We start from the raw sequence: 144,179 nt of genomic DNA on the forward strand, positions 1-144,179 counted from the left end.
GTTTAACTTAAGAAAAAGAATAATATTAAACATATATAAAATATAATACTGCCTCTGAGCGTCAAACTTGCACGAGAAGAAGGAAATACGCTAAAGTTTTCTTTATGAAATTATCACATGTCAGTCCGACATTTCTAGAAACGAGGTTTTTGTACAGCGTTAGCAGAACATGCAGCCTAAGTAAAACACAAACATCGTTTCCGGTGTTTTCATCGGTGCTGGAAATCTCAGTCTTAAACTATGTTTATTTAGTAGAGTCATGCAGTAATTTTTATATATTTGTAGTAAAACTAGGTGAAAATCAAATGCGTTAATATACAAATGTTGTTCTTCTTTATTCCTTATAATATTTTTCTAGATTCAAAAAGCGTTATTTTAGGAAAACAACGCAATGTTTCATTGCAAATGATAAAATGAAACCGGATTCATTACGTTACTTTAGTCTTCTAACTTCATGACGTATTTCCTGTTTACGGGCGTAAGGACCTCACGCTTTAAAACTCATTCTTCTGTGAGAAAAAAGGTCCTACAAGAAAGTATTTTGTTTGATCTTATTTTATACCATTATTTATGGAATATGACAAGCAAGAAAAGATTTTTTTCACTGGTTGTAGGTGCAGATGGTAATATCCAACTCTCGAATAACTGTTTACGTGGTAACTCAGCAGAGCCTCGTTACTGCCTTAACAGTTTCCCTGGAGCCGGATATTCCCATCTGCATCTACAACCAGTGATAGAATCTAAGAGTAAAACCAATTTATACTGTATAGCATTCAGTGACACTGGAAGTGCTGCCGATGTAGGACATCGCCCAACATGCTGTCCGTCTTTGATCCGCTTTTATTTGATCTATTTGAGCCTGTGTGTATGGAGAACAGTCTTCGCAGCTATATCCTAGCTGTGTCCTTTATATTCCTGCGAAGGATACCTAGGGTTTGATTTGCCATTTTAGTTGACCTATTTGTGTGGGCGTCCAACGAGAGATCGCTTGAAATATCCATGCCAAGTTGTTTTTCTGAGGTGACAGGATCTATAAGTGTATTATGCACGCGTGCAATCTGAATATGTAAAATGTATACATCCACTTGAAAAATGTGAAAAATCCTACAATCAGTTTACATATTTCTAGAAAGTTTCTAAATTTGCAGGTATTTATGCATGAAATGCATTTTTTCTAAGTTTTATGTTTGAAACTGGTATGCAAAAAAATTTGTGTATTACAAATGTCGCGATTTTTTTTAATTTAGAAATTTAAGCCAGAAATCTGACCTAGAGTAGGTCCAAATAATTAGACATGAAAAAACGTTGTCATTTGAGGTTCAACATTCAATATTATGACATTTTACATTTTTACTATCAAAGCTTTTTCCACGTCTAAACGGATCAAAGAAGTGTAGCATATATTCGATTTATCAAACAATATAAAGTTGGTTAACTTTGTACCTAGATGAAATGAAATACATTAAAGATAAAATGATTTACAATCCATTTTTATCCAGAAAATCTTGAATTTACACAGTACAGTACACACAGTCTGAAAAGAGATATATATATATACTATCATGATTTGTGCAAAAAATCAATTGTAGGACTTGAAAACTAAACAGACTGGGCCTGAAATTAGCATATTTTAATTGATTTTGATGGAAAACAGGCAGATGGTCATATACTAGACTTGCACATTGGCTGCCTTTACCCGTAATTGGGTATAAAATAGAAAAAGTGGAAACTCCACAGGTCGCTCAACACAACACAAAAGAAAATGTTGCAGGCTCGATTTGATTGAGCCTGTTCATGGACGGTAGAGGATTTGCATGCTACCGTTCACGCCCTCTAGCCCCGGGTTGAGCAGAACTCAACATTTACACATGCTAAAAGTACAAAAAACAATTTAGAAACATCCGCGGCGGTGCACATTGAAACTTCAATGCTACACTAGTGTGTAATTCCATGAAAAGCGGCGTATGGTCCCCAGTTAAAATAATGGGTCTGCCCTAAACGAGAGAACAATGGACAGCACTGAACAAACTGGAATTTAGAAAGGGGATCTGAGGTTATGGAGCCTGCATATCACAGGAACTGCCGAAATACAAAATTAAAAAGCAGGCACCATATCCAAGGGGTGATTATACAATACTCAAAGCTATGAAAGCGGGAGTATTGGAACCACCCAGGCCGAAATGTTCATGCTGAGAAATTAAACAGTACCAATAACACGACATAAAAGTCGTGATGAACGATCTGAGAAGATTGAAATAACAGACCTGAAAAAAATAAATCATCATATCTGAGGTCCTGATTTGTATAATTACTTATTCTATTGGATTTTAGAGCGCTCGGACAATGAGAAGTTTGACGCATAGATGGGAGTTGACCGCCTTTGTATATACAATGTATAAGTCTACAACTTCTCAGATTTGACCGAAGACTATTGTTCGGTGTTATGAATGGGTAAATAATTGCTTTGTAGATGTTATCAATCAAAATTATGTACTTTTCCTGTGATATTGTAAAATTTGACAGAATTCGTAAAATTGCAACGGCAAGCGGAAAAAAAAGATAGAAAATAGAATTGTAGTAGAATAATATTATTTCAGCCAGTTTTACCATAATGACTACATTCTGAAGCATGTGTGGTAGTGGGATTACATTAATAATCAGTTACCATGAAATTTGACAGGATTCTGTTCATAATATTTGGTACAGTAAGCTGTATTCCCAGTGAAAATATTCAGTTCAGATTGTAGTAAATTTTACCTGACAACAGTACACATTTCTTAGATCTAGGAGACAGGAAGGCAAAGGAATATGAACAAACTGTTTGTGATTGATAGTTTTATTATTTAAACTGCATGTTATGGCACAGGTTATATAATTTATGTAAGACTTGGTTCTGGGGTTTTATATTACATTTTGACAATTTCCGTGTGGGGAAAGGAGATTGTGATATAAATGTTCGTAGAAAAATTGCTGTGATGTGCACTTTTTTACATATCACACTTCTGTTGGGTTCAGATTGTTTTGAGACATATTTTGCACATACATGCAATCATTTATACTGTCAAAATGTTTAATCTATGATATTATGACTAGATTTAATCATTTTTCTAATTTTGTTCGGCCGCATGTCTTTCAGTCTCACACAAGTTGCTGGTTCAGTCACTGGAATTCACACTAGTCACTGGAAAAATTAGGAGAACAAGTTGTAGTTTCTCGGGTTGATATTTTATAAAGGTATTTACAGAAATTTAGCCAGTTTGGAACATTCAGCAGACAGTGATGTACATTTAAATCATTTTTGCCAGTAAGCTCAGCTGTGATACACAATCTAAAATTTTGTACTGTGTAAATGATCATGGTGTGCAAGTTTTATGTACAGAGTGCACTGAATGTCTTTAAACTGTAAGATTTGAGTGAAATATCTATTCCAGAAAGACTCATAAGCTTTTTAGCTTTATAGTAAGCCCTCATATTGGACATTTCAGAGCTGTCCGGCTCAGTTTTACCTAGGGTAGCCATATATGAATGATCACTGAAAGTACACATTTATGTACAAAAGCTATTCATTATATTTGCCACATACTAGGCTGCTTAAAATGGTAAATTTGACAGCTACAGGATTTTTCTTAGCTCACATTTGAGTGAGTTTTTCGTATGAGCAGACGACGCGTTTCGATGTCCTTTTTGTCATATGAATAATTTTCATAAAATTTGAAGATTGATATTGTAATCAGATTTGAGGTAGCTTTTAGTTTGGATAGATATACATTAAAAATAAGCTGCTTTTTATTTCGGATAAAAATCTCAACAAACAAAAAAGTTATAGAATTTTGCGTGTTTACTTTTTTCATCTGGATATCTTTATTCGCTCAGATTTGACCGCTACCATGTGTAAGATTGAAAGCTATTAAATTTTTGTGCATAGTTCAACAAAGGTGAAACTTTCAGATTTAATTTGTTATACATTTTAAATTGTACTGGTAAAATATTGTTTAGTTTGAAGAGAAAAATAGGTCTAAATAGGCACAAGTTCACAGTTATGTGCCCTTGGAAGTGGTTACGCAGAAAATAGGTCCTCTGTTTGATTGTGAACATTGATGAAGTTTTGAGTGAAAGACCTGCAATAAATGGCATAATTAAATAGAGGAGATATAAAATAGTAGGTACCAGCACATTTGGCAGAATGAGAATGTCAGAATATGCATAACATGACTTTTTGATAGGGCCAGTTTTGCCTGATTGCGGACATTTAGAGAGTATTCTTCATTCGCATGTGATTTGGTTCATAATGGTGGAAAAAAGAGCTGGTCAACCCTGTTTATTGTGTCTTGATTTTTTTCTTTTGAATAGTTCTGTTAAGTGCAGGTATTTTAGGGGGTTTGGAATGCATGCAAAATTGCAATAGCGTCTAGTGTCTATATAGACAACTGTGGTCCTTGGCCATGTCTATGTCCGCCTCATGCACAGCGTGGTCATTGTCCACCTGTGTTAAACATTGTCTACATCCGTATTATATTATTATATACAGCTTATATTTTTGTGAAGTATGTAAATAAAATAACATCTGAAACTTTGATTTAAAGTTAACAATCCAGCAACGAGCGATTTCGGAATACTTTCTCGTTGCCATCAAATCATCATGATTCATGCAGAAGAATATAGGTACTTAGAAACGAACCAAAATGTATTCATTGCGGGCCTGTTACATGCACTAAAACAGGAAGAGCGTTAACAAGACTATAAAAGTGCAATATTGCATGGATTTCGTTTTTACTTTTACTAAATGTCTATCCACTCATAGATATGTAATATGACTATCACATCTAAAAAACAGCGTTATACTGTGCATCAGATTTTGAAAAGTCGAGAAGATAGGTTACTCTTTAACTTCAGATAAAAACAGGTCTGAGAAAGCTGTATATGTACAGATTATCTTCAAATTTACAGATCGAGCGTATGAAAACTGCTGAAATTATTCTTGGACTCAAAATCACCGGACACCATAAATCAAGTCATTGATAGGGTGCATAAATAAAGGTCAATCATGAATTTCAGGCTTTTCTGTTGATGTTAGTTTTTTTTTCTAAAAAAGCCAAAAAAGTACAGTAAAAAAAAATGGCTGAAACACACAAATGACCTTTATTTTGCTGTATATAAACCAATTGATATCCAGCTGTGATTTTGAAGAAAAAAAAATGAAATTTAGCAGTTTTCATACGCACAATTTGTAAATGCAAAGATAGACAAATCTGTACATTTATAGAGTATCTGCAAATCTATAGATAATCTGTTAATATACCGCATTGATAGACCTGATAAAAGTGATTAGCTTCGTCTTTACTCTATATGATAATGTTTATAAAAGAAATCAGTTGAACTTTGTTTGTCTTTTAACAGGTCCGAGTTATTCTTTAACAACACAGATATGTTATGTATGAGCCTTACTTCCCCGCCAGATGAATACGATTAATGAGGGTTTTGTCGCACCAAAGTGGTAGCAGTTTTATTGGCTATCAGGAAATATGCATGTTAATTGTCGAATCCTGTGTATGCTTGTTTTAACTTGGTTGAATGCTCTAAGATTAATAATTTTGTTTATTTCTAAATGAAGTCAGAAAAAGAATCTCATAACGAGACCGCTCAGCTGTCGAGACTACCTATTTAAAAGAACGAAAGGTGATCTCATTTGGTATCTACTGTACTAAAATGTCTCAACATAGACTTTCCTAGCTCTCAGAAAGTGAGTGAACAATCATGCATTATGTAGTACCATTAATTAAGAGATAAGAATACCCATTAAATGCTATACTGTTATGACAATGAAGCAGAGTAATCAACCGTTACACAGGTACCAACAGTGCTTACAATTGACCTTCAACGTCACCTTAGTGTCTCGAAAAGGAGATGGGGGCATATACAGTATTAAAGCTACATGTTGATTGTGAGTACTTTTAATACTATCTAATATACTTTAGGCAGCTGTAAGATATATTTACTACAAATGACTATTCAAATTTCTTTTTTGTTGTCCATTCTTTCAACAACCATTTTATAAAATACTATGCCCACTGACAGGACTTAAGAAACTTATTTATCTCTGTGTTGAAACTTAATGTTTAGAAATAGCTTCTGGCTTTGACCGGTCACAATTTTATACATGTACAATCAAGACATCTGCTTTGTAAAAACTAAATGTACATTGGAAGAACTTTTGGAAGCATAAAATGTAACCCTGCCAAATAATTGTATGGCACTGAAGTATTGTCAAGGAAAACTAAAATAACATCTGTAGCTAAATGCGGCTTAGGCTAGAACTAAAGATGCCAAACTCTAGATCAACATTGGACTTAAGTATATACAGGGTTATCATTCATTGAATTCATGTGTTAAATTCATAGCATTATAAATATTCTGTTACATGATTATACAACAAATATATGTATTGAAACAGTATATTGAGACAGGAATATTTTAATGTAAACAGTACTGACGAATGATAAGTACAATAACTTAGCCATATGACAACAGTCATCCGTTTCACCTTCCGCTTAACATTTAGTTATACATATTCTGACAAAACTTCTAGTGGAACCCACCGCATGAGGTCATAGTCTACTTCAGGGGCTGTAAAACGGCAGTATCGTAAGGAGCAGAAATATATTTTTACAATACTATGAAATAACAGATGATACAAGGAAAAGAAATCTGTTTCGTTACTATTCTACACTCGTTCCCCTTCCTTGAACTTTTTTGTTTGTTTTACAATTACTCATTCTTTGTTTAATATTTGGATGACATTTGTTGTATTTCATTTTATCAACCGCAATCACTATTTTGAGATTACACATCGAATACCTGTTTCACAAAGATACCACTGGATTATGGCGGCTGTAAGCAAATAGCCAGGTGACTCCAGAACCAAGTAAATGAGGACTTTGGAGACGACATAGACCTTATTAAGTATATTATATATCAACGTTTCATCTGGGTGCTGTCTCAAAAAGATAAACGACTTTTGTATACAAACAAAAAAAAAACAAAACGTTATGTTATTGTGCCAAGTGTAGGCTGCATTTCATATCGCTGACATTGATTTGATTATTTCTCAGAATTACTACACATATACATGTGGAAGTTGTCATTCGTGTGTATTAGTTCACTGTGAGAAGATTGATGTAAATAATTTTGTGAAATATTGTGAAATATTTGCATTTTGTTTCAATTTATCAATTTAATCGTGCCTTTTTCATAACAACGTTGATATTTTCAATTGATTTCTCTTTACACACAATGATTGATCAAGATTGATCAACTATCACTTGTAGCTTTTCGTGTCAAACACCAATACAATAGACGTGAACTACTTGATATTGGAAAGTATGCCTGGAGGAAATCTCGACCAGATGTTACTCTTCTAACAACAATGAAACAGTTAAGTATTTTAAACTACAGAGGTACAAGAGGAGGTAAACATAAAGTTAAGTAAATATGGGATGTCAATGTAGGGGTCCATTTGTATAATTTAAAAGTACTGCCTGAAGTAATCACAATTATAGTTCGACCACGAAATGAAATCTGTATAAACAGTTCAAATTGTTTGGATAGCCAAAATCTTGAAATTCAACAGCAAAATAACAAAAATGTTACCAAAATTAGATGTGAATTCATTACAACAGGGTGAAGTGAGAAGAAAATTCGTGTATGTAGTTTCAACCCAAGATCTGCCAAAAATAAGACAATTTCTCTGTGTGATTATATAGTTTCAAATGATTTTTATTTGGTAGTACTCACTAAGACATGGCTCGGAACTACCCTGGATAAAAGGTGTATTGGCGAACATGTACCGAATGGATATTCAATTGAAAATGTGCACGATGCAGCGGCAGCCATGGAGGGGATGTGGCTATCATACATAAATCTGCATTTACTTTTCGTGTTGTTGCATCTAGTCGTGACAAAGATTTTAAACAATTTGAATACATGGATTGTAATTTGAGCAGCAATGGATTTTCTGCATGAGTGGCAGTGATATATAGACCACCACCAACAAAACAAAACGGTTTAAAGACTAGTGTTTTTTTAGACGGAGAATGGCCTACTTTCCTGGGCAGGTATGATACAGTTGTAAAGACATCATCATTGTGGGAGACATGAATTTCCATCTCGATATTCCATCAGACCAAGATGCCGTCAGATTTAAAAGTGTACTTCAGTCATGTGGTATGCATCAACATGTGAACAGACCAAACCATGCCCGCGGTCATACATTAGATGTTATAATAACCAGGAACGACAGCAAAATAATATCATGTGTCGAGGTCATCGATCCTGGTCTTTGTGACAATACTGGTAATATGTCACAGGATAATTAGGCAATTCACTCCAACGCCTGTGCTACAAAACCACCTTCGATACGGAAGCCAGTTTCTTTTCGGAAATTACGCTCTATTGACGTAAGTTCTTTCAAACAAGATATCTCAGCGTCCCATGCACTAAATACGTTTCAAGAAGGCACAGACGTGGATGAGCTAGTAAATGCATATTCAAAAGGATTAGCCTTACTGATACATAAACATGCTCCCTTACGCACACAAACTATTATTCTTCGACCTAGCTGTCCGTGGTTTACAGACGAACTTCATGAGGCTTAACTTTAAAACGCAAGCTTGAGCGGAAATGGCGTAAATCTAAACAAACAATCGACCATCAACTTTATAGGAACCAATGTGCTGCCATGAATAAGCTAATTCAGGCCAGAACCGACTACTTCTCGGAGAAGGTGAAGTCGCGTGGCACTGACCACAAAAGTTTGGCCAAGATAACCAAAAATCTACTAGGAGACAGCCATGATGCATCCCGTCCCTCTAACTCACCGTCAAAGCAACTTGCGTAGAAGTTTAGTGACTTTTTCATCGAGAAAATTGAAAACATTAGGAATGACATTATTTCGCACAGCCAAACTGATTGTGACTTGCATTGTTCAGAACACCAGGAAGAACCAAACTGTCTTATTGATTTGGCTCTTACAACGATAGAAGAGGTAAAACAAATCATACAAAAATCTCCAAACAAATCCTGTGAACTTGACCCTTTACCAACATGGCTTTTGAAGAAATGTCTCGATGAGTTCTTGCCGTTGATAACAAACATCATAAATACATCAATGGAATTAGGACATGTACCAAAACAGTTTAAAAGTACTAGGATAAGACTCCTGATTAAGAAACCAGATCTTGAACCAAATATACTCAAAAACTACAGGCCTGTGTCTAACCTCCCGTTCAGTTCAAAAATCTTAGAAAAGGTAGTAGATGTGCGTCTTGAGCGGCACTTGAGTGACAATAAGCTACATGAGGGACTGCAGTCTGCTTACAGAAAGTTTCATTCAACTGAGTCGGCTTTGATAAAGGTACAAAATGACATCCTCACATTTCTCGTGATACTCGTTCTGTCTGCAAATTTCGACACGATTGACCACCAAACGACTCGAACATCATTTTGGAGTCACAGACAAAGCACCTGCATGGATGTCATCATATCTTAGTGACCGCTATCAAACTGTGCGTTGACGGTGAGTTGTCGACGCCTATGTTGATGAAATACAGTGTGCCCCAGGAATCAGTGCTTGGTCCAAAGAAATATATCATGTACATTAAACCCGTGGGTGTCATATGCAGACGTCACGGACTTCCTCATCATTTCTACGCCGATGACTCTCAATTATACCTATCCTTTAAGTCGATAAAGGCTGTAGCTAGAAGTGAGGCTTTGCGCCGCATTGAGAGCTGTCCGGCTGAAATTGTCTCGTAGATGCACTGCAACATGCGGAAGCTGATAAAACGGAGGTAATGCTATTCACATCAAAGCGTAACTCAAAGTACATTGATGATGTCTCTATGAAGGTCGGTGACTCTGTGATAAAATCCACAAGATATGTTAGGAATCTTGGTGCAGTACTTGACAACAATATGGATATGGAACAACAAGTCAACTCTATGTGCCGGGCTGGATATGCACAACTTCGCAGAATAGGTCACATCAGACGGGATCTTACCAGTGATGCCACAAAGACCCTTATCAACAGCCTGGTTACTTCACGGTTAGACTACTGTAATGCCTTGTCACGGTTAGACTACTGTAAAGCCTTGTTAAGTGGTATTCCAAACAGCACACTTAACAAATTGCAACATGTGCAAAACACGGCAGCTCATCACTAAGACGCCTCGTCGCAATCATAAAACACCGGTTCTGAAGGAGCTCCATTGGTTGCCAGTGAAATACAGGATGCAGGACAAGGTTCTTACCCACACCTTTAGGGCTTTACACAACAAGTCCCCTACCTATATTAGGATATGATAGAAGTGTATAAACCGGTCAGAAACCTAAGATCACAAGACACGTTGTCACTGGTTATGCCGAAAACTAAAACCATGATTTATGGCAATCGCAGCTTTTCGTGCACTGCTCCAAAGCTTTGGAAATCCCTTCCCGTCAAGATCCGGGAAGCTGACACGCTAGCTGCCTTCGAAAGCCTGCTAAAAACCCATTTCCTTGTACAATATTTTATTAACTGACCGATACATTGGTGCTTTTTTCTTCTTCATAAAACGGCGTAGAAAAGTATTTTATCCTATGGTCACTTAAAAACTTTTAAATATGTATGTATGTTTATCTTGTTTAATCTATATGTTTACATTTATGATTTTTGTTTATGTGGAATGCATTATTTTTGTATTCGTATTTGTTTGTATTTTTGCAATTTTTTGTGAAGCACTTTTGAACGTGTACATGTGCATGAAAAGAGTGCTATATAAATGTGGTATAATAATAATAATAATATAACTTATAGACGTAGAATTCATCAGTAATAAAGTCTGTGAAAAGATATTTTGGAAACATAATATGCAATAAAGTAACACAATAGCGGAAAAGATATAAATTATGCAATAATTGTTTATTTGCTACACATGTTTCGACGACATGGAATACTTAGGACAGGTATGAAAAAGATCAGATTCTTCTGTTAAAGAAGGAACAACTACAAAAGTCAAACTTTTGTAAGCCTATGCCAAATAAATGAAAATGTATTTTGAAGTCCAAAGCATGTACAGAAAACTTTGAAGAGCATGTAATAGGATTAAGTAGAATACACACTCTAATTTTACTTGATCTGGAGATGGTAAAACTGAAGAAAAGTTATATGACCAACACAATTTATAATTTTACGAAAATATATTTTCTCAGTAGGCACACAAGTTTAAAGGTCCATTACTAAAACCCGAACGGGTATTATATGAAAACCAGAGTTTGTAGCTGAGACTTCCTATTTACTGAAAATATGGCCAACTGCATCGGTTCTGACCAAATAGTCATGGATATGTTCAAGAATAACTAACAAATAAACAAAAAATGTTGCCTATGTCAAACCGAAAGTATGCTTTCCGACTGCTTACGAACCCGTCGAGCATCTTCGGACTTTTTCGGAAGAATCCTCCGAAACGAGGCTGTAATTTATAAATAGATGCAAAATATATCATATGCCCAAACGATAACGTGATTTTTACAAACTTAGCACATGGAATTCAATAATTTTGTAACTCACAAAAACTTCATGAAAATCATTCTTATAATACAGGTAATATACAGCTATACTACAAGTTTTCATAAGAACAATTCAGGCCCTTCCCGAATAAAAGTGTTTTTACAACTTCGTCTGTAAACTTTTTCAGTTAATCTCTTTTCAGTATAATTTTAAGAATATAAATGAGTAAATGTCTTACACTGCAGAAACAAAGTATGATTGAAATTTACCTAAATACACTTATTTATGTACACATGGCTACATTAATTTAATAAGATTTTAGACATTAAACACATTGTCTTGGCCTAATATATGTCACTGTCAATTTTAAATTTAAATTTTGTACATCTCATATTTTTCGTGCAAGTCGTGCATAATTACCATCATGGAAATACAGTTATTTTGTTGCGCGTCTTAAATGGATATTCGTTTGAAACAATTTTAAAATCACGTGATCCCGAAGAATTTCCGACCTATTACGGTCATAATGCAGTAATTCGGTCGAAAGAAGTCCCGATTAAATAGATCCTAATTTTTCCATTTTTCGCGCATTTGCGCGTAAATCGGGGGCCAAACGGGCATTATTTCACTCGTGGAATGAATTTCACATAAAATAGGACACTTTTCATGTTAATATTCGCATGTTTTCGAGTTGTTTACATGAAAACGAAAGTAGGGTGTTTATTCTGCGGACCGCTTTCTGAAATGCGGCAATATGAGGGTACCTGACTTCAGTTGACTTGCATTTCACTGCATACTATTCAACACCCCTTTTTCTTTTCGTTTTCTTGAAGCAAATGTATGGATATCTTGTGGAAAATAGGTCTACGACGCAGTGAAAATCTAGAAACTGTAACAAAATTGTTCTAAAGTAGCTGAATTTAATATGAAACAAAGAACAATTTCTTTTATTGGTATTTAGCCTATAAGAGATGAAATCAGACTTTTCTCGAAACACATCACAATTAGTCTTAATAGTCATAAATCAATTGTATATGTTATAAAATGATGTTTTCAGTGCAAATTAATCATTAAATTTGAAAAATTTTGAATTTTGACCATATTTTGAGTAGATGCGCCTATTTCTGCAGCAATTTCTGCAATAGAAAGGCCAATATCTTGTCTCCAGAATATGTGAAAATGCACAAAATGCGTCCATTTGAGTCATATTCATGACGGAATGAATGATATTTCAGAATCAAAATGAAAATTAATGCATACAGGTGAAACTTTTACCAAAATTTACAATGAAGCGACCATAGAGCCTAAATTTAGCCCAGAAAATGGGTAGGGGGTGACCTCACTTAAATGTCTATATTTCTCTAAATTCTCGAATTTTCACAATGAAACTTGTTAACATGTTCGGTATTACATCTTTCTTGAAAACAGGGATGAAAATGCTATGAAATTTGATAAAAGATATTTCTTATAAGTCATAATGCAGTAATTCGGTCAAAAATATGCTTCCGTGGTGTAGTCGAAAGAAGTCCCTAATAAATAGATCCTAATTTTTCATTTTTCGCGCATTTGCGCGTAAATCGGGGGCCAAACGGGCATTATTTCACTCGTGGAATGAATTTCACATAAAATAGGACACTTTTCATGCTAATATTCGCATGTTTTCGAGTTGTTTACATGAAAACGAAAGTTAGGTGTTTATTCTGCGGACCGCTTTCTGAAATGCGGCAATATGAGGGTACCTGACTTCAGTTGACTTGCATTTCACTGCATACTATTCAACACCCCTTTTTCTTTTCGTTTTCTTGAAGCAAATGTATGGATATCTTGTGGAAAATAGGTCTACGACGCAGTGAAAATCTAGAAACTGTAACAAAATTGTTCTAAAGTAGCTGAATTTAATATGAAACAAAGACCAATTTCTTTTATTGGTATTTAGCCTATAAGAGATGAAATCAGACTTTTCTCGAAACACATCACAATTAGTCTTAATAGTCATAAATCAATTGTATATGTTATAAAATGATGTTTTCAGTGCAAATTAATCATTAAATTTGAAAAATTTTGAATTTTGACCATATTTTGAGTAGATGCGTCTATTTCTGCAGCAATTTCTGCAATAGAAAGGCCAATATCTTGTCTCCAGAATATGTGAAAATGCACAAAATGCGTCCATTTGAGTCATATTCATGACGGAATGAATGATATTTCAGAATCAAAATGAAAAATAATGCATACAGGTGAAACTTTTACCAAAATTTACAATGAAGCGACCATAGAGCCTAAATTTAGCCCAGAAAATGGGTAGGGGGTGACCTCACTTAAATGTCTATATTTCTCTAAATTCTCGAATTTTCACAATGAAACTTGTTAACATGTTCGGTATTACATCTTTCTTGAAAATAGGGATGAAAATGCTATGAAATTTGATAAAAGATATTTCTTATAGGTCATAATGCAGTAATTCGGTCAAAAATATGCTTCCGTGGTGTAGTTGAAAGAAGTCCCTAATAAATAGATCCTAATTTTTCCATTTTTCGCGCATTTGCGCGTAAATCGGGGGCCAAACGGGCATTATTTCACTCGTGGAATGAATTTCACATAAAATAGGACACTTTTCATGCTAATATTCGCATGTTTTCGAGTTGTTTATATGAAAACGAAAGTAGGGTGTTTATTCTGCGGACCGCTTTCTGAAATGCGGCAATATGAGGGTACCTGACTTCAGTTGACTTGCATTTCACTGCATACTATTCAACACCCCTTTTTCTTTTCGTTTTCTTGAAGCAAATATATGGATATCTTGTGGAAAATAGGTCTACGACGCAGTGAAAATCTAGAAACTGTAACAAAATTGTTCTGAAGTAGCTGAATTTAATATGAAACAAAGAACAATTTCTTTTATTGGTATATAGCCTTACGGAAAAGCGATAAACACGAAAGTAGGACAAAATGACCCCCCATGTCAGTCTAAGAAAATACAGAAACAATCATTTGTTTCTCTCTACATGTGTTGATTTCAAGGGAATATTGCACGGCTATCGTAATGTTTAGTACTATATTTCAAAATGTGTAGTCTTTTTTTAAAATTTATGTCTATTCATTTGTCTTTATTTTGCACCTTTAAATCATTTTCTTACCATGCCTATTCTCTTTACGTACAATTGAATTACAAAGGAACTTACATGGCAGCTGGATTATTGATGGTTTGTGAGATATTGAAAAGTACTGAAGAAAAACAAACATTAGCAGTTCATTAAAGCTTACTATATATTAATTCAGTAGTCATGTTTTTTTTTTCATAAAGTTTATTGGTATTCAACAATAAGAATTTAATTAACATTGGACACAATATAAGGTAAATTATACAAGTCATATGAAATAGATTGAGCTTATATCAAACTCAACTGAGCCAATATCAGAAGATCAGGGACAGTACGAAAACACAGGGCCAATATGGGATTCAAGCATTTTGACAGGTTCTAGTGAACGGGCCAATACCGTTAGATTTTGAATGACGCCATTTTGTTTTACATAAGAATATACATATATAACAGTTTTCTTATTTCGTACAAAAATATCATCTATAATCTGATAAATGTAACGTTAATAACCGACTGTGACTGAGCTGTTGTAAATCTGTGTAGATGATAACGATACTGAGACTGCTTCGGTAACAAGCTCCTGTCTACATTTCTGACATTTTTGGAAGAAATAGATAATTCTGTGAAACTGGGATGAATTAAAAGGATGACAATAATTTTAAACATACATTTTGGTAATTTGGATTATTTTGCAATTACGACAACAATTTGCATAGTAGGAAAATGATAATACATGAACTAGAGAACACGGTGTCAGCTGTAAAAATTTCAAATAAGAATAAAACGAGTTATGGGGTGAATAATATTTGCTTGGTCGTTGGTATAACTTAATCAACACATGTGTACAAGTTTGTGTCTCGTTACCGGCAGCATGCAAGGAAATAACATGAAAAGAAGTTTCAGTCCCAGCTCAAAATTAAATGACTCGCAAAATCAATATAGAAAATAAATATCTGTAAAATTAATCACATTTATCACACTTATCTACACACAGACCTGTCTATTATACTAGATGAAATTAGGATGCCTTCAAAACTATAATGCCAAATTCAAAAGTTGAAAAATGATATCATCATTAATCAAGTGATTTCATATTTACCTAGTTATTTGTCCTCGGGCAATCGTATTGGCCTGCGGCCTTAGGTCTTGGGCCAATATGACAACCCTTATTTATAAATATCTTTAATTAAATCTATTTCAGTTTTTATATCGTTTCCAAATAGTATTACAAAATGTAAGATGGTGAAATAATTAGATGCAAAAAAGAAGCATGTTACACTTGTTGAAAGTTTCTGTCCGATATTAAGATTGAAAATTCATGAGGACATAAACATGTACACTTTGGAAATAGTAAAAATACCGTTCGTACAGTACAGAAATGTATTCTGGTTATTTACAAATTTTGAAAAAACGAAATATATCTAATTACATCATTGCAACAAATGAAAATGTTACAGACTCTGTTTGATTAAGCCTGTTCATAGACGGTAGTGGAAATGCAAGCTATGATCTACGCCGTTAAGCAGAACTCGACATTTACACATGTTACAAGTATACAGAGTGCAATTTCATGAAAAGCAGCATATGTTTAAAATAATGGGTTTGACAAAAACGAGAACACAATGGGTAGAACTAAACAGACTTTAATTAAGGGAGAGGATCTGATGTTATGGAGCCGGCATTTCATAGAAACTGCCAAAAGACAATATTGAAAAACAGTCACCATATCCAAGGGGTGATTAAACAATACCCTTAAGCTATTGTAATCACCTTGGAATACCTTAACCCTTACCCTGCTAAATTTTTATAATGAACTTGTTTCCATTACGTGTGTTAGAGATTCGCCTGGAGGGGATAACTTTTATTTACACTGTCCCGTGTCTTTGGAACATGGTAGGGGTAAGAGTGAGGTTGGGTGCCCACCATAAACCGGTTTAAGCTCCCCAGTGGTGTTTTTGCCACTGACGGTTCCAAGGCGGTGCCCCACTGTGTTCCTTTGTTTGTTCGTTTTGTCCTAATGTGTTGGCTGTGTGTGTGCGCGCGTGTATGTGTATGTGTGTGTTTGTGGTGTACGCGTCTGCGTGCTGTGGGTTTCGTTTTGGGGAGGCTGCGTTTTTGGTGCGTGGCATTCCCTGTTTGATATTTGTCTTTGTTTTTTTGTCCATCCTTGAATTTAGACAGCAACATTAACTGTTAAAAGGGTACTGACTGAATAGCGAATAGTGCAGATCTTCATCAGACTGCACGGATGTGCAGGCTGATAAAAATCTACACTGGTCGCAAAGGCAGAACCAATCGTGGCCATCATGTTTAGGGTTAAACAGTACACTAAAACAATATAAATGTCGTGCAATAGACATTCAGAACGATGATATTTGTCGCTGATTTTGTAAATAATATATATCGCTAACAGTATACAGTCTATATATACCACTCTAGGTATCTAGTGGTACTAGTAGAATATTTAACACTTTCGAAGGCGAAAAGCTGCATGGGGTTTACAACGCTGTCACGTTGTTGCAGTCGCTTCTGCATTTCCTCTTTTTGATATTGACATATCATTTTATTCGTCTACAATTTTTGGCTTTGTCTGTATACTTATAATACTGATTTCAAATGACATGTTTTACTAGATTATGTAACAGTCAAACCTGTCTGAAAAGACAACCTTTGAGAAATGAAACGCGGTGTCTGTTGTCACGTGATCTCTCAACACAGCTAAATTTAAACTGTTTATAGACAATCTTGAAGAGAACATAGTAGCTTTTTATGGAGGTTGTATTGTTCTGGCTTTAATTCAGAGCTGATCTGTGGTAGAGGTTTTACTGTATAAGGAAATGAAAAACCATGTGATTTTTGTAAATCAATGTATCAAATAGCCATCACAGATATTTTTACAACGGCTTTAAATTAATCGTGTGCCCTGACAAAGGAAGAGGCTTTGACCCATTTAACCAGACAAAAATGTCATAAAACGGATATAAATATTTTGAATATATATGGCGCGGCTCCCTTAAGGCTTAAGCAGAAGGCAGGGAATAAAATGTTCTTAACCTTTTGGGTATGAGGGGTATCTACTTTTAAAATAAAAAACTAGATCTATAATGGAGTTTTATTTGCGATAGTTAAGCTACGGAAGACTTTTACTATTGTAATTCTGATTTAGTTTTAAAATTCAATAGTAATTTTAAGACACTTCCGCGAGAAGGTATTTTTAACCCCGTTTTTTTTATGGGGATGTGGTTTACAAACTTCGTAAGATTTTGGGTCATGTTAATTTTCCAACTGTATTTGGTAAAATTATAAAAAGCGTTTACGACCCAACTGTTTTTGAGACAAACCGCATGTTTAGTGTTCAATCCGTTTAAGTTGGCCTCATCATGTGGAATATTCGTATATAGAGAGGTTACATCCAAAGTCAACAAATAACTGGTGGATGATAAACTGCAGTTCTTCAGTTTTGTAAGGAAGTCCGTAGTATCTTTGACATACGAAGGTAATGATTGCATATGTGGTTGCAATACATAGTCTAGATATTTAGATATGTTATCAGTGTGTGTGTGTGTTTTGTATTACAATATCTCTGTCATTAGTTAAAGAATGTAACTAGAAAGTTTTTCTTTTGTGATATTTGAATATCTCGACTGTTTTGATGACTGGAGTATTTCCTGGTGTTATAGGACATAGAAATTAGAAACTGGGACAAAGAATATTAATTTACCATTGTATCAATGTAATTTACATGCAAGAATAAGTCATTTACATGAATGGATTTTTTACGAAATGCCCTTACATAGTTTGTCACGTATATAGTTAGAATAAATGTGTTTTCGGTCGTAAGAAGCATCAGTTATACTCGAATTATTCGGAGTCTCTCGCAAGAATCGCAATTCTTGTACTTATAAGAAACTACTCGTATGATTCAAAAGCAAAGTTGTTACGCCTTCACATGATTCAGATTTAGTTGGGTAATATTATGTTGATACAGACAGTTTCAGAGAAAATAAACGATTTGAAATTCTAACTGTAAAACGTATAAGGGGAGTGGTGGTTTAGTGGTTAAGGTGTCGGGCGCTCAACTCGGGGGCCTTAGGGTTCGAACCCCGTTAGGGTCACGACCTTGATTTCTCATATGACAACAGTACTGGTTTTTCAATGTAGCGGACTCGAGAGTGGTTCAAATAAGTTTTAAGATTTTATCACAATCGAGCTAAAATAAATTAGTATAAACTAAAAACTAAAACGTTTATGTTGAAAGAAAACATACTTATAATTTTTAAGCTTTTGATAGGACAGTTTAAGGTGAAATGTAAGTACAATGAAACAGTGATTCAATGACATTTTATTATTCAATTAGATATCCACACCTTCTTTATCCTCATCGTTATTGCAGATGCTTTTTATGCTTATCATCCCATTTGTAACTGTTCTTTTCATGTACTTCTCCGAATCTGATGTCATTTATCACAGGTGTTTGGTTCCTCAAAACGAAAGGGGTTGTGATTTCTTCCTTTCTTTATATTTTACCATTGTTTCTGTAACATTTGTGTGTCTTCAAGGCATCTCCATAAATTGAAAGATTTGTTTTTAAAGTTAAATACATGTGTTGTGCATGTAAATATATTATATTTTATTAAAAATGCTAATAAGATACGTTGCTGTACTACAGATAAATATCTTATCAGAAATCATTCCTACATGTAAAGAGTTGCTGTATGACACATAACTAACCCATACTCTTCTGAAATTTTAAAATGGACTGGTCCATCATCTAATTTTGGGCATTCCACTTATTATTCAAAGGAATGTTCACTGAAAACTTACTGACTGAATAGCGAACAGTGCAGACTATGATCTTAGTCTGCACTAATCAACTGACGCCAGCAGACTAAAGGTTAAAATATTGAATTAACTACTACACAGTTACGTACAATTTACAGTGAGAACAATTTTTCAACAGTACTGCTTTACAACGGTAATATTCTTGAGTTTTGGGTGGTCTGATATACAGAGAGAGGGTGGAGAGCTAGCAGTTAGAGCTGACGTTGAGTCGGTGGCATATTGCTTATGTTAAGGAACCTGGCCCATAAACAAGTAACAATGTTAAACAACTGTTAGACATTTATCTGTTAATCATATTCGAGTGACTACGTCAAAACGTATTAATAATTGAATAAAATATAGCAAAATGAAAAATAACTAAAATACTATTACGTGGTATTCATTTGATAAGCTTTTATCCATCAATATTCTGTTAAGATAGCAAAATACGTAAAGCGCTATTGCTGTCGTCAGACTTAACTCCCTTACTAAAAAAGATAAAAAAAAAATAATGTAATATTGGGAGGCGATGTAAATACAACCTTAGATCCAGAATTAGAGAAAAGGATCGGGAAATCATATACTCATAAAATTGAAGGAAATTATTAAAAGCAATAATGGAAAAACAATTATATTTGTGACATATGGAGAATAAAGAATCCCAATAAATCACAATTTACTTTGCGCTCTAGCGATAAACCGCCTATTTTCAGTAGACTAGACTATAATAGATGTAGGATATAAGTCAGATCATTCAAGAATAAGTTAAGCCCTCTATATATACAAAATCGACCAAAAAGAAAAGAATATTTTTAACTGAATAACAGGCTTTTATTAAAAGATAACTTTCAAAAAGAAATAAACGAAATAATATAGGAAACAGATTAAACGAACATGCAAATCCAATTACTCTGTGGGAAGTTATAAAGTGCATATAGAGTATGTCACAAAAGTAAAAAAAGGAAGAAGAAAAAAAATCACATGAAAAGCGCAAAAACAACAACGTAAAACTAACTACTATTCAGTTTTTGTGTATTTTGGTAACACACCCATATGGAAAGATAACTCTTTTGCAATGTTATTCCGACCCGTCTAGAGGAGTCGGTATAATGTTGGGATATTTCTTTAAAAACAACAAAAAGACCGAAAACTTCGATTCTCATGAATGCTTTCTTACTTTGCTTTCTGTGCGCGCAATAACAAATGCATTGTCAAAGCTGAGAATGAGACTCTGTCTAAATGTAAGTTGTATCCTTTATGCGTAACTGGTCGATGGTATACTGGTAATTATACTTAAGAATTTTTTCAGTCTCAGTTATGTTGAACATTAGCATATTAAGCAGGTTGCTAACCAGCTTTTACAAATAACTAACCTTGTAATGACTATCGTCAAGCTAAAGCAGGACCAAGGGCATTCATTTGGCATTTTCAAACAAGAGACAAAGCCTAACCGTATCGTTCACCGCTAAATCCATCACATATATTTGTGAGATGTGTTATATAATTTAAAGAAGATTTGACGAAATTAAACAAATTTATAACTAGATCAAATAAAAATATATTTGTTGTATCTTTGGTGACCAAAACATAAAAGTAATTTGTCTACAACAACGCTTTTATCAATCCTCTTTTAACACTATGATATCTGCTGCTGCTTGTGCGATGACCTCCGTCATAAACTTGTACCCTCTTTTTTCCATGTAGGCCTTTAATGCATACTTCCCACCAGGCCACTTATCATATTCAATAGACATCATTCTTATATCAACTTTGTTCCAAGGTATGCTGTCAAGCACGCCTTCCTCGGCTCCTTCAACGTCCAAACTAAAGTAATCAATATTGGTTTGATTTAACGCCATAAGAATAGAGTACAGTGGGAAACACTGGACTTCCACATAACGGCCTGTGCCACTCTGTCCTTTATTCGACATCGATTGATTTCCATCTAGAATATATCCCCACCAAGAATCCTCTAAAAAGGTCATCTACATAAAAGAACAGATTTATTTTGATCATGTAACAATTTGACATATGCTAGTAGTTTTGGCAAATCGAAAATCCTACTTAGAGATTCTTGATTCTTGAACGTTCTCTTTAATGATCACCTTTAATCAATTCCGTGGATGTTTATGACATTGTTATATTATATCATATAATACTTCTTCAAAACCGATGTTTTCTTTTATTGTTTTATTCACCTATCTGTTAGCAATTTTAATTTAGCACAGCGGAGCAAAAGTTGTCCTATCTTACATAAAGACGGTTTAAGACAAATTATTACCACAGAAGGATACGGCTTCCCGTTAAGACATGCGTTCAGGGTAAAAGCTTTTCTGTTTTTCTTCTTTAGTTCTTTGTAGACTGTTGGGTTTGCTTCAATTAGTATACCATTCCAGTTACGATACCTTTCTAGAAACAAGGAATTTGAAAATACCTCCCCAGCGTGGGCGCCACAATCAACATAAAACCCGCCTTCCTGTAAAACGGACATACTTCTATATACGTATGTTGCATTAGATACAATATAATTACATTCATTTAGAGTTTTTCGATGTCAGAAGTGGTTTTTGTGGTTGGTTCTCTAAACGTAACCAATGGTCGTTATACTTTAATGATTTTTATTACCGAAAAAATAAACAAGGACAAATATCAAACCCGTGAAATGTTTTTTTTTTCATAGTTATGTTTTAAAATATTTGTTTAATTGATTTCACCTTAAGCTAAAGAAGGTGTAATGAGCGAGAATTTCAAAAACAACTTGCATCCTTGACAACAAAATATTACCTTATGGTTCATAAAGCCATCAACAAAAGCTGTCTGTCCACAGGATGGGTCTCTTTTATCTGGATGTTCTAAGTTGTATGGCAGCTGAGATGGTTTTTCAATGTAATATTCTTTAATAAGTTCAATCAGAGCCGGGTCGTCGGCATTTACTTTTTCTGCATTTAATCTTTGCATCTGAAACTATGATAAATTAAAGGAACATACAGAGTGGCAATATTTAGTATTCTAATAAATTTACAGTTTGCCTTGAAATGTTTTAGTAACTATAAACAGAAAGAGTAAACCTGGTATGATGACTGTGTAACGTTGATTTATTTATTATATACTCTATGAGCATTTTGATACGGTATTCTTCTAAAATGGAAAAAAAATGATTATTTGTATATTACATAGCTCGTTGGAGAAATCAGGATTTTGCATGCATGTATTGTTCTTTAATAACGGTAAATGGCACTTTAAAAGTATTTTCTGTACTTATAATATATTTGCATATCATTTTGCAATAATGCTTGAGACTAATACCTTGTATGTCTTGAACGTCTCAATATGCGCGATTTTCTCGGCGCTATTATGTCATAGGAAACCTTTAAAAAGGTTATTCCATTATTGTGTGTTTGATTTAAAAGAGATAACATATTAAATTTGCAAGTAAAATCCATTTTCACAAATATGCAGCATTTATCTTCCCGATCAGTTTTATTCACAGTATCCCGGTGTTAGGTCTTCTGCTTGTCGTATTCACGATTTCCCATCTAATTTTCACAAAGGCCCAGTCATAGATCTTCAACCTGTCTTGTCAACAATGGCTCAGTATTAGATCTTCGATCTGTCGTACTAACAATGGCTTAGTATTAGATCTTCGATCTGTCGTACTCAAATGGCTCAGTATTAGATCTTTAAGCTGTCGTACTCATAACGGCCCAGTATTATATCTTCGACCTGTCGTACAGTACTCACAATGGCTCAGTATTAGATCTTCGATCTGTCGTACTCACAACGGCCCAGTATTAGATCTTCGATCTGTCGTACTCACAACGTCTCTGTATTAGATCTTCGATCTGCCGTATTTTGAACATTTAATCATGTATCAATTATAACATGTCACTAATACAGGATTTCTCATGGAACGGCCCATAGCTATTTATTTATCTTTATGAACAGTCGTTGATGAAGTATAAAAGATAATCACGGCTGTTACGGTTTCAAAACCTTACAAGTCAGCTTGCTTACCTAATTAAACTGAAACTGTTATCAGTTGTTAATGCACAGATCAATAATATAAATAATATTCATCCACAGCCGTTGTTTCAAAATGACAAAATGCATAAAGATTGATTTTTGATAGAGTATTGAATGTTTCAGACGGATAAATATAGATCATCTTTTCAATTTAACATAGGAACATGGATCTTCGAGGATTATTATTTATTTGGATGTTTCTAAACAAATATGCGATCACTATTCTATTGTATTTTTCGAAATTTAAGTTGGTGGGAGGGTCTTTAAATTATGTTTTTATTGCAACTATTTTTTTTCCTTCTTCAGCTAGGAAATCCTGGTGTACAACAAATTTCCAACACAAAATATGTATTATATCAGCTGCACACTTTAAATCTATGGCATGCGTAAATTTCATTTCATTCGGAGAAACTGTTGTTACTCAGTAACTATGTTTTAACACGAACAAAATATGCTCTTGTGTATAAAAGGTACTGTGTGTTAAATTAAAAAGTACACAATTACAGTTATCCAATTATTATCTTATCTTTAGCAATTTACTTCAAATGTATAAAATCCTTATTAAATTTATATAACAGTGCTAAATATGTTAATTAAGTTTGAATACAGAACTACATGTCATTCAGTAAAAGTACACTGTTAAAAAAAACAGCCCTATATTTTTGTGGCAGTACACATTTATATTGTGTCTATCTAATGTTATTAAACATAAGCTATAGCTAGTAATTGTTCATGTTTTTAAAGATGAAATTTGGATCTAATTTTAAGATTTTCCTTTGATCTGGCCTAGTGACCTAGTTTTTGACCCCACATGACCAAGATTCAAACTTGACCTAGAAATGATTAAGACAAACATTCTGACCCATTTTTATAAAGACTGAGTCACAAATGTGGCCTCTAAAGTGTTCACAAGCTTTTCCTTTGATTTGACCAGGTGGCCTAGTTTTTGACTCCACATAACCCAGATTCAAACTTGACCTAGAAATCATCAAGTCAAACATTCTGAATAAGTTTCATGAATATTGGGTAACAACTGTGGCCTCTAGAGTGTTCACAAGCTATTGCTTTGATCTGATTTACTGACCTATTTTTTGACCCCACATGATCCAGTTTCGAGGTTGACCTAGAGATCATCAAGAGAAAGGTTCTGACCAAGTTTCATAAAGATTAGATCATAAATGTGGTCTGTAGAGTGTTCAAAAGCTTTTCCTTTGATCGGACCTACTGACCTAGTGTTTGACCCTACATGACCCAGTTTCGAATTCAACCTAGGGATCATTAAGACTACATTCTGACCACGTTTCATAAAGATTGGGTCAGAAATGTGGTCTCTATAGTGTTCATAAGCTTTTCCTTCGATCTGACCTACTGACCTATTTTTTAACCCGCATGACGCAGTTTCAAACTTGACCTAGAGATCATCAAGACTAACATTCTGACCAAGTTTCATAAAGATTGAGTCACAAATGTGGCCTCTAGAGTGTTCACAAGGCAAATGTTGACGGACGACGCACGACGGACGTCGCACGACGGACGCCGACGGACGCCGGACAATGACCGGCCACAATAGCTCACCTTGAGCACTTTGTTCTCTGGTGAGCTAAAAATTGTTACACAGTTTTGAAAGATTTTTAAAAAAAAAATGTTACACAGGTTTGTAAGATTTTTAAAAAAAATGTTACACAGTTTAGATAAATATTTTGATATATGTTCTGATTGCTCTCTTGGTTTTATGCATTGACATCTCACTTTGGAAGGTCCTGTCATGACTGTCTGTCAAACCTGCTTTCAGTCTAGTCCGTTTGATTTTCTTAGAACCTTACCAGAGACATAAACAACGATTTTGGTGTTGAGGTCAATGCGACCTCTAAAGCCTTAGTCTGCTTTTACTGATGATCAGATTCCATACGTACAGACATTGGTTCGCTATCAGATCTAGAGTCAAGTCAAAGATTATGATTTGAGTATCCTTTACCGACTTTGGTCTGGATGTTTTTGGTTCAATGAGTACAAAAAACTAATAGCATTTAGTGAAATATTGCAAAATGATGGAACCGTTTCTTGCCAGGCTTCTCTATTCAAATGCATAGTGGTTTAGCTACGCTTCCCTACAGTCCTCTCAGGGCTTTGATTAGGTAATAGTGTTATAATGCTTTGTTTCTGTAACTCCGTTAAATCACCATCCTCAAAAAAAATAATTAGTAGAGTTCATGCAGTACGTTATATCATTCCTAAATAGTTTATAGAATTCTGTGGTTAGGTCATCTGATCCTGGATTTTTCATATTTTCCATATCTTTTAAAGCGATCGTGCACTCATGTTCATTAATTAGACCTTCACAAGATTGTTTCCGTTCAAAATCAAATTTGACATTGTTCGCTTGGAAAAAAATATTATTTCTTAGTATTGATTGTCTTCCGCATATAAAGTTTCATAGAATTTCTTTATGTATTCTATTATTTCAGTTTTCTTTGTAATTTCATTTCCATTGTCTTCTAGTGTATTTATTATCTTTGTTTCGGAGAGTTTTTTCTCTAGCTTTGCAAAATATTTAGTTTTTTTTCTGATCCTTCTATCCATTCAACCTTTGCTCTAATTAAAATTCCTTTCAACTTTCATCTAATAGTTCGTTCAAAATGTTTTTATTTAGTTCAACTGACAGTCTGTCATCTAAGAGATTAAGGTTAATTTCATATTCAAGTTTTTAAACTGTATTTTCTAATCATTTTTGTTCTTCATTTTTTTCTCTTGTTGTTTTTAATAGAATATTTGATTGAAACATCTCGAATCTTTCCTTTAATAAGTTCCCATAGAGTGTTTGGATTTGCTTCTGCATCAAAGTTGGCTATTTCAGTTATTGCGTTTCTAATTTCTTGTTGGTACTCAGGGTGTAAAATGATGCTATTGTGTAGTTTAAAATAACCTTGACCTTTTCCTTGTTTATTCTACATTGATTTAAAATGCACAATAGAGTTGTCTGATTGGTAGCTGGTTTGAAACTAAATTTAACATATTTTCTGAGACGAGAAAATAGTCCAATCTGCAGTATATAGGTGGTTTGTGATTTGAGTGCCATGTACAATTACACAGTTAATGCCTTGCATTGTATACGTATACATATCAAATCACTTGCCCCTCATCGATGTGGATTCGAGCCTCACTCGAGGCGTTGAATTCTTCATGTGAGGAAGCCATCCAGCGGGCTCGTGATTATTAATGCACGTAGGGGCACCTGGATTCTTCCTCCACCATAAAAGCTGGAAAGTCGCCATATAACCTATAATTGTGCCGGTGCGACGTTAAACCCAACAAAATAAATAAATAAATCTATAATACTTTGTATATTTTTGTATAATTATTTAGTTCGTGTCTGCTACATTTTGAAACTTTTGTTCGATTTATATTGAATAGACGCATATGTTACGAACTAAAAATAACACAACCTAATTTTCTTGTCTTGTCTAAAATTCGAAAAGAAAGACAATACTATTTTATGCGACATAAACAATATTTTCTATTTACGAACAATAGAAGTAACTTTTTGCTGTTTCAATTTGCCTTGTCCGAAAACGAAACACAAGGCTAATACGACTATTTTGTTAACAGAACTACCTGTACAAGAAAAAAAAGTATTTTAAAAGTATCTGTTAATTCTAAATTATTCAGGTCGGTCTACGTTTTACCAATGAATGGATGACTTCTATTTAATAAATATGGTAATGAAGAAAAACAGTTGTGCTTATATATTTTCTAACTCGAACACACAAAAATAGTAATTTACTATAAGTTACGTCAATAACAAATATGCATGTACTTTTATCAACGGCTTGTTCTAATCAATTATGCTCAACAAAAAAAAAAAACTATTCTAGCACAAGCATAAAAATGATCATTTACTAATATTTACGTCAGAACGCATATATGATTGTACTTTTATCAACAGTTAGCCTAATCGAAGCTGTTAAACTGAATACTGAGTTTTACCAAGCATAACACTTAAACCCATCTGTTAAACTCGTGTTGACATCTCTACCGTTTACTATTACTAGCAAAAAAACCCCAAACATAAATAAATAAAAAATCAGGTACCAGCTGTTCGGTTCCCGTTAGTATGGATCTGCAAAGTAAGGTCGGCTTTGTCATTAATCTAGCGTTTCATATTCAGTCTAGTATTTCTGCCGCCAAATTGTAAATACATATACGTTCATGTATAGTAAGAGAATTTCATGCAATAGCATGTATACAACCCTGTGAAAAAAAGACATTTTAATTATACATTATTTTAAAATAGAAAAAGTGGAAACTCCACAGGTCGCTCAACACGACAAAAACGAAAATGTTGCAGGCTCGGTTTGATTGAGCCTCTTCATGGACAGAACTCAACATTTACACATGCTGAAAGTACAAAAAACAATTTAGAGACATCTGCAGATGTGTTCATACGGCGGTGCACATGGAACCTTCAACGATACACTAGCGTGTAATTCCATGAAAAGCTGCGAATGGTCCCTAGATAAAATAATGGGTTTGGTCTTAATGAGAAAACAATGGGCAGAACTAAACAAACTGGAAAACATCTTGATCTTTTTTAAATTAATAGTCTATTTAGAGTGCGACCAAAATTCACGTTAAACATATCTTTTAAGCACTTCGCATGAAATATAAAGTTTCGATATTTTAAATCTTTCTTACAGGTATATATGCTGTGATAACATTTGTCGGTACACTGGTCACATTTCTGTACTGCGTATAGTTAATACCGTGACTGTTTTATAACAAAGTATTACTTGTCCTCTACAGTATTGATAACTTATTTTTCCTAAGTTTTCAATGTCGTTGTTTGTCTATACTTATTGTTCACTGTTCATACCTTTTTTTCGTTATCTGTTGTTTTTGGCGGTCATTCCATTTCAATTCAGTGCTGGTAGTCAGAGAACCTAACTTCCATAACTTTCCCCATTTTGGATTTACTTCATCCGGTGATTTTTGACGCACACATTCTAGTACGTGATAATTTAAACGTGTCAGATCTTTACTCAAGAATATGCAGGTAACCTTGAGTCTTTTCTTGTGTTTGCATAATTTGTCCCGGACTAGTCTTGACTGGAATCTAACTTTAATCTGTCGCTTCCCTTTCGTTTTCCTTCCAATTTGTGGGCGATGTCTACATCATTTTCATTTAAATTTAGTTTTAAATCTTAAAAGTTTTCGTTAAGTTTCTTGCACAAGAGTTTTCTTGTTTGTTCTGGCGTTTATTTGTCATTGTCCTGTTTTAGTACGTTTATTCTTAAATTGTTGCGCCTACTGTATTGTTCGCTCTCATTTACCGACTTGTCAAATTTGTTATTTACATTTTGGATTTCTCCACGAAGCTGTTCATTTTCATCTTCTTTATTTACAAGCTCTTCCTCTAGTTTGCTTATTTTGCATGTTAATTTATCATTTTCTGTTTCTTTGTCGAACAATCTTGCCTCCAGAACTTCTATCTTTTTTGAAACAGACTTCAGCAGATCTTCCTTCATTTCACAGAATACTTCTTTTATGATATCTCTTAAGGATCCATCGTCTTTTTTCATCACATTTGATAGTTTTGTGTTCATTTCTGTGAGTTGTTTCTTAATTTCGGCCATTTCTTGTTTCTCTTTATGTTCATGATGTTCGGTTTTGTCTTTCTTTTTATTTCCCTGTTTGGTTTGTTCATTTATATTCTCTAGCTTTTTAGCTTTTTTTTTGTGTGTATTTGATGAATTTTTTTCAGTTGTATTTTGGCTTGTGTCTAAATCACTTACGCTTGATCCATCATTTCTCTTCCGTTTTTCTCTAGTGTGCATTACTTGCTCTTCTTCGCCTGTACTACATGTATTCGTCACTGTTTTTTCAGCATTTGTTACAGTTTGCTCCATCCTTTTTGTGAGAAGTATACTTCTCAAAATTTTGACTTTAAAAGTATTATAGAACGACGTTCTCAGTTACATAATAGAGTACAGTTGCTATTGTGCTATGAAGAGTCAGTAACTGTGTCAATCAATACCATATGGCGACATTCGGAAGATAAAATTGATGTACCTTCCTATATGTGTATTCAAAAAGCCAATCCGTCACTATATGACTTTAGTTGTAATATCCATATCCATAGCACTTTCGATTAAATTTTGTTATGTTATCAAAGTTAGTTCGTTTAAATTGTCAACTGATTTCATAAATCCATTTTATCAGAGCGTTTTGAAATACGTGACACTCCCAAGGGACGTAACCACCACAAGGGAATAGAATCATAACTTTGGATAAACTTCAACAGCATATTATGGAAATTACAGCACATACAGTCTTGTTTGATCCGGCTAAGCGTAGGGCAGTCAATGGGGCTAAATGATGTATGTCTGGAGTCAGAGAAAAGGAATGGATTTTATTCAGTTTTGAGTTTTAAATGTTGATGCTGCGCAAAACAGCTTGTGGTTGAAAATAGTGAGAAACTTGGTGAAACATTTATGCAAGAAATAAATATTCGATGTGTTTGGGGAAGCATGGTTACTGGAGGTGGATGTTCATCATTAAATAAGACAATGGGTACAACTGGAATACCAGGAATTCAAGAAAAATGTTATTCACAATTAGAAAATGAATAAAAGTTTTGAAGAATGTGTTGGAGGTTTAAACGCAAAAAGATGCTGAAAAAGAGCATGAATTGGCAATTGAAAATGATGAATTGGTTCAAGGTGTACCAGCAATATATGTAGTTTGTGATGGGGGCTGGTCTAGAAGAAGTCACAAACATACATATAATGCAATGGCGGGGGGGGGGGGGGGGGGTAGTTTGCGGATACACATTAAATAAAAATAAAAAATAAACTATGCTACATTTGCATTAGAGCTCAAACGCAGAACATAGATCCAGTTAGCCATGAGTGTTTTAAAAACTGGCAACATTCTTCTCAGTCTATGGAAAGTGACATAATTTTGGAAGGATTTCAGATATGTGAAAAGAAATGTGGGCTAAGATATATGCAAATGTTAGCAGATGGGGACAGCTCAGTTTTGTAAAATATGTACCTGTTTGGGGGCCTCATATCCAAGGAATTGAATGTGCTAATCATGCAACAAAGTGCTTAGATTTAGAAAAACTTATATCAGAAAAGCCTCAGTACAAAGGCAAAGGGGAAATGTCAAAGAACAATATAAGAAGAATAACAGCTGGTGTCCGCTGTGCCATCATGATGAGAAGTAAAGAAGAAAATAAAACTGAGGCAATAAAGAAACTGAAAATGGACATCAGAAATGCAGGTAGACATGTATTGGGACACCATGATTTGTGTTCCACAAATTTTTGCAAACATAAATCTGCTGATTTGCCATAGAAAGAAGTGAATGATGATGTAGAAAATATAGATGAAGTCATGATAATGTTATTATTTCTCAGAGTGACTATTGGTAAGACAGCATGCAGGATTTGTCCAAAGAAGAAACAGAAACATTAAGAAAAGGAGGTTTTTAACAATGTGCACTTGATAATGTTGCAAAAGATATGTTAAAATATGTTAATTTCTTTCTAAATCGTACGACAGAAAATAAGTACAGACTAATTGGGAATTTTACAAGTAATCTTGCAGAAGCTTGGATGAATGTGAGGTGTAAATTTGATTTGGGGGAAAGTTGTACAACAAATGTTTTAAAGGCTCGTTCTACGCAAGATGCTATGGCGGTGCATTAACAACAATTCTAGGCCCAGCATGGTCACCACAAATATATCAGCAAATTTCCGGAAAAAGACCAGATATGATATTTTTAAATACATATAAGGAAAGACTTCGCAAATCTTTAAATACACAAAGATCTTCAAAAAATAAAAATATTCAAAAAAAATAAAAAGGAGAAAGCAAAATTCAACAATTCAGATAAAGAAAGGAAGACTTTACTATGGTGAACATGTTCATGTGGACAGAAGATATAAGTCAGAAAGACTTAAAGAAGGAGTGTGATTCATATTTAAGGAAGGAGATTCTGAATGCTAAGAAGGATAAACTAGGGGACAATCTGCTAATGATCTTTAGCATGAAGAAAGAAGAAAAAAGATTAACAAGTTCTGTATTCGGGGAAGTAATGTCTAGGTCAACAAACAATAATAGTCCAAATCTGGTAAAAAGATTATTATATTCAAAATTCACAATAACACAATAACTATTCACACAATTAGAGGTCAGAATGAGGAAGAAAATGCCAGAATTTAATACGTCAACCTCAAAAATAAAGACAATAAAATCACAAGTCCCAGGCTTAGTAATAGATGAGAAAATGCCCTACTTAGCTACTTCAAGGGATGGTATAGTAATTCAGAGACTGGACCACTCGGGATAATTGAAATTAAGACAGTCCTTAATAACAACAAAATGCTTATACATGAAGCTTCAACAACTTACAAAAGTTTTTCTTGAAGAAAGAAGACGGAAAAATATGTTTAAAAATTTTATTACCAAATTCAGAGACAGCTCAGTATACTCGGTTATGAATGTTGTGACTTGGTGGTCAGAGGAATTAATCCTCATGATATTTTCATACAGAGAATACACAAAGATGAACATTTCTGGAAAAACAGAATGGCTCCCAAATTAAAGGATTTTTTTTCCACACATGCTGCCAGAATTAGCAGTTCTCAGACATAAAACTGTGTCTGGAATTCGGAAACCTTATTTACCATGGGTAAATTAACAAATGAAAAGAAAATAAAATCTAAAAAAGTATACAACGATAACCTCAGTAAGCATGCTTTTTACTTTCTTCAAGTTACTGTAATAACGAGTATGTTAATGTTTTTATTAAGTGCGCCTCAGAATGAAAAACTCATTAGTACAAACAGCAACTGAAAAATATCCTTGTACGATATTTTCTGCTTATTTTCCTAACTTTCTGAATAAAAAACAGGCATTGATGCATAAAGAGAACTATTTGTGCAGAGTTGTCATTTATATACAGAGTAGAATTCATTACAATTTATTCAGTCTCCCACCACGATGTATGTTTGTCTGTCTGCGTTTCTGTCTGTCTGTCTGTCTGTCTCCTCTAACACTGGCAAACACATTAATACCAAACTCTACCTAACTGATCACTGACAAGCCTATTTATGCATATCATCGGTACTTTCCGGTTCAATGATTTTTAGCAGAGTTATGGCCCTTGATTTGTTGAAATATACCTTGTCCGGACAACTCTTCTGACACCATTTGGCAGATTTATGTATCCCCAAACATAAGTATTCAATTGTGATTTTATCACAACATTCCAGCATGTGGAGACAGTTCCAAAGAGAAGAAACGGTGCAAGTACAGTAATAGATGTGGCTACAACTTCTGGCACGGATACAAGTGCAATTCCAGGCCCATCCTCTATGCATAGTAAAATGTATAATAAATTTTGCATATAACATTCATTTGTAGTTGGTTCACTTACGTATTAGGAAGATATTGACACTGGAAGCATGTTTCTTTGTAGTGTAGTCTGCTTGAAGCAACATCTGTATTCAGTCATTGGTTTTGTGACCACCACTTGTTCATGTATTTTTAATACATAAACTACCCACATAGATAAGGAGACCTCTTCTGTTTATTGTCCAATTTCACTTGACCCTTAAAGACCCACCACGACCTAGTGACCTACTTTTTTCACCCACAAAAACTTCATGAAAATCATTCTTATAATACAGGTAATATACAGCTAAACTTCAAGTTTTCAGGTGGACAAATTAGGCGCTTCCTGAATAAATGTGTTTCCACAACTTCATCTGCAAACTTATTCAGTCAATATTTTTTCAGCATAGTTTCAAACATATAGATGCATAAATATCTTACTCTGTAGAAACAAACTGTGTGTCAGAATAATTTGTATATTTGATATATTACAAATGTAACAAATTAGCAAAGATAGTGCTTGACTCATTTTTCATTGTATCATTGCTATAATTATAGTTGAATTGCTGTAAATAATAGGATTTGGGTCATTTATAGACAATTTGGGTTAATTACAGTGTCAGCTGGATTCCAGCATCACACATTAGATCTATATACAAAGTTAAGGGGAACCAACTATTTGTTAAAGCTAGAACACGTTGTAAAATACTATGTGCCAATTTGGACCAATCAGAAACAAGTTCTATAAATAGCACAAATCAAAGTTCACTTCTGATAAGGTAGATAGATGACAGAGAATTCGAAGTCATTCTGTATCCAGCGATTGAAGAAGACACATAGAGGATTCAACTAATAGTTTATCCCAGTACCTTGATAAGGAAGTTATTGCAACTACACTGTCAGGGCAGATAAATAATTAAATTAAAAAGAAAACGATTGAAGTTCATAGACTAAAAAATAGTTGCAGAATTTCATCAAGGTTTCGAGCTATAGATCCAGCGCATAGGAGTTTACCTTAAGGTTAGTTGAATGCTATAGACGATATCAAATATAGGCTGAGCATCGGAAAGCTGAGGCATAGGTTTTTGTGATCTACTAAGACAGTAGGAGAGTTCCAGCTTATAGCTGAAGTTCAGCGTTATTGGCGAAGTACAGCCATGGCATCGGGGTTATACCTATATGGTAGTTGAATGCTCTATGTGATAGCATATAGGCGCTAAGCATCCATGGGTCAGGGCAATCTTAGTGAGTTACAGCTTCAATTAAAAGGACATAGGCTGAGCAACTATGCGACAGGACTCGTATGACATTGTCTGGCGGGAACTTCAACAAAAAGATCAGTAAAGTATAGTATCTGCAGCCTATAGGAGTTTGAGCTGATTATCGTTAATTGAAGATTGCTAGCTTGAAACATTTAGTAATTTGCCTGCAATTATTTAGCTCCTAATAGAAATCATTTACGAATCATTGGTACACGAATCATTTAGGCAAAGTAGTCAGAGGAAAATTTTATATATGAGATATATGGCCTCACCAGCTATACGTTTTAACAAAGGACATTCTACATCGTTTGTCAGCTAGTCTAAGACATTGTCACCTTAGCGATTGGACTTATTTTATTGTTCAAGATACTAAAGAAGTAGGCACTTCCCTAGGTCATATAACTCGCATCGTGACACTGTGATTGAAATTTAACTAACTACACTGACTTCTGTACATATTGCTACAGTAATTCAATAAAATGTTAAGACATTAAACACATTGTCTTGGCCTAATATATGTCACTGAATACTTGTATGTCTCATTTTTTTTCATGAAAATCATGGAAATACAAAAGAATACAGTTATTTTGTGGTGCCTCTTTAACTGTTATGTTAATTGTTGACATTCATTTGGCCCTTGAGTGCTTCTTTATGTCTAATACTTTTTAGTAAGTTACTCTGTTCTGAAACATACAAACAGAGGCCATTATGTTTTTGTTACCATATAAATATTTTATTGAAAAGGTGCAGTGGCGTAAACTAATTTAATGCAATATTTGCAGCTACAAATTGAACATTATTCACAGATGTTACATATTTTGCTATATATGTAACACACTGTGGAATGTATTGTAAAATTGATGTATTTTCAAGGTAATTGAGAACAAACTTCTCATGTTCATTTACAAAAATGGACTAACATATGCATTTTTCCTCCGGTTACATTTGGTACAATAACAACAAGAACATTACTTTTATTTTACCTCAGCATATATTATAGATAAACAGGAGGATTAGAAAACTGTATATTAATACTTAGGTACAAATGTACTTCTGTACTCAAAATACATTATATATTGAAGTTGTATTATTGCAGCAAATACATAGCAGAATAAAGTTAAGCCTTCGAAGAAAACACTGCACTCATCTGTTCATGTATTGTACATGCAAAATACATGCCGAATGTAAACATGTAAATCAATTTTACATATAATCATTGCATTGATATAATAACATTAACACAGTAAAAGTTTTCAAACTGAATTATAAACGCACTGTCATTTGTATATAAAATTTCGTTGCCCGAACAGAACTTCAAGTTGTCTAAATGAAAGATTGGTTGTCCCAGACAAGATTTCAACCTCTAATTTCACAGACTGTTTACGGAAGTAGTAGTTTTATAATTTTCCATAATTATTCATTTTCCTGTGCATTGATATAAGCCATAATTTAAGTATATTATCTTCTTTCCTAAAAGGGAAAGAAAATTAAAATTGGTTGGAAGAAGAATAAATCACCTGTGGAAATTGGATGATAGTACATTGAAATGGTAAATGGGCACAGTCTTTTCCACAATAAAGGGCAAAGATGTCATCCACATACAGTGTACCGAGAGTTATATGATGGTGAAGACGAGGCATATGATGTTGAGGACCTTCAAAATGATTATCTTGGCGGTTCTTTGAAATTTAGTGATTTATAAGGTATAAGGTGCTTTGCAATTTTTAACAGAAAAGCTGTACTTTTCCTTCCTAAATGATAGGGATTTATGCTGCAATGTCTTTACTATTCAGTTGTACATGAAAGAAAACGTTACAGTAAACACAGTTCTTTGCAAAGGTAGAAGCAGTCAAAGATATTTCCGAATCGTTGCAAAAGTTAACCAAGTATATTTGTGAAGGCATGTGCATATTATATATGTCTCGCCTACAGACGGATCCATTTAAGGATCATGTAAACACTTATGCAGTGACAAGAGGGGATGCCTTGTTTTCAGATGTTTTTTTTCCTTTCAAAGAGACTGGATGCAAAATTCATGTGATGTAAACATGTCCTTTACACGATTACTCAAGTATCATCTTTCCATTGCATTTTGTTATCCATTGAAGCTTTATATGTTAGCAGGAAGGTGCTTTTGATCTCATCTGTATCATCATATCAGGTGAGATAAGCTGGCAAAGCAAATCTAGTAGAGGGCATGCATTGTTGCATTTTTCAGTGCTGCCCATGAACAGTGTCAATAAGTCAAGTCTGCAATTTTAGCTATGTGTTTATGTTTTAATTTTTTCACAATATTCCATTCATTGATTACTTGTGCACAAGGCCAAGACTGAGATTTAAACTAAAGTTTATAAATAAACCTTTTAGCAAAAAACCAATCATTATCTACTTGGTCACTGTCTACTGATTTGGCTATGTTGTACACCATACAAAGATTACTATTCTCCACATGGCTGGGACTACTTTTATTTACACACAAGATGGATGTCTGCATTAATCTATCACATGACAGTGTAGTGATTTTGAGATTTCATTTTCAATTTGTTTGTGTTTCTTACAGAAAAATATTGCTCAGCTGCACTAGTGCAGACTATATCCTGACTTTCCCATTAATGACGTTTGTTTAAATGGTGAACAAGAAATTTATCTCGTCTTCAAAAATTTGCTACATAATATGCAATTGTTTTGTTGTTGTTTTTGTATAATTCTCACTTTTTACTGTATTATTGCTTTTTGCATAGCTAGTAAGGTGGCTTTTCAAATGGTATATCATTTTATACTCTCTGTACCAAGTTTAGAAATAGCTGGTCTCTTTTCTTTTCACATCCACATTCTGCAGAACTGTCATGGCCGCCAACTTGAAGACGGAATATCCTTAAATAATATTATGGTAACGAAATACAAATTATTATTTATTTTTCATTATGGGCATAGTTACTTTGTCATTATTCATTGCATCTTACATATTCTGCGTGCAGTACGCGTAATCTTACCTTAAAGTTTAGTCCTTTATCAACCAAATTAGTGTGTGTTTTATCGGGTTCCGACTCCAAATTGCTGCTCATTGTTGTCATTATTTTTCTGTCATTAGTTAATCTAATTTTTATAAGACCAATTATAGCCGTTATTGCCAAACACAGGTAAAAACGGCAGTATCCTCTGTAAAATAACATTTCTGACTCCAAACATTTCACTTAAGTATGAAGTACGTTCTTATATAGCGAGTTAACTAGATATTGACTTTGCTATATTTATAAATTTATGATATTCAAGATGTAATTCATCCTTTTCTTACTCTACTGATTTAATGGTAAACTGCAAACCTGTTGTACAATAGTAGTCTCATTTTCTAAATGGATGTGTAATCCAGTGGAAATAACACACATTGTATTTCCGTTTGCATACGACTCAATCCTATATTCCTTTTTCCATGAATGCCTTATTCTTTGTACAAAGCTATTTTGATGAGTTGCAATTTAATTAATAACAGACAGTGATGCAAGATTTTTTGCTTATCCATTAAAGGAGAGACAACACTGTAACATCGGAATACAAAGCTTGATGGATTTGTTCATCTTTCCGTGCACTACCATTTGTGTTAATGAGAAGTGTTAGCGTCTAATTAGCCTTTTGTCCGTCTGTCTGTACACGTGTTTGTATATGTAAGTATTAAATAACCAGATGTATAGCTGTTATTTCGACTGATATTTGTATACTTGGCGTACTTGTGTTTTCTGATGGATATTTGTTCCTTTTTTGCTGATGTGTATTTATTAATTTAATCTTATGCATTTCTCTCTATATATAACATTGTCTGCCTGTCTGTCTGTCTGTCTGAGTGTCTGTATAGATCTATATCTATAAGTGTGTTATGTCTCGACCTGCATGGTCTTCGAAGATGATTTTTCGTAATGATTGAATTAATTATTTGTAAATCGCCTTTTCCTCATTTATAATTATTTCATAGTTTAAACATTTTCATTCGTAAAGTTTTTCTACTAAGATATAGAAAAGTTCTTTTACTAAGATATAGAATGTAAAAAAATAAATGTCTTTACTTAATTAGCTACCAACTCATTTAAAATTGTGCTTTAGAAATACTATCGATGTGCGACTTTGCTTCTAAGACTTGTATTAATTGTTTTCAGTGAACAAACATTAGCACTTAATTTTAAATATATATCGATTCCAGTATTTAAATACAATCAAAATCTACTGTGTCTACTAAAATATTCAACCTATTGTACAAGGGAATTTTAGCAAGTATGTACTGTTGCTTCCCTACGCCTTTACTGTAGCTAAGTTGTCCAGTTTTCCATTTCTCTTATTCTTTTGAAATGTGTTCACTGGTCGGCCTGTGTGCTAATATTAGACATCACCTACCCCAATGGATGATGACATAGTTTCATTTTTTTTTCATATAAGAAAGCAGCGACTATACTTGAAATATAAATTTCAGTCATGTTTTATACAACTAGTATTATACGGGATTTGTAAAGTTGCTCGCTTAATCACCCATTTTTATCACTCGTTTATAAATGCAGTCTGTCTTAGTACAGTGAACTACTACTTTTCCTTTTGCACCGTTTTATCAGTGTTTAGCAGCGTGCGCTTGGATAAAGTTGATGCATTCGTCGTATATTGGCATTTTTATTAGCGTATTTTCTTTTAATTCCCAGGTTATTACTTATGCTGTCAGGAGGAAAATCCTAGACCGGACATTACCGAGCAATGCTTGTCAATATTTCATCAGAAACATAAGAAAATAAAGAAATAAATTTGATCATATTAAGGATAATGTTCTTGATTACGATACACACTGTTTTACAGAAACAAAATTATTATAAGAATCTTTTCCCCGGGGTTGCGGAAAAAAGTTTGGGAAATATTCGGCCCCGGGGTAACTGTTTAGGCAAAACGAGGCACCTGCAAATTTTACCGCCAAAACATTTTTCCCGAGTCCGGATATTCCATTTTACCCGCTGCCGGTGATTAAATTTTTTTTTTCCTTGCATCCCTTTAAATTCTTAAATTTTTTAGAAATAAAAAGAAATATAAAAAAAAACGAAAATTTTTTATGTACCGAAAAAATTTAACGCATTAAATTCAAAAATTTATAGCCGGATTTTTTTCTAAAAACCGGGAAAAGCACAGGAAAATCCGTCCAGCATAAAGAAAAGATTCAATTAAAGATAATCCCTGCGTTTTAAACGGTTTTTGAAAAAATGCAAAAAAACAAACGAAAATTTCCTGGGGGGTTTTAATTTTCGTAAAAGGATTCACTCAAAAATATTATTTTATCTGAAGAATTTTTTTTTAAAACCCGGAAAAATTTTGGGTTTTAAAAATAAAAAAACGAAAAAAAGACTTTTTTAATATGTAATTTTAAAAAAAAACCGACCCCACTTTCCACTTTTTAAAATTTTGGGGGATCCACCCAGTTCTGTTTTGATGGGACGGTAGAGATATTTTATAATAAAATCGGGAAAGGAACCCAATAACAAAGCCAGTTGAAAAAACAACCCCAAACTTAAAGAATTTTATTGTTAAATAATTTAAGAAAATTTAAAAAAAGGGGAATTTTAACAAGAAAAAAGTCCCCATTCACGAACATTACAACCCCATGGGTTTTTTCCCGTCTTCTTTAAAAAGGTTTTACATTCAGGTATATATAATCGGATAAAAACAAAAAGAAATCTTTTTGGGAAACATTTTTTTTTAAATTTTTAAATTTTAGTTTATTGGGACAACCCCCTTTCCTTTAAAACGCCCCCCTTTTGGCATTAAAAAAAAAGAAAATTTTTTAATTATTGTATGCCCAAAATTATAGAACTAAACTGGTTTTTTTTTAGAATCACAAATTTTAAATTTATAAAACTACAAATTCCCCGCATACCTTTTTACATTTGGCAAAATCAAAAAAAACCCCCCCACTATCCAAAAAATTCGACCGCGATATGGGCCTTTTGGAAAATTCAGAAATAAAGAAAGTTTCAAAAAAGCGGGGATAGACAAAAACGGAAAGCTACAATCATGGGAAAAATTTAAAATGACTGGAACGGAATAAAACCCCTCAAAACCCAAGGTTAATAAAAATTTTAAAACACCCAAAAAAAGTATTTTTAATAATTTTAAAACAAATTTACTTTTGAACTTTTCAAAACCCCCGCGAAAATACGGGAAAATTTGGGTTTAACTTATTTTTAAAAAAAATTTTTAAAATTTAAAAATCCCTTACTTTTTTTTAAACGAAAACAGAACGTTTCCTCTTGCATTAATAAGGAAAAAGCTGACCTTAAATTTTTGTTTTTTTTTTGTATTTATTTCTACTTTTGACACTAAAAGCTACTTTCCCAACCATTGCAAAAAAAACAAAAAAAATACTAAATGATATAAAATTTACTGAACAAGATTTTATTGATTTTCCTCCCCAAATTTTAAATTTTTAACAAAAAAAAGGGGTTGGCCCTGATGAAATAAGTCTTTCGTTTTTTAAAAGGGAAAACCGCTTTAACTATTTAAAATCTTTCACATTTTAAAATTAACGGACCCTTTAAAAAAAAAATATTTCCTAAAATTTTAAAAAACCTGAAAATGTTTTTCCAAAAAAATTTAAAAAAGGGGGAGAAAAAGCTACTAGTTCTATTTACAGCCCTGTTCACTCATTGCTGTCTTCCCAATAATGGAACGCTTAATGTTCAAATTGTAACAAATTTTCATGAAAAAAAATATTTAAAAAAAAATCAGTCGGGATTTATCCCGGCATTCACATTTTTATAAAGCAAATTTTGAAAATTTTTGTTTTTCAAATTTGAAAAAGCTTTATAAACAAAAAACCCCCAAAGTGATTGTTTTTTTGCGAAAATAATAAAGCTTTGATCTTTTTTGGGCATAAAGGGCCCTTTTATTTACAAAACAAAAAAATAGGGTTTGAGCCCAAATATCAAAAATTTTGGATTTATAGTTACCCGAAAAATAAGGGGCAAAATTTTTCGTGGGAAATCAAAAATTTTCGATAAAAGGGGTTAAAAGCCACTTTCCCCGGGGTTTCAAGTTGGGGCCTCGCTTTTCTTAAAAATAAATTAATAAATTCCCTGTTTCCCCTTTCATATAAAACCGTTTTGTTTGCCGACGATAGCTCTTTCGAAATTACCCCAAGGACATTAAATAAAAATCGATTTAAAACGAAAATAAAATTTGAATACAAATTTTAAAGTTTGGCAAAACAATGGCTTTAAAATTTTTTTAAAAATTAATCCGAAAAAACGAAGATATTCCCTTTCATTTCCAAACAAAATCACATTTTAAACCCGACACATTATTTTTAAAAGACCCCTTTTTTCCCTTTTTGTTGAACCCAAAAAAAATTTTTAAGGGGTTTCTTTTAGCAATGGGCCATGGAAATGACCCTTTTCCCAAATATAACTCCCTCGGCCCCAAAAGTTCTAGGAAAGGGAAGGGGCTAAAATTTCAAAAAAAAAGCGAAAAACCAAAAATTTAATTAAATAAATTTTTTTAATTTTAAAAACTAAGACCAAATTATTGAATTTTGCCTTCAAAAACCCCAAGCCCGGGGACATTTGTACAATTTACAAAAAAGGGTTTTATTAATAAAAGTTAAACCCCACGGCAGCCAATTAAAAAACATCTAATTTGATCCAATCATAAAGATTACTTCATAAAAAAGGGCGGTTTCATTATAAATAAAAGGGACACAGGGCAAAAATTATTTTTGGTAAAATAAAATAGCCGGGAGATTTAAACCAAATTATTTGATAGAACTTTTTCCAAAATTTTCTGAATTTGAAACTAACACTTACTAAATTAAAAAAAATGCAAATTAGCTACGGGTGTCCGTGGGCAACACCATTTTTTAAAATTTAAATTTTATACCTTCATCGTAAAAATTTTGGAATAACCTTTTTTGGGCGGAACGAAACCCCGATTTTTTAAAACATTTTCAAGTACAATTTTAAAAAAAAAAATTCCCAAACCCCATTTATCCCTTTCCCTTTTTCTTTTTCTGGTGAAGATTCCCACAAAATTCCCTCACCACAAAATAAAAAAAAAATTAACAAGCTTAATGCAAAACTTTTTCCAAAAACCAAATTTTACGAAAATAACCCCTTGTGTGAAGGGGAAAATTAGGGAAGAGGGAAAGAAAAAATTTTTTCCTTTAAATTTCCAAATTTTGGCGTTTCATCCGTCGAAAATTTGTAACCCGCGGCGGGAAACAACCCCCCCAAATTAAAAAAAAAAAAAAATTTTTTTTTGGCTTGGTTTTTTAAACCGGGGATAAAAGCCCAAAGGGGCTAAGTTTTCGCCCAATAAAAAAATTAAAAATAAAACAAACCAAAAAAATTTTTAGAAATTTGACAAAATTTAAGCCCAAAGAAAACCGTCGTTTACAATTTTTTTAAAGGGGGAAACAAACAAATATATTTATATTACATACAAATTTTGCATCAAGGGCGTGTCGAGCAAACAAAACAAAAATTTTCCTTTTTTTTAAAAATTTAAAATTTGATATTTCTTTTCATAGCTTTTTTTGGGTTGTTTTTTTTCTTTGTTTTTTTTTTTTCCAAAAAGGGTAAATAAAAAAATTTTGCATATAAAACATTTCTTATTTTTTTTATCTTAAAACGCAAGTCTGATCTTTTTGTTACTTTCCTTTTTTCCCAATGTTGGAAAAATTTGTGGTCTAACCCATTTGCTTTTTATTTAAATCGGGTTTCAGAGATGTTTGTTTTTTTTAAATGTTTTTAAAAGGGTACAATGAAATTGATCCCTTTTAGTTTTTATTAGAAATAAATAGGATTAAATAAAATATAATTTTTAAAAAACAAACACCGGGTTTGGGATTATTAAAATTTAAATTCGTTAAATACATCTGTCCCCAACTAAAAGCTTTTGGCATTTTGGGAATTCTGTTTTTTTGATGTAGAATACACAAAAAATAAATAATAAAAAAAATAAAATAATAATAAAAAAACAGTTATTAAAATCATTAAAAAATATTTTGTCTTTTTTTTAAGGACCTCGCTAAAATTTTCGTTTTTTTTTTTCTCAATAACAGATTTGGGATGAAATGCTTTGTTTAAAAGATCATGTTTTTAAAAAATTTTAAAAAAAATAAATAAAAAAAAGGTCCCCAGGTTTGTTTAAATTTTAAATTTCCCCCTAAATTGGGGGCTGTTTTTAACATTTTTTTAAAAATTTTCTAAAAATCCAAAAATAAATTTCAGTAAATTTAAAAAAAATAACATTTTTTTGGGGATATCTTACATTTTTAAAACCCGGAAAAAAAATTTAATCTATTTGAAAAAAAGCTGAGAGAAACAAAAAAAAAAATTTTTTTTGTAAAGAAAAATACTTTTTCACAGCCCCAAGGGCTATTTTTGCAAAATTTTTTTTTAATTTTTAATTTTTTTTTGGAAAAAACCTTCTGCAAATTTTATCGATTTTCACAAAAAAAAATTTTATAAAAACTCGCACATACCTCGGTATTTTCTCCCAAAATCTAAAAAAAAAAAATAAAATTTTCACCGTATCAGTTTTTGTTTTAAACCCAAATTACAACGGGGGGGGGGTTTGTGGGGGGCCCTTTATCAACCGGGTTTTTTTTAGAAATACTTTTTCAGTTTTTTGAGAAAAAGACTTTAAAATATACCCAAATTATAAAAGGGCAAAATTTCTTAAAAACCGGTTTTAAAGTGTTTCTGAAGCTTTTGGGATGTCATAAAACGATAAATTTCCGCCTTTCTCCGAAAAAAACTTTTTTAGTTACAAATACGGATGTACGGTAGGGTTGGTTAAGGGATTAAAAAACAGCTGGACCCCAATCAAAATTTTGGAGCCCCGGGTATAAATTACAGACTCCATTATATTGGGTTTTAAGAAATTTTGAACTAAAAGTACTTTAAATTAAAATTTTTTGGGTTTACCATGGTGATATTTTACCCTTTTAACCCCCCCTCATTAAAAATCATATTTACATTAAATGCATGCGAAAAATACAAAAATTTTACAAATTTTTGCCTACCCCAAACTTTAAATTTAATCACTTCCGGGCTTGCCGAAACCACCCAACTCGGGCAATGAGCTCCCCACGAGGTTAAAAATCAGAAATTTCGGCCCAAAAATTTGGCTTCCGTGGTGTACCACAAAAGCCCCAAAAAATAAAATCCAAATTTTTTTCCAAATTTTTCGCCGGCATTTGCGCTTAAATGGGGGCCCAAAATGGGCATTATTTTACTCGTGAAAATTTTTACAAAAAAAAGGACACTTTTCATGCTAATATTCGCATGTTTTCGATGTTTCCCCTTGAAAACGAAAGAAAAGGTTTTTTATTCGGGCGGACCGCTTTCTAAAAATGGCCAATATAAGGGAAAACCCCAAAAAAAAAAACTTCCATTTTCTTGCATTTAAACTGCATACTTTCAACGCCCTTTTTCTTTTTTTTGTTTTCTTAAAAGAAAAGGGTTTTGTAAAATTTTTGGTGGAAAATAGGTCTACGACGAGTGAAAACCCTAGAAACGTAAAAAAATTTTGTTCTGAAGTAGCTGAATTTTATATGAAAAAAAGAACAATTTTTTTTAAGGGGTTATATAGCCTTTTAATTTGGCAAATCGGGTTTTTTTTTTCTAAAATGCCATAGCCCAGAGCGGATTTTCATAATTCTTTTTTCTAAAAATTTTAAACGACTTTTGGGGCCCACAAAACAGAAAATTTTTTTTTGGGGGAATTTTTTCTTTTTTTAAACCACTTTTTCCGCACATGGGGTAAAAATTCGCAAAATCGGTGCAGATCAAATCCTGTTTTTTTTAAATGTTTTAAGACATGAAATCACAAAGGGTTTTTGTTAAACCCTTTGGGCCCTTTTTAATAAAATAGGGGCTGGGTTTTCCCCTTTCTCTGCAAAAAACTTTTTGCGGAACAATGTTAAAAACCCCAGAAAAATACAAAAACCTTTACATGGGGTGACTTTTTTGACCAAAATCGACATGGGGGGGCCCTTTAGAAAAACCGAATTTTTTTTCCCGGATTTTAACTTTTTGTTTTTGAAAAGTTAACTGCGCGGGTTGTCTTTATAAAGGTTCTCTGAGAAAAAAAATTAAAAACTTTTGCTGAAAAAAAAAAAACAATCCCCTTATAAGTGGCAAATCGGGGTTTTTTCTAAAAACCATTAAAAACAAAAGCGGATTTTTCAAAACCCCCTTTTTTTTCAAATCACTTTTAACGACTTTTGGGGGGCACAAAACAGACACTTTTTTTTGGGAAATTTTTTTTGGGGTTTTTTAAAACCACTTTTTTCCGCACAGGGGGTGAAAAATTCCCGCAAAACCCGGGTTTGCAGATCAAATCCTGTATTTGATGATTTAGACATGAAATACGATTTTTTTTTGTTAAATCCTTGGCTTTTTAATAAAAAAATAGTCTCGTTTTACCTTCTCTCCCTTTCAAAAACCCCAAAATTTGCTGAACAAAGGTAGACCCCCAAAAAAGCGAAAACTGGGCACATGAGGTAAACTTTTTTGGGCCCAAAAAACCCGGGACATGGGGGGGCCTTAAAAAAATGCGAATTCTCGTTTTTAAAATTTTATGACTTGTAAGTTGAAATGCGCGGGCCCCCTTCTTTGATAAGGTTCTCAAAATTTAAAGGCAAATTTTTGCAAAAATTAAAAAAAACAGACCCCTTGGGTTTTATAATGCATAATTGGGAAAAAAAATTGTTCCCGGGGGGAGTCGAAAAAAGGGCCCTAAAAAATAATCCAAAATTTTTCCATTTTTCGCGCATTTGCGCGAAAATCGGGACCAAATGGGCATTATTTCCTCGGGGAGTGCAATAAAAGACATTAATGACCCCCTAGCCCTGCGGAAAAAAAACATACGTAAAAATAACTCTGCATCTCCTTCTTCTGTCCCTTAAAGAAAACCAGGTTGGTGAAATAGGTTTTTTTTTTGGGAGTATTTGATTATTTGTTTTTAAATAATTCTAATGGGAAAAATTCGACCTTATCTTTAAAAAATTTTTTTATTTTTTCCCAAGCTTTTATGCATCAAAACACCCCTTCTCTCGACTAAAAAATTTAGGTTTTATTTTTTTTTCGATGGTTTCACATATTAAATCCCCCATAGGTTAAAAAAATAAAAACAAAAAATTTTTGCGATTTTTTGAGGGATAGGGTTATAATTTTAAATCAAACTTTTTAAATTTCTTAATAGAAAAATTGCTGCAAAAGAAATGCTGCCCAAAAAATAAGAATTTTTTGGAAACTTCATTTCGTTTTAAATTTTAATTTGTAAAATTTTTTTAAAAATTTTTCCCTTTGTAAACATAATAAATTACATCTTTTTTTTTTAAAAAAATTTTCTTCTTTTTGAAAAAAAAACAACTTTAAAATTTCTTTGAATATAGAAAATATTACAATTGCAATTCTTTTTGTTTTTGTTTTTTTAATAAGGAAAAAATGGCACTTTAAAAAATTTTTTCTGTACTTATTATATTTTTTTGAAATTTCTTTTTCCCAATTATGCCCAACAAAAACCCTTTGATGTCTTGTCCGTCTTAATAAACGTGATTTCTCGGTGGCTATTATTAAAAGGGGAAACCCTTTTAAAAACGTTTTCCCCATTACTGGGGTGTTTGATTTAAAGAGATCAACATTTAAATTTGCCATTTTTGCATTTTCAAAAAGATTCAAAATTTTTTTCATTTTCCCCCCCTTGGCAGTCTTTTCACATTATCCCGTCTTAGATCTTAGACTTTCGATTCACATTTTTTTTGGGTTTTAGATTTTCCAAACAAATTTTTTTCACAAGGGCCCATCCTAAATTTTTAAACTTTTCTTACTAAAACCCGGCCTCGATTAGATCTTCAATATGTCGTACCACAATGGGCCAGTATTTATTATGTCCCTTTCCCTTGTCGTATTGGTTTAAATTTTGTTAAACCCCCTATACATGTGTAAATTTCCCCTATAAAGTATTTCCCAAAGGGGAATCTATCATTTATAAAATTTTTTAAAAATTTACATAAATAAAAGGTTTTTAAACAATGGTTTAAAAACTTTCCTTTTACAAAAGTATGATTTTCTGCAATTTTTAAAACCCGGGATATAGTTACTTTCAAAAAATTTTTTTTGAAAAAAATCTCTTTAAGCTAAAATACCCCTTTTAGCCTAAAGGCAGGGGGGCCCTTTGAGTGCGGGAGGGCATGGGTTTGATTTCTGGGCCCCATCATACGAAAAACTGGTTTAAAAATTAAAAAGCATTTTTCTTACTTGGGAAAAAACCAATAAAAGAGAAACTGGCTGCCCCTTTTTTTCACGGGCCCCATGGCGATAGATTCCATAAGTAATGAGGTTTTTGAAGAGATTAATAAGTAATGAACTTTCCTAATATTGACCTAAACTAAATTGGGGTATAAAGCAAACTACTTAAAAAACCCAAAAAAATAGGAAAAGAAAACAAGAATTTTCATAAAAAGGGCTTTATCACTAAACTGGGGCGTTTTTTAAAATTTTCCTCCCTTTTCTAAAAATAAGGGTAATTGTCCAAAGGGAAAAAAAAACCCCCAATTACAAACGCACCCGTCCATACATCACTTCCTTTGGAAATAAGAATATGTTAAATTGATACTGTTTTGAGTGGCAAACACATGGGACTTTTTTACAAAACTTAGACAATAGTAAAAACAAACAATTTACAAAAATGCACTAACATAACATTTAGGAACACAACAGGGGCCGCCTTGAAACGGGCCAAATTGCAAAAAAACCACGGGGGAATTTTTAAAATAGTTTTTTCACCAAATCCAACCATTTTTCAACTACATGACAGTTAAATTTTTAGGTAGTCCCTTTTTTAAAATGTAAAAACAACCACAGGAAAACCCTTGTAACATACAAAATTGCGCATTTAAAGAAAAAGTTGAATCAAAACCCATGAACTATTAAAAACCCCGACAACGAAAAAACCAAAGGGGAAAACATTAAAGGGTAGCGGGCAAGCAAGAGAGTCCAAAAAAATAAACCATTTTAACAAAAATCTAGCAGCCCCAGAACAAAATTCCCCGCCTAAATCAAGACTCTCTAATCAAAAAAAAATCTTTAACTTTCTTTCTATTCCTCAATTGGGGAGGTTTTATCAAAACCTCTCCCCTAGTGGGGTTGGGTTTCAACTGTAGGATTTAGACAATCCACTAATTTTTCGGCTTAATTTCACTCTTTTGCGCAAATTTTCGGCGAGCCATTTCCCAAAAAGGCCAAATGCCTTTTGCACAAGGAAGTTTTTTAAACCTCTAAAAACGAAAAAATTGGGTTTTGTTTAAAATAAAGAAAAACATTTTTAAAAAAAGGCAAATTTTTAAATAATGTTGGAAACGGTTCCCTTATTTAAAAGCAAAATATATAGATATAAATTACCCATTCTTTTCCATTTTTCAAATATAAATTTTTCATTGAAACAATTTTAAATGGCGGGTTTGTTTGCCCTTTTCGTTTGGGCCCCCGGGGAATCTGCCGGAATAAGAAGACTCTTGAGATTTCATTGGGGCTCTTCGTTTTTAGAAGATCTTCTGTGTATGCCAAACCCAAAGTCGGAAAAGGTAGCAGAGATTTTAATCCCGTGATCAAAACCCCGGGAGCAAATTCGACAAAAAAAACTGAAATAATAAATAGAACAAATAAAATTTTTTTTTCTTTTTTTAAAAACACCTTAACAATAAAAAAAAAAAAATGATATATTAGTTTTTTTTCTTCCGGCAGACCCGCTCGATTTGGGATTTTCTTCCAAGCTTTTCTTTAAATTTTCTTGGAACTATCTCTTTGGGGGCCCAAAAAAGAACGGGGATTACAAACAACTTGCGGGGAGTTCCGCAAAAAAGGTAAGATCCAATTTGGGGCCCCTTTACATAAGGCCAATTTTGGGCCCTTTGGGGCTAAAGACTTCATGTACAATTTTTTGCGTGGAACTTTTTAAAAAATTTTAAATAATTCCGTTTAACTAGGAAAAGGGTTGGGTATTTTTGGGTGTCCTCCCGGGTTGGCGGGGGTTTATCATAACCCGAAAATAACTTATTGATTTTTTAGGTCATAGGTCGCCGTTTTCAGTGACCTTGCCCCTGAAAACCCGTTTCTAGACAAAAGCCCCCAAAAAGCTTGGCCTAGGAAACTCTAAAAATTATACAAAAGGGGGCTATCAAACCCAAAAAAAAGATGACCCTTAAAAGGGCAAAAAGATCGGGAACAGGGGAAAATGTTTTTTTGTATAGGCAAAACCTGTCATAAAACCAAAAGGGATAGATACAATTGTATCAAATTTTCCCTTAAAAAAAATTTAAAAGTTCAACCTTTACCTGTCCTAAAGGGTTTTTTTTTTAAAAACGCTACTTTTTTTCATCATTTTTGTTTTGCAGAATAAATCACTTTTGTGACAAAAAAGGGGGTTTAATTAACCTTTCTGGGGCCCAAAAAAATAATATTTTCCAGACGGTTTTGTAAAAGCTACAAAAATTATCGTACCATTTTAAGGGAAAAAACCCAAATAATCATTTAAAGGGAAAGGAAAAAAACCAGTTATTGGGATTTCGCAGGGGTTTTAAATCCTTTTAAGATAAGGAGGGTTTAAATTTTTTTAATCATTCCTGTTCTTTATAACCGGGAATATTTTTCCCTTTCTTTTTAAAAAGATGAGTAAACTGCTATGACTTTTATATGGGGTTCTATTATGAAAAAACAATCAAAATTAAATGAAAAAAATTTCTGAAGAACATTCTTTAAAAAAAATTAATCTTTTAAAATTTAAATCAACGATGGGTTTGGAGACGTGACGTTTGAACTTTTGGAAGCATATGGCTTTGTTGTTCAATGGCGTGTATTTTTATGTTTATTTTTTTGCGACAAATTATTTGTTTTCACCAACTTTAAAAACCAAAACATATGAAAAATTTAAAACAGAATAAAACTATTTTGATTTATTTTTTTGTACGTTTTAATGTTTTAGACGGATAAATATATTTTTTTATGCTTTTTAGTTAAATAGGAATTTTCATGGAAAAAAAATTAAAAATTTTTAAACTTTCTTGCAAACAGTTACTGTAAATATCAATTTTTTTAAAAATCCAATTTATTTTTTCCCCTTTTCGGACCTACTCTTGGAAAGCGAATAAATTTTTAATTAAAAACAACGTAAAATTCCCTTGCAAAATATACTTCAAAAAGTAAAAGATGTCTAAAAATCTTACGAATCATAAAATTTTTACGGGTTTCCCTCAAAAATTTCCTCTGAAAAAAATCTGTAAAATCATAGAACTATTTGAAAAGTTTTTTTAGATAGATAACAAAATTTCGCATTAAAAAAAAAAATGTCATGACGCCGCCCCGGGAAAAAAGGGTAAATTTGTTCAAATCCACTGAAAATACAGAAAATTTAAGAAAAAAATTTTTGTTTCAATGTAAGATCCCAATAATTTTCCCCGTTAAAAACCATAATTTAAATTTTTACTCGTGGGTTCACATCAACCTTTTTAAATGTATTGTTTACATAACTAAGTAAGCAATTTTTTCCTGTTTAAAATATGAAAATTGATTTTAACATACCTTTTTCATATTATTTATATAAGAAAATAAAAAAACAAACAAAAAACAAAAAAAACGGAAAAAAAATGTTTTTATTTTTGGTTTTTTGGGGGAGTAACAACCCAAACACACAATTAAATTTTCCCCGGTTTTGTTGTGGGGGGAAAAGGCCCCCAGGGGGGCCCCCCCAAAACTTTTTTGGGGGGCCCGACTTATCTAGTCGAGACCTAACCCAGTTTGGGTGGCTTCCTTACGTGAAAATTTTTTCAAAACCCCAATCGTTTTTGATCCCCCCACGTGGATTCCCAAAAAACAAGTCCGGGGACCACGGCCCTCCCAATTTTTTTTTTTGCAAGTATAAAACATAAATATTTAATTAAATTGTGCATAAACTAAACCCAAGACATTTACCACGTCCAAAAAAACAAATGAAATTGCCGAAAACAACCCTAAATTTTAAAAAATTTCAAAATTTTAAAAAACACCAATGTGGGGCCCAAAACACAAATTTCGTTTCTTTTAAAATATTTGGAAAACGTCATTTTTGAAATGTAAAAAAAGGGAAAAAAAGTAACCGGTTTTCCAAAGTTCGTTGGGTTTGGGTCGATTTTAAATTTTTCAATGTTCCCGATACGGAAAAATAGGAATGTATAAAAACACCGTTTCATCTTACAGGGCTTTCAAAACTAGTAAGCGGTTTTTTTTTTATTGTATTTATTTCTAGTAACTTTTGGCACTGATTTTGGGGACAGGCCGGGTTTTTTACAAGTTTCTTTTCTGTTGTTGGGGTGGAAAAAAAATAGGCCAAAAATTTTAAAATAAAAACTATTTCAAAATTTTTTTTGTTATTTCGGGGCATACCAAATTTTGGGTTTTTTTAAAGGTTTGAATAAACAAACAATTACAGGGAAAAAAAACCTTCCTTCCGTCGTGTGTTAGAGAATTTTACCTGGAGGGGGTTACTTTTAAATTTCACTTTTCCCCCTATCTTTTTGGAACATGGGGGGGAAAAAGTGAGGTTTTGGGGGCCACCAAAACCGGTTTTAAAACTCCCAGGGGTTTTTTTTCACTGACCGTTCCAAGGCTGCCCCCCTGGGGGTTTCCCTTTTTTGTTTTGTTTTTTCCCTTTGGGACCTTTTTTTTTTGTGTGAGTGTTCCTTTGTTTTTTCGTTTTGTCCTCGTGTGGGTTCTTTTTTGTGGGTGCACCCTGTATGTTTTTTTTGTTTTTTGGTGTGCACGTCCCGCGTGCTGAGGGTTTTATTTTGGGGGGCTTTCCCAAAATTTTTTCTTTGGGGATTCCCTGTTTATATTTTTCCCTTTTTTTTATGGACCAAAAAACTTTCCCCGGAAAAAATTTTTTTTGCATTTTTTTTCTAGTGCAACTGTTTTGGGGCTTTTTTTTTTGATGTCATTGATAATTTATTATTTTATTCGGGGAAAATAATTTTATTATTAATTATTTTTTTTTTTGACCCCGGCATTTCTCGCGTTTTTACGACAATTTTATTTTTACATTAAAATTTTTTTTGTCAAAAAAAGCATAGGACTTAAAAGAAAGAATGTTTTACTACCCAAAACCCTTTCTGACTTTTTTCAAAGGTTGTTCTACCTGACATTTAATTGTTTATACCCAAACCCTTTATTTGAAATTAGTTTTTACATTTTTGCAAAAGCAAAAATTTGAAAACACTACTGATTATTTTTTAATCAAAGTTTTAAAAACTAAAAGCAAAAAAAAATTTTTTACAAATTACATTATTTAAATAATAAATTAAAAGAAATACAATAGAGGAAAAAAAAATAAACTATTTATTTTTTATTCTAACTAATTTATTTTTTTTTATTCACTACATCTTACATTTTCTGCGTGCAGTACGCTAACTTACCCTTTAAAATTTAGTCCTTTATCAAACCCAAATTTTGTGTGTTTTATCGGTTTTCCAAATCCCCAAAAATTTTGCTCCTTTTGTTTTTACTTTTTAAATTTTATTTTCCCCGTCAATGGTTTTATCCAAAGTATAAAAAAGCCCCAAATTTTAAACCGCTAATTCCACACTAGGTAAAAAAAAATGCAAAAACTTCTGTCAAAAAACTTTTTTAACTCTTTTGAAATTCACTAAAGTAAGAACACGTGGGGGAATAAAATAATCAAAATAAACTTTTTAAAAAAAAGTTAAAAATTTTGAAGAACATATAAAATTTCCTACCAGGGTAATTATAAAATTTTTAAAAATAGGGCCCAACATATGGGCTTATTTAAAATTTTTTTAAATTAATTTAAGGGAAGGGTTTACAAAATGATAATATCCTGGGTTTTTTACAAAAACTAAGGAAAAAAAAGAAGTCTTTGTTTCTTAAAGTGTTCAGATAATCAAAAGTGATTTTAATTGGGAAACCCACGTAGTTTTAAAGGGTCATCATTTTTGCCATATGAAAAGGCTATAATTTTTTGTTTCAGCAAAGTTTTTCTTCAATTCTATCCCATATAATTCATAAATTTATTTTGGTTTTAAAAAAATCTTGACATTGGGAATTTTCCCCCACGGATGAAGTTAATTTTTTAAATTTTATACCCTTTAAAACCAAAAACCCCGGTTGGGGTTTTTACAACCCCGAAAACAGTTTTTATACAAACTTTCACCAAGGGTTAAAGCTAAATTTTGGGGATTCCGAAATTTTTGTTCCCTTCTATTTCTGATGTCAAAATTCAAAGAAAAAAAAATTTAAAGCAAAGTTTAGCATAGCAATAACAACATTTAAAAAAGGTTTGTCATTTTGGGTTTACCCAGTTTTTTTTCCCAATTTTTCTATAATCCCAGGCTTTCATAAAAACGTAACAAAATTTTATAGCTTATAACAATTTAAAAAGACGTCTTTTTAAAAAAAATTTTAGGAAATAATATAACTGCTACAAAATTTTGAAAAACTGAAAACGTTACCAAAGCATTTTGGGCTAAGCTTTGGGCATTATTATGCCCCCGAGTTTGGGGGGGGGGAATTCCCGTCGCTACCTTTTCCCCTTTCCCTCGTCCGAGCAAAACATTGCATACTTTCCCATGGGAAAAAATATTTTAAAGTACTTTTTTTTTATATCCCTTCATTCCGTAAACTTTTAAATTTTTTAAATTTTTTTTTTACGCGGGCAAATTAACAAATTTGAGAGCAAAAGAAAGCCAGATAATTTACCCTTTGTGGGGAAATCCCTTTTCTATCCCCTCAAAAACTTCTTGTTCGAGGATGCTCCAAAAAATATTGAAGATACCAAGATACAGTCTTTGAGGGAAAAGGCAGTTACAAGGAACCTAATTCTATATTTTTAATTGTCTTCCCCCTTTTTTGAAAATCTTTTTCCGTGGCATAAAATTTAAAATTATGTAAGATATTAAATTGATTTCTTTATACTCATAAAGGTCAATTTAGGGAGTGGGAGTGGGGCAAAAAAACTGTATTTTATTTTGCACCATTATTTTAAAAATCAGCCTTTTTTAAAAACTTTCCCCTTTTTTTAGAATAACTCAAAAAGCATTGAAGAACCCAAATTTTTAAAATAAATACAATGATATACCCCCCATTTAAAGAATTTAACAGTAACGGGAACCAAATTCCCGTGGTCCCCTTTTTTTAAACAAATCCATTTTTTTGAAAATCTTTTTTTCCCAAAATTTCTTTAAAATTAGTAAGATAAGCTTTATGTTTAAAATGTCATAAGGGCTGAGGAAAGGGGGTAAAAATTGGGAACCATAACTCTATGTGGGCCCCTTTTAATTTCCTCATTTGGGTTCCCTGAAAAACCCGTCCGGGACAAAATCGAATACTAATGAAGCAATACATATTCATAGAGTCCGTGAAGCGTTTTTGGGGAATCTATCGGTGTTTCTAAGCTCCGTTTTTTAATAAAGTCCTTTCTTCAAAACAAACCACATATCGTCAACTTCAATTTTTTAATTTTTTCGTTTTTTTTTTATTTCTTAAACATACTGAAAAAACCCCTGGGGAAATTTTGGATCAGGGGCCCCACCGCATACGTTTTAAAAAAAGAACCTTCAAAATCGTTTGTCAGCTAGTAAAACATTTTTCACCTTACGTTGGGGGGGGCCCTTTTTTTTCAAAATACTAAGAAGTACACTTCCCAAATTTATAAAACTCGCATCTGACACTGTTTTATTGAAATTTAACTCACTACACTGACTTTTTGTACAAATTTTCTACATAAATTTTATAAAAAGTTAAGACAATTTAAAAACCCTGTCTTTGGCCCAAATAAGTCCTGAAAACTTGTATGTCCTTTTTTTTTTTTAAAATCATGGGAAATTTCAAAAGAACCCGTTATTTTTTGGTGCCTCTTTTAAAATGTTTTTTAATTTTGGAAAATTCATTTGGGCCCCTTAATGCTTCCTTTATGCTAATACTTTTAGTAAGTTACCTGTTCGAGACATACAAACCAAGGGGCCCTTATGTTTTTTGATACCAAATAAATATTTATTGAAAAGGTGCATCGTAAAAATGAATTTTAAACAATATTTGCATTTTCAAAATTGGGAAAATTTTCACAAAATTTTTTCATATTTTGCCCCATATATGAACACCTGTGGAAGTTTTAAAAAATTTAAAATTTTTTTTTCAAGGTAAAATTTAGAACAAACTTTTTCCCGTTCATTTACAAAAAGGGGCTAACAATATGCTTTTTTTTTTTCCCCGGGTTTCATTTGGTCCAAAAAAACAAAACTTTTCTTTTTTTTTTAAACCCCAGGGGGATTTTTAAAGTAAAAACAGGGAAAAAAAAACGTATATTAAATTTGGTACAAATGTTTCTTTGTACTCAAAAAACAAATTTTAATTTTTAAATTTAATTAAATTTCAGCAAATCCCAAGCAGAAAAAGGGTTTAAACCCTTTTTAAGGGGAAAAACTGGGACTCATTTTCAAAAATATTCAGACTGTTTATGTATTTTACATACAAAATCATGCCGAATGAAAACCCTGAAAAATTTTTAAAAAATAATATTGCATTTAATAAAAACATTTAAAACGTAAAAAAATTTTTAAACTGAATTAAAAAACGCACCCGTCATTTTTATTTAAAATTTCGTTTTTCCCCAAAAGAAAATTCAAGTTGGGCTAATTAAAGATTTTTTTGTCCCCCAAAAAGATTTCAACCTCTAATTCAAAAGACTGATTACGGGAAATAGTATTTTTTTTAAAAATTTTCCCAAAATTTTTCTTTTCCTTGCATTTAAATAACCAAAAATTTTAAAATTTTAACTTCCCCTTTCCCAAAAGGAAAGAAAAATTTAAAAATTTGGGTTTTTTAAGAAAATAAAAACCCTTGAAAATTGATAAAAGTACATTGAAATTTTAAAGGCCAGTCCCTTCCCCAATAAGGGGCCCAAAAAGGGCATCCACATACAGTTACCGAAAGTTATATGTGGTGAAGACCCAGGCATTTGATTTTTTAGGGCCCCCCAAATTTTTATCCTTCCGGGTTTCTTGAAATTTAGTGATTTATAAGGTATAAGGTGCTTTGCAATTTTTAACAGAAAAGCTGTACTTTTCCTTCCTAAATGATAGGGATTTATGCTGCAATGTCTTTACTATTCAGCTGTACATGAAAGAAAACGTTACAGTAAACACAGTTCTTTGCAAAGGTAGAAGCAGTCAAAGATAATTCCGAATTGTTGCAAAAGTTAACCAAGTATATTTGTGAAGACATGTGCATATTATATATGTCTCGCCTACAGACGGATCCATTTAAGGATCATGTGAACACTTGTGCAGTGACAGGAGGGGATGCCTTGTTTTCAGATGTTTTTTTCCTTTCAAAGAGACTGAATGCAAAATGCATGTGATGTAAACATGTCCTTTACACGTTTACTCAAGTATCATCTTTCCTTTGCATTTTGTTATCCATTGAAGCTTCATATGTTAGCAGGAAGGTGCTTTTGATCTCATCTGTATCATCATATCAGGTGAGGTAAGGTGGTAAAGCAAGTCTAGTAGAGGGCATGCGTTGTTGCATTTTTCAGTGCTGCCCATGAACAGTGTCAATAAGTCAAGCCTGCAATTTTAACTATGTGTTTTTGTTTTAACTTTTTCACAAGATTCCCTTCGCTGATTATTTGTGCACAAGGCCAAGACTGAGATTTAAACTAAAGTTTATAGATAAATCTTTTAGCAAAAAAGCAATCATTATCTATTTGGTCACTGTCTACTGATTTGGCTATGTTGTACACCATACAAAGATTACTATTCTCCACATGGCTGGGACTACTTTTATTTACACACAAGATGGATGTCTGCATTTATCTATCACATGACAGTGTAGTGTTTTTGAGATTTTATTTTCAATTTGTTTGTGTTTCTTACAGAAAAATATTGCTCAGCTTGGCTAGTGCAGACTATATCCTGACTTTCCCATGAATGACGTTTGTTTAAATGGTGAACAAGAAATTTATCTCGTCTTCAAAAGTTTGCTACATTATAGGCAATTGTTTTTAGGCCATTATTTTTATAATTCTCACTTTTTACTGTATTATTGCTTCTTGCAATGCTAGTAAGGTGGCTTTTCAATGGTATATCATTTTATACTCTCTGTACCAAGTTTAGAAATAGTTGGTCTCTTTTCTTTTCACATCCACATTCTGCAGAACTGTCATGGTCGCCAACTTGAAGACGGAATATCCTTAAATAATATTATGGTAACGAAATACAAATTATCATTTATTTTTCATTATGGGCATAGTTACTTTGTCATTATTCATTTCATCTTACATATTCTGCGTGCAGTACGCGTAATCTTACCTTAAAGTTTAGTCCTTTATCAACCAAACTAGTGTGTGTTTTATCGGGTTCCGACTCCAAATTGCTGCTAATCGTTGTCATTATTTTTCTGTCATTGGTTAATCTAATGTTTATAAGACCAATTATAGCCGTTATTGCCAAACACAGGTAAAAACGGCAGTATCCTCTGTAAAATAACATTTCTAACTCCAAACATTTCACTTAAGTATGAAGTACGTTCTAATATAGCGAGTTAACTAGATATTGACATTGCTATATTTATAGATTTATGATATTCAAGATATAATCCATCCTTTTCTTACTCTACTGATTTAATGGTAAATTGCATACCTGTGTACAAAAGTAATCTCATTTTCTAAACGAATTTATAATCCAGTGGAAATAACACACATTTCATTTCCGTTTGCATACGACTCAGTCCTATATTCCTTTTTCCATGAATGCCTTATTTTTTTGTACAAAGTTATTTTGATGAGTTGCAATTTAATTAATAACAGACAGTGATGCAAGAACGAAACACTTACATTTCTTGCTTACCCATTAAAGGAGAGACAACACTGTAACATCGAAATACAAAGCTTGATGGATTTATTCATCTTTCCGTGTACTGCTATCTGTGTTAATGAGAAGTGATAGTGTCTGATTAGCCTTTTGTCCGTCTGTCTGTACACGTGTTTGTATATATGTAAGTATTAAATAACCAGATGTATAGCTGTTATTTCGACTGATATTTGTATACTTGTTGTACTTGTGTATTTGTTGCTTTTTTGCTGATGTGTATTTATTTATTTATTCATACGCATTTCTCTCTATATATAACATTGTCTGCCTGTCTGTCTGTCTGTCTGTCTGATTGTCTGTATAGATCTATATCTATGAGTGTGTGATGTCTCGACCTGCATGATCTTCGAAGATGGTTTTTCGTAATGATTGAATTAATTATTTGTAAATCGCCTTTTCCTCATTTATAATTATTTCATAGTTTAAACATTTTCATTCGTGAAGTTTTTGTACTAAGATATAGAAAAGTTATTTTAATAAGATATAGAATGTAATAAAATAAATGTCTTTAATTGATTAGCTACCAACTCATTTAAAATTGTGCTTTAAAAATACTATCGATGTGCGACTTTGCTTCTAAGACTTGTATTAATTGTTTTCAGTGAACAAACATTAGCGCTTAATTTTAAATATATATCGATTCCAGTATTTGAATAAAATCAAAATCTACTGTGTCTACTAAAATATTCAACCTATTGTACAAGGGAATTTTAGCAATTATGTACTTTTCGCTTCCCCCACGCCTTTACTGTAGCTCACTTGTTCACTTTTCCATTTCTCTTATTCTTTTGATATGTGTTCACTGGTCGGTCTGTGTGCTAATATCAGACATTACCTACCCCAATGGATGATGACATAGTTTCATACAGAGCGGCCATTTGATTTTTTCATATAAGAAATCAGCGACTATACATGAAATATAAATTTCAGTCATGTTTTATACAACTAGTATTTGACGGGATTTGTAAAGTTGCTCGCTTAATCACTTAAATTAATCAAGGATAATGTTCTTGATTACGATATACTCTGTTTTACAAAGTAAATTATTATAAGAATTTTTCACTGGTTGCGGATAAAGAACCTGCCAAGTTACCGCCTAAACAGTTACCCGAGTGCCGGATATTCCCATCTTTACCCGTTGCCAGTGATTGATTCTTTTCATGCATGCCTTATTCTTCAATTTGTACAAGATATAAAGAAAAACGAAGGTTTTACTCTGAGGCGCTATTTTGTTATAGTAGTGTATAAATTTACGCATTCATTCATAAATTATAGCATGTGAGTTTTTCTAGCACCGGAAAAGCACGGGAAAATCCTGTCCAGCATGCAAGAAATACTGATATTCAAGATAAGTCCCTGCGTATTGACGGTTTTAACAAAATGTATAGGAAAGACAATACCGCAAATTCTGGTGGTCTGATGATTTATGTTTCGTCAAGGATTCACTCAGAAAGGTTATATGATCTAGAGAATCTTTTACCGGAATCAATTTGGCTTAAAATAAAAGACGAAACAAAGACTTATTTAATATGTAATCTTTACCGACCTCCACATTCAACTGTTGAAATTTGGGATCGCATCAGTATCTGTTTTGATAGGACGGTAGAGATATGTAATAATATAATCTTGGTAGGAGACATTAACAAAGACCAGTTGAATCCAAACAACCACAAACTTAAAGATATTTTGTTGTTAAATAATATAAGAAAAGTAATAAGTGAAGCTACAAGAATAAGTCCCCGTTCACGAACGTAACATCGGAATTTCGTCTTCCTTACTTACAGTGTTTACATTCAGGTATATATAATGCTGATAAGACAATAAGTAATCATTTTGGAACATTTGTATATATTAAATTTAGTTATTAGACTAACTCTACCTTCAAACGACGTATATGGAATTATAAAAAAAAAGCAAATTTTGAATTATTGTATGACAAAATTAATAAAACTGACTGGTCTTTTTTGGACTGGTCAACTACGAAATTCACGCATACTTTTTTACATTTGGCAAAATCATGTATACCAACCACTATCGCAACAATTCGACCGCGAGATAGGCCTTGGTACAATTCAGAAATAAAGAAAGTTTCAAAAAAGCGCGACAGACAAAAACGGAAAGCTACCATCATAGGAATACTTAATGACTGGAACGGATATAAAACTCTCAGAAACAAGGTTAATAACATGATTAAACATGCAAAGAAGTATTCTTTAATAATCTTAAACAAAGTGACGTGAACTCTTCGAATCCGCGAGAATACTGGAAATTGGTTAAATTATTAGTAAAAGAAAATTCTTCAAATTGCAAATGCCTATATAGTAAACAGAACGATTCTCTTGCATTAGATAAGGATAAAGCTGACACATTAAATGTTTTTTTTTGTTGTTTTTTTTGTATTTATTTCTACTTTTGACGACTCAAAGCTACATTACCACCATTGACAAGTAAAACAAATAAAATACTAAATGATATAAAAGTTACTGAACAAGATGTAGTTGATATTCTCTCCAATATTATTGTTAACAAAGCAAGTGGGCCTGATGAAATAAGTCATCGTATGTTAAAGGAAACGCGTTTAACTATTTGCAAACCGTTCACAGTTTTAATTAACGGATCCTTAGAGTTAAATATGTATCCTGAAAGTTGGAAAACTGCAAATGTTATTCCATTATTTAAAAAGGGAGATAAAGCTACTAGTTCTACTTACAGACCTGTGTCACTCATTAGCTGTCTTGGCAAGGTAATGGAACGCATTATGTTCAAATACTTATGTAACTATTGTCATGAAAATAAATATATATTAAAAATCAGTCAGGATTTATCCCGGGTCATTCTACAGTTTATCAGCTAATTGATATTTATTATCAAATTTGTAAAGCTTTTGATGACAGAAAAGCCACGTGTATTGTTTTTTTGCGATATAAGAAAAGCTTTTGATCGTGTTTGGCATAAGGGCATTATTTACAAACTGAAACAATATGGAGTGACTGGCAATATCATAAATTGGATTTATAGTTATCTAGACAGTAGGAAGCAAAATATTTTCGTGGGATCAGAATTTCCTGATGAAAGAGTTATTAATGCCAGCATGCCCCAGGGCTCAGTGTTCGGGCCTCTGCTTTTCTTAATATACATTAATGATATTGCTGATTCTCTTTCTAGTATAACACGATTGTTTGCCGACGATAGCTCTTTAGCAGTTACCTCCAATGACATTAAATACATCGAGTTAACGATAAATACAGATTTGAATACTATATTACGTTGGGCAAAACAATGGCTAATTTTAAAAGTTTAATCCAGCAAAAACTGAAGATATGTACCTTTCACTAGCCAAACAAAATCACAGTTTACCGACACATTATTTTCAAGACACACTTTTATCCTTTGTTGATAGCCATAAAAATTTAGGGGTTTCTTTTAGCAATGATGGGTCATGGCATGATCATATTTCCAATATAACTGCATCGGCAGCCAAAGTTCTAGGAACAATGAGAATGCTGAAATTCAAACTTAAGCGAAAAACATGGAATCAAATATATATTTCTTACTTAAGACCTACTATTGAATATGCATCGATAGTCTGGGACAGTTGTACAATTTACGAAAAAGGTTTATTAGATAAAGTTCAACACGACGCAGCTCGAATTGAAACAGGTCTAACTTGATCCGTATCTATAGAAAGATTACTTCATGAAAAAGGCTGGGTTTCATTATCAGATAGAAGACACATGCATAAATTATATTGGTATATAAATATAGCCGTGGAGAGTTACCAAATTATTTGATAGAACAATTTCCAGATACTGTATTTGAAACTAACACTTACTCATTAAGAAACAATGCAGATTACGCTACTGTGTCACGTCGGCTACACATTTTTTCAAATTATGTTATACCTTCATCTGTCAATCTTTGGAATAACCTTGATTGGCAGATACGCAACTCCGATTCTTTATCAGTCTTCAAGTACAAGTTAAAAGAAAAATTCAAACCACATTTAGTACCTTCTTTTTCATTTCTGGTGAGAGATTCCCACAGATTCATCACGCACGAATCACAGGCAATCGGCGTGTGACTTTGACTCCTTATGAATGATGGACCCCCACCCTGTTCTCTACAACCCAGATCCCCAACATAATAACAGAAAAACACATTTACAAAAAAAAAAAAAAAAAAAAAATGCTATATATAAAAAAATAAAGGTATGGTACTTTACGGCCAAACATTAAGGAAAAAATGGAATGGCCTCAGTAACGATCTCACTGCGTACACAATTTTCGGTCGATTTTTGAAAATCTGGTCTTAATCAACGCATAAAGCATAAATCTTAACGGTAAACATGCACTTTGGTTTCAAGGCTGCATCATTTTGATGCAGCGAGACGCTATTCTTTGACAAAATCATCTCGTACACGATGTGACCTAACCCGTATATTTCTCGGGCCAATAGACAAGTCAATGGCAGCCACCTATTCCCTTCGTTATTTCCAAGCACAATCGTGGCCAGCCTTTAGAAACATAAATAATTAGCCGCTTACCTATAATTGCTTCGTCCAGTTTCCGTCAGTAACGATGCATCCAGTCAATTTCCCAACGCTGTATTTCTCACAAAACATCAGCTGCCATGTTTATACCAGCTCACGTGGAGAACACACCTGCAGAATCGACCAATCACAAAAAAGCTCCGTAGTAAAAACCAGTTCCGGGTCGCCGTATAAACATGGCAGCTGATGTTTTGAGAGAAATTTCCCAACGCTGGATGCATCGTTATTGACGGAAACTGGACGAAGCAATTATAGGTAAGCGATTAATTATTTATGTTTCTAAAGGCTGGCCACGATTGTGCTTGGAAATAACGAAGGGAATAGGTGGCTGCCATTGACTTGTCTATTGGCCCGAGAAATATACGGGTTAGGTCACATCGTGTCCGAGATGATTTTGTCAAAGAATAGCGTCTCGCTGCATCAAAATGATGCAGCCTTGAGACCAAAGTGCATGTTTACCGTAAGATTTATGCTTTATGCGTTGATGAAGACCAGATTTTCAAAAATCGACCGAAAATTGTGTACGCAGTGAGATCGTTACTGAGGCCATTCCATTTCTTCCTTAATGTTTGACCGTAAAGTACCATACCTTTAATTTTTTTTATATATAGCATTTTTTTTTCTTTGGAAATGTGTTTTTCTGTTATTATGTTGGGGATCTGGGTTGTAGAGAACAGGGTGGGGTCCATCATTCATAAGGAGTCAAAGTCACACGCCGATTGCCTGTGGCACGAATAAGAAATAAATGCAGCAATCTTAATGCAGACGTATTCACAAACCATTTACGAGATAACTCAGTCTGTGAATGCGGATATATTACGGAAGATGCAGAACATTATTTCTTTAAATGTCCAAATTTTGCGTTTCAACGTCGACAATTGTAACACGCGGCAGTATCACCCCCTAAGTTCCAAAAAAAAAACTTTTTGGCTGGGATTATTTAACAGATGAAGTCAACGCTATAAGTTTTCGTCAAGTACATAATTATATAAAGCAAACGAAACAATTTAGCAATGACTAATATTTTAAGTCGTTTACAAGTGTTAAGGGGATAACAAACAAATATATTTATATTACATATCAACAGTATTGCATCGGGGGCGTGTAGAGCGAACAAAACATAAATTTCCTTCTTTTTTAAATTAAATTTGATATTTCATTTCATAGCTTATCTTTGTTGTTTTTTTCTTCTTGTTTCTTTTTCCAAAAGTAAATATAAAATATTGCATATAAAACATTTACTTATGTATTTATCTTGAACGCAAGTCTGATCATTTTGTTACATTACTTATTTCAATGTTGGAAAAACTTGTGGTCTAACCCATTTGCTTTTTATTTAAATCAGTTTCAGCAGATGTGTGTTTATTTTAATGTGTTATATGTACAATGTATTGCATGCTCTAGATTTATATTAGCAATAAAATATGATTAAATCAAATATAATATTTAAAACAAACACCTGGTTGGATTATTATCAATTTAATTCGTTCAATACATCTGTCACCAATCTGAAAGCTTTTTCAGGCATGTTGGAATTCTATTTCTGATGTAGAATACACAAAGAAATAAATAATAATATAAAATAATAATAAATAACAGTTATTACAATCATTCAAAATAGTTTGTCTTTTTGTTAAGGACGTTCGCTACAGTTTCGTAATTTTTTTCTCAATAATAGATTTTGATGAAATGTTTTGTATTAAAAGATCATGTTATGATGTATTGAAAAATGAAATAAAAATACTAGGTCACCAGCTTTGTTTCAATTTAATTTGCCCCTAAATATGGTGCTGTTTTTAACATTTTTCAAAATTTCTATAATCCTAAAATATATTTCAGTAAAGTACAAAAATCAGCATAAATTTGATATCTTAGCATTTTTATAACGGAAAACAATATATCTATTTGAAACATGCTGAGCGAAATCAAAACAAAATTATTTTGTAAAGAAAAATACCTGTTCAGTAGACCCAAGGGCTATTTTTGCATATTTCTGTCAATTTTAAGTTGGTACTTCTGCTATTTTATCGAGTTTCACATAATAGAATTTAATCAAACTCTGCACATACCTTTGGGTATGTCTACCTAATCTAAAACAGAAAGAAAAAATTGATAGATCACCATATTAGATTTCGCTTAAATCAAATTACAACGAGGTGGGGTGTGGCGGGCATTTATACAACGCAGGTTGGTACGAAATACACTTTCAGTGTTTGAGCAAATGACTTAGAGATATAACAAGTTATCAAACGGCAGATTTCTTAATAAGCGGATTTTAAGGTGTTTCTGAAGCATTTTGATGTCATAGAACGATGAAAGTTTCCGCCTTTCTCCGAAGTTCCGAACAAAACCTATAGTTTACGAATACGGATGTACGGTATGGGTACGGTATGGGTACAGTACGGAATTAGAAACAGCTGTGAGTCAGTGCAGAATTGGAGCGCCGGTATAAATTACAGACTCCAGTATATGTCGGATTGAAGCAATTTGAAGTAAAAGTACTTTAAATGTATATATTTTGTAACCATGGTGTTACTTACCCTAACCTTTAGTCAGTATATTATACATATTATACATTAAATGCATGCGAACATACAATAATTTGAGAATTTTTGCAGTACGCGACATTAGATAATCACTTCCGGGCATGCGCAGAAGACCGCTCCAACTCTGCAATGAGATACATCGATTAGAAATACAACCAAATTGGCACGGCGTTGGGGTATATATCGACCCGTCCAGAAAAACTGTAGCGAGCGCCTTTAACATTTGTTTTTGGTGATTTTTCTTCTATTTACTATATATACGAGGGTCGTTCATAAAATACGTAGATTGGTGTCATGACTTATAACTTGTCAACAAAGACGTCTTTAAATGAGCCGCACCATGAGAAAACCAACATATTGCATTTGCAACCAGCATGGATCCAGACCAGCCTGCGCATCCGCGCAGTCTGGTCAGGATCCATGCTGTTCGCTTTCAAAGCCTATTTTTGCAATTAGAGAAACCGTTATCGAACAGCATGGATCCTGACCAGACTGCGCGCGGATCAAATTATGTTATAAACAATATATCTGCTACAAATGTAGAAAATTTGAAAGTGTTACAATGCATTATGTCTATGCTGTGGTCATTTTTATGTTCCCCGAAGTGTTTGTGTGGGGGGAGCATATAGTCGCCACCTTGTCCGTACGTCCGTCTGTCCGAGCTTACATTTGAATATGTAGGTTGCTATAGGAACAAAAGGTAACTGTATTTTTTCCTTGCTATCATTCATTCCGTAAGCTTTTATGTGGCTACTTTTCTTTTACGTGGCTAAAAGAACAATAGAGAGAAAAAGAGTAGCAAGATAAATACCCATATGTGGGAACGTCCGTCTATCTGTCCGTCACACTTCTTGTCCCGTAGATGACTCAAAAAGTATTGAAGATAACAAACTTTATACAGTGATAAAGCTAAATGGGAGAAAGAAAAAGCAAACTTAAGCTGCCAAACATGCACTTAACTTTTATGCTATGCCTGTGTGCAATTCCATGACTGAATAAGGTTTGTAAACTAACTAAAGTTACTACAGGATCTATAATCATATGGCAGAGAATTCCACAACACAGGAGCAGCATATCTGTAGGAGCGCTTACCATAAGTTGTAGTGTTAACTCTAGGTACCTGTAAAATGTTTGAATATCTAAAGTTTATTGAAAAATTCCTTTTTACAACTAAATCAGAGAGAACCACTGGGGCAAGACATACAGAATTTTGAACGTTTCAATAGCCATTATACGCATTCTTCTTATATGTAAGGAAAGCAAATAAATCAGAATAGGAAGACAAATAGTCATCGTTACTGTGGTCTAGTGGATAAGGTGTCGGCCGCTCAATCCACTGGGGTCACGACCATGACTTCTCATCTGACACCAGTACTGTTTTTTTTTTCAGGAAGCAGACTCCAGAGTGGTTCCAATAAGCTTGAAGCTTTCATCACAATCGAGCTAAAACAAATTAGTATAAACTAAACTAAACAAATCTCAGTGCCCTTTCTTGCAGTTTTTCCACTTGTAGTACTATTTTCAGAGCAAAAATGCCAAGACATTGGACAAAAATTAAAATTTGAGAAAATAAAAGTGTGGAAAATGATCTATTTTGGCTTATTTACATTTTTACCTATTCTTTTAGGGACGTTTAATTGTTTACCGGCTTTCTTGCAAATGTAACCAAGGTTCCTCTCAAAATTTAGTGCATAGTCAATATCTATAGCTTACCTTTATCATCACAGGTTATGCTGCTATTGTCAATTTGGAAAACAGGGTTTTTAGGAAGGATTTCTTGCCAACTGCTATAGCTTGGAATTTGTCTGGATTAGCTTGCATTTTGTTCACTCTAAACCTGTCAATAAGAATATGACTTTCATATTGAAGGACCTGAATAACTTCACTAAAATTTGGAGAATGGAATGACAAAGTATTGTTATCGGCATAATTATATAGAGTGCTGTTATGTTTAAGATAAAAAATATCATTTATAAAAACATTAAATAGAAGGGGACCATGGATGGAGCCTTGTGGTACCCATTTGCTTATACTTGCCCAAGAACTAACAATATTTCCAACTTTAATTTGCTATTTACGATCTGAAAGGTAAGCCTGAAGAAGATTTAAGGCGGACTCTGATAATCCATATTCAGCTAATTTTTATAATAAACTTTCGTGAGGCAAACAGTCAAAAGCTTTTGAAATATCCATTACGATTGCTGCAATATATTCATTATTATCTAGAGCCTGCCTCCAATCCTCCAGTAGTCTTAGAAATGTTGTTTGGCGTCCATAACATTTTCTGAAAGCACAGAGGAAATTATCAAAAATGTGTCCAAAATAAACAGTGAGCTGTTCAAATATTTTTTTTTTCAAAAATCTTTGATGGGATAGGTAATATACTTACTGGTCCATAGATAGTTTTGAGTAGAGCATTATTGTTCTTGAATAAAGGAGTGACCTGTGCCTGTTTTAATTTGTCTGGGAAAGAGCTAGTGGAAATAGAAAAAAATACCAAGTTTGTGATAGGTTCAACAAGAGCTTGTTTGCCAAATTTTAACAATTTTACAGAAATGTTGTCAGCTCCAGTAGCTTTTTTATCGTTAAATTTGTCTATAATTTTGGCAACTATGGTTTGACTGGTATGCTCAAAATTAAAGCTATCTGGTTTAAATTTTCTTTCTTTGATTTTGTTTAGACTTGGATGTTTTTTCAGGTCAAATACATAATCCTTACCAATATCTTCATCCACATTTGTTAAAACAATCATTAAAAATTTCTGAAACTTCCAAATTATCTGAAACATTTTTTTTTTTCATTTTCTTCAATATTATTTTAGGCTTTTCAGACAAGCATTTTTTCGACATGGTTTAACTGTGCTCCAAAAATCAGCATATTAGATACCACCTATACATCTCTCTCGAAAATATGTATTAACAGATTTTTTAAAGTTTATTGACAAAGTTCCTACATTTCCTATACCTTTTCCAGTTTCTGGAAGTTCTACATTTTAAATACTTCCTATAATACATTTTTATCTTACATAGCTTTTCTAAGTTCTCTATTCATATATAGTAACTGATTTGATTTACGGTACATCTGTTTGGCGGGGCCATGCTTATCAATAACTTCAGTAACTCTAGATTCAAAATCATTATTTATATAGTATTTATGTTATCTTTAGATTCCAGTATACATGATGGTTCCGGTACAATAATAGTTGAAAAGTCATTGTTGAAAGATTCAATATCAAAATTTCTAAAGCTTCTGTACTGAATTTTCTGTTTCTCGTTTTTGCAGTAGAATTATTAATGACTTCACAAACACTATTGTTGCAATCATTAATGCTAGTTACAAAATGTATGGTATTCATACAAAGGTTTTTGTTGTTAGTGATAATAACATATAGTAAAGATGGAGAACAGTTTTTCATAAAACATGAAGCAGAAGTAATCACGTTGCTAAAATCAAAATGTTCAATAAAATCTACTAAAGGTTTTGCTCTTACACTATGTAAAAGCTTAAATCTACAATCAAAAGAAAATTATCAAATTTAGATAATAAAATATTGTCTACTTTAGACACTAGGATGCCAAAGAACATGTTATCTTTAAAGTTTATCATCTATTTTGTTTTATTCAAAATTACCTCGTAGCAAAAGATTTTTTCTTCGGCGGGCTGGAATCTCAGACTTGATGAAAGCAGCTATTCCCCCACCATGCGTGTTACGATCTTGACGCTGTAATTTATAACCATCAATGTGAAATCAGGTATCGAGAAAAGTACAGTCTAAATTTGTTTCAGGGATGCAAAATAAATCAACCAGTTTGTCAGATAGCAGTTCATGAATGTCACAAAATTTATTTCTTAAACTGTTTATATTAGAATGTGCTGTTATAAATTTATTTGGATGTTTGTTTCTCACTGAATAGATTTCTTCAAATTGGGAAAAGGAAGTATTCTGAGACAACTGTTCATCAATGACTGTGTTGTCACTAGATACATCAAAAAAAAAAGAAAAAAAGAATTTGTAAATTGGAAAGGTGAGCAAGATTGACATATCCATGGTTCGTCGCTTTTTTTCAAGTTGGATATAATCAGCAGGAGTGATGTTGCCACCATAAATTGCATACTTCACACAGTACAGCTTGATGGTTCTTAGCCACTGGTTTACGACATTTACAACACGGGAATTTCGTGGGCCCAGGGTTTAACGCCACATCTCCACAAAGAACATTCGATATTATTCTGAACGTTTTACTAATACTAAGCGATTGGTACATTAACCGTCTTGTATATTTGACACGCTAGTAGCTTATAGCCATGGAATTACATGGGATTTCATTAACGCATAAAAAAAGAAAGAATCACCAGGTAAAATTTTCTCTGTTTGCTGTATCTGCTGAGAGTTCTTTAGCTGTATTAAATTGTCAGTTTTATTATTCAAAGAAGAGTAAAATAGCGAAAAGTGGAAACTTCACAGGTCGCTCAACACGACAAAAACGAAAATGTTGCATGCTCGGTTTGATTGAGCCTGTTCATGAAAGGTAGTGGAAATGCATGCTACCGTCCACGCCTCTAGCCCCGGGTTGAGCAGAACTCAACATTTACACATGCTAAAAGTACAAAAAGCAATTTAGAGACATCCGCAGATGTATTCAAACGGCGGTGAACATGGAACATTCAATGATACACATGTTGAGGCAAAGAGCGGCGTTTGGTCCCCAGATAAAGTAAAGGGTTTGCCCTAAACGATAAAACAATGGGCAGAACTTAACAAACTGGAATTTAGGAAGGGGTTCTGAGGTTATGGAGTTGAGTTAAGTCAATTCTATTGGTTGCTGATATTCGCTGTAGTATGGTGGCATATTTCTGCCAACCACATATCCACTTATTTATTTCGAAATTGTTCGTAAAAATGTCACTTATTCGGTTATTATCTGGCAAGTGACGAAACTGCGTGTTATCCACATAAGTATCTTAACTGGACAAAACTGCCTGTTGGTGCCCATTACTGCCATCCACATATTCACTTACGTTAACTAGGTATCTTGATTTTTGTAACTTAGTCAGTTATGACTGGCAATATCCCGTAATCGTTCCCTATCATTACGGAATGAATGAAAATACATAAAGGGGCATACTAAATATGCAAATTAATCATTCTTTCTGAATGTTATCAATCATATCTAAGTTACGCAAACCATTTTGGGGTGGTGGTCGGGTACGAGGCGGATATACACTTATTCATTCCGTATAGGAGACGAAAATGTCTAACCGTTAATCGCCAATCTGGGTACGAATATTAACTGGCTGTCAAGAAAACTTTCACAATAAGCACTTATTTATGTTAATGTGTGGAGAGGCAGTTTTGTCCTGTTAACATAATTATCTGGATTGTACCCAATTTTGCCACTTGCCAGGGGCCTCCGTGGCCGAGTGGTTAAAGTCGCTGACTTCAAATCACTTGCCCCTCATCGATGTGGGTTCGAGCCTCACTCGGGGCGTTGAATTCTTCATGTAAGGAAGCCATTTAGTTGGCTCGTTATGAAATAATGCACGGAGGGGAACCTGGGGTCTTCCTGCACCATTAAAGCTGGAAAGTCGCCATATGACCTATCATGTGTTGGTGCGACGTTAAATCCAAAAGATAATAGGTAAGGGTAGATTTAAAAAACAATAGGTAAGGGTGGATAAAAAAACAAAAACAAAAAAGAAAGATAATAACTGGATATGTAACATTTTTAGAGAAAACTATCTACATGAATAATGGGATATGTGGTAAGCAGAAATAAGATTACACACAGTTTTATAAAAATAGTTGGACTTATTGATTACATCGACACCTTTTTTAGAAGAAGAATGGCGAAATGACAAAATATTCCCAAGCGCCTGACTACACAGGCTGTAGTAAAAATGTCAATCTTGATAATAATAGCGTATTTTTCTGCATACTTTGATTGATAAGATTTAATGACGTTTCAAAAAGTCATTTATCGAAGATTTTTTTTCAATAGGTTTTCATTTATGATATTGGAGTATACGTGGATGTTTCGTGTTTTGTCCTACGGACAGAAACAGAAAAAAACCTAAGGCGGAACTCTGCACGGTCAGTAGTCATGATTAGACGTGCGTAATTATATGAATTCGAGAATCGGCCTAATGTCAAATCAACTGGACAAACCATCACTAAAGCAGAGTTAAATGCGTCCGGCAAGATTATTCTTTGAGTACTCAACATAGGTATATTAAACTTATGTAAAGCATCAACTCTAAGAATTCTCGCAACTAGAGGTCGACAGGTAAATGTTAGAAAACGTGTATTGAAACTGGCAATCTTTCGTATGAATTGATAAAAACAAAACCAATTTGTTTCATTTTCTGTTTAAGAAAGCAGATAGAATTGATCCTGAATTGTGAAATATAGTGTCTACAAATAGTAAGTGTTGCACAATATGCCTGATTGTAATCCGAGCTTCGTATTACCAAACCATCGTAAGAAGCTAGTACTCGGCTGATTTTGTTCACAATGATGAAAAAGATTGTGTACACTGATGTGGTTGTTTTTGGTCAGTCTTTTGCAACAAGATTTCTGTACATATATTGTGGATAGCGGTAGGTATGAAGTACAGATTCATTTGGGTGTGGTTAAAAAGTACAGATGCATTTCAATACATGAATTAGTGTTGCTTGTGCCGTAAAATGTCTCCCTGTACATTCAGTCGGGGCTGTTCTATTTCGATCTTTTCAGATCGTTCAACATGACTGTCTTTTCAGATCATTCAACACGACTGTTATGTCGTGTTATTGCTACTCTATAACATTTCGGCCTGGGTGGTTCCAATCCTCCCGCTTTCGTGGCTTTAGGTATTGTATAATCTCCGTTTGGATAGGGTGCCTGCTTTTTAATTTTGTCAGTTGGCAGTCTCTGTGACATTCAGGCTCCATAACCTCCCATTTCTAAATTTCAGTTTCTTTAGTTCTCCCCATTGTTTTCTCGTTTAGGGCAAACCCATTATTTTAATTTGGGACCATACGCCGCTTTTCATGGAATTATACACAATTGTATCTTTGAAGGGTCCATGTGCACCACTATGTACACTGCGGATGTCTTAAAATTGTTTTTGTACTTGTAGCATGTGTTCTGCTCAACCCGGGACTAGAGGGCGTGGAAGGTAGCATGCATTTCCACTACCGTCCATGAACAGGCTCAGTCAAACCGAGCCTGCAACATTTTCATTTTTTCATGTTGAGTGACCTGTGGAGTTTCCATTTTTTCTATTTTAGCAACTGGCCTTGGCAACTGAAAGCTTAAAGCACTGACTGGATTTTACGCTTTTACTGGTTGTGATCTCCTTCTTAGGAAATACTAAAAAGACCGCTCATAATGTCTGCACCCCTTTTAAAACAGTATTGAAGCGTTTCATTGAATGACATCTACAATTCTCAAGGATGATGTCATGTGACAAGTCAATCATTAGTGAGAGATTTGCCGCCAATGCAACCAGAATGTAGCTGTTTGCACAGAAGAATGACAGATCATATCCGTTCTACATCGGATCAAATCAAAGTGATCAATACTTAGGCAGGTTATGTATGGGCCAATCACTGACAGCTGAACAAGTTACACCCTCAGCTTGAGAATGGCGATAAACACAGGAATATTGACTATAAATTGGATCCGAAAGCTTCAAAATCTTGCAATAAGTTGATCCGCGGAGTGGTTGTTCCGGCCGCTGTAGTAAGTGTCCGAAGGCGACCTTATGTACTGCGCTGTATCAATGTAGTTGTGAATGTGGACAATTTGTCTGAAATGCCATGAAAGACAATCTTTCTGTTTGTTAGAAAAATGATTTTGAACGAATAAAATCGTCCGAAAAAACGATGTTGTTTTTTCGTTGTGTATTAGCATAGATGTTGTACATTAATGTTAATCTATGTAAATCATTAGATGGTTGGCACCAAGTCCTATGATCTCATATATTTGGCATATTCTAGACATATGATATAGGCTATTTTTCCCTTTTCATGAATATCAGAGAGAGAGAGAGAGAGAGAGAGAGAGAGAGAGAGAGAGAGAGTTGTGTCACTTTCTTTCACCAAATTGTCAGTAAAAAGGTTAAAAGACAAAGCAATTATTTTTGTATCCGTTTTCTTTCCCGTTTAAAGAGAATTCCTATAGTTTTTTTCCTTTCATAGAAATTTTTTAAATTCACATATATGATAGGAAAATTTGTGCTGGAAACGATGAACAAATAAAAACAATAGGTCACCAGGCTTGTTTTTGTGAAAAATTATTTTCAACACACCCACTGTTGCTGAAACTGCTTGCGATTTTTCAACATTTTCATAATTTTCTGCTTTTTTGTAAATACCAACCAAAATATACATCAAGACAGCACAATAAGTTTTTTTCTTTTTACAGATTTTATTATATACTTATTTGATATCATAGTCATATTTGTAATACTCTATCCTTACAATAATGGGTACAAATGAAAAAAAAATATTGTTTCATATTTACTTTTGTGAACTTTTTAACTTTTTTCAGTGAAAAATGCCCATAGTGAAGAATATTTTTTTTTAATTTTGAAAAAACTCTTTCATAGAATTTTTTTCCTGTTTTTCTTATGTATAGATAATTGTATTGTGAGCATAAAAATGGCTAAAAATGTATGGGTCACCAGGCTAATTTTTATGTTAAGACCGCTAGAATACAATACCTGTTCGGACGGAAAATGGCGCTAAACTGGCCAAACTGATTACATGTATGTCTGCTAGAAGTTAAAAAAAGTTTTGAAAATTCTTAATTCTTTTTATAATTTAATACTAAATAATCTGAAAGGTGATAATGTCTTATCAGTGCTAAGTCAATTATCTTACATTATATGAACAACATTGTCTTTGTACTAAAATGCGATGTGAAAACACAACCAAAAAAATAGCAAGATACCTGTCAGGCATGATACTTGTCAATACAACATAAACCAGTATCAACATTTGATTACTGATAAAACTTATCAAAAATGTTATTTCATTCAAGATTCCTCATATTTAAGACTGTCTGTAACATGTTTCAACAAATTTTGACTTCAGTTCGGTTTTCCATAGAAAGTGTCGGCTGCGCAGAAAGATGCGCATAAAAAACTATCGGAATTCCCTTTAATTAGAAGTGATATAGTACAAGAATGATTTAATTAGAGAGGAAGTGAATTTCTTCACACACTTCACCAAGTTGTCAATTTTTGTTCTAAGAAATAAGAAAAAGAAGAAAATGCATTATATGAAATAAACCCTTAGGCCTCTCCCTAACCAAAGACTGAACGTTATGATAATAATAAATGTATCTTTATTTTAAGAAGGTAACACATTTAGAAATATACAAACAATTATATACATCTATTTCAAATGTGACTTTCGGAAATTACAAAATAAAATCAACAAAATACAATACATGTACCATAAAAAAAATGAAAATGAAATATCTATGTTCACTGAAACAGATAACCCAAATTAAATATACCATCACAATTTACACACGATATAATAAGATGATGACTCATATATACATTTTACGAATGAGATTCGTATCACAAACAGAAAAAGGAAACGTATTGTGCAACAAATTCATTAACTTTAATAAAAAAAAGGAACAATCATTAATTCTGTAAATTACTATAAATATATGTCTTGTTCATTTCTTTAAAACATTTTAGACTATCGACGTTGCAAGTAGTTATATGCATGTTTTTCCGAACGTTTGTAAACAATTAAGCAACGTATTATTATAATAGTTTGTGTTAGGTCTTGTACATAATGCAATGTCGTTAGGTGAACTTGATCTCAAATTGTACATTTCATTGTTTGAAACAGTCGTCAGATTTTAGTAGAATATTCCCGCATTGATTATAACGATAGTCCTGCGAAAGCATTAGATAGTTCATTTGAATGCATTGCTACCATTTTAATCTAAATGGTGAAAGTTTTCAACGCTCAAGTAAATCTGTTTATTTCATCAATCTTAAATATGGAGATACATTTTTCCAGAGCGATGTAGAAGCGTCCGAAGAAGTGCAATTTTTTAAAAAAGTATTGCATTGAAATAAAAAGAGTAGCGCAATAAAAAAAGAGGTGTGTAATAAAAAAAGAATAGTGTAATAAAAAGGGTAGTCCTGCTAGCTATGTCGAGGGAATGACTTACTTACTCGTGGGAACGACTTGCTATCTCGTTCCCACGACATAGTAAGTCGTTACCACGACATAGCTATCTCGTTCCCACGAGTTAGTCAACCAATCAAATTTTGCGTAACATGCATTTATATTTTTTGCTATAACTGATAATTAACTTCCCTTTGTAACAAAGTCGCCATGATGGAAGACGACTTGGAAGATTTCATGCTGAGAAGTGATTCGAAGGATGATCACAGGTATAAAAATATAACAAACAATTTGATTGACTGGCTAACTCGTGGGAACGAGATAGCTATGTCGTGTTAACGAGTTAGCTATATCTTGGGAACGACTAACTACGTCGTGGGAACGAGATCGCAATACATTTTTTTTTAAATTGCACTCCCCATTTTATATATCGTTCCCTTGGCTTAGTATCTGGTTACCACGACATAGCTATCTCATTCCCTCAAGTTAGTATCTCGTGGGAACGAAAATAAAAAGAGAAGTGCAATTTAAAAAAACGAGTCGTGCATGTCACCGTAGTATATAGACTAAAGAAATCTTATTAGCTGACTGAGGAAACATTTATATTTTTATTTATTATAGGATTTCGCCAGATTTTTACTGACTTCAAAGTCTTTTTTTTTCCTTCAGAAATTGCATATACATTCTCGCAATATCTTTTCACATGGGGTTCAATAGCCGTCAGACATTTTCTTCAATGACCGTTAGACATTTTGAAATTGCATATACATTATCGCAATATCTTTTCACATGGAGTTCAATAACCGTTAGACATTTTGTAATTAAATGAATTAGTAGTGGTATAAGATGTTAAATTAGCAATGGAACAAGCTTACTGTAATTTTTATGCCATTTAGGAATTAAATACATATCGGAAAATCAAATCTTGCTAAACATTAATTAAGAGCAAACTTTAGTGAGGTAATTAGTGACAAAATCCTGTTTAGTGGAAGAATGTAGTGCTATAATGTTCCTTACAGAAAACATAAATATAGTGTAGGTGTTAATCAATGATGACAATAATGACCACCTAGTCTGCTGGTACAAAACATACGTAGAAAATAACTCTTGCAGCTCCTTCTTCAGGTGTCTTAAAGCAAACTCAGGTTTGGGGAGAAGTATGTATTCTTTGGATTATTTGATTTTGATAGATTTTAATAGAAGTTTCGACATTATCTTAACATAGTTTACGTTTCCAAACTGTTTATGCATCAGAAACAGCATTCTCTCGACTACAATATTTAGGTGCTGATTTTTGTTCGATGGGTTTCGAATATTTACGTACAGTGTCGCCATCGGTATATAAATATACATAAATGTGATATTTGACGACAGGAGTGCTAAATATAAACATATAGAGCCTGCTGCACCATGAAATAAGAATTTGTTGACTTCATTTCCTTATTTATTAATTTTGTGACAATTATTGAAAAATTTTCCTTGTAATCATAATCAGTTTTATCTTTTTTTAAAAAAGTGCTTTCATCTTTTAGAAAAAAACAACAACATTAATTAAATTCACTGAATATAGCAATATTACAATTGTTACATCGTTTTGGAAGGCGTTGTCACTAATTATATGGTAATTATTCAGTAGTCATGTATTTTCTACCTTTCTTATTTTCTCTTAAGTCGCCATAATTATGACGTCATAACTTTTTCCAGTCGCATTCCTGGAAAGAGATACATGTAGAATTTCAATAACTCACTTCAATCTACAATATGGCATAGGTCTCTATATATCTCAATACCTTCTCCTCCACATATCGCAACACACTAAATTGGCAATATTTAGTAATCTAATAAACTTACAGTTTGCCTTGAATTGTTTTAGTTACTAAAAACAGAAAGAGTAAACCTGGTATGATGACTGTGTAACGTTGATTTATTCATTATGTACTATATGAGCATTTTTACCGATATAGGGATTCTTCTAAAATGAAAAAAACAAAGATTATTTGTATATTGCGTAGCTCGTTGGAGAAATAGGAATTTCGTATGCATGTATTGTTCAATTGTGCACTTTAATTAAGAGTATTTTCTGTACTTACTATATATTTGTATTTTATTTTGCAATTATGCCTGAGACTAATACCTTATATGTCTTGTACGTCTTAATATGCGTGATTTTCTCGGTGCTATTATGTCATAGGAAACCTTTTAAAACGTTATTCCATTACTGTGTGTTTGATTTAAAAGAGTTCTTGTAATAAATTTGCCATTAAATTGCGTTTTCATAAAGATTCAGCATTCATTTTATCTTTTCTATCATTCTAATTCACAATATCCCGGTCTTAGATCTTCGACTTGTCGTATTCACGATGGTCAGTTTTAGATCTTCTAGCTAATTTTCACAATGGCCCAGTCATAAATGTTCAACCTGTCTTATCTACAACGGTTCAGTATTAGATCTTCTGTCGTACTCACAATGGCCCAGTATTTATTATGTCTTCCATTGTCGTTATATGTCGGATATCTTATTCAAGTGTTTATTACTTTCAGCAATATTGTTAATTAAACTTATATTTGAAAACATCTCTTTAAGCTAAACTACTTGTAGCCTAATGGCAGAACGTCCGCTTTGAGTACGGGAGGTCATGGGTTTTATTTCCGGCCACATTATACGAAACATGCAGTAAATGGTACCATCAGTTCTCTTTACTTGGCACACAACACACTAAAAGAGAAACTGGCTGGGGTACCCAACTGGCTGCCCTTCTTTCATGCCCTCATGGCGATGGATTCCATAAGTAATGAGTTGTTAAGAGAGATTAATATAAGTAATAGGACTTGCTTAAATATCGACCTAACTATAGGAGTATAAAGCAAACTACTTATAAACTTAATAAAATTATGAACGGAAACAAGAAATTGCATAAAATGTCTTGTACCACTACGCTGTCGTTTTACTGTTTTCCTCCGTTTACTAAAAGATAGGATAATTGTTTAACAGGGAAAAAAACACATTAATATAATGCACCCGCCCATACATCACTTCACTTGGAAATAAGAGTATGTGTAATTGTATACATGTTTAGAGTGGCTGAGCACATGCACATTTTTACACAAACTTAGACAATAGTAATAACATACAAGTAGCAAAAATGCACTAACATAACGATGTAGGAACACAGCAGGGTGCCGCCTTGAAACGGTCAGTTGCAAAAACACCACTGGAGAATTTAAACTAGTTTACTGGCACCAACTCCAACCATTTTTCTAACTACATGACAGTGTATTGTTAGGTATATCTTTTTTACATGTAACAACAACCACAGGAACACATTGTAAAATACAAAATATGCGCATGTAAAGATAAAGTGTGAATCAAAACCCATTGAACTGTAAACATATTAAGTTCTCGATAACTGCAGAAACCAAAGAAACACATTCAGAGTGCGACGAAGCAAGACAGTCGACAAATAGCAAACCAATCCATCCGAAACTGGGGCTTTAAAAGCTAGAAGCCACAGAGTTCCCCGCCTGGAGTCAAGACTCTTCTAATCAAAACACATCTTCAACATACTTTACTATATTCCTCATTTCATTAAAGATGTATATATCGTGAGATCAGATCGTGTAAGAATTTTTTTTTCTGTAAAATCATTGTTGTTTTTCAGAAGTAAATCACTTCTTGTGACATAGTGTTTTTAATTAAAACTTACTAATGGTCAATAACTGACATTTTCGAGGCGGGCCGTATAAGCTACAGAGTTGTCGTAGCCAGTTAAGATGCACCTACAATAATACATTAAAGGAATGAAATAAGCCAGTGGTATGGCATTTCGCATATGTTTTAATCCTTTAAGATAAGGAGGTTAAATTGTGTTAATCATTCCTGTTCTTTATAACGGAATATTTCCTTTCTTTAATTGAGTGAGTAAGCTGCTATGAGCTTCTATATGGGGCGTTCTATTAGTGACAAAATAAAATCAAAATTAAGATGATAAAATATTCATGAAGAACATTCTTTAAAGAAATTATCTTTAACATTTAAGTCAACGATGGCATTTGGAGACGTGACGTTATGAACGTCATGGAAGCAGTATGGCGTCGTTGTTCATGGCGTGTACTTTTTTATGTCACCTATGCGACAAATTATATGTACCGGTATCACTAACTTAACATCATACATATAAAAATTTAGAACCAGATTAAAATAATTTATTTTTGAATTAGTGAAAAATAACTAAACTTGTATTGTTTTTTTTTTTTTTTTTTTTTTTTTGGTTTTTTTTTTTTTTTTTTTTTTTTTGGTTTTATCATTTGATTTATACAACTCGGTTGTCATGGCAAGATAAAAAATATTATTTATTTGTAAAATATTGGTAAATTTGATTTGCCTAAGATATAAAAGATAATCAAAGCCGATACGGTTACAAACCTTACAAGACAGTTTGCTTACTTAAACTGAAACTGTAATCAATTGTAAAAGAACAGTTCAATAATATAAATAATGTACATCCACAGCCGTTGTTTCAAAATGGCAAAATGCATAACTATTGATTGTTTAGGAAGGTTATTGAATATTTCAGACGGATAAATATATTCATTTTATGCTTTTCAGTGAAATACTGAAATTTATCGGTGAAACAAAATTGATATTTTTACTGAATATATCAATTTTATTTTTCACTAGTACAGAACTACACTTGAATGCGAATAAATATGAATTATATATAATCGTAAATTCCTTGCAAAATATGTATATAAATACTTACAGAATCATTAATTTATACGTTCCATCGTAATAAAATCTTAAAGAAATCTGTAAACATCACAGAACTATTTGACAGTTTTTCTACATAGATATCATTACGTCATGAAATTATGTTGTCATGATGCGATGCACGTGACGCTGCGCCGGTAAATGGGTATAATTTGTTTAAAACCATTGAAAATACATAAAATAAAAAGGAAAATTTATTTGTTTGGCTGCGCCACTCGTGAAAATATTAAATTATAGTGTCTACTCGATGAAATATATTTCGATCTTACATTGAAACAAACAAAAATCCTCTATATTATTTTTTTTCAATCTAAAATAGGAACATGGATCTTCGAGGATTATTTCTATTTCTTTCGGATGTTTCTAAACACATATGCAAACACTAGTTTATTGCATTTTTCAAACCTAAGTTGGGGTGCGGTTCTTTAAATTGTTTGTTTGTTTGTTTGTTTTGGGTTTAACGCCGTTTTTCAACAGTATTTCAGTCATGTAACGGCGGGCAGTTAACCTAACCAGTGTTCCTGGATTCTGTACCAGTACAAACCTGTTCTCCGCAAGTAACTGCCAACTTCCCCACATGAATCAGAGGTGGAGGACTAATGATTTCAGACACAATGTCGTTTATCAAATAGTCACGGAGAACATACGCCCCGCCCGAGGATCGAACTCACGATCCCGCGATCCGTAGACCAACGCTCTTACCTACTGAGCTAAGCGGGCGGTCTTTAAAATTTGCTTTTATTGCAACTGAATGTAGGGATTATACACGTTTTTTTTGTGTATTAACGTCTGCAGAAGCCCGCGGGATTGTTTGTGACCGAGACCGCTATTCTTGCATAAGAATATATTTTCACGACGATTTATCTATTGTTTTCATATGTGATGAGTTGACGATTCCGGTACAGTTTTTATTTACCATTCCAGTTGTTCTTGGAAACGGTAAACATGTTTTAAATATCCGTATCCAGGGCCCGGAAATAAACAACACTATCAAAAGCACATCCTGAAGGTTTTTAAGCGATTTTTATCTCATTATTACAAACATAAAATTACCAATAATTGTTTATATCATTTCACAATTTGGTGGACTCGATCACAATTTCGAGAATAATAAATTTACATTCGAGTTACATTGAGTACGGACACGCAGTTGGAGTACAGATGAGTGCGAACGTAGTGTCAAGTTTCCAAGCTGTTTATATAAATTCTTCGAGAAATTAGATAAAAACATACTGACTGATACTTACCAAAATCATACATATGATAACTAAAAACAAAGAATCGCACAGGTAAACACGCGATTCTTTAACATTCACGGTTGTCTACAAAATCTGAATTGACGCAGAGTTCTAAAAGGGAAGTAAACAAGGGAAGAAACGAGTAGGAACAATGTTGGGGGCAGCGCATTTGGCGTTAGTTACTGATACAGTAAAACATTCTATGGTTTAGATTGCATCTTTAATGCTTCAAGAAGAGGCTTTTATGAAAGACAAAAGACGCAGACACCAGATGTCAATCTGCGCAGAATTACATATACGTCCCTGGGAAAGCATTTCAAAAATAAAAATCGGGTATTAACAGCACGTGAATTGCCTTGTTTGCACACGATTTTTCTCCCGTTAATACATGGGCGGATCCAGTGAAAAAAAGTAGTTTTTATGTAAGAATAACTGTTTCTTCTTCAGCCAGGGGTAGTACACATTTATATTGTGTTTATCTATACTTGTAAACAGTGTATACTATTTTAAAACGAATGCATAGTACAGTACTGTTTATACACATCAACTTGTTAATATTATGTTTACATAAGCTGTAGTTAGTAATTGTTCATGTTTTTATATATGAAATTTGGATCTAATATACCTTTAATAGAAAGAATGTTTACTACCACTAAAACTTGCTGTACTTTAAGGAGATGTCACGGCTGAGATAGTTTAGCATTATTACAATACACAGTCGGTATTGAAATTGTGTTTCCAATACATGTGCTCATTAGATAAATCCTCAATATCTATGTGAAAATAAGGGACGTGTTTTGTATGATTGCAACACTGTGAGTTGCTCTAATTACTGACAAATGACTGAAACAATAGGAATTCGTACGAGAGATGGATAGACAAAACGACAGTGAGGTAACAATATATTCTTTTATTGTTTTAATGTACGAGTTGCAAGCTACAATAAAGAATACCCATTTTATGAAAATCAAACTGGAAGTTAGAAATAACAGAAAAAATTAATTAGGTCATGAGTCATCATATACCTGTCAAAATTTGTCATTAGTTTTCACGAGCTGTCAAAATTACTTTAATCTATCTATTCTGCAAATGCACTGTTTTTGAAAGTATCTTGGACGGATATTGTAGTGTGTAACTTACTTTACATTCCACATTAATATTTGTGCTTGAAATTGCTTTGTTGAGCTCACCGACGTCACATATGAATGTCTATTGTTTTAGTTTACTGTCTATTATAAAGGTATCAAATCTCAATATTAAGATATAAGAATTGTTCCTTTCTGGTAGACAATGGAAACTATTTGGTTGAATCATAATATAACAGTTTTTGGAAAGAACTGAATATTCTTTGGTTTTTTGTTATTCACCGGAAATTCAAAAAGTGACATGACATTTTATTGTGTATACAACTCTTCATTTGAAATTAGTTTATACATTTAGCCAAAGCAATTATATTGAAGAAGACTATTCTTTAATCAAAAGCAAAATATTTTGGTGACAAATTAGCATAGTATATCTTTAAATAATAATATGGTAACAAAATACAATAGAAGGAAAGATCATTAAACTATTCATTTTTAAATCTAGGCATATTTACTTTGTCATTATTCACTGCATCTTACATAATTTCTACGTCCTGTACATGTAATCTTACCTTAAAGTTTATTCCTTTATCAACCAAATTAGTGTGTGCTTTATCGAGTTCCGACTCCAGATTGCTGCTTATTTTTGTCTTACTTGTAGAGGTTATTTCTCTGTCTGGTTTTATTTCCGTATAGTCGTTGGTTGATCTAATGTATATAAAGCTAATTATAGCCGCTATTGCCAAACATAGGTAAAACATACAAAATCTTCTGTCAAATAACATTTCCAACTCTAAGAATTTCACTTAAGTATGACGTAAGTTTCTATTTGATACTTAAAACAAACACATGGTTGGATTATTATCAATTGAATCAGTTTCATACATCTGTCACCAAGTTGAAAGCTGTTTCAGGCATGCCCGATTTCTGTTTTCTCTTTCTATTTCTGATGTAGTATATTCAAAGAAATAAATAACGTAAAGTTGAGCACAGTAATTACAATCATTCAAAATAGTTTGTCTCTTTGTCGACATCTGTTGTTGTTGTTTTTTTCTTCTACATGTATTTACTATATATACCAGGGTCGTTCATAAAATACGTAGACTAATGTCATAACTTCATAACAAGTCAACAAAGACGTCTTTAATTTAAATTATGTTAGGAAATAATATATCTGCTACAAATGTAGAAAATCTGAAAGTGTTACAATACATTATGTCTATGCTGTGGTCATTATTATGCTCCCCGAAGTGGGGGAGAGGTGGGGGGGGGGGGCATTTAGTCGCTACCTTGTCCGTCCGTCCGTCGGTCCGAGCATACATTTGCATACTTAGGTGGCTATAGGAACAATAGTTAACTGTACTTTTTCTTTGATATCATTCATTCCGTAAGCTTTTATGTGGGTATTTTTCTTTTAAGCGTGGCTAAACGAACAAAAGAGAGAACAAAAGAGTAGCCAGATAAATAAACCCATTTGTGGGAACGTCCATCTGTCTATCCGTCACACTTCTTATCCCGAGGATGACTCAAAAAGTATTGTAGATACCAGAATGTATCTTTATACAGTGATAGAGGAAGTGCAGTGACAAGGAACCATAATTCTATATTTGAGTTATCTCCCTTTTTCGAAAACCTTGTTCATGGCATAACTTGAATATTATGTAAGTTATTGACTTGATACTTTATACTCATAGAGGTCAATGAGAGGGAGTGCAGTGACAAGAAACTGTATCTCTAGTTTGCTCCATTATTTTAAATATCAGCCTTTTTGACACTTCTTATTTGGAGAATAACTCAAAAAGCATTGAAGATACCAAGTTGTAACTAAATACAATGATATACCTCAGTGAGAGGGAGTGCAGTGACGAGGAATCATAACTCTAGGCGGTTCAATATTTTAATCATCTCCTTTTTGAAAACCTTGTCCGAGGCATAACTTGAACACTTTGTAAGATATTGACTTAATACTTTACATGTCGATAGAGGTCAGTGATGGGGAGTGCAGTTGCAACGAACCATAACTCTATTTGGTCCCAGTTTTGAATTACCTCATTTGTTTTTGAAACCGGGGCATAAATTGAATACTATGTAAGCTATACATATTCATAGAGATCAGTGAGAGTGTTTCGGGGAGCATCTATCGGTGTTTCCAATTGCCATGTTTCGGTAAGGCTCATTTCTTCAGCATCCACATATCGTCACCTTTTATTGATTAATTTAATCATTTCTTAAACATACAGAACAACTTCTTAGATTGAAGATCAGTGTATCATTTGCAACAATTCAACAATATATCAATCTCGGGAAAAGTAAAATACGTTTAACTGAATCATGTAGATGGTAGATTTTTCGTTATTTATCTCTCTGAAAATCATAGAACAATTTATTCATAGTTGTTTTATATTTAATCAAGTTATTAGAATTATTTTAGATGCATGCTTGAGCTACCTGCCAAAGTCAACTAAAACGCTTGTTTTCTGTAATAACTCAGAAGTTTCTGTTGGTTTTTTCACGGGTTCTTGCATTACTAAATGGTTTGCTCAGATTTCTAGATGTTTGCGAAACAAGATTTTGTCAGGCCATGTATTATGCCTTCCTTAGACAAAACGTTATTTACCGAAGACTTAAAAGACCGACTGACATTAGATTTTAAGTAGACATCGTTTCAACGTTACAAGATATATTCACAGAGTTAAGGTGATTTTTTTCTATTGTTAAACTATACGTAATTATGTTATTACTGATGGTTTTACATTCAAGATGCAGAAACGTTGATTGAAACGCTAGCGCGTTACTATGGTAATTAAAAGGTCTCTGTTTTTATACTTTGTTAAGTCATTCTATTTCATTATCTACAGTTGCTAGCCGATATGATAACGTTATACTAAATTGCAATTACAGGAATAAAGTTGTAGTGCCGTATAACCCTGTGTCGTCGCGCTAAAATCTTCGTTAGCGTATATTTCTATTAATTTCTTCTTATTCAGGCGCTTTGCATGGAACTTCCTTATCTCTGATCCAACATGAACATGAATGGTCACGTTGAGGATTTTACTGTACCGACTCTACACTACCATAGATATAGTGACCTAGCGCTTCAACCTTCTGCATACTTCAACCCTTTTCGGAGATGATGTGACGTGTGATATGTAGTTAACTGTCTCTATACTGATTGACAAAAGCGGACAGGTATATACAAAAGCTACCTGCACTAAGACCATTGAGTTTTGGTTTGTCACGATTCAAATTAAAAAATATCTGTCTTAACCGACTGACCACAGAAAAAAAAACAAGTTGAATTTAAATACATTTGTAGTTGCAGACAGAACACGCAATCCACTTCTCCAAGTTCAGCACAATTTTACAAGCGTACATGAAGTATTGGAAATTTCGTGTCTTGTCCTATGGACATCTGCATGGTCAGTAGTCATTATTAGACGTGGATCCATTGAACTTGGAAATGTTGATATGTTGATAAGAGTCTAAGTTTGTTTCATTATAAAGGATCGAAATAAGATTAATATTCCCCCCACCCCACACCAAAAACAAACAACCGCCAAAATCGTCAAATACATATCTCGATAGTTTTTTATGTTCACTGCTCGTAATTGTAATGTATTATATAAATTTTATTGCGGATATAATAATGTAAAATTATTCAGCCAGTTGTTTACATCAAAAGTGACCTTTCCCACAATGGTCATATACCTGTGAGTAAGAAGCTGAGGGATACATGATGTTTCTTTATGTGTACTAATATATAACCGGTAATCACGTAATCACGTAATCACGTAATCACATGCGATCTACCTTTTGTTCAATATAATCGATGTCAAATAAATATGTGTACAACCTTTGCAAAAACAAAAAGTGAAAACTTTGTTGTTTCTGTAATATATTATTGGAATACTGAAAGGTAACTTAAATGTTAATACCTCGTGATCGACAATGTGTTTTGTTGTTATTGTTGTTGTTGTTGTTTCATTTTTCTAAATTGACTTCTGCATTTAATAAAACAAGTACTGGGGTTCTAAAAACTACCTTTACACGCGGTAATAGGGACTTTAACCTTTCAATGATAATTGACAGCTTATAATACCGACTGGCTTTTTCTTTTATTCACAAGTAGCTGAACTACGTGCACAAATCACGTGTAACTTACGAGGATGTGTACAAAGCTCTGGAAGCGGTACCGTGTCGTGCATTCACCATCTGTTCCTATGATATGGATGGCATTGACAATGTAGAACTGTTGCCTATCTGCCAAGTCGAGGTTAAAGCTGCAGCGATGATACAGCACTAACTGCAGTCCATATTAGAGAAAATTAAAAAAGGAAAAGGTAGAAACTCCTAAGGTCGCCCAACATGACAAAAAATGAAAATGTTGTAGGCTCGCTTGGATCGAGCCAGTAGAAATGGATGCTACCTCTAGCCAATGACTGAGCAGAACTCAACATCTACACATGCTACAAGTACAAAAAAAAACAATTTAAGAGAAATGCTCAGATCAGACTTTCGTAACAACTTCTTTATGTTTTATGCATTACATTTGGCCACATCAAAGACAACTGGTGACGACCTTGGCTGAATGTTGCTCTCCACGTTCAGTAACTTGCAATCAGGAAGCAAATCTATTATCAGCAACGCGAGAATCGGCCTAAAGCCAGATCAACTGTAGAACCCATCTTTGAAACAGTGTTGTTAGAATGTTGAAACTGCGTCCAGCAAAAACATTCTTGAAGTACTCAACATAGGTTCATTAAACTTGTAAAGAATCAACTCTGAAAACTAGAGGACGTGTATTTCAAACTGGCAAATATTTCGTATGAATTAATAAAATCTAAACCGATCTGTTACATTTTCTGTCCGAGAAAGCAGATGGAATAAATCCTGAATTGGGAAACGTTGTGTCTACAAATAGTTATCAAGTTATCAAGCTGAAATTTGGCTGTTTTACACGCGCATGAATTTGCCGCCAGTGCAGCCAAAATGTAGCTGTTTGCATAGAAAGGTCGACAAATCATATCCGCTCTACATCAGAGCAGTTTAAAGTGACCAAGACTTATGCAGGTTATATATGCCACTCACTGACAGCTGAAGAAGAAATAACCTCAACTTGCGACCGGGGTTGGACACGGGAATATTAATCATAAATTGGAGCCGTTGTGGCCAAAAAATCCGACAGCTTGCAAATCTTGAAATGAGGTGATCCAATACACTTCAAGGCATAGTGGATGTTTTGGCCGCAGCAGAAATTGTTGGTTAGCGAACTGATAATGTACTGCGCTGTATCAATGTAGTTGTGACTGTGAACAATTAGTCTGAAATGCCATGAAATACAGGCTTTCTGTCTGTAAGGAAAATGATTTTTAAAGAGTGAAAGCGTCCGATAAAACAATGTTGTTTTTTCGTTGTGTATTAACATTAGATGCTGTGAATCAATAAATGTTAATTTAAATAAACCATTATATATTTGGCATATTCTAAACATATGATATAGGTTATCTTAATATATCCTTACATATAGGTTTTATTGTGGACATCTTCAGTGTGGGGGAACACGTAACCAGGAATGAAGTCTAGCACGGATAGAATGACGGCCACAGAGCCAAATTTCACGGAAAAATCAAGGTAAGTGGCATTTATACGTAACCATTTTTATCAGACAGAGCGCAAGCAAAGCTGCACAAAAATCTCTTTCGACGGTATATCTCCTAACTTCATAGCTTTGCCAGTCTCCTAGATTACCTAGAAGTTTTGAGTGTCATTTACCTCGCATTTTCCGTGAAATTTGTTCCTGTGACCGCCATTTAATCCGTGTTAGGCATTATTTCTAGTCATATGTTCCTCTAAACTGATGGTACATATATATGTATTACAATTCCAAGTTTCAAATTATCACACAAAATGCCCAGTTTTAGCATGATTTTATTATAACACCATGATGTTATGGCGGTCATTTTGGATTTTCGCAGTCATTTTTGACAGTTGGATTATTTTCTGTTTGTGTATCATGTTATTTTGAAGCCAAATATATACTATTACACTATTTTGGATTATTTACTTACCGTTTACACAACTGTTACAGCAGAAACATGAGCTTTGGCGGCCATCCTGGATTTCGGCGGCCATGTTTTATTTCCATAGGGTTATACGGAAGTACATTTGCTATTCATGTATGTTCTATATAAAATCAACACTCCTCTGAGAGCTGTAACACATAACCAGGCTCATTAAGAAAAAGAATTAATAGACTTATATATGTTTTTAAAATTTCTGTAAACCACCACAAAACACAAGAAAAGTGGGGTTCATGAATCTTGTAAGAGAACTTTTTTGTCTGACAGGTCAACACTATGGAATATCTTCCAAACTGACAGTTAAAGTGTGGGTATGAACCCATGAGTAATAAGGTTTGTTTACATTTTTATAGAGGCACACCATCTCCTTGAAAATGCTACCAAAATGTTAGTATAGTTCCTCAATCAAATAAAACAGGAAATGGCTTTCATAAAACATGAAAACGCCACTTTGATTTCGGAAAAACTGAGGATTTTTTTCTTTCCGCCATTTTCCGACTAGTCCGGAAGTGCTGCTTGATTACCTGTTTAGAACTACTGGACCATAACCCGCTTCCTAAATTTAAGTAAAAAAGTAAAAAGTAAAAGTTTCATACTTTTTAAATAATGTGCTCAGTTGTTTAACGAATTGTTTGTTCCTTAAGTTTATACATGTATAATGTTTAAATCGTCTACATATTAACAATATTGATTATCGAAATGGCTGTATGCCTCTTGCTCAATGATTCTATCTTTTAACATACATATCCAAAATGGACTTAAATGTCTAAAAGTATTCAAAGACATTGAGCCAACACCATCCGCAAGCCTTCACAGAGCACATGCTTAAGTAAGTACTTTAAACGAAGAATTTCACATCTTCAGCAGTCTGTCACAATCGAAATATGCCATCCAGAAAAGCTGCCTCCACTTGCACTGTGACCGATGTTCTCATGACATGTTGTGCATGCTATGAGAAAAGCAGTAGACTATGGACACATTTAAAGCTGTAAACAAGTAAGTAAAAAGCCTTTGAGAGAAATAGAAGACACACTCTGGTGATTACCATGCGTAAGAGTTTGGCACACTAATAAATAAATAAATGCATTCAAAAATATGGTATGTTAAATTTGTTTGTACGCAGATATTATAATTTTAACACCCATGTGTCAGAAAGGAAATACTTGTTCAGATATATTAAGAATAGCGCTGGAAATAACAAAACTGTCGAGAAAGGCAATGGTTTCAATTAAATACAACATAGTTATAATATTTTTCAAGACACACAGCACTTTTACATATTGTTTTGTTTCTAATTTCACTTAAGATCAGATAATGGAACATTCATGCTTCATTCAGTACGTCTATAAAATATCAGCTTCAGTTTGTGAATGACAACAAGATTTATCATATATGTAATATTTTGACAAAAATTTTATTCCTATGCAATTATCACAAACCTGTTTAAAGACTAAGTAATTGATCACTTTACGTTTTATATAATTGCCGGTGATCAATTGTATATATAAAAACAACGCAGAAGAATAAATTACACGTGGGGATTGACACTTTTTTTGCGACTGCGCTTTTATGACAAATTGAATCTGATATATGTTAGAAGGGGGATCAGGTGATATATGTCATCATCAAGAAGTTAGCAGACAATTTGTTTATTTGTATATTATGTAGCAATTTATTCAGACGTATGCCTTTTGCACTATATGAGGGATGTTCCAAAAGTTGTGATTCTAGGTCTAATCATGTACAAGATACATTAAGAAAAAGGTCTGCTTTTAACGTTTCACTAGCAATTCTATTATGCTTTATGAAAAGAAAAAATATTCAGAATATTACAGTTTTTGTATCGAATTTCTTGACGTTGTTTGAAAGTATTAAATTAGTACGACGTTAATTTTAAAACTGTTGTATTAATAAAGTTAGATGTTGATCAACAGTAAACTAAATTAATCGCATGCACATCATTTATTCTTTTTATATGATACAGGCCAACGAAAATGTAGTTTGAGATTTAAATGTATACAGCAAGGAAATACCTGATATTGATAAATCTATATCGATTTGATTAAGACTGATATCATAACGGCCTGAACACCATCCGCATATGCACAGCGTTCGGTCCATATTATAATGGAAAATTTTTTGTTTTGCTTTTTACTTATATAGATATTCTTTTTAATTTCTATTTCATTATTAAGTGTTGGATCCATTTTCTTATTAGATTCATGTTTCTCAGAATACTATATAAAATACATTTATTTCACATGGTGGTCATTCGATTCCGATTTGCCAACTCCTTCTGCTGCGTCGAAAGAATAATCCCATTCTGCGTCAGTTCCTATTGAAAAGTTTCAATTGTAGGTTCAATAGTGTGCTACGAATTGTTCGTAAATTTCTGATGTAAAGTATCTCAACGATCATGTTAAAAAATGGAAATATAAAATGCAACAGAAAATAAAGAAATGACAAAATTTTAGGCACTAAATCTGTTAAGGTCACTTAAGTGCTTGGCAACGTCAGTTCTACATAGAGTAACTTTACGTAGCATTTACATCGAATTTCATTTTGAAGGAAAACAGGACTTTCGGTTTTTAATATTTACCTTTATTTTAAGATTTTGACCCGACCCAGACCAATACGAATCTAAGTTTGAAAACTACCAACTGCAACCATATGATACATTACCTGTAAATATGTATACAATGCACCGACTGTTTCAGTAATAATCATATCTAGTCGACTGCTTATGTACGTCTCATAAATTTACATAGTAAACTGTTTTCTCCAGTATTTAATAACAAAACTGGTAGACAACAAATGCAATGAATATCAGAGCATGCAAAGATCATTAACCACACTAACAGCGATGCAAATAACATTTTAACAAAAACAAAATAAACACATAATATGCACTGATGCACAGTGCATTAACCGGCCGACCGATATTTTATAAATTATTTTTATGCGTACATATTTCGCTGCACAAGTATCTTCCGTGATGGAAACATTTCTCGGGAGGAATGTAGTGTATACGGCTGCTGGATTATCGGCGGTTGTAGGAACAAGCATTTACTTATTGAAGAGATTAAAAAGCATGGATGTAGTACAAAAAGAAAGGTATTGCTTAACTATTAGATTTAAGTTAAGTCATGATGAGCAACTGCTAGGTAAAGGTCAATGAAGGTTACTGGAAACATACTTTGTTTGGAAATGTCACATTATGGCGTAACATGCCATCTTAATAAAATTAAACTTTGAAATGAATTGTGTTACTATCATAAGATTTTTGTCGCCTCTAAATATACCTTAATAACTTTCCTAAATTTATCTCGACATAATGCTTTTATGTTTACCTTTCAATTCTTAGTTTAAAGGTTATGTGTATTTTTTTCCGCAGAGTTTGTGTCATAGATTACCCCGAAAATGTTGTTATTGTACATACATTCGGCAGAGGAAAGAAAGGCCCAGATATAAGCCATTTTGTTGTGAAGCTAGAGACGTACCTGAGAGTAAACAAGATACCGTATCAGGTACAGCCATCTTTGTTATGTCGTCATACTTATATACGTAAGACGATATGTGTGAGTTGGTCAATAAGTTAATATTTCGAAGAAAATTGAAACTTCTGCTATTAAATTTCATTAGACTAAATAACGATAGGCACTAACAATCACACTTTGGTTTTTCGTTCATAACATTCAAAAATGCAAAAAAATTCAAGAGATCACAGAATGATCTTGGCACCTACCATTGAGTCATTTTTGAATGTTCCTAATTTTGAGACAAGCTCAAGGTCAAAACCCAGGTCAAAGTTCATTTCGGTACACAAAACTATGCATGTGGTCCAAATTTAAAAGCTGTAGCTTGAGACATATGAAAGTAGGTCACTTGATCAATTTCAAGGTCAAAGTTCATTTTTATACATAAAACTACACATGGGCTTCATATTTGATGACTGTAGCTTGAGAAATGTGAAGAGAAATACTAGGTTAAAATCAAGGTCAAATTTCAATTCAGAACACAAAACTATGTAAGTGTTCCAAATTTGAAGCATGAAGCTTCAGAAATGTGAAAGTAGGTCATAGGGTCAGTCTCAAATTCAAAGTTGATAACGGTACACAAAACTATGTATGTGGCCCAAATTTGAAGCCTGTAGCTTAAGAAATGTAAAAGTAGGTCACTATGTTAAATCAATGTCAAATTTCATTTCGGAACACAAATCTATGCCTGTAGTCCAAATTTGAAGCCTGTACCTTAAAAAATGTGAAAGTAGGTCACTTGGTCAGTGTCAAGGTCAAAGTTTGTTTCGGTACATAAACCTTTGCATGTGGTCCAGATTTAAAGGCTGTATCTACAGAAATATGAATGTAGGTCACTAGAACAAGATCAAGGTCAACTCGTAACAAGGTTCATCTTGCCACTCAATACTATACATGTGGTCCGAATTTGAATGTTGTAGGTTATGGACAAGAAGGTTTTCAAAGTTGTTTCCATATAAGTCTATATGAACCATGTGACCCCCGAAGTGGGGCCAAATAGTCTGATTTTCAGGGGTACATAACTAGGGTACCAATACATCAGACAAAGTTTTGTCAAAATCAACCAGTAGTTTCTGAGGAGATGTGATTACGAAAAATTGTTAACGGACGGACGGACGGAAGGACGACGAACCACAGACACATTTTATCTGGAGGCTAAACCATTCCTATGTTTGGAGCCAGGAACAATAAAGCATGTCATTACAGAAACAACCTGTTGGAGTTACTTCCACTGTTAACGAAGAAAATATATACTAGCATAAGAATTATAACAAAACAAACATAGGGACGGGAGCCAGTCTAAATGTCTCCAATTCTAAAGACTGTAACAAATGATAAATATATATTATTAATATTGCTTACATGCATGGGTTTATATGTAAGCAACACATTTTATTTGCAATAACTTTTGAGAAACTTGGTATTGGTATTGGTCTGATGCTTTACCTAGTTTCTTTAACATCGAACACATGACTTTCTGACGTTTAAAATGAAAAACAAATCGTTCTGTTCCGTTATCAAATGAAGCAAGTATCATTCGGCGTTTATGTTAAAGAATATGCTTAATAAAATCTGTAGCTATCCAAATTTTAGAGAAAGTTATTTACGTTTGAATTTATTTATGATATTGAAACACATGTTATAATTAATTCTTATTTTCAACTGCCAACGTTTTAATGACGATTTTTGTCGTGTCCAAATTTTATTTCCCAAAAAAGTAGTAAACATTGATTAAAATTAATGTATTTGATAAAATAGAAAAAAAAATACATATTTAATCTAAGGAGTATTTTGTGGTTATATTATTACCATCTGGAAACAATATGCGCTAGCCAGTTTAAAATTCTTCCACCTTCACAAAAATAACAATAGCGCATGTATTTTGTTTCTAAATGGTGAATATATAACTACATTGCCACACTTTTTCCCTTCCAAATATATTTTTTTATTTCAAAATTAACAATTCACCTTTGTATGTGATCAGTGTGACTTCACTGCGAACAACCATTTGCTTGGTCCAAAGAAAAAATCTCCTTGGATCGAGTACAACGGAACAACAATGGGTGATTCCCAGCTGATTATCGAATTCCTTAACAAAGAATTCAAGGTGGACATGAACAGTGATCTCACCAAACAGGAGAAAGCCCTTGCCTGGGCAATACAGAAATGGATAGAGGAGTTCATATATTGGTTAGTTAAAATGTTTATGTTTTGTTTATAAGATTTGATTATGTCGTCTTCCTACTTAATGGGGAAATATACGTTATCCGAAAAAAATGAAAAGAAATATGTTTATAATAGTATATAACAAAGAACATTTATATATATTACGGTTGATCAACTACTTAGTACAAAGTGTTTTCGACAAATTAGCACAGTGGCATAGAAACACCAGAATTTAACATTTTTTCGCAATTCATCGTTAACTATTTCTCTTATATACGGTCTTTGAAAGTATAAGTAAATGAATAACACTCAGTAAATAAGGTTCAATAGTTAATGTGTGATAAGTTCTATAATGCTGTCAACCTCGTAGCAAACGGTTTCATCATTTCAGCTATACAGATGATGTGTTTTAGTTAATACATGTAAAGAACATTTGAGCCGCGCCATTGGAAAGCAAACAAAGTGGCTTTGCAACCAGTATGGATCCAGACCAGCCTGCGCATCCGCACAGTCTGGTCAGGATCCATGTTGTTCGCTAACAGTTTCTCTAGACTTTGAAAGCGAACAGCATGGATCCTGACCAGACTGCGCGGATGCCACTATGTTGGTTTCCCAAGGCGCGGCTCATTTAATTGAACATGTAAATATCATAACGGATGTTATAATATGCTTCTAATGCAGCATGTTGAGGAAATGTATAAGTATTTGATACTTTACTTTTCTTTTACAATTATAAATAGTTCGGCTGAAAGCGAAACGCATGTTGAAAATAGTAATTTTAAGGGAATGTTTCTGTATGTTGCCAGAAGTACGTACATACATACATCAATACATACATATATACATATATACATACATACATACATACTTTATTTCCTAGAATATAATTTATGTGGTATGTTCAGCTTTTCCATGGTCAATGTGCTGTTACCTAATGTACAATTATATGTTGACTGAAAGGATTGAATACTGTGTTTTGCAAATCAAAATTTTTAAAGATAAATTAATGATAAAAATTTTGAGCCGCACCATGACAAAACCAACAGAGTGCGTTTGCGACCAGTATGTAGAGATAGACTTTAACATTTGCATTGATAGAAATACGTTAAAAAAAGTATAGAAATCGATTTCCAAGTCCTTGAAATTAACAAAAATGATTTCACAAATGTGCAATGATAATTTTGCTAGTATCAATAACAGAAATTTTAAGATTTAATTCAAAGTTGTGATCCGCAAAGAATGTCAACTCTTGCCTTGGGCTAGTACTTTAAAGCAGATATATCTATTAGTTTACTTCCCTTGCAATTACACAATAGAGTAGAAAACGAAACCAGTTTAAGACACAATATTATACATTTTTGCTCAACAAAATCATTTAGGATTTATTAATATGTGTTTGATTTAACCCTGAACCACTGGTTCCTGTAATTTTGTCAACTTACTTATGGTAAAAATTAACTTTTAACAAGCCGATAATAAAATGAAATACCAGTAAGTATTTTATAGTGCAGATAATACAGTTTTGCTTGATTCGAAGTGTCACAATAGAAGCACTTTTGTATACAGAACACCTGGTAGGATTAGTAAAGGTGCAATTATATTTATCTCTTTTTCCTATGCCTACAGTATGGATTCAGACCAGCCAGCTGGTCAGGATTAATACTAATCGCCAACGGTTTCTCTGTCATGGGGTTTGAAATCGAACAGTATGAATACTGACCAGGCTGCTCGGATGCGCAGGCTGGTCTGGATCCATGCTGGTCGCAATGCACTATGTTAGTTTTATCATAATGCGGCTCAAATTTATTTTTCATACCCATCGGTCAAAAATTGGTTAAATACTGATGGAATTTTAAAGGTTAAATGTACACACAAGATGGGTTCTTTTGTGTGACGAAATGTATCAAGAGGGCTTTTCACCTTTTCCTATGGAGCAGAAGTCCTTTCTTAACAAGCGGTTCAGTGGAATGACTTACGCTGTTGGAATCGGCCGCCACAGTAAGAGCGAAGTACAGGACATGATAGTGGACAACTTACGACATTTTTCAGACATTTTAGGTAATCTAATTTCCAATTCGTATGTAGTTAAACTGTTTTATACACTCAGATAGAAGATCACAAGTTGCAAAGGTCAAGTTGCGTCCACTATACTAAGAAGCAAATTTCATTACTTCATTAATCAATTTAACAGAAAATGTTTTTTTTTGGGGGGGGGGGGGGCAGCGGGGATGACCAAGTGAGAGTATGAAACTTAACATGTTGATTATAACTATTGATGGAAAATTAAAAATGAACAACAATGGGATGGGGGATGCATGATCACGGTGGTAGACATGACTGGGTGAAGGAGTGAGGCGGGGAAACGGTACAACTTTGCATGTTGATAAATATTCATAAAAGGTTTGAAAAACAAAACAAAAAAAGAAAAAAATTCTTTTGGAAGGGATTGGTTCAAGGAAAAGAATCAAAGAAGTTGAATGAAATTCTACCAGTTGGTTGAAGAAAAATTGACCAATCCAAAGAAAACTTAAAGGGTATCATCGCAGTATGTTGGTTCATTTTGATTTCAAACTTTATGGAATTCTACCTGCTAGTTACTGAGAAATGGCTGCGGATGGACATTTTTCATTAAATCAAGGGCAATAACTCTAAAGGAAATTGACCAATCAAAAAATACTTGACGGGCATCATCGCAGTATGTTAGTTCATGTTTAATTTAAGTTTTATGAAATTCTATACATGCTAGAAATGGCTGCGGACGGATGAACGGACGGACGGACGTGACGGACAGACACCCCTCCCCCCCCCCTCCCTCCCTCCCGGTTTTATCGGCGGGTGATAATAAATACAAAACATTTTTTATGTAACTGTATAAAATTTTTGAAAATGAAATGACGCTTTCCACTTTGACTGTGCGGTATCATGACTACTAGCTCTTAAATGCCGGGTTAGATATTTGTCCTCTGTCCGTCCTACTTGGATGCAATGGCTTCTGTATAGACATCAAGTACATATATTTACAGTTCATTGAGATTTGATTCATATATTTTTACATAATGAACATAATTTGTAAGTGTTTGTGTGGTTATTATAAAGTATTCACCCGGCGTACAGAAATTTCATTTACTCCATTTTGTAATATAGGAACATGGAACGGGTAAGCGAATGAGGTTTGTTGCTAGTAAACTTGTATAAACTCCGCAGTGGTATGTCTGCCGCCGAGTAGTCCTAGATGTACCATGTATCCCTTCTTCCTTTATGTTTGTGTCCGTTTGATACCACTTTATTATAATTGCATTCGCTTGTGATAATGGGTGTTTAACGAATGATTTCAACCATCGTGTACGTGCATACAGTTTCACAAAACCATTTTTTTCTTCTGGTGTGCTGTTGGGGATTGGGATGGGGGATGGGTTAAGGACTGCGTTCTTTGCCTGTTGTTTTTCCCGTCGTACGTTTATCCTTGAATTTTCAATGAAAATATATTACTTCTTCAATTTGCTTGAAGATTTGATACGTAGTTGACAGTAGTATACATTTCTAAGGGTACATTCATTTTTCAAATAAACTTGTTTATAATAATATGATATCAAATGATGCGTTAGACGAATGTATATGAATCAAGAAGGGTATGTGTTCTAGCAGCAGTGTAGATATTCAACATATATGCTGCCGACTCAATTTCCTTGGTTTTAATCTGAATATATGACTTTGTGAGAATACTAACTGCCTTTTTTCGTTGATAGTTAGTCTTATTTATATATGAACACTTAGCAGACTTTACATTGCATATTTTTATAACCTGTCAGAACGAATTTAAATATCTAACGGGTATGGTTGGCGATATTTTTTGGTCTAAATCTTGCAATTCAATATCAGTGTCAGTAGCAGTTGCGATCTCAATCAGTAAAGGAATTGAACTACAACTATATTAAAAAATTTAAAAAACATTCTTCGATATTTTTACTTTGAGACTTTGAGAACCGTTTTTTTCTGGTTTTGTTTTGTTTTTTGTTTATTTGTTTGTTTTTTAACCATATTGTCATTTAAGGTGATAACGAATATATTATGGGTGACAAAATGACTGTCGTAGATTGTGCTGCTTTTGGAATTCTTTCACAAATGAGATGGCAGACACCATCCGCTTGCCCGGGGACAAATCTCTTTCAAGGTGATACAACGTATTTTACTTTTGTATTGATTAAATCATAACTAATAATGTACAGAAATGTATGCCATTTATATTTAGACCAGTAGTCAATTAGAGAAAATTTATATTGACCAAAGCAACTGTAACTATACCTTTGATTTTCAAGTTATAATTCAGAAATATACTAGGTTTATATTCACAGGAAATAAGGAGAAATCAGTATTTTCTTCAAAATGTATGACTGTTTATTGTCTTCCATGTGTATCATATAAACTGAAATGTAATTCCATATCATGATAACATTTGTTTCAGGAGGGGAAATATCTAATGTAAATCATTATCTGGACAGAATCAGAGACCAATATTGGCCGGACTTTGACTCACCAATACATTAGGTGCTGCACAGCAACTACAGGATTTGGATACATCACTGTATATATTTTATATAGCACATGAACTCATATTTTATGCCTTTTGTTAAATGAATAACTAACTATCTATAATGTTATATCGGCCGCAAACGCAGTGTATTGACTTTAACTGTAGAATTTACCTTTTACACAGTGACTAGCATACACAGGACATGTTGCTTACTCACTTGCAATTCTTAAAACCAGTAGCTATAGCCATCTAAAATTACCTTAAAATAAGTGGAAAATTAAAAATTCCAGGCCTGGTAAAGAATGCTCGTTTAAACAAATTAAAGTTTTTCCACGATAAGTCATTAATTAAGCATACACTGTCTAAGATTTCTAACGCAACACTTTAAGTATAAATTATAGAGATCGAAAGTGTATGCTGAAGATCGAAAGTGTATGCTAGTAGTTTTAAATGATCGAACCTTTATTAAACGGACAAAAAATGGAAATATTTACTTTTTCCAGAAATATACTCAGAAAGTCTTTTTACTTTAATAAAATGGCGGTGTTATTGTATGCTTATTATTTGTTTCTTTGTTAAATTCACTTTTTGTACGAATAATTCAATCTGTTTATGTGTTTCTGTCTTTTTTTAAGAAATGGGATATACAATGTAGTCTTAAAAAGGTGTGTGGCTGTAAAGTCAAACATAACTAAACCAAACTAAACAAACAAAATGTCTTCAATGACAAAGTATTCAAATCAATGCTAATTTGAAACTCGTCGTTCCACTTTCATGTCGCAACATTCGCAACAGGAACATTCGCTATATAGTATATAATAACGTATATCGGAACTTTGCGCAGTTGCATTTCGCTTTGTAATTTGTTTGTTTGGTTTGGTTTAACGCCTCACCAACACAGTTATATGTGATATGACGTCTTTTCAGATTGGTGGTGAAGGAGTACCCTATCTACGTTTCTGGGTAGTAGGTACGGATGGGTACCTGGATAGAATCACCAGTCTTCCGAAGGCAAGATGTCTGGTTTCTTCACATGAAAGAATTCTAATTCCCATGTGCGGTCTCGAACTCACGGTGGTGAAAATCAAGTGATCCAAAAACAGTGACTTTAGCCATTTAACCACGGAGAAACCTGCTGTGTAATTTCACTTATTTAATCTTGAAAATCTGCAACATAAAAGAGTTTCTTTTGATAACTTGCGCAGTTGCATATTGCGGGCTCTGTCCTCAAATGAAATGTGTCATGATAATTTACTGTTGTTGACTCATTGCTCATTCAGTCTATTCGCAACTTGCGCATGTCAAACATAAGAAAGTGTCTCTTAACTTCTTGTTCAGTGACATACCGCTTTGTGTTTGATTCACTTAATTATAGTTCTCTTATTTGTTTCGCGTTATTGCTTTATTGCCTGCTCATTTGCTAAGCAGCCAAGAATTTTTGACAAGATGGCTTTACTCATGACTCACTCGTAACAAGTGTTTATCTCATGTTTTGCCGAGTGTTGGGTCGAACCTCAGTTACTCGTCACCATATCAGCATATATTTATGCAGGTTACTTTTTCATTTTTATTCTTGTTTAACAATGATGGTGGATACGGATGACAAATATGTGCTCCGGATGCTGTTTGACTTACGTATTTTTTTTCGAAATAAAAGTGATATAATAAATTAAATATGAATAAAGTAATATAAATAAAAAAGACATTTAAAATAAACTATATGAATAAGTCCATCAGATGATAAAGATAAAAATATATACAAAATGCGAAAAGGGACTAAGGACGCTAACAAATGGATTTCACTAAAGGTAATAAATGACCTTTTGATATAGAAAAAGAATCTCAATAAGACTGGAACCAACATGGACCAGTTTGATCTTTTCGATGTAATTTCCTGCTGTAATTGTCCACATTAATTCCTTTTTTGTTCTTCAGCTAAGCAATATTTTATTGTCGATCTTAAGTAATATAAAAATGTGTATTTTAAACTTCATCGAATAAAAAGCAACGTAGCACATTTTATTGTTGCTGTTGCTGTTGTTACACTTTCAACATTTTATAACGTTATAAAATCAATTGCAATAGTGTTGACTTCTTATATAATATATCAAGAGAGAAATTATGTAATAAGACTGTCACATTTTTGCTGTTTCTAGAATGATGTCCCGTATCAAAGTCATAACATACAAAATATGTTTCAATGATTTGAACTAGTGATATAGTTTTTGACCTTAGGTACCCCACTTTTGACCTTGACCTAGATTTATATACAGACAAACATTCTGCCAAAGAGTTTAAAAAATGCCTTTTCCTATGATTTTACCTAATGACCATTTTTTCCAAGTGACACAGTTACAAATTTATCCTAGATTTTAAACAGATGAGCATCCTGGCCAAATTTCTGAGGTTCAAGTAGAAAATATGGGCTTTGAGTATTAACTAGGTCTTTATATATTTGGACTCAGTGACATAGTACTTGACTTAGATAACCCAGTTTAAAATTGTCCTAAATATCATGGAGACAAACCATCTGGTCACAACGTTTTACGAATATCAAACAGAAAAAGTGGCCTCTAGAATGTTTACAAGGTGTTCCCTTTTTGACCTAGTTTTGGATCTCAGTTAACCCAGCTTTGAAGTTAATCCTAGAATTCATAGAAACAAACATTTTGACAAAGTTTTAAGAAGATCAACTGTACAGAAAACGTGACCTTTAGAGTTAAGCATGTTTTTTTCAATGATTTATCCTAGTGATAAGTTTTTATTCTCTTTTAACCAGTTTTACTTTTGGCCTATATTTCACACATACGAACATTCTGCAAATGTTTTATAAAGATCAAACAGAAAATGTGGCATGTAGAATGTTTTCAAGGTTTTTCTATGATTTGACCTAGTGATCTAGTTTTTGACCTCGGGTAATCAAGTTTTGAAGTTTTCCTGGATTTTATATAAACAAACAATCTGTTTAATATAAACAAAGTTTCATGAAGATGAGGTACATAATGTGGCCTCTAAAGTTGTAACAAGGTTTTCCTATTAAATGACTTTAAAAATCTCGTCCATTATTTTATAAAGGGTAATAATCTGACAAAGTTTCAATAAGATTGGGCTAAAATTGTAAATTCTAAAATTGTGAATTCTAGTATGTAAATCGTCAAATCAAATTGTCGACAACGCACCACTCACGGCGGCGGACAACGGACATAGGATGATCACAAGAGCTCTGCTTGAGCACTTTGTGTTCAAATGAGCTAAAATGTATTTTAATTTCAGTATGAATACATAGTTATATAACTCATTTTTATTCATTTCTATTTATATTGTTATATCATGCATATATCAGTGCGTCTATAAGTAGGAACGTTTGCACCTGGAGGGCTGCAGCCAACTTCAACTTGTAGCACAGTGTGAAATATTTCTTAATGATATCATCATTATACCTGTATACCATCTACCTATTTGTGGGGTTTTACATAACATTAAGAAATTAGTTTAAGACCGGTCATCAAGTAGATATTAACAACTCAGAAAAATAAATTACGATAAAAAAGGGCAAGTGTAAATTCACCGGATTTACAGAACACATCAAACACAGTGAGAGTAATACATCGCAAAGTAGAAGTATAAAAATTTATTGGAAATGTACAGCAGACGGGATGCCTTAAAGAAACCAGCAAAAACTACATTTTGATTATATACAAGATATAAAAACATGAATGAGTAGAAAAGGGGAAGGTGGAGATGTTTGGAGGTAGAGGAAATAAGCACTGAAGTCCACGCTCCAAAAACACAGACTCCCCTGACAAAAAGAGTGTAAGCATGAACGCACACAAGACACGCACACGCACATGCACATACACACGCACACAAAGCAATATAGACAAACAGGGCAAAACGAACACACAAAGACACTAAGGGGCACCACTCAGGGATACCCGGTGGCAAAATCACTAGTTAGGAGCTTCAACCGGTGAGTACCGAAACTTACTAGTAGTAAAATGAGAGTGTGGCGTAAAAGTTATGAGTTAAAAAGGGTAACATCATCAACATTCAAGACAAAATACAAAAGATATAATACGAAACGGACAAAAACCTACTTGAAAATAGAGGTACCGCCTTGGAACTGTCAGTAAATTTATAAAGGAAACCAGAGGTTTAAACGCGTTTGGTACATGCTTAGTAAACTTCGCCGTTCTTTTTTCAACAAGTTGGACAAGACAGTTTAAATAAAACATCTCCCCACTGAGAAATGCTCTTATATATTGGTGACAAAATACGAGATTGTCTAAAGTTAAACATATAAATAGGGTAAGTTTGGGGTTTATATAGAGTAGATTAAGTCTGAGGTATCAGTACACAATGCACTCAATATCTTGTCAGAAGTAAGAGCACAAACAGCCTTAGAATCTACTTTTAAAAGCACGACTAATCAAGTTCCAAGACAAAATTGTTTCCTTTTCTTGTACATTACCAGCATAACTCTTTGTAGATATTACACTTATTGTACATATTGTATAAGTATTTTCAAAAATACAATATCCAATAGCTTTTCTTTTAAGCAAAATGTTTCAATATTAAACACAGGTTTCTTACACTGAAACGTTGAATCTGGTAAATTCCTTCGAAATTATTTACATATTCATCTTTAACCATGGAATTACATCAGTTAACAAACAAAATCCAAAATATTATATACTATAACATTTCAGACAAGGAAAAGTGATCCGTACACTCAAGAAACTTTATTCTATTATCCACCTGTCTAATCAAATCTCCAGGACATTACAGATACATTATGAATAGTACAGGAATCTTATAGACGTTTTTACAGAGAGCTACTTCCTTGGCAACGGGAAACAATTTTCGCGCATGCGCACGCTACGTAGGGCAAAAAGACATGACTGCACAATATAAATTACGTTAGAGTTATATTGTATTTTAATCTATTTGATCAATAATGAGTTTGTTTTATAGTAAATATCCACCGAAAGACAAAGGAAAATATATGTAGATCTTAGCAAACCCACAGCTTTAACTTATGCGCATTATCATTGATGATTTTAGATTAATGGACTATTTATTCGGCAATTTTGATCTCGGCAAATTTAGGTTAAGAAAAATAAAGAATGATATTTTCCATGAATTAATTGAGTAATAACAAAGATTTTGTTTAATTTCCTAACGTGATCTCACGTAACTTACTACATGTCGAAATTAGCTTACATGATACTTAAAATATAATTAAAAGTCGAAGTTGAAAATAAAATGTTAAATTAACAAAGGTCAGCCTTTGGTTTTGTATCCAATTATACTCAAATGGGAATCAATTCATTCAGTATTCAAAAATAATAATAATCATCTTAAAATTGTTGCAATACATTTTCGATATGAAAATGATCCGGCATGTAAACGTAAGGAACAAAAAAATAGAGATTTATGTCAGGTATTTTCCCTCGGTGTGTAGTAACAGTCCTTGATTTGATTCATATCTTACGAATTTAGATTTTTTGTAACTGCACTTTAATCGTTTTAAAAGGAAATGTCCATTAAAGTTCCAACGTATATTCTTATAGATTTTAAAATACTAGATATCACGTGAAATGTTTATTTTTTTGATTCACAATGGCATTAATGACCGAAGGCATTTATGTATATCACATCAAAGCCATCTTATTTGCTTCAGTAACTTTTATGATCCGCTCTAATTAGGGGACACTTTAGAAATAAGTTACGGTCTTGATTACCCAGGTGACCTATGTTTTATCATGTCATTTACATAATAGTTACGCAATGATTTCCGGTATATCACTTCAAATAGCAACTTCAGTGACAAGGAGCCGCGACCCCAAAGCATGTAGATGTCATTCAAGGCGGAGAAAAAGAAATATATAACAACTATTTGAAGTTGTGGGAAAAATAGATGTAATGAAAACATATATATATTTACGTAAAATTTTACCAGATGACTGTTTTCGCAAATTAAATGTTTAGTTATGTCATATATAAGCAGTCTAATTGCAATATACAAAATTAAAGTGTAAATTTGTATCATCGTAGGCTTGTAGGACAAGTTTCCATCAATAAATACTGTAACCGAGATTTCTGTGAAGCTTTTATATTGTTTTCTGCAGTATCAGTTTTTATTTATGTAGAGTCAGGTTTGTGACGGTAAGTGCTAGACGTAGTAAAAGGTTTTTATCTTTGTATAATTTCAAGAGTAATAAACACTTTTTGTCCTAGACGTCCCTTCAAAAGTCAGACATCAAAATGCCTTATAAATGTTATTATGCACTTAAACTGAATGTATACATCAAGAATTAAACTTAAAGCTACTTTGTTCAACATACTGAATTAATGTCATTTTCATAATTCATACAGATATAAGTTACACACTTTGTCAAAAAGATCAAGACTAGGTTGAGAATATACAAAAATAATATCTTGGGAGTAAGGCTGAGCATAGAATTAACACCCATAAAGAAGTTCTTTAACCATGCTTTCATCTTCCCTTAGTAGTTTTTACGTTTGCAGCAGATTCAAAGGTAAATTCAGGAATTCGAGGAAAACATGGAATTGAGACTGAACTATCACTGTATCGTCACTGGAGTTGTGTGAAATATAGTTATTTTCCGTGTGTGAAAAAATTAATATGGCCATTATTTTTTATATTTTTAGTGTTAGGGACCTACCAAGGGCAAGGACATTTATATATATTTTAATCATTACTTTGCTTATTATGTTAAATATATTGATGTCTACAATTTTGAATAATCGATGATGTGATATCAATGTCTCTGGTGCAAGGTTAGATATGTTTTCCTTTGCTTATTACGTTAAATATATTGGTATCTACAACTTTAAATAGCTGTATATGTGATATCAATGTCTCTGATGTTGTAGCGGGAACTGATCAATTTGCTTTGGTATAGAAAGATATAAAGATGTGACGACATCTGATAATGGGATATCAGGATGTGACGACATCTGAGTGATATTCGGTGGAATAGGGGGTCCACTTTAAAAACTGTGTTTGAAACTGTTCCTTAAATGAGACACATGCTTGGTCATATGGTTTGGGCGCTGTTGAAACAGCTGGGACTGCTTATTTGATAATAATATTATTGTGTCTTATATTCAGTTCCTTGACTGTTTAAACTCTTCAGGTTCCATTAGGAATTATGCCGGACTATGTGACTGAAGTGCTGAGTGGTTTCGGCTTTGACTAATTGCATATCATTTATGTTGAACAGATGCTAGGTCATATTGGTTTGGGTACTACTGAGTCAGATTTGACTGCTTTAACAGATAAAATCTCCACATTAAGGAATTATACCTGTCCGGTATGACCCCGTGTTGTTCGGGTCAGCTTTGACTACTTATTGATAATTAAGTTTTGGTTACAAGTTATGAAGCAATTTTAATCTTGAAAAATCATGCTGTTATTTCATTATTGGACATGTTAGCATAATTATGAAACATAGGGCCCATGTTCATTAGCTTGCTGCATGTATAATTCATCTCTCATAATTTTATCTACCTTTGTCATGTTGGTTTTTTTTACATACAGGGGAGGAATGTAACGCTTTTGAATTTTCTAAATGCTAATTAGAAGCTTAGTAACTCTAACTTTATTCTGTAATCGCATGAATTAATTCCCTTTTATTCTCAACATGTAAGTCACATTTGTTTCACAGCAAATATAACGTTTGTTGAAATTACACATTAATTCTTAAAGAAATTTTATGTATCTTTATTATGAAAGAAAATTGTATGTATGATATAAGCATAACATTTATTGTTTGTAAATAAGTAGATATGCTAATTTTATACCAGTTTAATTGTTACTGAAAGTTTACATGAATACTTAAAGGAAATTACTGTATCAAGGTCAGCAACTCTGACCCTACGTGTAGTATGTTTGTTTGTCACAAATCCGGGGCTTCTGGCACTCATTTTCTGTCATAACCGTAGTGGATCGCTTAATTTTTATTTGTAAAAGGGTACAGACAGCAACGTTCTGTCATAACCATAAAATAGCATATTGTACAATTTGGGTTACAGACGGCCTTCTTCTGTCACAACCCGCGAGAGTTCCTTAGCAGATCCTCATCTATATTACTATAGTATTCATAGTTTTACTTGTGGTCACATTTTATTTTATGATGATATTCTTGTATAATAATTTGGCTGTTCACTATTGTTGAGGGCTTTGTAAATAAATTTGAAACCCGTTATTCAGCGTGGTCTTTACTTGATCTAACTTTAGAGTAAACTTGATATACCTAGTGTACGAACCTAGGGAAGTAACCAGCCTGTTGAAATATCTGCTCCTTAGAGCTATAGCATGACTGAAAAGGTTCATGCTGCGTAAAAAATTAAGTGAAATTAAGGGTTGCTATTTAAGAACATCCTACAGGATCAGCTTGGGTTGACATTATTTAAAGTCTGCAGGAGCAGATAGAACGGTTACAATGGAAACGTGTTTAATGTCCAAATTGAAAGAAGCGGGTTAATGATTTTTAGTTTTCTTATATAAAAATTAACACTCGTTTTTCTTTTCTGTAGTAGCGATATAGTTCTTCATGAGAATCAAATCATGTAAGTAGTGCAAATGTAAATAGTCATAACAGTTCTTCTTTCCTCGTGCCCTTCTCACAGCAGCGTGTTTTCTTTTACTCTGCCGTGTTTCAGTATGTATGAGTAGCAATATGTCAAAGTCAACGTGTTCCTATCGCACGCTAGGTAAAACTGGCGGCATAGGATTTTAATATCTTGAAAAGAGAAATTGAAAGAATCGGAAAGGAGTTAATTCAGCCAGTTGTATTTAACGAACTGTAGTTTTCTTAAAAGTTAACATCCACTTTAATTTTTGTTATTTAAAGTAGCAAAATAGTTCTTAATGGAAAAAATAAGTCTCTGAAAATATGATGTGCAAGAAAATGTCGGAAAACCGTTAATAGCGAGCGTAGCTCGCGAGCAATTGCGCGAAGCGCAATTGCGAGCGCGTAGCTCGCCTTACGGCAATGTGTAGGCGAATATAACAAAGGTGTGCCGAATGGGCCAAAGTGATGTAGCTGAAAAATTTTCCTCTCGTCTGGGCGCCGCCATTTTGGGTGCCGCCATTTTGTTCTACTTCCGTCAAAGTCGGGAAAATTGTTGTTTTTTTTTTAATTTTATATTTGAGTTACAATCTCTATGTTCATTAGGTGTCTTTATTTTTAAAAAAGTTATGTTATGGAAATAATTTCAATTTTGCTTTTATTTTACAAAGTGCGTGTCCCTAGAGGACAGGTGCTCACAGGAAATGCTTTGTTGGCAGTGAATACAGAACTTCATTTGATTGCTGAATATTAACCATCTCTCAAAAATAATGCAAGAAAGATTTCCAGTTGGTAGAAAAAAATATGATTTTCTTTTAAAAGATCAAGCATTGGCCAGAAAATGGAATAAAATATCATAAATAAGCAAAAAGCCATAAGAACGCCACAAACAGGTAGGCTGTGACTAAATACAGAGTTGGTGCACCTGTGATATATTACAGACTCCGGTATATACCGGATTAACTAAATTTGAAAGAAAACATCTTAAATGTATCTATTTTGTAACCATGGTGATACTAACCCTAACCTCTAGTCAGTATATTATGCATTTGATACACTAAATGCGTGCGGACGTGCAAAAAACTGAGTAATTTTGCCGTGCGCTCCAATCGATAATAATTCCGCGCCTGCGCAGAACGGCTGCACCAACTCTGCAATGAGAAACATTCAAACAAAGGTAATGTCACCGTGACACCGGCTTTCCATAAATTTTGCAACGTATGATATTCGCTGTTACAGGTATAATGACACTAATTTTTTGTTTCTTTTCATCAAGTGAATAGGTTCTCGGAATTGTTTTAAGCAGTGAATATAGTTTCTTTGCCGTTTAAGCTACGCTCGCTCAGAGGCTTTGCCTTTTTCATATTAAAGTAAGTGGATTTTATATGAAATACAGAACAGTGGGATTTAGTGGTATTCAGCCTATAAAAATATTTCAACCTTGCACATTTCCTGTGCGCATGCGTAGATAAATCTGAAAATCTGGAAATTCCCGAAGTTTTTACCAAAAACTGCAGTCTATTACTTTTTAAAGGTATTCCGTTAAATTCCTTATTCCTTCAACGTGGCTAATAAAATCTCATACACTATAACTTTCTATATTTTATATATTGTAAGGATGTATCTGTTTATTGTACCTTTTCTTACATCAGATAAGCACCGCATGAATCATTTTGTCCAAGAACAGTATTGCCACTATTGGACTGGAATAAACTTGATGACAGTGTTGTGAACTTAGAGACAGTGGACTCATTTAGAAATAGACTGTCTCAGTTAGACTAAGCGCACTCCCTCCCGTTGTGTAAAAGCCAGCAGTGGTCGCTACGACGTATCCTATTCAGATCATAAGTTCCATACATATCAGACAGGTGACAGCCAGGTAGCCAGTATGTTTATAGGGGATGAAAATCCCCGAGACGGAATCGCCCATATATAGTTATTCGTCTTTGTTTTCTGCATATACTGAGGCAATTTTTTCGATGTTTTCCGGTTCCGGTTTATGTACACACCGCAGACTGGTTGTCTGCATGAACATCCGAGCACCCTAGTCGAACTAATCCGACGTATACAGTTTGTTTTATATTGTGAAGGTCAAACTGTAACGTCGGACCAAAATATGCCAAAAACCGAGTGGAAATTGAGTTTTATGAAGTTTGCATTTAACACCAATTTTTCACATTTTTCTGCACTTTACTTGTTATACATAATAAATACAGACGAATACCTGATAATCTTGCTTGTTTCTATAAGTAAATCGGTAAAAAATATGTTAGTTTCAAAACGAAACACGTTAGCTGAAATCCTATGTAAACAACCGCCCAAGTGTGGTGAAATATGTACCGCGTCAAATCGCCCTACCGGTGAACCGGTCAATTTCGTCTCCCGTTTCTTTTTTTTTTCGTAATGCACCTCTTACTGAAAGACTTACATGTTTTGAATTTGTTGAACGTTAGTGAGTATTGTAAAATCATTTTTCTCCATGTTGTTTTTTTTTTGTCTGTTACAATGAAATTAACAGAAATCTAAATTCACAAATGTATTATCGTTCCAAACAACAAAATGTAAAAGAAAAGTCAAAGGATCCATGCATTAAATTTGACATTATGTTTTGCTTTGTTTTGTTTTTCTTTAATAAATATTTTATTTGCAGGGTTTATGACTGAATTTAACCACATACAAACGTATAATGAAAATAATTGATTTTTGAAACGAAAATAAAGTACGTTCGCGTAAAATGGTGTTATGCGAGATCGAAATTCGGTGAGCGCCAGGAAATTTCCATAACCGTAATGCACCCGTTTTTTTAAGTAAGTGGTATTTTTGTTGGCTTTATGACAAAATTCATTCGTATATATATAACATGAATAATTGAAATACAAAAGAAAAATGAAATATATACACACAAAACGTTTTATAACAAATTGAAAATCGGCGAGCCTATGGGAAATACGAACTCAAATTACCTAAACTTCTCTTATATAAACAACTGTTTTAATTATTTTTTGGAAGATCTATAACCCTGTTCAATCAGAAAAAAATAACTTGAGAGAAGTTTATTAAAAGTTATTTCTGTATACGAGATTTACGGAAATGGTGTTCGCGACATAAGAGTAGATATCTCCAAGAAATAAATGTTTATTTCTGATCATCATCTTGACTACTCGGGTTTACTTTGAAAGATTTTTTCATACCCATCACATGCTTTTTTAGTTAAATAATGTATTGATACCGGTTACAAGACCGATTCCAAAGCGGGTAATTCTTTGGAAAGGTCGAAGCATAGATTTTTTTATTTATTCTAAATAATTTTTATTACGTTTTGAATATTAGATAATTGTAATTAATCGTCTATCACAATCAAATAGATTACCGATAATTGCAACAGGGGTGCAGATTGATATAGTAAGTCTTTTTAAGCTGAATTTGTTTGTTTAAGCTGAGTTTGTTTGCAAATTAATTGACATCTCGTTTGCAATAAGTTTTACTTCAGTAAATGCCCTTAGATTCTTCGGACAACAAAATAATTATTTTTTTTAATTAATAATGAAAAAACGACTTCTAACAACGCATTGTTGGCGAAATATTGAATGTCGCAAGTTTTCTTTAAATATAGTCACTATGCCGATTTACAAAAGATACGCATATTACGCGAAATATATAATTTGTAAGTCATTGTATTTATAAGAAATATAACCACGCATAGTTATTTGATTTTGTTATCTGAAGAAAAAAAACTAAAATATGCATAAGTATTACTGTGCCCATGTACAACAGAAAGGAGCTCGTTTGTTACGGTCCGTCAGTTAGTACATTAGTAACATGTGTCACCATCATACATTATACAGTCAACAATATAAAATCAAGTTGATTAGAGACATACATTGATAACACTTTCAAGTTATCAAAGGAAATACGGTAGATCTAATGAAATTTCCCGCGCGCTTGCCGAATTTCAATCTCGTATAAAATTTTTTACGCGAACGTTTGTTCATGTTCTTCTCGTAAGTAAATTATTTATGAAAGTATTTTATTGAATTCTCTCAAAAATTCAAAACTAACTTAGTTAAAAAATAAAGGTGTTATACGGTGAAACGTGTTATCCCTTCTCAAGTCTGAAACCATTGTTACTTCTTCCCAGGACGACACGGCTGTAAGCTCCTCCGGTTTTGAGCGTTTCAATAAATACGCACATGTCGTCCCTACTTAACTGGTCTTAATATTTGCCTACGCAAGAAGTTTAGTAAAATATTTTACTGTGAGTGACATGAAAACAATCACGGGAATTGAAAATTGTTTCAGAGGGCCGATCTGGAAAAAATATGTACAGTAACTGGTTTGCACACGTAGACAAAGTGACTTTTTATATTCTCTAGGCTGTTTTTATGTATATATATTTTTTTCTGTATGTTGTTCATACCCTTTAAATAATAAACAACACAGTATACATCATATTTCGTGTTCATTTCTTTTAAATTCATAATGACGTAAAAAACGAGAATTCAGCGTACAGGTTTCCACAGATTCTCCAATACTTGAAATGTAAATGCTGTAAGGTGCGCGTTTACTGATTGGTCGATAAGGATCAAAACAACGCATCATAAAATATCATGGCTGAAAAACAAGGTCAATATTGCGGGATAGCTGTGGATTTATGGCCGGTATAAAGTAATGCTGTATATTTCAAGAATATCATTGGTGCAGATCGCGAGAAAAAGGGTCTTTCTTCGTGGACATGGTATATATTTCATAGTGTTTAACAATTTCCATTCATGTATTTGAGATGCGAGCAAATATTGCTCGCAGCAGATCCCAGGTTTTTGACATACTTTGGCTTGTCGCGGTGGCTGCAAAAGTCAGAAATTAAAAAGCAGCCACTCAGCGACAGTAAGCTTGTCTACCGAGCACCCCAAATCAGTCACAGAAATTCGTAAACCGCTTCAACATGATTTTTTTACTTCTTTTTCGTAATGAAAACTGTACATGCAACTGAAAAACACTTTTAAAACAGCAAGGAAGTGTAAAGGCCGTCAGGTTTCTGCGTGGAGTGCAAACAAACAAAATAAATTCCAAAAGCCAGTACGAGAACGCGGTGAATGATGTCACCGTCATGGCTTCCTCTAAATTTAGCAAAGTATGATATTCTCGATATCGAAATTACGGATAAAATCCCGTTTTCCGGTATTAACCACCAATAAATGCCCATTCCCGGTTTTACGGTGAGGTGGGTATCAGCCATTACGCTATATGGCGGTAGTGTTTAGATTATCCTTTTTTTAAGTTTTAAACAAAGAAAATGAATAAAAAAAAGTATTGCAGATTATCATTAAACATTGTTGTAATTAAGATGTAGCAAAAATATCCTCAAAGTTTACTTTGTTTTTGAAATTTTATCTTTTATTCTACACTGCTGCTTCTGCGGCTCGATACCGAAGGTGTGAAATTATATATAAAAGATAAATCCCCATGCTAGGCGATGCCTTAATTCATGATTAATATTAATATAATTAAAATATTAATATATATTAATATAATGCTGTAGTCAAACTAATCCGACGCATACAGTTTGTTTTATATTGTGAAGGTCAAACTGTAACGTAGGAACAAAAGATGCAAGAAAACGAGTGGAAATTGTGTTTTATGAAATTTGCATTTTAACACCAAATTCTGACATTTTTCTGCACTCTACTTGTAATACATAATAAACACAGACGAATACCTGATAATCTTGCTCGTTTTTATCAGTAAATCGGTAAAAAATACTTTGGTTTCAAACCGAAACACATTAGAGGAAATCCTATGTAAACAACAGTGGTGTAGTATGTACTGCGCCGACCGGTGAACCACTCAGTTCTCACTTTTCGAAATTCACAGGTTACGCTGTTTGCAGCTATTTTCGTGGTACTAAGGGACTAAATGAATAAAGGAAAGAAAAAGCAATATTATGTTGCTATTATTTCCTATTAAAGGTGCAAAATAAAGACAAATGAATAGACATAAATCTTAATAAAAGACTACACATTTTGAAATATAGTACTAAACATTACGATAGCCATGCAATATTCCCTTGAAATCAACACATGTACAGAGAAACAAATGATTGTTTCTGTATTTTCTTAGACTGACATGGGGGGTCATTTTGTCCTACTTTCGTGTTTATCGCTTTTCCGTAATCGGTCGGAAATTCTTCGGGATCACGTGATTTTAAAATTGTTTCAAACGAATATCCATTTAAGATGCGCAACAAAATAACTGTATTTCCATGATGGTAATTACGCACGACTTGCACGAAAAATATGAGATGTACAAAATTTAAATTTAAAATTGACAGTGACATATATTAGGCCAAGACAATGTGTTTAATGTCTAAAATCTTATTAAATTAATGTAGCCATGTGTACATAAATAAGTGTATTTAGGTAAATTTCAATCATACTTTGTTTCTGCAGTGTAAGACAGTTACTCATTTATATTCTTAAAATTATACTGAAAAGAGATTAACTGAAAAAGTTTACAAACGAAGTTGTAAAAACACTTTTATTCGGGAAGGGCCTGAATTGTCCTTATGAAAACTTGTAGTATAGCTGTATATTACCTGTATTATAAGAATGATTTTCATGAAGTTTTTGTGAGTTACAAAATTGTTGAATTCCATGTGCTAAGTTTGTAAAAATCACGTTATCGTTTGGGCATATGATATATTTTGCATGTATTTATAAATTATAGCCTCGTTTCGGAGGATTCTTCCAAAAAAGTCCGAAGATGCTCGACGGGTTCGTAAGCAGTCGGAAAGCATACTTTCGGTTTGACATAGGCAACATTTTTTGTTTATTTGTTAGTTATTCTTGAACATATTCATGACTATTTGGTCAGAACCGATGCAGAGGGCCATATTTTCAGTAAATAGGAAGTCTCAGCTACAAACTCTGGTTTTCATATAATACTCGTTCGGGTTTTAGTAATGGACCTTTAACTTCGTAAACCTTAAAAAGTTCTTTTCCACTATCATTTCAAACAGAAAATCATTGTTCTAATTTCGCGGTACGGCATCCGACTTGATACAGCGCTTCCTGTGAAAGTGTAAAATGTATAGGACCCATAAATTTTCAACAAAAAAATTCATGAGTAAGACATTAACACTTACTGCAATGTAAACTTAACACAGTGGAAGGGTAACTCCGTCAAATAGTTGGACAACACACAATTCATTACCAATTTAACTGAGTCAAATGATCGACGAGCGCATTTAAAGGTGGATAATCAGATTTTGGCCATGTAACGGATTTGTTCGAAACTTTAGCATCTGATCATTTACACTCATTTATGTTCACTTAACACTTAATACAAATTAGATTTTCACTGGTGGTATTTTTAAAATTTCATTTTTCTATCCTGGTTGCCCAACCAAGATAGAGTTATTTTATCATAAGTATAAATTTGATAAACATACTTTGCTTAAGGAAATGTATAAATATTAGACATATTGTAATATATTTGTAAAATATTTGCATTAAAAATTATGTATTTAGATGGAATTCATTAGAAACGCAAGTTTGAAAAATTATTATTACCTCCCTTTGCCTATCTTGGTTGCGCAACCAAGATAGATTGGAAATAAATGAATTCAGAAGCTACACACAGCTTTTAAACTTGCATTTTTAGCTCGACTATTCATAGAATAGTAGAGCTATTGGACTCGCCCATGCGTCCGCGTCCGCGTCTGCATTGGCGTCCGCATCGGCGTCCGCGTCCGCGTCCCGATTTGGTTAAGTTTTTGTATGTAAGCTGGTATCTCAGCAACCACTTGTGGGAATGGATTGAAACTTCACACACTTATTCACTGTGATAAACTGACTTACATTGCACAGGTTCCATAACTCTATTTTGCTTTTTTACAAAATTATGCCCCTTTTTTGACTTAGAAATTTTTGGTTAAGGTTTTGTATGTAAGCTGGTATCTCAGCAACCACTTGTGGGAATGGATTGAAACTTCACACACTTATTCACTGTGATAAACTGACTTACATTGTACAGGTTCCATAACTCTATTTTGCTTTTTTACAAAATTATGCCCCTTTTTCGACTTAGACATTTTTGGTTAAGGTTTTGTATGTAAGCTGGTATCTCAGTACTCACTAATTGGAATGGATTGAAACTTCACACACTTGTTCACTGTCATGATCTGACATACACAAAGCAGGTTCCATAACTCTGTTTTGCTTTTTTACAAAATTATGCCCCTTTTTTCGACTTAGAATTTTTTGGTTAAGGTTTTGTATGTAAGCTGGTATCTCAGTATCCACTAATGGGAAAGGATTGAAACTTCACACACTTGTTCACTGTCATGATATGACATGCAGTGCAAAGGGTCAATAACTCAACTTTGCATTTTACAAAATTATGCCCCTTTTTAAACTTAGGAGTTTTGGGTTAAATTCTTATATGTAAGCTGGTATCTCAGTACCCACTAATGGGAATGGATTGAAACTTCACACACTTGTCCACTGTCATGAGCTGATAAGCACTATGCAGGTTCCATAACCCTATTTTGCTTTTTTTAAATTATGCCCCTTTTTCAACTTTCGTATTCATTCAGTCGACAAGGCTGTTGAATAGTCGAGCGTTGCTGTCCTCCGACAGCTCTTGTGGTTCAGATTGTTCAGTAGTTGATATGTCTATGAAATGCAAATGTAAAACTAGACATTGTATCGAAATAAAAAGAAATACCCAGCTTTTTATATACTTTCATATTAAAGGGGAGTAATTACAAAATTTTATAAAAATAATAAAATATACATTTCAAATAGGAATCTAACTCTATGTAATCGGTCTTTTTGTTCCTTAAATAATTCTCTACCAGAATATACAAAAAGTAAAAAATGTCATTAAATGTGATTGACCACCTTTAAAAATAATTGACCTACGTTTACAAAAAAAGGGTGTGAAACGTAATCAGCTTCCAAAGTAGGTCAAATTTGTTTACTGTAGAGAGTGCTGCACACTGTTGTTCTGGCAAAAATCAAATACCACAAGACCAGATGTAACGTGAAAATAGCAGCAAATGGTATACATGTTGTGAATTTGTTGAATGTTAGTGAGCAGTGTAAAACGATATTTCTCCATGTTTTTTTTGTCTTTTACAATGAAATTAATAGTCTTCTAGAACTCTTCTAAATTCACTTAGGTATAATTGATCTAAACAACAAAGTGCAAAAGAAAAGTCAAATGATCCATGCATTATATATGACACTGTATTTTTTTTCATTAATAAATGTTTTTTGCGGGGTTAATGACTGAATTTAACCACATACAAATGTATTATATAAATAATTGATTTTTGAAAGGAAAATAAAATACGTTCGCGCAAAATGGTCTGATACAAGATTGAAATCCGGCAAGCACATGGGAAATTTCCTTAACCGTATATATACAAGTTGTTAAAATAAAGTTGCTTCAGACATCCTGCAAAGAAGTTGCATCAAGAAAACAAGTTACTACGACCATCCCTCAAACAAGTTACTGTGAATATCTCACAAACAAATTGCTGCAAACTTTTTGTGAACAAACTTATCATGATCAGGTACATGTAGTGGAAACTATGTCATAAATATTTCCAACAAATACCATATTTACCCATTTATAAAATTATCCTTCTATAAGACTAGATCCTTTAATAACTTTGAAATGGACAGTATTTTACAAACTGTTATAACTGCTTTAGGTCAGTGACACTGACTTACTTATTAAGTAGAGAAGGTATAACACATTAATTCTGATTTTTTAGGGAAAAAATCATATCTTATAGAGGAGTTAATACGGTAAGCTTGTTACAAAATATATGGAAAGTCAAGTAAATACATAGAAATTACAAACCTGTATGCCAATTTCAGCTGTCAATACTTTACAAGAATAAGAGGAAAGGTTGTAAGAGTGGACAAGCACTTTTACAAGAACATTGGTTGACGACAATGAAGATATGAGTGAAGGGTCTAACCAGGTTTTTGGAGAGAAGATGGCTATACCAGAAGGAGGTAAATGCTGTGAAAATAATGTTTTATACATTTTGCATTGACATGGTTTGATCTCCAGTCACAGATGTTGACATTTGTTCTTACGTATGGCAAAAAACTAGTATGCATGAAGACTTGAAATTAGATTATTACCCCTTGCGTCTTCAACAGTAGGGCTCAAACCTGCAACTTCCTGGTTTACAATATAATGCTGTCAGTTCTTTTTTCTTCTTATTGTTTGTAATCTTCTTTTACTAATGATTAGTATTTAGGGTATGAAATTTTCATAAATCTAGTTTTGATACCTTTCACCATTTATACGAATGTGAAGAATCAATTTCGCTTGTTCACAGAGATTAATTTTCATACATTTGTACAGTAGATACAAGACACTGACAAGAGATAAGACTTGCTAATAAGTAACACAGTATTGTCAAATGAATGGTGAGAAAACAGCAGTAAGCTGACTGTACCTAAAGCATTTGAAATATGCTATGACTTTCAATGACTTGAAAACGTTTATATTTTACCTGGAATTACTGATGTTCCAGATTTTACACATATTGACGGCCCTTGTGACTGAGATTAAAATTTAGCAAATACTTTTAACATATTAAATGGTCTCTGAAGATTATTACATCTCTGTTATAAAATCCTGATATAATTTATAATCTTATGTTTTTTGGTAACTTATATATATTTTCACCCTTTTTGTACCCCCCGACAACAAAGTTGTAAGGGGGGGTATACTGGTTTCAGGTTGTCTGTCTGTCCGTCTGGCCGTCTGTCCGTAGACGCAATCTTGTGCGCACCATCTCTCCTTATCCCCTTGACAGAATTTAATGAAACTTCACACAAGTGATCAGTACCAACAGTAGTTGTGCATGGGGCATGTTAGGTTCTTTTAGAAAAAAAATTTGCAGAGTTATGGGACTTTGTTTTTTTGTTATTATACTATATACATAGACACAATCTTGTGCGCACCATCTCTCCTCATCCCCTTGACACAATTAAATGAAACTTCACACAAGTGATCAGTAACAACAGTAGTTGTGCATGGGGCATGTTAGGTTCTTTCAGAAAAAAAATTTGCAGAGTTATGGGACTTTGTTTTTTTGTCACTATACTATATACATAGACACAATCTTGTGTGCACCATCTCTCCTCATCCCATTGACACAATTTAATGAAACTTCACACAAGTAATCAGTAACAACAGTAGTTGTGCATGGTGCATGTTACATTCTTTTAGATAAATATTCTGCATAGTTATGGGACTTTGTTTTTTGTTACTATACTGTATACATACAGTCTATATACATGCAATCCACATAATTATGCAATCTTGTGTGCGTCAAATTGCAATGTACTGTGTCAGTGCATGCGGGGGGTACATTCATCACCTTTAGTGATAGCTGTAGTTTATGATTTAATTTTTACCAAACTGGTACACAACGTATATCACCATAAGATCTTGGTTCCTTTCTTGAACTGGCCAGATTCCATTATGGGTTCCAGAGTTATGGCCCCTGAAAGGGCCAGAATTAGCTATTTTGACCTTGTCTGCATAATAGCAGCTTCATTTATGATTTTTAGCTCACCTGTCACATAGTGACAAGGTGAGCTTTTGTGATCACCCTTCGTCCGTCGTCCGTCGTGTGTCCGTGCGTCCGTCCGTCCGTCAACAATTACTTGTCTGCACGATAGTGGTTTCATTTATGATTTTATTTTAACCAAACTTGCACACAACTTGTATCACCATAAGATCACGGTTCCTTTCTTGAACTGGCCAGATCCCATTATGGGTTCCAGAGTTATGGCCCCTGAAAGGGCCAAAATTAGCTATTTTGACCTTGTCTGCACAATAGCAGCTTTATTTATGATTTGATTTTTACCAAACTGGCACACAACTTGTATCACCATAAGATCTTAGTTCCTTTTTTGAACTGGCCAGATTCCATTATGGGTTCCAGAGTTATGGCCCCTGAAAGGGCCAAAATTAGCTATTTTGACCTTGTCTGCACAATAGCAGCTTCATTTATGATTTTATTTTAACCAAACTTGCACACAACTTGTATCACCATAAGATCTCGGTTCCTTTCTTGAACTGGCGAGATTCCGTTATGGGTTCCAGAGTGATGGCCCCTGAAAGGGCCAGAATTAGCTATTTTGACCTTGTCTGCACAATAACAGCTTCATTTATGATTTGAATTTAATCAAACTTGCACACAACTTGTGTCACCATAAGATCTCGGTTCCTTTCTTGAACCGGCCAGATCCCATAATGGGTTCCAGAGTTATGGCCCCGAAAGGGCCAAAATTAGCTATTTTGACCTTGTCTGCACAATAGCAGCTTCATTTATGATTTGATTTTAACCAAACTTGCACACAACTTGTATCACCACAAGATCTTGGTTCCTTTATTCAACTGGCCAGATTCCATCATGGGTTCCAGAGTTATGGCCCCTTGAAGGTCCAAAATTGGCTATTTTGGCTTTTGCAGCCATATAGAGACTTCATTTATGGTTTTATTTGATACAAACTTCCAAAATACCTTCAACAACAAGAAATCTTGGATTCCATGACAAATCAGATCCAATCATAGGTTCCAGAGTTATTTTATATCTGATTACCTCCCCTGATTGTAATCAAAATGGATTTATATCAGTAAGTACTTACAGGACTTATTTGAAATTTCATTATTGTTATTAGTTGGACTGAGACAATCAGGGTAGATAACTATGGACTGATTTTATGTCAAATTACCTCCCTTTATTTCAAATTAAAATTGTTATATCTCCATAACTAATGAAGATACTGATCTGAAATTTCATTTATGTCAACAGATTTATTTGGCAGATCCTTCTTTTGTCCACTTACAATATTTATTTTTTTTAATTACTTCCCTTTTACGTTACTATAAATAGCTTATTTTTAGTAACTTTTTTATTATTGGCTGTAGGGAAAAACCGAGACCACTTTTCTGTGGTACAACATGGATGGTATCTCCAATTTTTAGGTGTATTTTAACATATCTATACCTTGTAAGATTTTTTTTTCTTTCTGGTTAAATTTCTTCCCTTTGTTGTTCCTGTCCTTTGGACTTAGATATTTTTTCTGAGGACCTTCTAGTCCTCAAGTGCAATGATAACAGGTGAGCGATATAGGGCCATCATGGCCCTCTTGTTTTTTAACCAAACATGCACACAACTTGTATCACTATAAGATCTTGGTTCCTTTCTTGAACTGGCTAGATTCCGTTATGGGTTCCAGAGTTATGGCCCCTAAAAGGGCCAGAATTAGCTATTTTGACCTTGTCTGCACAATAGCAGCTTCATTTATGATTTGAATTTAATTAAACTTGCACAAAACTTGTATTGCCATAAGATCTCAGTTCCTTTGTTGAACCGGCCAGATCCCTTAATGGGTTCCAGAGTTATGGCCCCTGAAAGGGCCAAAATTAGCTATTTTGACCTTGTCTGCACAATAGCAACTTCATTTATGATTTGATTTTAACTAAACTTGCACACAACTTGTATCACCACAAGATCTTGGTTCCTTTCTTGAACTGGCCAGATTCCAACATGGGTTCCAGAGTTATGGCCGCTTTTGCAGCCATATAGAGACTTCATTTGTGGTTTTATTTGATACAAACTTCCAAAATATCTTCAACAACAATAAATCTTGGATTCCATGACAAATCAGATCCAATCTTAGGTTCCAGAGTTATTGTACCCCCCGACAACAAAGTTGTAAGGGGGGGTATACTAGTTTCAGGTTGTCTGGCCGTCTGTCCGTAGACGCAATCTTGTGCGCACCATCTCTCCTTATCCCCTTGACAGAATTTAATGAAACTTCACACAAGTGATCAGTACCAACAGTAGTTGTGCATGGGGCATGTTAGGTTCTTTTAGAAAAAAAATTTGCAGAGTTATGGGACTTTGTTTTTTTGTTACTATACTATATACATAGACACAATCTTGTGCACACCATCTCTCCTCATCCCCTTGACACAATTTAATGAAACTTCACACAAGTGATCAGTACCAACAGTATTTGTGCATGGGGCATGTTAGGTTCTTTTAGAAAAAAAATTTGCAGAGTTATGGGACTTTGTTTTTTTTGATACTATACTATATACATAGACACAATCTTGTGCGCACCATCTCTCCTCATCCCCTTGACACAATTAAATGAAACTTCACACAAGTGATCAGTAACAACAGTAGTTGTGCATGGGTCATGTTAGGTTCTTTCAGAAAAAAAATTTGCAGAGTTATGGGACTTTGTTTTTTTGTAACTATACTATATACATAGACACAATCTTGTGCGCACCATCTCTCCTCATCCCCTTGACACAATTTAATGAAACTTCACACAAGTGATCAGTAACAACAGTAGTTGTGCATGGGGCATGTTAGGTTCTTTCAGCGACAAAAATTGCAGAGTTATGGGACTTTGTTTCTTGTTAACATACTATGTACATACAGTCTGCATATGCAATCTTGTGCGTGCCTAATCTACCAAACCCTTACACACAATTTAATGAAACTTCACACAAGTGATCAGTACCAACCTTAGTTGTGCATGGTGCATGTTACATTCTTTTAGATAAATATTCTGCATAGTTATGGGACTTTGTTTTTTGTTACTATGCTGTATACATACAGTCTATATACATGCAGTCCACATAATTATGCAATCTTGTGTGCGTCAAATTGCAATGTACTGTGTCACTGCATGCGGGGGGGAACATTCATCACCTTTAGTGATAGCTCTAGTTGAGTTAAATGTCAAATGGTGGTGTTCTAAAAATAGAATGAGTATAAATGTAGGCATGTGACACAAATACTTAATATGACATTTATTTTCATTTTATTATATATGAAAAAAATAAAAACCTGCAACCAAACTTTTCAAAAATTCTGTGTAAAATCTTAACGATATGTCTGTATATACATTGTAATACATAGTAATACACCTATATGAGCCACGCCATAAGAAAACCAACATAGTGCATCTGCGACCAGCATGGATCTAGACCAGCCATTCTGGTCAGGATCCATCCTGTTCGCTGTCAAAGCCTATTGCAATTAGAGAGACTGTTAGCGAACAGAATGGATTCTGACGAGACTGTGCGGATAGGCAGGCTGGTCTGGATCCATGCTGGTCGCAAACCCACTATGTTGGTTTTCTCACGGCATGGCTCATATAAACTTTTTTACCTGACACAACTTGTGATTATAAGCTTTGAAATTATCTGTGATATTTTAATTGTCAAAGTAAGTTTAGTATGTTGAAAGTTTACATAGCCATTCTTATGATGGAGTTTTAATGTTTTAGGTGTGGAAGAAATGGATGTTTCACCCCATACAGATGACAGCCCAGGTTATGTAAACCTTAAAATGAAAGGACCAGGGAGACCAATAAATATACGTTCTGATGAGAAGTAAGTTATTTAGTATAATATTTCCTTTACTTAACAGTTTTTATTGGCTTTTAGGAATGCGTTACATTTTTATGCCCCCCACCCACCCCCCAACCCACCCTTTGGAAGAAGGAGGGGTAAAACAGTTTCCGGACGATATTTCAAGAACGCTTTGGCCTAGGATTAGGAGAATTGATAGGGAGGTTGGTCATGATAAGCAGATGACCCTATTGATTTTGAGGTCATTAGTTCAAGGTCACATTGGCCAGGAACAGTTGAACAGTTTCCGGACTCAAGAACACTTGGGCCAAGGATCATTAAAGTTGATAGAGAGATTAATCATGACCGGCATATGACTCCTATTGATTTTGAGGTCATTTGTCAGTAGGTCAAAGGTCAAGAGTACAGTGACCCGAAACAGTTAAACCGTTCCCAGACGATTACTTGAGAATGCTTGAGCCTAGGATCACGAAACTTGGTAGGGAGATTGGTCATAACCAGTAGATGACCCCTTTAGATTTTGAGGTCAGTAGGCCAAAGGGCAAGGTCACATTGGCCTGAAACAATTAAACCCTTTCCGGACAATAACTTGAGAATGCTTGGGCCTAGGATCACGAAACTTAATAGGGAGGTTGATCATGACTAGCAGATGACCCCAGTAGATTTTGAGGTCAAAGGTTAAAAGTCAAGGTCACATTGAACCAGAACAGTAGAACCTTTGTTTACAGTGAGCAAATAATTTTTGTTTCTTGTGCAATTACTGAATGCATCAAGGGGTGAGGGGTACATTTTATGTTCTACGAGCTCTTGTTAGCAATTTCATTTCAGTGGACCAAAGGTCTTGATAACTTACTGTCCTCAAACTTGGAAGACACATTGCCAACGGGCAGTGCATTAATTACCTTTTAAGGTCAGTGAATCAAAGGATCATGGTCATAGTAGTAACTGTTAATACAAAATCTTTTTCAACTCAGTATCACGAAAACCACTTTACCTACAAGACTCTTACTTGTCAGAAACCCCGGCGGTGTTATATAATAGGTAACATTTGACAGAAAAACACCTACTTTCCATGTAATTTTGCATTTGTCCGCAGTTTTTCCACAGCAACACAGGAAAATGTACAGCCTAGCCTTCCCACCACCATACCCTATACATTACCCACCAATATTTAGTTAGTTGAAATTTACAAATCAGGTGAGCGGTCTAGAGCCATCATGGCCCTCTTGTTTTTGTTCTGCATATGTACAAAATAAAAAAGCAGAAATTCAAAGCAGACCAACTTTACATTTCTTGGGTATATTTAAGGTGATGAAAGGAATACTGCATTATTTCAGATTACCAACATTAAGCCAGATCATTAAAGCCAACAAATCAAGACTGCCTGTATCAAATGCACATTTCCAGAATCACCTCATACAATCTCAGGTAAGGTGACTGTTCTAATTTTAAGATATTAAAAGATAAATGTCTGCTTATACAAGCATAAATACACTTTTTCCAGTTAATGGTATTGTTTTTGTGCCCTCTCAAGAGTGGTGAGGGCAAATAGGTTAGGTCTTGTCGGTGCCTCCGTCTGTCCATCCAAAGTTCGTGACACACCTAACTCAAAAAGTATTAAATATAAATTGATGACACCTTGCATGAGTCTTAAACATGATATGAGCTTGCGCACCTTACATTTTTTCATCTGGCTCGCCCCGTATTTCCAGAAATAGTCAAAAATGCACATTTTCACCTTGTGACACGCCTAGCTCAAGAAGTCTTTAACATAAATTTATTAAACCTTGCTTTAGTCTTTATCATACGAACTTGCGCACCTCCTATTGTTCATCTGAATCTGCCCCCTATTTCCCGAGTTATGGCCCCTGAAATAGTCAAAAATGCAAATTTTCACCTTGTGACGTGCCTAACTCAAAAAGTATTACATATAAATTGATTAAACCTTGCATGAGTCTTTATGATGATATGAATTTGTACACCTCCTATTTTTTGTCTGCCTTTGCTCCTATTTCAGAGTTATGAAATAGTCAAAAATGCACATTTTCACCTTGTGACACACCTAGCCCAAAAAGTATATGATACAAATAGATGAAAACTTGCATGAGTCTTTATCATTGCACACCTCCTATTTTTTGGCTGGCTCCACCCCCTATTTTCAAAGTTATTGCCCCTGAAATAGTCTAAAAATGCATATTTTTACCTAATTATGTGCCTAGCTCAGAAAGTATGTAAATACATGACACCTTGCTTGAGTCTTTATCATGATGTGACCTTGCACACTTGGCATTCTTCTTGAGAATCTTAGCGCTTATTACAGAGTTATGGCCCTTGAAATAGCCAAAATAGTGGATTTTTTGTTTGTGATGCACTGATGCTCATAGGCTCCTAGCTCTAAAAGTATATGGCCTATAATAATGAATCCTTTTCATAAAATGTTTGTTGAGACTATAGTATACCCTATTAAGACTGCAAACCTTTGAATTATTTCCCCTTATTTGTGTCAAATGTACCAGTGGTGGGTACACCCTGTATCCTACAGACACAGTCTAGGTTATTAAGGAGAAATTAAGGCAAAACTGTTTTAAGGAAAAGATGGGTCAAAAAGAAACTTCAGATCACTATTAGAATCACAGATATTTTACAGTTAATAAGTTACTTAATGTAGTATTTGGCTGAAATGTTCAATGTATTATTTTAGCCTGAAAATGGAGTAGAGGAGGGATCAGAAGAATTCCTGGACAAGAATACAAGCTGCAGCATATTATGTAAGATTTCAGTTAATCATATAATATATACCTAGTTAAAATTTATATTACAGTACTACAAAAATTGAGGGCTGTTGAACTTGCGTACCAAATTTCTTAAATCATTCTGTATTGTGAAAACAGTCTTCCCAATATGGCTGTTTGAAAATCTTCTCTCAAATTGCTGGTTTTGATTATTTCTCCCACATGTAGCTGCGGAGACAAATTGATTTAGTGCTGTCTGTCAGTACGTCATTTCACCTGTCTGTCACAAAGTTTCCCACGCAACTCTGACACCACTGGATGGATTTAAACCAAACTTAACAAGAGTGATTATCCCAAAGCCTAATTGTGTCTGTCATCAGAATTTTCTGGTTCGATGATTTTCAGCGAAGTTACGGCCCTCGATTCGTTGAATTTTATGATGCTTTTGCCATCACTCCATCTGTCACAAATCTTTTCCACACTCTAAGTTGAACATTTCTCATCTGATCTTCACCAAACTTGAGCAGATGTGTTTGCCAATAAACCATCAGCCAAGTTCGTTATCTATCTAAATCGGCTTAGGCACTTTGGAATTATGGCCCTTGAATTACCGATAGGCTACATACTTCAGCACATATCTGTTACAAATCTTGTCCCACTCTTAAGTCGGACATTTATCATTCAATCTTCACCAAACTTGAACAAAATGTGTATGCCAATAAGTCCTTAGCCAAGTTCAATAACTACCCAAATCAGCCTAGACTCTTTGGAATTATGGCCCTTGAATTACCAATAGGTCGCTTACTCCCAACACTTATCTGATAGGCCGCTCACTCTAACACTTACTCCAAAACTATCAAAGGTATATTTCCTGTGAGTAAACAGTACATAAAGACAGACTTACTATTCAGATGATTAGGCAGTTTTGGGAGACATGCGCTTTTCTCAAAAGCATCTCTAGTTTCCTTAGTTTCTGCATGTTCTGGTTCAGCAATTTTAGGGGGAGTTATAGCCCTTCATTTATTAAATTGTATGATATTTTGGCAACTTCTCTTACACCATTTGGCAGATTTCCACCAAAACTTGCTGAAGTTATCATTGCCAAGCCTTAGTATACATGTCATCGACATGTTCTGGTTCAGTGATTTTTCAGCGGAGTTATGGCCCTTGATTTGTCACATTTTACAGTGTTTACACTACTTGCTGCATGCAGTTTGGCTAAATTTCACCAAACCTCACAAGTGATTATTGTGAAACATACATGTAGTTGAGCATATTATCATCATGTTATATTTAAATGCTTTTCAGCAGAGTCATGATCCTTGATTTGTCTAATTCTTTGCTTAGTGCTACTTCTCCTATACCACTGCTAGGGATTCCACCAAACTTCACAGGGGTTACATCCCAGTCAAGCCTAGTTGACTGTTGTGTACATCTTTGGATTGTTATGGTTCAGTGATTTTCACTGTAGTTTTGGCCCATAATTTGTTGTGTTTTGCAACTTCAGTGTGGCAAGTGGTGGAAGACACACTCAAGTTAAAAACAATTTCACAGCATCATTCCTTTGGTGAACCTGTACTAAATACCTTCAGACTATATTGTTTCATTAAAAAGCATGGCTGCCTAGGGAAATGGCTAGTTCTATTTTTTAAGGCTGTATGGACAAGTTAAAAATCTCCACTGAAACTGCTGACTCCAAAATAATTGGTATCTTTTAAAGTCTTCTTGGTAGAAAACACTTGCCCTATTTCAAATAATTTCACAGATATTTTCCTTGCATGAAAATATACCAGAACTGTTCAGGCAAGCTGTCTAGCTCAAGAAAGTGATCTAGGGCTATTAAGGCCCTCTTGTTCACAAAGTACCAGCCCTTTTGTTGACTTTTTATATCCATTCATTCAACTCTTTCTTTTGTGACAAGACTTTTGAATAGTCAAGCATAGTTAACTGTTAACATCCACAGTTTCTGTTCACTAAGAAATTTTGGTGAAAATTGTGCATGTACATGTAAGCAGGTTTCGCAGGGAACTATTTTACTGAATAGCTTCATATTCCTAAGCTTTGGGCATCATGAAATAACAATTCTGAGCCAAGTTCGGTATTATCAACTCCAGTTTACAACATTATTCCCCTTTTCAACTGAGAAAATTTTGGCAAAACTTTTGAAGGCAAGATGTGGAAGGGTTTCAAATAGTTTGGCGAGCTTCGTTAGACAGCAGTTGTTTTTAGAATAGTTTGTAACTTTATTATCTGGTATTGATTGAATACACACCTAGGGATATTGGTCACACAAAGAGGTGATTTCTGACAAACTAACTAACATATTTATGAACAAAGTTACCCTGACTTTAGAATGAATTATGATTGACCTTTTAAGACTTTATTTTATTCAGGACTGCAAAAAAAATCATAATTTAAAAAAAATTATATTCCTTTTTGAAACTTTTCATTTTATTTGGTGTTGAATGTATTGTTTGACAAGTAAGGATGTAAATTCCCAATTCACCATCATATGACTTTTTGTATCAGCATTTCTCTTCAAATCGTCTATTTTTTTTAAGAAATATTATGCACCATAACCAATGCCTAAGCATCCATCTGTATTAAACAGCCACTTGTCTTAAGCAGCCAGTCAGCTGACTTCCCAAACTATTTGCTCTAATTTCAGATAATGCTTAATACAGGATTATAAAAAAAGCAATTGATATTGAACAGATATACATGTAGTTTGTGAAATGCCAACCTACTTCTGTTTTCTATGATGGCAGATTAAACAGAATTTGAATCCAGTCAGTTTTACTCATAAATCTGTTACCATAAATCATCAGAAATCACCTCTTCATGTGACCAACATCCCTATAATTATGTAGAATATGTTAGTCAAATTCTTATTTGATAGGTGCATAAGACTTCAGTTGAATGATATACTCAGGATATATTTAAGAAATAATAAGTTCCCAAACGTGGTTTATCATAGAAAAACCTGAGTTTCGAGTTCTTATGCGTAAGAATATATCAAGTAGGCCATAGACCTGAATGATATATTGTTTCGCATAAGAATAAAAAAACTCTGGTTATTCTACGATAAATCACACTTGGGAACTTATTATTTCAATTCTGATACGACATACTTGAACCAACAGTGTTAGAAAAAATGGTAACTATTTTTTACGACTGTGCTACGCACCTGGATCGGATGACATCATTGCATGCGAGTGGTTTATTGCAGAATAAGCCGAGATAGATTTTGCTCTACATGTATATAGGTTATTTGCTGGTAGTGTTAGAATAAATGTTTAATCAATTCATTTCACTAAACTTTGAGTAGTAGCAAGTCAAATATGCTCATTTTGATGTGCTAGTAGCACATGATCTACTTTACTTTTCAGTTGACAGTAATTCACCAGAAAGTGCAGGCAGCATAGCTTATATAGAACCAGATGAGTACAAAGAGCCAGAACAAAGTGCAGAGAATGTTTCTGCTAAGAAAAGTGATCAACTATACGAAAGTGGAGAGGAAAGGACACAGCTGGATTCTGGGTTTAACTCCCAGTCCGAGGTGGTTTCCATAAGTTCAAATTTTACATGTGGTAGGTCAGCAATTCAGGACAGTCCAGCAAAAATAAGATACAGGTTAAGCCAAGAGGGCGGTAAGAAAAAAGTTGGCTCACAGAAAAATGGACCTGGAAAGGATGATAACAGCTTAAGGCTTGTACACAGAAAAGCACCATACCCAAAATGGATGAACATTCCATTGAGAGAAATTATAGAGCAACGAGGTTACTATGTTGATATTGAAGGAAAAAAGCACCTTGTGCAAGTCAATTTAGTACCAATAGAGAACGAACCTGAAACAACCCTGCAAAAGGGACTTGGTACAAACTCTGAAAGTGACCCAGATGTTTTAAATGAAATAATCACAGATGGATCAATTGACAGGCCTCCAGATGCAAGCCTCAGTCTCAAACAGGGGCATGACCAAACTTCGGCTGTGTATCCAGTTGCTAGTACACAGCCGTCTACAAATACCCTTTACAATGATGGCAACATTTTCCCAAATTCGGACAACCAGGCAGCATTGACGGGAATGGTGTCTGCTCCTGATATCTATGGAAATGCACCTGACCAGCCTCTAGACTTAACAATTGTCAAACCATTAGATCTATCAAAGAAGGAAAAATCAAATAATATTCTTCAAGAAGATAATCCTATTCCAGTGCAGGGAAATGAAGAAGTGAATAGTTTTGAACCAAGTGATATGGACAGTGCTTCAATGAACGTGCGAGCAGAAACTGAATATCGAATCAGATGTCCATCAGTGGCAAGTATTTATGACAGAGAGTCAGAATTAGGTGATGAATCATATGACACAGACTTTATCTCCGATCAGAGTCAGAATTATTCGGAACAAAACAGTTTTTCTGATGGTAATTTGCCAAGTCTGTCGAGGCTTACACTAGAATGTAGCAGTAAGTCACAAAATTTCGCAATTCAAGATTCATCTGTAAAGCAAGAAATGGAAAATACTGTCAGCAGTCAGAGAACAACTCAGAGTGGTCAACAACATATTAGAGATTTAATTGCCAGTGGACAGGTTAGTCTTCAGCAGCTAGTAGAATTGTATTGTCGGAATCAGCTTCAGAAGTCTGCAAATGTTCCACTGCACACATCACACCTGGCTTCAGTCAAACATGAAGTGATCCCCACCCAACAGCAACAATTACAACCGCATGTAGTCCTTCCCCAGGTTGATAATGCTGAAGGTGAACAAGATATTCCCACGCCGGCTATGCCAAATCTTTGTAGTTTAGAGTTAGCAAATACTGAAGGCGGTATGTTTGAGACGGAACAGGAGCGTGTCAGGAACAATTTAAAAAAGAAGCTAAAGCAGAAACAAAATATGTAGGAGTGTTAGAATTTAGTCCATATTGGACTGTTTGTGTAGGATGGACCTGACTGTGCATTCATGTATTTGTTCAATTATAATATCTTTGCAGTGACATTTCCTCTAAAGAAATGAAACCATACAGAATTTGTTCAATTTCTGGCATTAAACAGAACAGAAGACAATATTTTATGACACAAAATTTACTATAAAAATGTAACCTGGTAACATTAAGGTATAAAAAAATTGCCACTTATCCAGTCTAAAAGTGATTCTTTATGAGAAATGTTTATAAAGACATAATTTATATCACCAAAGTGCTCACTTGATATTTATTGAATATTTTCGCAAATACAGTGGAACCTGTCTATAAAGATCACCCTTTGAAGAGCCAAAATGTGGTCTTTATTGGGAGGTGGTCTTTATTCACAGGTTAAAATACACAGTTAATGTTCAAATGGGAAACATGACATGTAGTGTTTAGAACCAGGTGGTCGCTGTTCATAGGTGGTCTTTAACACGTTTGACTTACTGGATTTTTAGCTCACCTGTCACAAAGTGACAAGGTGAGCTTTTGTGATCGCCCAGCGTCCGTCGTCCGTCCGTGAGTGCGTAAACTTTTGCTTGTGACCACTCTAGAGGTCACATTTTTCATGGGGTCTTTATGAAAATTGGTCAGAATGTTCACCTTGATGATATCTAGGCCAAGTTCGAAACTGGGTCACGTGCGGTCAAAAACTAGGTCAGTAGGTCTAAAAATAGAAAAACCTTGTGACCTCTCTAGAGGCCATATTTTTCACAAGATCTTCATGAAAGTTGGTCTGAATGTTCACCTTGATGATATCTAGGTCAAGTTCAAACTGGGTCACGTACCGTCAAAAACTAGGTCAGTAGGTCAAATAATAGAAAATCCTTGTGACCTCTCTGGAGGTCATATTTTTCACGGGATCTCCATGAAAATTAGTCAGAATGTTCATCTTGATGATATCTAGGAAAAGTTCGAAACTGGGTCACGTCCGGTCCAAAACTAGGTCAGTAGGTCAAATAATAGAAAAACCTTGTGACCTCTCTAGAGGCCGTATTTTTCATTGGATCTGCATGAAAATTGATCAGAGTGTTCATCTTGATGATATCTAGATCAGGTTTGAAACCGGGTCAATTGCGGTCAAAAACTAGGTCAGTAGGTCAAATAATAGAAAATCCTTGTGACCTCTCTAGAGGTCATATTTTTCATGGGATCTGCATGAAAAATGGTCAGAATATTCATCTTCATGATATTTAGGTCAGGTTCGAAACTGGGTCACATCCGATCCAAAACTAGGTCAGTAGGTCAAATAATAGAAAAACCTTATGACCGCTGTAGAGGCCATATTTTTCAAGGGATCTGCATGAAAATTGGTCAGAATGTTCATCTTGTTGATATCTAGGTCAAGTTCGAAATTCGGTCAACTGCGGTCCAAAACTAGGTCAGTAGGTCTAAAAATAGAAAATTCTTGTGACCTCCCTAGAGGCCATATTTTTCATGGGATCTTCATGGAAATTGGTCTGAATGTTCACCTTGATGATATCTAGGTCAAGTTTGAAACTGGGTCACGTGCGGTGCAAAACTAGGTCATTAGGTCAAATAATAGAAAAACCTTGTGACCTCTCTGGAGGTCATATTTTTCATGGGATCTGTATGAAAATTGGTCAGAATGTTCCTCTTGATGATATGTAAGTCAAGTTCGAAACTGGGTCACATTCGGTCAAAAACTAGGTCAGTAAGTCAAATAATAGAGAAACCTTGTGACCACTCTAGAGGCCATAGATTTCATGGGATCTGTATGAAAGTTGGTCTGAATGTTCATCTTGATGATATCTAGGTCAAGTTTGAAACCGGGTCAACTGCGGTTAAAAACTAGGTCACTATGTCTCAACATAGAAAGACCTTTTGACCTCTCTAGAGGCCATATTTTTAGCTCACCTGTCACAAAGTGACAAGGTGAGCTTTTGTGATCGCGCGGTGTCCGTCGTCCGTTGTCCGTGCGTAAACTTTTCCATGTGACGTCTCTAGAGGTCACATTTTTCATGGGATCTTTATGAAAATGGGTCAAAATGTTCATCTTGGTAAATTCTAGGTCAAGTTCGAAACTTGGTCACGTGCCATCAAAAACTAGGTCAGTAGGTCTAAAAATAGAAAAACCTTGTGACATCTCTAGAGGCCATAATTTTCAATGGATCTTCATGAAAATTGGTCAGAATGTTCACCTTGATGATATCTAGGTCAAGTTCGAAACTGGGTCACGTGCGGTCAAAAACTAGGTCATTAGGTCTAAAAATAGAAAAACCTTGTGACCTCTCTAGAGGCCATAATTTTCAATGGATCTTCATGAAAATTGGTCAGAATGTTCACCTTGATGATATCTAGGTCAAGTTCGAAACTGGGTCACGTGGTGTCAAAAACTAGGTCATTAGGTCTAAAAATAGAAAAACCTTGTGACCTCTCTAGAGGCCATATTTCTCAATGGATCTTCATGAAAATTGGTCAGAATGTTCACCTTGATGATATCTAGGTCAAGTTCGAAACTGGGTCACGTGGGATTAAAAACTAGGTCAGTAGATCTAAAAATAGAAAAACCTTGTGACCTCTCTAGAGGCCATATTTTTCATGAGATCTTCATGAATATTGGTCAGAATGTTCACCTTGATGATATCTAGGTCAAGTTCGAAACTGGGTCATGTGGGGTCAAAAACTAGGTCAGTAGGTCTAAAAATAGAAAAACCTTGTGACCTCTCTAGAGGCCATATTTCTCAATGGATCTTCATGAAAATTGGTCAGAATGTTCACCTTGATGATAACTAGGTAAAGTTCGAAACTGGGTCACGTGCGGTCAAAAACTAGGTCAGTAGGTCTAAAAATAGAAAAACCTAGTGACCTCTCTAGAGGCCATATTTTTCAATGGATCTTCATGAAAGTTAGTCAGAATGTTTACCTTGATGATATCTAGGTCAAGTTCGAAACTGGATCACGTGGGTTTAAAAACTAGGTCAGTAGATCTAAAAATAGAAAAACCTTGTGACCTCTCTAGAGGCCATATTTTTCATGAGATCTTCATGAATATTGGTCAGAATGTTCACCTTGATGATGTCTAGGTCAAGTTTGAAACTGGGTCAGGTGGGGTCAAAAACTAGGTCAGTAGGTCTAAAAATAGAAAAACCTTGTGACCTCTCTAGAGGCCATATTTCTCAATGGATCTTCATGGAAATTGGTGAGAATGTTCAGCTTGATGATATCTAGGTCAGGTTCGTAACTGGGTCACGTGCGGTCAAAAAATAGGTCAGTAGGTCGAAAAATAGAAAACCTTGTGACCTCTCTAGAGGCCATATTTTTCACGAGATCTTCATGAAAATTGGTGAGAATGTTGACCTTGATGATATCTAGGTCAAGTTTAAAAGTGGGTCACGTGCCTTCAAAAACTAGGTCATTAGGTCAAATAATAGAAAAACCTTGTGACCTCTCTAGAGGCCATATTTTTCAATGGATCTTCATGAAAATTGGTCAGAATTTTTTATCTTGATGATATCTAGATCACATGTGCTCAAAAACTAGGTCACTATGTCAAATAATAGAAATAACGATGTCATACTCAGTTCAACACTGGGTCATGTGGGGATAGGTGAGCGATTCAGGACCATCATGGTCCTCTTGTTTAATGGATCTTCATGAAAATTGGTAAGAATGTTCACCTTTATGATATCTGATCAAGTTCGAAACTGGGTCACATGCGGTCAATACTAGGTCAGTACGTCTAAAAATAGAAAAACCTTGTGACCTCTCAGTTACATAATATAAAGTGTCAGACTGCACAAAGTTGTGCTCTTGATCATCCAACTAAAATTGTTAACAGACCTTAGCTTGAAGACATTGCAAGTCTACGCTACACTGTGTATGTCACAGAATAAGTGGAAGCATTTGAACAGGAAGCCCTCTACATCTTGCCCTTTCATCCAAATTCTTTTGCCTATTGAAAATACAGAATGAAACTCAGCTTTTATGGAGCTCTTGCCTACAGGGCAAGTTAATCTGTATTTTTACTTGCCACAAGTGCATTTTGTGTTGCACAGATGTTGAACTGTGATGTATATATGAGCAGAAGTTATTTTGTTATTGTTCATGTCCAGTGGTATCTTTTATAAAATGGGAGAAACTATTACTTGAAAATGTATAATGGCTATTCACTTGCTTCATTGACAGGCCAATCTTATGACTGAAACAACTTTATATTGAAGTCGCTTGTCTTAGGCAGTTGGCAATTGTTAATGATGAGTCATGCAGGCATACATTATAATAATATACCTTTGCTAAATATTGAAAGCAAAGCTGTTGTACAGGATATTAGTATTGAGAGGACACTTATTATTCAGTTTACCAATTATTAGGATATTGTTGTGTATAATGAAGCTTTAAAATTGCCATTTGATTTTTGTTGTTAATTCTCATTTCTGAACTTTTTTTGGTATTTTACTTCTTATTGAATTTGCAGTTCTTGTATAATGTCGTGTTTTGATTTCAAATTTTCTGTGGTTTATGTATTACTTTGTATTTCCAGTTATTGTGTGTAATGTCATTTACTTCTGTCAGATTTGTTGTGGTATATTTAATATGTTACATAATGTTCTCGAATTTTTAGTTTATTTATATCTGAATTTGGAATGTTCCTTATGATTCCAGTATTTACAAATATCACACTTTTTTTTCAAATAACTCTTTAACAGTGACATCACGTTTACCTCCTTACAGGGACCAAGAAAAAGTGCTATGATATTTCATCTATTTTACGCACTGTTGAATCATGTAATTTTGAGGGTATGAAATTTTGTGGTTTCGGCCAAAACTGGTAATTTGTGTGGATATGAATTCATGGATTTCAAATTCTTATCATAAAGTAAGTGGGAGTTTTCCTTGTTTGTTCGGATTTAACTTCATGGGCTGACCTAACCATGAAAGCCATGAAAATTACTTCTGGCGAAACTATTATTTTACAGTGTAAGAAATGTTGGATTCAAACTAAAATACATTGTAAAATCATGTTGTTGTTTTTTTAGCTCACCTGTCACATAGTGACAAGGTGAGCTTTTGTGATCACCCTTCGTCCGTCGTCCGTCGTGTGTTCGTGCGTCCGTGCGTGCGTGCGTCCGTCCGTCCGTCAACAATTTCTTGTCTGCACGATAGTGGTTTCATTTATGATTTTATTTTAACCAAACTTGCACACAACTTGTATCACCATAAGATCACGGTTCCTTTCTTGAACTGGCCAGATCCCATTATGGGTTCCAGAGTTATGGCCCCTGAAAGGGCCAAAATTAGCTATTTTGACCTTGTCTGCACAATAGCAGCTTTATTTATGATTTGATTTTTACCAAGCTGGCACACAACTTGTATCACCATAAGATCTTAGTTCCTTTCTTGAATTGGCCAGACTCCATTATGGGTTCCAGAGTTATGGCCCCTGAAAGGGCCAAAATTAGCTATTTTGACCTTGTCTGCACAATAGCAGCTTCATTTATGATTTTGTTTTAACCAAACTTGCACACAACTTGTATCACCATAAGATCTCGGTTCCTTTCTTGAACTGGTGAGATTCCATTATGGGTTCCAGAGTGATGGCCCCTGAAAGGGCCAGAATTAGCTATTTTGACCTTGTCTGCACAATAACAGCTTCATTTATGATTTGAATTTAATCAAAATTGCACACAACTTGTGTCACCATAAGATCTCGGTTCCTTTCTTGAACCGGCCAGATCCCATAATGGGTTCCAGAGTTATGGCCCCTGAAAGGGCCAAAATTAGCTATTTTGACCTTGTCTGCACAATAGCAGCTTCATTTATGATTTGATTTTAACCAAACTTGCACACAACTTGTATCACCACAAGATCTTGGTTCCTTTATTCAACTGGCCAGATTCCATCATGGGTTCCAGAGTTATGGCCCCTTGAAGGTCCAAAATTGGCTATTTTGGCTTTTGCAGCCATATAGAGACTTCATTTATGGTTTTATTTGATACAAACTTCCAAAATACCTTCAACAACAAGAAATCTTGGATTCCACGACAAATCAGATCCAATCATAGGTTCCAGAGTTATTTTATATCTGATTACCTCCCCTGATTGTAATCAAAATGGATTTATATCAGTAAGTACTTACAGGACTTATTTGAAATTTCATTATTGTTATTAGTTGGACTGAGACAATCAGGGTAGATAACTATGGACTGATTTTATGTCAAATTACCTCCCTTTATTTCAAATTAAAATTGTTATATCTCCATAACTAATGAAGATACTGATCTGAAATTTCATTTATGTCAACAGATTTATTTAGCAGATCCTTCTTTTGTCCACTTACAATATTTTTTTTTTAATTACTTCCCTTTTACGTTACTATAAATAGCTTATTTTTAGTAACTTTTTTATTATTGGCTGTAGGGAAAAACCGAGACCACTTTTCTGTGGTACAACATGGATGGTACCTCCAATTTTTAGGTGTATTTTAACATATCTATACCTTGTAAGATTTTTTTTTCTTTCTGGTTAAATTTCTTCCCTTTGTTGTTCCTGTCCTTTGGACTTAGATATTTTTTCTGAGGACCTTCTAGTCCTCAAGTGCAATGATAACAGGTGAGCGATATAGGGCCATCATGGCCCGCTTGTTTTAAATTGAGACACTTCATGAATTGAATTGAATTGAATCTTTTACTGTGTTGTTTGCCAAGTAAGAGAACTGCTTGTACTATTTACCACGTGTTTCGTATGATGCGGCCAGAAATCAAACCCATGACCTCCCGCACTCAAAGCGGACGCCCTGCCTTTAGGCTACAAGTAGTTTAGCTTAAAGAGATGTTTTCAAACCAATATTGTTGAAAGTAATATACACTTGTATAAAATATGCAGAAATCATACGTTGTAGAAGGTAAGCTTTTCACCATTGATCTAACCTTTTATTTATGTATAATTTTACAAATTTATCAACTGATCCAGATTACCCTTTGGTTATACTGTATATTGTGAATACACATGTATACGTGGTTTAACATAATTAACCAATACGACAATGGAAGACATAATAAATACTGGCCCATTGTGAGTACGACATATTGAAGATCTAATACTGAGCCGTTGTAGATAAGACAAGTTGAACATTTATGACTGGGCCATTGTGAAAATTAGATGGAAGATCTAATACCGACCATCGTGAATACGACAAGTCTAAGATCTAAGACCGGGATAATGTGAATAAGACTGACAGAGAAGATAAAATGCTGAATCTTTATGAAAATGCAAATAACTGGCAAATTTAATATGTGATCTCTTTTAAATCAAACACACAGTAATGGAATAACGTTTTTAAAAGTTTCCTATGACATAACAGCACCGAGAAAATCACGTATATTAAGACGTACAAGACATACAAGGTATTAGTCTCGGGCATAATTGCAAAATGAAATACAAATATATAATAAGTACAGAAAATACTCTTAAAGTGTCATTTACCGTTATTAAAGAACAATACAAAACGATATTGCAATTGTAATATTGCTATATTCAATGAATTTAATGTTGTTGTTTTTTCTAACAGATGAAAGCATTGTTTTAAAAAAAGATGAAACTGATTATGTTTACAAGGAAATTTTTTCAATAATTGTCACAAAATTAATTAATAACGAAATGAAGTCAACAAATTCTTATTTCATGGTGCAGCATGTTCTATTTGCAGCATGTTCTATTAAGAATATAAATAGTTTGATTAATATTGATAACTCCTATCGTCAAATATCGCATTTATGTATATTTATATACCTATGGCGATAATATGTGAAACCCATCGAAAAACAATCAACACCTAAATATTGTAGTCGAGAGAAGGCTGTTTCTGATGCATAAACAGCTTGAAAACGTAAAATATGTTACGATAATGTCGAATCTCCTATTAAAATCTATTAAAATCAAATAATCAAATACTCCAAAGAATACATACTTCTCCCCAAACCTGAGTTTGCTTTAAGACACCCGAAGCAGGAGTGCAGAGTTATTTTCTACGTATGTTTTTGTACCAGCAGACTAGGTGGTCATTAATGTCATCATTGATTAACGCCTACACTATATTTATGTTTTCTGTAAGGAACATTATAGCACTACATTCTTCCACTGAACAGGATTTTGTCACTAATCACATCACTAAAGTTTGTTCTTAATTAATGTTTAGCAAGATTTGATTTAAAATTTCCAATATGTATTTAATTCCTAAATTGCATAAAAATTACAATAAGCTTGTTCCATTGCTTTAAATATAGCCACATATACCAAATTATTTTTTGGTCTGAGACAAAAACAATATATATGTGTATCTCTTCTGGCGACCGCGACTGGATCTGTAAATGACGTCATCAATATGGCGACTGATTATGAAAATAATACTGCTAAATAATGTCGGAATAAATCAATAGAAAGGCTTATATCAGATATCATGTTGCGAAACAAGCGAATTTGGCATTTTTATATATTTGTATTTACACTTATAAGAAAAAATGTATTCAATCCCTTTGGCAAGTTTTAATTGTATCACATCCACCTAATTTACAATACATTTTTACATGTCACTATTAACCCTTGATATTCATTATGTTCGAATAATCTTGCCGAGTTGAATTTTAAATACGATTATTTCCGAAAGCTACAAGCAATATAACAGGTATACACTCAACAAAATTCCTAATCAGTCAGTTTATATTTGTATTACTATTTTGCCAATAATGCAGGTATTTACACGAAATTTCACATGCCGACATTTGAATAGGTACTGCAGCTAATTATTAATTTATTTTTGGTGACTCATGGCCAAAGTAACCGCATTAGGCGTTTTGCCTAATATTGGATATTTTGCACGTACAGCGCATGTGCACCAACATGCACGTGTTCGTTTACAATTTTGGCATTACTGACGAAAGTCCAACTAGAAAAACACGTTATTTGTTTATAACTGTTACTTTAATGGTTATTTCCATTTGTAACCTTATTTCCGTTTACAAGAACCTTCACTCGTTGGTTATCTACCATCCGCGCTCTTTTTTCGAAATTTAACCAAAGTACAATTCATTGAAATGACCGATTTTGAATTTTGTTGTATAATTCCGACAGCCCGGGCGCGTTGCTCTTGTGTCAATTTAACGATGATATGTATTTTTCTAGTAGGACTTTCGTCAGTAATGCCAAAAGTGTACATTAACACGTGCATATTGGTGCGCATGCCATGCACGTGCAAAATATGCTAAATTGGCCAAAACGCCTAAAGCGGTTACTTTGGCGGTAAGTCGATCAAAAATAAATCAATAATTAGCTGCAGTGCCTATTTAAATGTCGGTATGTGAAATTTCGTGTAAATACTTGCATTATTAACAAAATATTAATGCAATAAAAACTGACCGATTAGGAATTTTGTTGAGTGTACATACTACTGAAAACTGCTTTAAATCAGTACATAGAATGAAAGCAATTTCAATGAAAATTTATATATCTGTTAATATTAGTGTATGTGCAATATGCACGTATTGTTTAGCCAGATTACAATATAAGCAACAATGAGGTCTGGAGAGGTTTAATAGAAATGTTCAATTCAATGTGCAAACGTTCATAGCAGTTATTTCCGCAACTAACAACAGTAGGGCAGCACGGGCAGGTGGAAGTGTTGTTGTAACTGGAACAAAACAATTTTGTCACTTCTTTTCTCCCATCCTTTCTTCGGCGAACCTCCACACATCCCATACGTTACTGTGATACTTTGCGCTTTTTCGCGTAAATGCAACGTTTCAAGAATGTTGCCTCTTCAAACCTTAACAATACATCAGCTAATGTATAGTTTAGAGCATGATAAAGACATGGCTTTAAAAGACAACAAATAAAGGATCATAGTGCAAGAACACCTACAAAAACAACGTTGGTATGTTAACACCAGTTTATTCAGCAAATCTTATCTTTCTCCCTATATCCATTCCATGTTCCAAGGTTATAGAACAGTATTCATAAAAGTTAACGCCGAGATCTTATACACACATTGGTAACTAAAGGTATGATATTTCAAACACATAACTGCTGGTGTAAATACCTCTCTGCTGGTCCTTTAGGGTTATGGAATCCATTCAATATTATCATTATAGAATTTCCCTTAAGCTTGTGCTAGGGGATGTGAGGGGTCTGTCACATTATCTCTCATGGACAAACGCAGTCTAACCTAGTCCTAATATTTTGCTTAGTTACGTTCTTTGCATCCAAATGATATTCTTAAAGCCTTTATCAATGAATCATTTACACATGCACTCTATGTCGATGCGGAAAGCAGGGCAACAGTAGAACATGATTAAGGACAAAAATTAGAGCAGCTCAGTTCTAGTGGGCTTTAAGAACTACCTATCGTGGCATCTTCAACCTCTTTCGTTAGACCGATCAAAGAGTAAAGTGTAGCTTCCAGTTATAAAAGAGTTATAACAGGACTGAACACCATACATGCTCAGTAACCCCAAATAACCGTGTCATATGCCCTTGTAGGAAAATTGCTATGAAAGCTGTTAAGTAATTACTCATAATGGCCGTATTTCGATATACCTTGTCACAGGTGTGGCTTTAAATTGCTAAATATAAATAACGATAGTAACATTTTAGTAGAATATTCCCGCATTTGATTATAACGATAGTCCTGCGAAAGCATTAAATTGTTCATTTGAATGCATTGTTAACATTTTAATCTAATTGGTGAAAGTTTTCAACGCTCAAGTAAATCCGTTTATTTCATCAATCTTAAATATGGAGATACGATTTTCCAGAGCGATGTAGAAGCGTCCGAAGAAGTGCAATTTTTTAAAAAAGTATTGCATTGAAATAAAAAGAGTAGCGCAATAAAAAAAGAGGTGTTTAATAAAAAAAGAATAGAGCAATAAAAATGGCTTACTTACTCGTGGGAACGACTTGCTATCTCGTTCCCACGACATAATAAGTCGTTACCACGACATAGCTATCTCATTCCCACGAGTTAGTCAACCAATCCAATTTTGCGTAACATGCATTTATATTTTTTGTTATAACTGATAATTAACTTCCCTTTGTAATAAAGTCGCCATGATGGAAGACGACTTGGAAGATTTCATGCTGAGAAGAGGGGTTCCCTCCGAAGTGATTCGAAGGATGATCACAGGTATAAAAATATAACAAACAATTTGATTGGCTGACTAACTCGTGGGAACGAGATAGCTATGTCGTGGGAACGACTAACTACGTCGTGGGAACGAGATCGCAATACATTTTTTCACAAATGCACTCCCCATTTTATATGTCGTTCCCTTGACTTGGTATCTGGTTACCACGACATAGCTATCTCGTTCCCTCGAGTTAGTATCTCGTGGGAACGACATAAAAAAGAGAAGCGCAATTAAAAAAACGAGTCGTGCATGTCACCTTTGTGCCACCTTAGTATATAGACTAAAGAAATCTTATTTACTGACTGAGGAAACCTTGATATTTTTTATTTTTCATAGGATTTCGCCAGATTTTTTACTGACTTCAATTTTTTTTTCAGAAATTGCATATACATTCTCGCAATATCTTTCCACATGGGGTTCAATAGCCGTCAGACATTTTGTTCAATAGCCGTTAGATATTTTGAAATTGCATATACATTATCGCAATATCTTTTCACATGGAATTCAATAGCCGTTAGACATTTTGTAATTAAATGACTCAGTAGTGGTATAAGATGTTAAATTAGAAATAATTTAAGCAAAAGAGTGCTTTAATACTATTTATGCACGATGGGCGGTAATACGTCGGGAGTAATAATTTGTACGACGTATTACCGCCCGAGTGTATAAACAGTGTTTAAACACGGTTTTGCTATAAATTATTTCAATTCTAATATGTCTTTAATCTAAAACAGAAGATAAAATATAGTAGCGCTCTCTCTTGGTCGCGAGAAAAACTTTGACGTCACCGCACCTTATCGTGACGTCATTATAGCGTAAGCGTGTTTTAACAAAGACAAGCATATTAGAAATTTCAATTATTTTCGAACGGGATTACAAACGACGATGCACTACTTGGTATACATCTGTAAATCTTCATAGTTTCAGATGCAAAGATTAAATGCAGAAAAAGTAAATGCCGACGATCCGACTCTGATTAAACTCATTAAAGAACATTACATTGAAAAACCATCTGAGCTGTCATACAACTTAGAACATCCAGAAAATAGAGACCCATCCTGTGGACAGACAGCTTTTATTGATGACTTTATGAACCATAAGGTAATATTTCTAAACAAGATTATTATGGAGAGTTTTATGTCACTTTCGAACTTAAACAGAATCATATAGAAAATGAGGTCTTTTGTGAATGTTCAACAATTTAACTATGCTTATTTGTTCTTATCCGATACTAGTATTTGCGTGTCAAGGTATACCTTTGTATACATATGTAATATTAAATTACATCTCTTTTCAGCAAAATGCTATATTGTCGATTTTTGTTGGAAAATTGTTTCTACTGATCAAAACAGATAAGAAGTACCCTATTTTTTCATTGTTTTCACCAACTTTGGACTGTATGGAGAAAAATATACAAATGCTAAGACCAGTCTTTATTACAACGCTTAACAATGAAGAGCGAAGATTTCTATTAATCAGTGAAAATAAAAAGTATATATGCTATTCCAGGACAAAATCAATATAAGCGAGATGATACAATTTTCGAAACATAAACAGTTTAAAATACTGGAAAATCGTTGTTTGTTTTGTGTTCATACAGAAACTAGTAAGTGGTATCATTATTTAGTTATTAAAATTATATGAAAATTTACATGTAGGCCTATATCTTATTTGTGTTATCGTGACAACCGACATTCAAATTAACCCATGCGCATGAGATGATAGATGTTTCATTACATGTTGTTGAAATATTAGAATGAAATATATGTGGTATTTTCACGAGTCTTTTGGTAACATTTCTTGTATTACGATCATTGGTTACGTTTAAAGAACCAACCAAGAAAACCGCTTCTGACATCAAAAACTTTAAATGAATGTAATTATATTGTGTCTAATGCACTATACAGATATAGAAGAATGTATATTTTACAGGAAGGCGGGTTCTATGTTGACTGTGGCGCCCACGCTGGGGAGGTATTTTCAAATTCCTTGTTTCTCGAAAGGTATCGTAACTGGAATGGTATACTTATTGAAGCAAACCCAACAGTCTACAAAGAACTAAAGAAGAAAAACAGAAAAGCTTTTACCCTGAACGCATGTCTTAACGGAAAGCCATATCCTTCTGTGGTAATAATTTGTCTTAAACCTATCTTATGTAAGATAGGACCACTTTTGCTTCGCATTGATAAATTAAAGGTGAATAAAGCAATAAAAGAAAAAAACATCGGTTTTGAAGAAGTATTATGATATGATATAATATAACAATGTCATAAACATTCATTGAATTGACTAAAGATGATCATTAAAGAGAACGTTCAAGAATTTCTAAGTTGGATTAAGGTAGTTCTGCACGTTTGATAAACCGGAAGTGATGGCGTAACGTAATTTATCCGGAAAACGTAGAATTTAGCCTGGATTCGGCGTACGGATATGAAAATAATTTTATGCATTAATGACAACATGTGAGTAAATTTATTAAAATAGCACTGTTACTATATTTCTAAAGTCAAAATATGATATCAAAATATATGACACGTTGAATAATTCAAAATAATGTCTCAAAATTAGCGTGAAATATTC

The 144,179-nt window shown here is 33.8% G+C and overlaps 4 protein-coding genes across 7 annotated transcripts in view; 3 read left to right on the plus strand and 1 right to left on the minus strand.

Moving 5' to 3' along the window:
* Positions 1-14,974: 14,974 nt before the first annotated feature.
* On the minus strand, positions 14,975-83,281 carry LOC128547057 (uncharacterized). 2 transcript variants are annotated; one of them, XM_053518718.1, is made up of 4 exons: positions 82,981-83,281; positions 22,249-22,428; positions 21,746-21,940; positions 14,975-21,449 (listed from the first exon to the last, which is right to left on the minus strand). In XM_053518718.1, exons 1-4 carry the CDS (start codon positions 83,191-83,193, stop codon positions 21,084-21,086), a joined length of 954 nt encoding a protein of 317 aa, XP_053374693.1. In that variant the 5' UTR covers positions 83,194-83,281; the 3' UTR covers positions 14,975-21,083. The 2 variants fall into 2 exon arrangements, with proteins under 2 accessions (XP_053374693.1, XP_053374694.1); XM_053518719.1 differs by lacking the exon at positions 82,981-83,281 and adding an exon at positions 37,141-37,649.
* Positions 83,282-91,298: 8,017 nt separating this feature from the next.
* LOC128547058 (failed axon connections homolog) lies at positions 91,299-100,735 on the plus strand. Of its 3 annotated transcripts, none has more exons than XM_053518722.1 (7): positions 91,299-91,602; positions 91,883-92,015; positions 94,009-94,202; positions 96,049-96,248; positions 98,242-98,361; positions 98,653-98,772; positions 99,649-100,735. In XM_053518722.1, exons 1-6 carry the CDS (start codon positions 91,448-91,450, stop codon positions 98,733-98,735), a joined length of 885 nt encoding a protein of 294 aa, XP_053374697.1. In that variant the 5' UTR covers positions 91,299-91,447; the 3' UTR covers positions 98,736-98,772; positions 99,649-100,735. The 3 variants fall into 3 exon arrangements, with proteins under 3 accessions (XP_053374697.1, XP_053374696.1, XP_053374695.1); XM_053518720.1 differs by having other exon boundaries at positions 91,315-91,602; positions 94,009-94,214; XM_053518721.1 differs by lacking the exon at positions 99,649-100,735 and having other exon boundaries at positions 91,311-91,602; positions 94,009-94,214; positions 98,653-99,611.
* An 8,042-nt stretch (positions 100,736-108,777) lies between these two features.
* On the plus strand, positions 108,778-132,048 carry LOC128546158 (uncharacterized). The gene is made up of 6 exons (XM_053518723.1): positions 108,778-108,855; positions 117,209-117,349; positions 122,672-122,777; positions 124,094-124,184; positions 125,458-125,524; positions 128,878-132,048. The coding sequence occupies exons 2-6, from the start codon at positions 117,295-117,297 to the stop codon at positions 130,392-130,394; spliced, it is 1,836 nt and encodes a 611-aa protein (XP_053374698.1). The 5' UTR covers positions 108,778-108,855; positions 117,209-117,294; the 3' UTR covers positions 130,395-132,048.
* Positions 132,049-142,496: 10,448 nt separating this feature from the next.
* LOC123531906 (uncharacterized) overlaps positions 142,497-144,179 on the plus strand; it is a 2,689-nt gene continuing 1,006 nt past the window's right edge. Inside the window, exons 1-2 of the mRNA XM_053518252.1 lie at positions 142,497-142,700; positions 143,532-143,726. Coding sequence (XP_053374227.1) covers positions 142,527-142,700; positions 143,532-143,726 — 369 coding nt within the window. The 5' untranslated portion in view covers positions 142,497-142,526. The remainder of the gene's footprint in view (positions 142,701-143,531; positions 143,727-144,179) is intronic.

The sequence above is a fragment of the Mercenaria mercenaria genome, chromosome 11, assembly GCF_021730395.1.
Source record: "Mercenaria mercenaria strain notata chromosome 11, MADL_Memer_1, whole genome shotgun sequence".
Taxonomy (NCBI): Eukaryota; Metazoa; Mollusca; class Bivalvia; order Venerida; family Veneridae; genus Mercenaria; species Mercenaria mercenaria.

Coding starts and splice junctions, on each gene's coding strand:
- LOC128547058 (XM_053518721.1), top strand. CDS start 91,448: ATGCGTACATATTTCGCTGCACAAGTATCTTCCGTGATGGAAACATTT. Junction 94,215..96,048: donor ATAGAGGAGTTCATATATTG/GTTAGTTAAAAT, acceptor GGAATTTTAAAG/GTTAAATGTACACACAAGAT. Junction 96,249..98,241: donor ACATTTTTCAGACATTTTAG/GTAATCTAATTT, acceptor TTGTCATTTAAG/GTGATAACGAATATATTATG.
- LOC128547057 (XM_053518718.1), bottom strand. CDS start 83,193: ATGTTATTTGACAGAAGATTTTGTATGTTTTACCTATGTTTGGCAATA. Junction 21,941..22,248: donor ATGGCTTTATGAACCATAAG/GTAATATTTTGT, acceptor TCCGTTTTACAG/GAAGGCGGGTTTTATGTTGA. Junction 21,450..21,745: donor GGAAGCCGTATCCTTCTGTG/GTAATAATTTGT, acceptor TCTTTTATGTAG/ATGACCTTTTTAGAGGATTC.
- LOC128546158 (XM_053518723.1), top strand. CDS start 117,295: ATGAGTGAAGGGTCTAACCAGGTTTTTGGAGAGAAGATGGCTATACCA. Junction 122,778..124,093: donor AATATACGTTCTGATGAGAA/GTAAGTTATTTA, acceptor GCATTATTTCAG/ATTACCAACATTAAGCCAGA. Junction 125,525..128,877: donor TACAAGCTGCAGCATATTAT/GTAAGATTTCAG, acceptor TTTACTTTTCAG/TTGACAGTAATTCACCAGAA.